Here is a 112617-nt window from a genome sequence, read left to right on the forward strand (position 1 = left end):
AGAGGGTGGTGGTGGCTGTAATTGTTTGTGTCTGGGTGGTGCAGGGTGTGATTTCCTAGTAAGAGGAAGGCTCCCTCCACCACGGCCACTCACTGTTCCTGGAAAATACGTGACTGCTGTCAAAGGCTTTCTGTCCTCTGCCTTTGGGGCCTGTGTCACCGCTTATAAAGGGCATTCAGGATACTTCTGCCTGATTTGAGCCTGAAAGCTGCAGTGAGTTGTGACATTCATATTAGTTTTCTTAAATTACAAAAGTGATACATGATCGTGGTTAAAATATATGTTTCAAACGTACAGGAATATAGAAAGTCAGAAATGAAAGTCCTCCTATTTCTCTTCTCTCCAAACAACATAAAACCCCAAAAAGTCTTTCCTCCAGAGTTAACTGCTGTTTACAGTTTGGTGTCTCTTCTTCTAGACATTTTGTTCTACACAAATTCAAACCTTTGAGTGTATGTGTGTGGGATCCGGGGCAAATGATTCACTCTCTCTGTACTTCAGTTTTCTCAGCCTTAAAATGGCAATAATGATACTAATGTCATAGGATTCTTGTGAGGATTAAGTGAGTTAAGATACATAGTGTTCTTAGAATGGGAGTTAGCTGTTATGGTCATCCCTGCATTCTTTTTCACAGCAGATTAGTATTCTATTGTATAGATGACAACAATACTAAGAGAGAGGTTTTACTGACGTCTATTACATATGCCCCGAAACACATGCAAATTTAATGGCTCTCCTCAAATTAGTGAGGGGCTGAGCCTCTCTAATTCTGTCTCTGGGTCTGGTTGCTTCTTACCACAGGTAGAATCCCCCACAATCCCCCTTACAGCCAAAGAGGTCTGGAGTAAGCAGCTGGTCTCACTCCTTGTCCCTCAGTGAGATCTAACTCAGTGGCACCACCGTATTTGGACTCTAGACTGTCTCTGATAGGCCTCTAGGGATGGGGGCTCTAGACCTCATGAGCCCTCCTTTTGCTGTGGTCTCTGCACATGCCCCTCCTGGTCCTTGGGATTTGGCTTTCCTCTCTATGCAATAAATCACCAGATATTTAGACCGTCTTGCTGAGGACTCCTAGCTGCTCTGGGGTTAGCTCAGATTGACGGGCAGGTTGAGAATGGCTTGGAGCCAAGAGCAAGAACTAGCTGCTTATCAGGCCACGGACATTTCCAGAGCTCCTTGTATGCGTGCCAGGTGCTATGCCAGCCACGGCCTCTGGGATTTCCTATTCAGGGAGGACCAACCACTCAGGGCTCCTGGTGCAGGGCTTCCTCTGGGTAATCACATGGGGCAGAGCAGGGCAGGCAGGTAAGTGGCAGCTCCTGAGTGCGGTTACCTGGTTCCCCACTGCTCCTCCCTGCCTGGCCTCCAGGTCTGGTACCATCTCTCCGGCCCTGACAGGTTTTTTTTTGGAAGAGCTGGGGGTGCTGGGTCATGGTCAAGCTGAGGCCTTTCTGCTAACTTGGGAATTTCTCATTTATTTCCAAGCCCCTTTGCAGATTTAGGGCTCAGAGCTAGAAAAAGGTTGGGGATTGTAATGGGTTGAATTTTACCTGTCCCCCCCACCACCACCAAATAAAAATAAAAAAGATATATTCAAGTCCTAAGCCCCATTCCCATAACTATAACCCAATTTGGAAGCAACATTTGATGAGGCCAAACTGGATTAAGTTGGATCCTAATCCAATATGATTGGTATTCTTATAAGGGGAGAAGACACAGACAGATCTGGGGAGAAGGCCATGTGAAGATGGAGGTGGCAGAGATTGCAACGATGCGTCTACTAGCCAAGGAACACCAAGGATGGCCAGCAAATCCCAGAAGCCACAAGAGGCAAGGAAGGATTCTCCCTGACAGGTTTCAGATGGAGCGTGGCACTGTTGACGCCTTTTGATTTCAGACTTCCAGAACTGTGAGATGATAAATGTCTGTGTTTTTTAGGCCATCCAGTTTGTGGTACTTTGTATGGCAGCCCCAGCAAACTAAGACAGGGGTTGTCCACCCCTCTCATTTAACAGATGAAGAGAGAAGGCTTGGTGAGGACAGGCAGGGGCACCAACCGTAGTGTCACTCACCAGGCTAAGAACTTCAAAATCATTTCATTCAGTCCTTATGGCCACCCTGAGGGAGGTATTATTTTTTCCATTTTGAGGATAAGAAACTTGAGGCTTGAAGAAGTGAGTTGTCTAAAGTCATAAGGAAGTCCAAGATATCAAAACATCCCAAATGGCCTCTTCTTTTACCATTTCTTCCAAATGCAGGAGAACTTTCCCCCCAGTCAGCCACAGGCCTATGACAAGAAATAAACTGGATGAAAGAAACTCTTCTGTAGCCGACTACTCCAGCAAAGCCTGTCTTCCCCCTTGGAAGCACCACTCCCACTGGAGCCCCATTTGGGGTAGCAGGCAGTATGGCTTTGGGTCCCAGTTTTAATGGGCATACAGCAAGGTGTGGGGATTTAGCATGTAGTAGCAGGGACAGTCCAATTCAGGGTTGGTCAAGGAAAGCTCTGGCTACAGTCTCTTTGTCCCCATGTTGAACTGAAAGCTTCCCAGAACCAGTAACTCCAAAGGCCACAGGTGAGTCACTTTCTTCACCCTACCCTGAATTACTAATTCCTTCAGCATTCTCATCTTCTCTCTCAGGTCATGCATTGGCTTCCCTCTGCTTACTGATAACAATTTGTCCAGAAGTTCCTTAGAATCAATTAATCTTGATTCTATCTGCGCTGGCAGCTCCATCCAATCCCATGTGATGTGTGATGAGGGATATGATTCACTTTGGATTTCCTGAAACCAGACAGCGCAAACATGCAAGCGCTCTCAAAAATCTATATTGTTAAATTATATAAGCACAGTATTAATAACAAATCCAATTTATTTTATGCCACATGGATTTGCAACTACTTAAGAGAGGCCAGAGCCAAAAGAGAACATTCTACACATGCTACCCTGCTTTTCCCGAGTGACTTATTAAAGGTTAGCGAATAACACCCAGAGCCCCCTGGCATTGACGTGGGGAGGGGGCACTTCCAGTACAAGTTCATTGACAGGGACTGTTGCTCCACGTCACCCAGCCACTGTTCCCCATGAATATCACGTTAGCCCTTTACAGGGGCTGTTTGTTGTCATGGTCCTGACAGTCATCCTGGAGCTGGAAGGGACCACTGACTGTGGCCCTGAGAAATAAAGTGTCCTGTCTAAGTTTATGGGTGGCGAGGCCCAAACCCCAGCTCTCCCAAGGCTGGCCTGAGGCCAGCCAGCCAGTAGCTTCATGGCCCCATCCTCAGCAGCACCCCAGGAGCTCCCCAGGCCCAGAGTCCTCACACTGTTCATGGCCCGAGGCACCCCCCATCTCAGATTTTCTTAGATAGTCTCTATATCAATGCTTTTCTTGTCCAACCAGGTTGCCTTTAAAATGTGCATACCTTTCAACCCAGATATTTTCATTCTAAAACATAACTTCAGGAAATAATGTCAGGAGTACAAAAATGTATGCTCAAGGAAACTTTTGCAACTTTATCGTAATATCTTAACACTGTAAACTCCACAAATACCTAGAATGTTATGATTTACTTTATAAATAATACATCCATACAATGGGATATGGTGATTAAAAATGATAATGTGTATAATTATTGGCACAGAAAGAGATTCAATCATTTATTAAATGAAAATAAGCAGGTTTACAAAATAGTATATAGAGGACAAGTGACCCAGTTTCCTCAACGTAATTGTGGCATTTAAACAAAAATGGAGAGGGAACTGTAATAGATTAAAAGAGACTTCAGAGTCATATGAACTGCATGCACCATGTCGGGATCCTGATTCAAGCTCCCAGAGTGGAAAAATTCATTTTCTTTTAGATAGGGAAGATTGGACATGGATTGATTGGGTATTAGATATTAAGGAATTATTGTTAATTTTGTCAAATATAATAATGAGGATTGTGATTGCATTAAAAAAAAAGTCCTTATCTGTTGGAGATGCATACTGAAATATGTATGGGTGAAGTGGAAAAAACATGTAAAACACATTCCCATTTATGTTTATAAATACATGTTTTACATGCACAGAAACACAGAGGGAAAAGCTGGAAGGAAATGACCCAACTTAGCAACATTCTTGGAGAATGGATTACGGCTGACTTTCTCTCCCTTTTGCTTATCTGCCTTTGTTTATTTTCTCAAAATGTACAAACTTGTGCAAAGAGGGAAAACATAGTCACCCTATCTCCTAGGCCAGAGGTGTTTTTTGTAAAGAGGTTTCCGGAAGCCAGGGCACTGAAAACAGTCGGCCCAAGATAGCCATCTGGGTTCCTGCCAGGGAGGAGGAGATGAGGCCGCAGGAGAGGCTCCAGGACCAGGGAGGTCCAGGCAGGCAGGAACCTGGTGGTCCTGGGTACACTGAGCCCCGGAGGTTAGAGCAGGACCTGCAGGGCTTCACCCACCTGAAACCTGGAGCTGGTCCCAAAGGAGCTGCCCCTGTGCCCCTTGGGGCTGGACCCAGAATAGGCCTCCCTGACCTAGTGGGGCTGGAAGACCCTCTTCCTTCCTGCAGCCCCCCCTCCCCACCACCACACACACAATGGGGAGGGTCCAGGGCACACTGACGACTCCCCCAGCCAGGCTTCCATGTGGAACAGAGAAAGGCCAATCAGTGACCACTGGCAGTGATGTCAGTGATGGGGCCAGACCTCCCCAGGCCTGACTCCGGGCTGTGCAGACTCTCCTCAGGATGACACCGGGAACTCGGGGCCCAGGAACACAAGGTGATACCCAGGACACAGGTGTTTCCATAGGCAGCTTCCTCCCACTTACCCTCCCCTCCCCTCACTCAGGTCACCCCTTCACACAGAGGACTTGAACTGAAATCAGAGGACACCCCCAAAGGGACCCTTACTCCCCAGGGCCTCTGGGTGATGGGAACCCTATAATTGTCAGCGTGCTGGAAGAGACTTTAAGATCACTAGCTCACCACCTCCATTAACAATTCCAAGGCTCAGAATGAGGAAATGACTTGGCCGTCACACAGCCAGCTAGTAGCAGGCCCAGGATCAGACAGAATTTTTGCCTCTTAGGCCCAGAAGACAGAGGCTTGCAGGCCCCCAGGGAAGGAGCTCAGTGTCTGACTCAGCTAGAGCCTTAGGGGGAGCAGGAAGCCAGGAGTGAGGGGAGAGGCTGTGGGAGCATTGCTGGGCAGCTTCAACACGATGAGGCTGGGAGAACATTTGCTGATGGCTTGATGGCACTTCCTGAGGGCAATGAGCTCCTGTCCAAGCCACATCACTGCTGCCCCTTCTCCATCCTGCTTCCTCCTCGAGCCCTCAAGGACCTGGGTGTGTGGATGGAGATGGAAGAGACCTGCCTGCCACCCAGGGATGTGGGGCTGACCAGGCCTCCCCCTTGTAGCAGGGTCTGGCCTGTCTTGGCTGGGTGCCCAGGATGAGAAGGGGTGTGGTTCTCTGTCTTTTAGTTTCTAGACCCCAAGCCTAGGCTGGGATCATGGGCACAGTACAGTTCTGGGGAAAGGTAAATATCCAAGAAATCCAATCTGCTTCCCCTGCTTCTAATCTCTGGCCCCAAAGGAGGCAAAATAGGAGCCAGGAGGGAAGAGGCAGGACTGTGCTATGTGCAAGGAGGGTAACAGAGGAGGGGAAGATGGCTGGAGAGCCAGGGGCTGGGAGTCCAGCAGTGACTTCACGCCAGCCATCTACTTGGCCAAGGTGGGCTGCGAGAGAGTTGCCAGAGCCTCCAACGTGTCCCCTTCCTCCTCTGGGGTCCCTGAGGCAGCCTCCCCAGCTCTCCACTCACACCCGCCCCTCTACACCCCAGCTCTGGGAGTGCCGGCTGGGTGGGGTCCCCAGTGTTGACAAATGCAAATCAGGTGCTGGACAGGCGACATGCTCACAGAAGCTGCCGGGACTCCGGAGGCTGGGGAGCTCGTGGGAATTCCAATTCTTGCTTCCGGGACTGATTCACTTGAGTCTATCAATATTTATTGAGTGCTTGGTTGAGGTAGTGGTGGGGCTGGGGGGATGAATTCCCGGTTCCTGTAGCCCTTTCTAAGCAGTGGCGAGAACATGCCAATAAGGATGCAGAGGAGAGGGAGCCCCCACCCCAGCTCATAACACTGACTCACGTCCACTCACCACCCTGGGGATCACCGAGCAGCCTGCACTCCGCTGCCTGCCCCTGCCGCCATCCCTCGGCCCCTTGCTGGGGAAGCTGAGAAACCCTGCAGCAGCTTGAGAACTTCTAGGGGGTTTTGGAAATGGGAATTCCCTTTACTGCTATTTTCAATCAGCGCATTCACTCTTCACGAGTGCCCCCATGTGTGAGGCAGGCCTCATAAAGCCCATTTAACAGACAAGGAAATGGAGGCTGAAAGACATTTAGATGAGCCCCAAGCACAGTTGTAAAACAAGTGACCTGTCTTTGTGTCTGGTGTCCCTTCTGCAGTTCCTAAGTCCCTTTCAGGCTCAGTAGCTTCCCTCAGTCTGAGGAAAAGAGGCTACTTGTGAATTTAACATGATGAATCCCACTTTCATGGCACTTTTCTATTGGAAGCCTGCCCTCCAGAAAGCAGATGGAGCCTTTCTCGTTCCATGTTAGAAGAACTTCAGGCACCACTGAGCTGGAAGGAGAGCTCTGAGAGAAGGCAGCTGGCAAGACTGGCCCTAGCTAAACCGGACTCTGAGAAGCACAAGTGGGTCGTGCAGCCTTCCACAGCCCTGTCCCGGGGGGCCTGGGAGTGCGTGTATTTTCTGTGTCTGTTGTGTCTGGAGACAAGTCTTAACACTCCACCCTCCTTCAGAGAGAACGTGAGAATAAAAGCAGCATAAAAGCAGCCGGTGACCTTGAGCAATTAACTTGACTTCACTAGTTCCTTATCTGTAAAACAATCATTTATGTATTTGGCTTGCTCTGGGGATTACAGACTGTTAATGCTAATTCCCAACCACCAATACAATTATGGTTGATGTAGGAAACTGTCATTTTCAAAGACTGTGGGATCCTTCCTTCTGTGAAATAGGTAACCAAGGTCCATTCCATCCCACAGAGCACCAAAGGCAGCGGTGGTAGTCGGAGCACGAAAGCAGAATTTATTACCCTAAGCAGTTTGACAAATTCCAGGCACTGGTCAGCCTTCCTTCATCACAAGAAAACCAGAACCTCTTGAAACCACACTCCTCCCCAGCTGAAGTGAGAAATTAAAGCTCAAAGTCTAAGCTATGTCACAGCTACTGTATCCTCCTTGATGAATTATCTCAAAGTCAGAAGTGGGCATGATGTGACTTGGATCCAAATCTTACATGGACAACCCCACAATTAAAATAAGATTGGTCTGGCCACAGGTCCAGAAATAGAACCTTCACTGCTTTTGAGAACAGGAAGGTTTTCCGTTTATAATTACCAGAATTAAATGGAATTGTCTAATAATCATTAGTGAGTTCAAGAGGGCCTAGAAGGAAGTGCTAATCCCGTGGGCTGGGGAAGACCGACCAAACAACTTTGGCAATTTCAAGTCTCACCATGACCGTCCTTAGGTAGGACTCTCCTGGCTGCCTAGCAACAAGGGAGCCCACAGTGGCTGCCCCGGAGTTTGCCTAGGGCTGGGGGTGGGGAGTGATGGGAAAGGTGGTTTTTCATCCTGCAAATTAAATTACACAGAATTCTTAGGAGTTGAAAAAAGGCAATCTTCAAGCAGTGATGAGAAGGCCCCTAACTATTTCCACATTTGGGGAATACAAGCTGGTCTGATCTCACATAGGATTTTGGTTTTATTTGATTGGTTTTAAAATTATCCTGGATCCAGGAAGGCTAGGTCCTTTTCTCTTTCTCCTTTTATCATTAAATCAAATAGCAATTACTTCCAGAAACACTGGGCTCTAAACGAAAAATGTGGAAAAACAGACTTGGAGTTGCAGATTTTCAGGAAAATCAGCTTCAGGCCAGTTACATTTTGATGAAGCTGTCTCCTCATAACCCACCCCCACCCTGCACCTGGCCACAGTCATGGTAGAAGCAGGAACTCAACAGGCAATCTGCCCTCCTTGCTCAACTAAGGCTCTCCAGGAAGAAGGGGAGTTTCCAGCAACTGCCTGTCAAACTCTGCTCCACTTGAACTTTGCTCAGCATGAACAGGTCATCATGGCTATAAGTTCCCCCAAACAATCTCTACTAGTATCTGGAAGGCATTAAATTACACTCCTCCTTTGCGTAAGGCTCCCTAATTATAATGAATTATTGCAATTACTATCACCATTCAAAAAGAAACTTCAGCATCAAAGCCTACCCCTGCCCAGCCATTCAGCCCCCGAAATACTGGGAGGGTGGGAATGAGGGCAGACCCCAATTAACATCAGGGATTCTGGTCATTGGGATCACACTTGAGCATGACCTTCAGCCCCAGTCCCCTTCTGGATGTTTCAAAGGCCTCCAGAGCTCTCTCCAGAGGAAACCTATGGGTGACCAAGGGCTTAATATTCACGGACTTGGATGCAAGCATTGAAATTGCCATCGGCCATCTGTAAAAGATCACAAGCAATTACATTCAACCTTCAGGAGGAAAGAGCCAGTTTCCCCAAACTACCAAACCCCAGATTAGCTTGGCCTTATCTTTTTATAGCACCATGGTTCTGCGAGGCCAATTTCACACAGCAGCAAGGAGGAAATGACCTTAAGACATATAATTTGGAGGTGCAGAGACTATCCCCAAATGTCCCCACTCGGTAACATATGTCTGCCAGGAAGCTTAGAATTCCTGCTGCATTAAGGCATAAGGCATATGGAGACCACTGAAAAAAGGCCAATATGCCTCAGGGAGGCAGCCCAGGATAATCCAGTCCCACAAATGAGCAGCTAGGCTTGGCAGAGTTTACTGGAAAACTGGTGCTCTGCTGAGGAAATGGAGTCACAGCTGGGAGTAAGGGATATTGCTGGTGGAGAGATATCCCAGACAGAGGGCCTTAGAAGGGGAGAGGTGGAGTTACAGAAGATGGAGCAAGGCTAATTAAGACCTTCTCACTTCCCAGGGTGGGCCTGGTGCTCTGGTGGGGAAGCCAAGGGACTTGAGTTCTTATTTTCGTCCTCATTTCTCTCTTTCCCTTTAAAAGGGGAAAATGGAGATCTGGCCATTTCAGAACATGGGTGATACGTGGCAGACATTCAACAAAAGCATGTTTCACTGCCCCCATCTCCCACCACCCCGTCTCTGCCTCCCATTCCTTAACCGGGGCTCTCTCTTTGGATCCCTATCATACGCATGGTTGTCACTGTGGTCAGGGAGTGCCCCTCATGAATAAACAGACTCCTGGTCCCTGAGACTGTGTGGTGCCTGCCCCTGCCTGGCTGGCCGCTCACCACCCCTGGCTCACTCCCAACATACTCACGTGTTGCAGTATCGAAACACGCCTTTGATATCCACTTCCCGGGTAGCCGCATGCACGAGGGGCACGGTGGACATCTCGGGGCCCAGCCCCACCAGCACCAAGGTCCCACCAGAACGGGTGGCCTGAAGAAGAGGTGAAAACAAAATCTCAGAAGATATGAAAATGCAAGCTTCCCACTCCATTGTCACGCAGATGTCTTCAGTCAAACCCCTAAGGAGGTTAGCTTGCTGGCGGTGAGATGACAAGACTATAAAGTATACAAATGGAGAGGGTTACTGGAATTCTGTGGTTTCAAAAACTGCTTTAAATATGTAGGCTGGCTTTAGAAATAGTTTTGTTCCTGAGACGTTCATCCCAATGGCATGAGCCATAATGGATTTTGTCTTCCTTCAACATCCACTGCCTTATCAGTTCCCTCTTTGGAGTGCATCAGAGGTGGCAGTGAAATTTCTCCTGACAAGTTCCACCTAACTCCACATGAATGTCACACCTGCTCCAGAGAGTTCTGGGGAGCACTGGGCTAGATGTTGTGCTAAGTTTTTGTTATAGTCACCAGGGGCAGTAAGCACTTACTGGGACCATTCTAAATACTAACAAGTGGAGCTGCAAAATGGTACCCGACACCACCTCTGTCTCTGAGGGGAAGGAGACACAGAGGCCTGCAGTGCAATAAGCAACAGGCAGAACCAGCCTCTGAGCAGTGTGGGGTGACTCCCAGCTTGGCCACAGCTTGGTCCTGGCTGTGGGACCCCTCCTGTTAGGACAGGAAGATGCCTCCCCAGTAGGACGCAGGTGGGTAACAGTTGCAGTGCTTAGGAAGGGCTAGGAAGGGCTCTGTGTTTGGCGTGTTTTATGTTTTTATTGAAGTGCAGAGTGACTCGTAAACCACCTGTGAACAACTGTCAGTAAGGGGAAAGGTATCTCACAACCAGAAAATGTTGCTGTCCCCATTGGAAAAATGGGGGAGAGGGGTCACATTTATGAATGGGTCACAGAAAACTCTTGATTGGGAAGTTTTCTAAGAAAACCATTTCCCCATCAGCATTTCCTCCCTGCCTGGTGATGAGGAATGATGCCAAACTGGCCATCCCAAGCTGCCAGGAGCCTGTCAGTGGGCAGACTGAAGGCAAAGGAATGCTGGGACTACCCGACCACTGTTCTGTGGGTGTGACCTCTGCACCAAGGAGATGACATCAGTTTATCCCAAGGCATCTGCCACATCTCCCCACAAACTCTCTACTTAGTCATGACCTGGCAGGGAAGTGACTCTCAGATATGTCCATATAGGGTAACCTCTGACTTATCTGTCCACTGGCGGCCAGTGGCCAGTGGAATTCTGTAGCACCTGTCACGCATGAGGGCTCCACTCCCCATGTCGGGAGGGGCCCTGCCTTCAGGCTGGTGAGGCCCTTGTGTCACGTTCTCCTCCACACCTACCTCACGTAGCTTGGCAGTGGGGTCCCCACCATCAATAGCTGGAGATGCCAACTGTTCCCAAATGCCCCCAGGACAGGGCAGAAAAAGAAGGAAATTTTGCCTCATACTATGAAGCCATGCCTTTCAGGTCCCTTGGCTCATCCTGCCTCTTTGTGGTGTGAGGATTACTGACCTGTCAACAGCTTGAAGACAGTAGACACACCTTACTCACTGTCACAGCCCTCACAGTGTCCAGCTCAAAGCCTGGCACACAGCAGGAGCCCAAGACATGCCATCAGTAGATGGATCACATGCAGACCCATTGCCCCTCTGAGTTTCGAGTTCTCTTTGCCACTCTCCCTGACAGTGGAGCAGAGGGCTGGCCACTCCAGCTGAAGCTCAGGACAGGGTAAAGTTGGCACCTGCTCCTCCCTCCCTCCCACCGTTTCCTAAGTCCACTGGGAATCTCGGTAGAAGGGCTAGGCAGCACTGTCAGAGTGCCACGCTGGAGGATTATACCACACAGCCCAAGGAGTCAGCTTGTGTGGTACAAAATGCTCTTGTGCACCACCAGCTGTGACTCAGAAGGGAGGAGGAAGCTCAATCTCTCCTGCCCTCACACAATTATCGACGGACTCCCTGTCCCCTCCGTGCCCTCCTCCTGGACACTGGGGCCGGGCAGGGCTGGTCTTGAGCCTGACTCGGCCACTTATCGGCAGTGTGCTCCAGGCAAGTCACTGGGACTCTCTCACTGTAAAAGGTGGAAAACCAGAATGAATGCATTTTCAGGGATGTTGTGCAGATTAGGCATTATGCCTTGGCACATGGTAGTTCTGGGAAATGAGAAGCTATTCTTTCTCCTTTTTTTTTCCTCATACTTTGATCTGCCAGCACCACTCCCTCCACTACCTGCCAATTGCCCAGAAATTGCTGGTGAGTTGCTGAAGGTCAAATCAGGTACTGACAGCTTATCTGTTCCCACCTCTGGAAGAGGACAGTAGCAGCTAACCGTGACCCTGAAAAATGAGCTCACCTTAGCGACTTTGTATTTATAGCTCGAAGATTGCAGTTTTCCTCAATAAAACAAGATAGGGATTTTCCACATCCAACCAAAGCACAGTTTTCTCTTCTTCTTCCTGATGATCTTTTTGCTGAAAGTACTACTTTTATGATCATGCATAGGGTCATAACAGCAACCCCATCCAATAGGTGTGGGTCACTTAATATTCTTTAAGGTCCCTGCATATCTTTCATCTCTTGTTTGAACTTTATAATGACCCAGTGAGAATGAAAGGCAAGTATTACTATCTCCCTGTGAGAGATGACACAGAGACACCAAGAGATGAACTAATTTTGCCTGTGGTCACCCAGCAAGTCTGTGGAGGAGCTTGATCTCAGGACTCCTTTATTTCTACTCTGTTCACGACCCTGTGCTGATTCCCTGAGGCTGCCCTCCAGCTTCAGCTGCCCTCGCCACACTCACGTAGATGCCCGCCTGGATGGCGGCCTCTGCCCCCGTGCACTCGATGGTGATTTCCGGCTTGCATCCCAGCAGACTTTCTACTTTACTGGCAATTTCTTGAGGGCTCTCCTTGGAGACCTGGAGGATGAGATCGGCCCCTAATTCCTTGGCTTTGGACAACCGAGAGGCAGACAGATCTAAAGTTAAACAAAAGTTTCTTTCAAACTGAGACATCAGATGGCTGGTTAGGGAGAAAATAAAATGGAGGTGCAGGTTCTGATGCTAACAAAACTCTGGTGCTGTGGGTTGTGTCGCTGAGCCCAATCCTCATCCCCTCTACACCCCTCACACCCCCATACATACCATACAGCTATACATATATACACATACACACACATCCACACTCCTCTATATGCCCCACAACACAGCTCTACATATACACCCCACACATACTCTCCCAGATACCCTCTCCTCACACACATGCACTCACATCCCTTTCATGTCTCCACACCCCTACCACACACCTCACACAGACAACCTCTTATACCCCCACAAGCACACTCTGTCTCCTGAGCTTGGTCAAATGGACCACAAGCTGAGCCTCCTCTCAGGGCCAAGGGGGCATATGGGCACCTGAGGACCACATGTGAAGAGCCAGGTCCCCTTCTCTAAGGCAGAGACCCTCTCCCACAGCTTCCCAAGGGACTCTCATCCTGAGTCCTGAGTCGATCATCCCCTGGGTGAGCTTTTCAACACTGGAGCCCAGGAGAAAGGAAGAGGAGCCCCTTCCCAAACTGCAGACCCAGCTGTTTCCCCTTCAAGGAAGTCAAAAAAGAAGGAAACCTTCTTACCAGTTACCACCACTTGAGCAGCTCCCATTGCCTTGGCTACAAGCAAAGTGACCAGTCCAATTGGCCCTACACAAGACAGAGAATGGGAGAAGTTGTGAAATATTAAATATCAGCTCTCCCCCAGATCTTTCATGCATCTCTAACATCGATCCCCTGGCCTGGCACATAGTAAGACCTGAGCAAATGTTTGTTGACTGCGTGAAGGAGTGAATGCATAAAGAATTGATTCTTTATGTGAAATATTCTCCTACTGCTGGTTCTTTCGTACCTCAGAACTAGAAATTTTCGACTTGCTCTTGGACACTGCTTGGATAATATCAGATAATCAGAGTATTCAAGGAAACATACAGTTGTTCAGGGAATAAGAAGTCTCAGGTGTGGGAACGTTTCCCTGTACTCTCTTTGACCCCACCTTCTCAAGAACCCATCGCACCTCCCCAAGGAGAGGCACATCCCTTTTATGTGCCCTCTGAGGATCATCCTGGAGGCTGCAGAAAGCTGAGCTGGTTCCTTGGGCTTATGCAGCTATTCGGGCAGCTCCAGGATGCTCAGGTGCCCAGGAATTAGCCTGGAGACTACCCTACTTCCTCACAGTATCTGTATACTAGACAACACTACAGTTTCACTGTTAAAACCAGACCTACAAAACAAGGCTATGAAGAATAAATATCTTCAGGGCTTTGCTTTTTGGATACTCCCCTTGAAAACGATTTGGGGAATTTCCCCAGAAAACAAACAAACAAAAAAAACTGGAAAATATCTGAAATGTCCAACAAAGGGGTGATTAGTTACATAAACCAACCGCAGAATACTTTATAGCTATTAAAAATTATGTCATAAATTTTAACTATTGACATGGAAAAATGCTCATAATATGTGAATTTTTTTGTTTTTCAAGAGCAGGTAAAGTGAAGCACATTCAGCATGGTCTGAAAAGAAAGAAAAAAAGACTAAAAGATTCTACACCACAATGTTAACAGTGGTTCCCTCAGGCTGATGGGGAATGGGTGAAAATTTCTGTGGGTGTGTGTTATATGACTTATCAATGGCAAAAAGGTAGTACTGAGACAGATTTTTTTAGAAATCCATCAACCAAGTCCTACAGTCTGCTGGCTCCCTGGGGCAAGTCTGTTCTACACCCATCACTGGTCCGAGGAAGCCCCACAGTCTCTTACTTGGCCCTGTCTAAGAAAATCACTCACAAATGTGTATGAGGGACACCAGCTCACACTTGCAAGAAGTGCGAGTGTTCTGTTTGGGTCACCAGCATTTAGAAGCATAGATGCTGCTGGGGCTTGTTCAGGGTGCAGGAAGCAGGGGAAGAGAAGGCAGCTAGCTGCAACCCTGAGGAAGCAGAGCCCTGGGTCATGGCGGCTCCCACTGGCTAGGAGCATGGTCTGCCCCACTCATGGATGGACAAAGCGACTGCTTCTCTGGTCTCATGTGAAGATCCCACAGTTGCTCTTTCCTTTACTACCAAATGTATTTCCCTTGTTTCCTGGAATTGTTCAAAATAATCCCAAGATTCATTCTCTAAATGAACAAAAGGGTTATGTTGCCTAGGAAATGTAACATTAGTTATTGTATCTGCAGATATTAGTTTATTTAGCAAAGTGCTGATCCCTGAGGAATGTTATCCTCCCCTACCATAAAGATTCTATAACCAATCCCAGCCCATGGAGCGGGGATAAAATGGGCAAGGTGGCTCCCACATTCCCAGTCAATAAACTCATAACTAGGGTGTCATCTGTTTCTTACCAGCTCCACAGACAAAGACCTTGTTCCCCAGGGTGACTCCAGCTCGCCGGCAGGCATGGATCCCGACAGACAGAGGCTCAATCAGGGCCCCTTCCTCAAAAGTGAGGTTGTCAGGAAGCCTGGGGAGTTATTCAACACATACATTTAGTCCCTCTGGACTAACAATAACAATAGCTAACATATATTGAACATTCACTTACATGTCAGATGATACACTAAGCAATTTAAATACATTCGCTCCTGTAAACCCCCAGAGCAGTTCTGTGGTAGGTATCATTATTCCCATTTTATGGATGAGGAAATGGAGGCTTGGAGAGCTAAGTGACTTGCTCCAAACTAGTGAGGGGTTCAAACGGTTCAAACCAGGAGTCATTCATGTCTTATTCCAAAACCCAAGCAATATCGTCCGGCTCTAGAAATAGTTTTCTTTGGAGAATTCACTTCAGTGATTTTAGTTTTAAAGTGCTATCCAGGATAAGATATGGTGTGACTATCATTAATAAATGAAATGTTCATTTAACAAGGGCTTAACTTTCATATCCCAGCCTCTTACCTGCTTCTCAACCTTGCAGCCTTTCTGGTTTCACTTTAGCAAACAATCCCCACCATCAGCAGCTTTGTAAAACAGTTGCTTCAAAGCCAGCACCTTCTCCCCCAAAATCACTCTGTTCACTGTCCCTCATATTACATATTCCAGAAGAACCATATTTGATGACAGCAGCTGCCTGGCTATCCCAGGACTGGTTAAGATGGGAAAAGGGCCTCTCTTTCACATAGCTTTGCCATCAGGTTCTTGGTTTTCATTTCCAAGTCCACTGATGTCTTAACCTGTAAGAATACCAATGCTGATGATAGCAAACATTTATACAAGGCTTTACAATTAGAGAGCTTGCTCATCCACTATCTCATTTAATCCTCAGGATGACTCTGTCAGGCAGAAAAGGCAGGCTTTAGTTTACAGAAGAGGCAACTGAAGCAGGGTCACATTAACAGACTTGCCCACAGTAACAAGGCCTGTGAGTAGAAAAGCTAAGACTTAAACCCAGGTCTCCTGATTGCAAATCCTCTGCCACAGGCTGCCTCTAGGTCCAAGCAGCACTGTAGCTAATATTCAACTTCCATTAGTTCCTCACTGTCCAGGGTTTATTCAGTGCCCCCAAAACTTCCACATGCAGGAACACAAAAACCCTCAAGTTTCAAAAAGAGATGAAAAAGTTGGAGCAATGGATATTGGTGATGGTAGCACAATATTGTGAATGGAATATAATTAATACTACTGAATTGTACACTTGAAAGTAGTTAAAATGGGAAATTTTGAGCTGTATATATATTACTAAGATAAAAAGTAAAAATGAAAGAAGGAAAAAAAAAGAAAGAAATGAAGATGGCAGCCAAGCCATGGCCTCCTTGCCACGGTCCTCCTGTGGCTCTTTAGGATACACAACAAATAGCAAGGCCTGTGGTTGGCCTGGCTGCCAACCACCACCCTCTTGTCTCCCTTCCCTTCTGCTTCTCTCACTTCATTTTCCCCACTCCAAGCCACTCTCCTGCTCATCTGCTGTCATCACTCCATCTACCTACCCTATAGGCATCATTTCTAAACAAGGAAGAATGTTTAAAATGAATTAATAAGACTCCCAACATCTCTCAAGGACCCCTCAACCACACCCTCAGACACACCTGCCCCTTCCCATGTGGACCTCCCCCAAGGGATGTTCTGGCTCTCAGCTGAGGGTGGCCTTTGGTCAGGAACTGTAAGTTCCTATAGCCATCATTCAGACCTCTCCTTGGAATAAACACCTTAAGGAGAAATGAGCTGGGGTTGGTGATGAGAGAGCACTGTTGTCTGGGAGATGTTTCTACCGACTGAGCAGATGCTGCCCTATCACACCTCACCCAACACAGCCAACCTCACAGAAAGGCGGTCTGGCATGCAAGCAGAAGCACTGGACAAGGAGTCTGGGGGTCTAGCTCCCTCTCCCACTGACCTTGGGAGGGTCACTTGGTCCTCTTTTCCCCACCTTGTTCAGTGGGATTTGAGGGGGAAGGCAGATGAGAGAACTCTAAGTTTCTTCCAAGCCCTAACCTTTATAATGACTTTATAAACACCAGGGAATGACAAGGCAATTTGGTTTTTACAACAGGTTCAGGGAACAGGCAAAGGGGGGTAAAGGATGATCAAGAAGCCAAGGGGAAAGCAGGAAGACAGCAAATAAGGCAGGTAGGACAATAAAGAGGTGGTGGTGTAGGAATCCTTATCCTTAGGTCCAGGGATGGGCTGGAAGAGGCAGAAGGTGCCCTGGGGAAGGTGAGGCAGAGGTTGGCATGGCCTCCCCTGAACCTCCGCGGTCTTCCCACTGCCACTTTCAGTGCCAACCAGCAACCCCCCACCATTCCCCACCATGCCTCCACCCCCCACCTCCAGCACAAGGCTCCCTTTCTGGCCTAAAGCTGTACCTCTGTCCTCTAGATAGACCATAAGCCTATGGCTATGATATAATCATGGTATAATTTATTGAGCACCTACTATGTGGCAGGCCTCATGCTGGGAACTTCATATGCCTTATCTCATGGAATCCCATCAACAATTCTATGAGGGAGGTGCAATTAGCATCTCCATTTTAGAGGCAGGGATACTGAGGTTACAAAGCTTAAGTAAGTTGTTCAAGGTCACACAGCTGACAAATGGCAGAGGCCAGTGGTTAGCCTTGAGCGTTATCACTATGACGTCGTTTGTTGCCTTGATTTGGGGAGGACCCAGAAAACATCGGCTGGTTCAGGAACCACTTGCTGGAAGGTAGACACTCCTTGGGCTCCGTGGTCCCTGCCCAAGTAACCTGTGTTCTTCTAGAACAGGTTCAAGTGTTGATTTAAACTCACTGAGAGGTCTCTGGCTTCTTGTGACTCCTCTCAAAGCTTCCAGTGGGCACTAGAAAAACTCAAGATCTGTCAGACTGCCCCTGTGACTGGCACCTGGGCCCCACTCAGAGCAGCCCCATTCTGGCTGACAGAGCCACCACTGGGGCCAGGGTGGGATGAAAGGAAAACGCGCCTATGTCAGCTCAGAGCAAGAGTGTCACATTAGCAGCCCTGAGTGCCATTGGCCGGGGCATGTGCAGAAGGTGCAGCACTTTGCTTCTGTTAGACACACCTTCTCACCCCAAAACCATTTTGCATCAGAGTCGGGGTAGGGGAATGGGTACAAGGGTTGACTCCTGGCTCTGCTCTCTGCCTGAGACAATTAGCATACTTTTGCTTCAGTCACTCCTTGCATAAAACTGCAATCATGGTGCCTACCTCCCCATTTTCCTTGTGAAGGTTAAATAAGGTGTGCAAAGCACTTAGCACAAGGCCAGGCACACAATAATAGCAATTGTGTCTTACACACATTGCCTTATTTATTCTTTAAATGATTAAATGAAACTGAAGCACAGGAAGGTCAAGTCACTTTTCCCAAGTCACATACTAAAAGGGAGTGGATTCAAGGTTCCAACTCTGGCAACCTGCCCCACTGCCCTTGCCCTGGCCCCATGCCATGCCTCCTCAGTAAATGTCAGTTGTTGCTGTTTGTTATTGTCATCATCACCATCATTGTGACAGGTTCCCTCTCTGGTGGCTGCACTGGGAACCAATGATGGAGCATGAACCACAAGTTCCCTGCAGGATAGATGGAGAGGGGTGAGTGATTTCAGCAACAATTTTCTATTTGTTGCTGGCAAATGCCAAGTTCTAGGTGAAGGAAAGTTAGATTGAAAGACTAAAACCAACCAATGTGAGTCAGTCTTAGCCTCTGTGAAGCTACTCTCCCTTAATGCAACCAAGGAGGGCAGGTCTGCCAGGGGGATGCCTTGTGCTTGGAATTATGAGCTGGAAAGAAAAAAGAAATCACCGTAGGAAACTATAAAAAAGATAACCAAACAAATGGAGGGAAAGCAATCCCAGGTGGCCTGGCAGGGCCTGGGGTACTAACTTGTAGCAGAAATCTGCATTGTGCTTGTAGAATCGGCAGAGGTTCCCATCATCAGGGGGTGTGGCACAGAAGAAGATAGATGGGGACAGATTGTATCGGCCAATCTTGCAGAATTCATCAGTTTCTCTGGGGGCACCAGGCTCAATGGCAACACGGTCACCTGGAGTGGAAAACAGAGATGGCACCATGTCTAAGAGGGGAAGCAGTGTCTGCTAGAAGTGTTCTTTGTTTTCCAACCTTTGAAAACAAGAGCAGAGGCAGAGATATTGTGAAGCAGTGCATGCTTATCGGCAAGCATTGGCAGGGAGAATCTAGCCTAATGAGCCACCCACCCTCCTCTCTCGGGACCCTGAGTGCCCTAAGCAAGCCCAGCCCATTAAAACTTCCCAAGGAAAGTGAGTATAGTACAGGTTCACACTCTGGGAGAAAATGATCAGCCCACTTCTCCATAGACTGATTTTGGCCGTTTTACCAACTTGTGCAACCAGCCAAACTGCCCCTCCAGCTCCACAGTCACCTTTCAGCTTGGGAAACACAGAAAGCAGACCTATTACCAAGGCAAGCCAAGTTCAGCACCCATCTCAAACTGCTGGAAGAGGTAGCTAGCTCATGGAGTTTGCCGACGTGTTTCTTCACCTGATCTGAAAATATGGGGCAAAGACTTCACAAAGACAAGAGCTATAATTATGGCATGGCTTATGTTCAGTCTGGTTGTGTTTAGATAAAGACTAGGATAACTGTTTCTTGGTAAGCAGAACTGCTAAGCCAACAACCTCCTGGGGCCTCAGCTCTGCTACAGTGGAGAGTAACAGTCAAGGCCTGTGAACAGCCAGCTGGATCATACTTCTACTCTATGTCTCACTATCCCTGTTTGGAAACCCAGGCTTGGAATTGCTCTCTCGTTGCTGTTTTTGTTTGTTTGTTTGTTTGTTTTTGTTTTGTTTTGTTTTTTCCCTACCTTTTAATTAAGAAAATTTTCAAATATACAGCAAAGTTGAAAGAATTGTTTAGTGAACACCCAGATACCCTCCACCTAGACTCTTCCATTAACATTTACCTGTGTTCACATTATCACATAGCTTCCCCTCCATCCCATCCACCTATCTCTCCTCCATCCATCAACCCATCTTTTTTTTGATGCATTTCAAAGTAGACTGCAGACATCAGTACACTGAACCCTTAACACTTAAGCCTGCATTATCACTATCTAGAGTTCAATACTTTCTTACTGTTCATTTACTAGGTAAAATTTAGATACAATGAAATGCACAAATCTTAAGTGGATCATTAGATGAATTTTGATGAATACATTCACCTGTATGATGTAAATCCCTATCAAGATGTTAAACATTACCACTACCTTGGAAATTTCGATCCTTCAGATCCCTTCTCAGTCAATCCCCACCCCCACCCCAAGGCAACCAATGTTCTGATTTATTTTTTTTTTTAACATAGATTAGTATTGCCTCTTGTAGAATGTCACAGAAGTGGGGTTATACAGTATGTACTCTTCTGCATCTGACTTCTTCCACTCAGTATAATGCTTTTCAGACAGATCCATGTTGTAGTGTATATCAATACAATAGTTCATAACTTTTTTTTTTTTTTTAATCATCATTTTATTGAGATATATTCACATACCACGCAGTCATACAAAACAAATTGTACTTTCGATTGTTTACAGTACCATTACATAGTTGTACATTCATCACCTAAATCAATCCCTGACACCTTCATTAGCACACACACAAAATAACAAGAATAATAATTAGAGTGAAAAAGAGCAATTGAAGTAAAAAAGAACACTAGGTACCTTTGTCTGTTTGTTTGCTTCCCCTACTTTCTACACATCCATCCATAAACTAGACAAAGTGGAGTTTGGTCCTTATGGCATTCCCAATCCCACTGTCACCCCTGATAAGCTCCATTTTTATACAACTGTCTTCGAGATTCATGGGTTCTGGGTTGTAGTTTAATAGTTTCAGGTATCCACCACCAGCTACCCCAATTCTTTAGAACCTAAAAAAGGTTGTCTAAAGTGTGCGTAAGAGTGCCCACCAGAGTGATCTCTCGGCTCGTTTTGGAATCTCTCTGCCACTGAAGCTTATTTCATTTCCTTTCACATCCCCCTTTTGGTCAAGAAGATGTTCTCCATCCCACGATGCCGGGTCTACATTCCTCCCCGGGAGTCATATTCCACGTTGCCAGGGAGATTCACTTCCCTGGGTGTCTGATCCCACGTAGGGGGGAGGGCAGTGATTTCACCTTTCAAGTTGGCTTAGCCAGAGAGAGAGGGCCACATCTGAGCAACAAAGAGGCATTCAGGAGGAGACTCTTAGGCACAAATACAGGGAGGCCTAGCCTCTCCTTTGCAGCAACCGTCTTCCCAAGGGCAAAACTTATGGTAGAGGGCTCAACCCATCAAACCACCAGTCCCCTATGTCTGTGGTCATGTTAGCAACCATGAAGGTGGGGTAGGCAAATACCCCTGCATTCTCCACAGGCTCCTCAAGGGGGCACTACATCTTTTTTTTTTTTTTTCCTTGTTTGTCTTTTTTCTTTTCTTTTTTTTTTTTAACTTTCCCTTCTTTTTTAAATCAACTGTATGAAAAAAAAAGTTAAAAAGAAAACAAACATACAATAAAAGAACATTTCAAAGAGACCATAACAAGGGAGTAAGAAAAAGACAACTAACCTAAGATAACTGCTTAACTTCCAACATGTTCCTACTTTACCCCAAGAAAGTTACATAATATAGCAACATTTCAGTGAACTTGTTCCTACTACATCCATCAGAAATTAACAGACCATAGTCATTTCTGGGCATCCCCAGAACGTTAAATAGCTTATCTGTTCTTCTTGGATTATTGTTCCCCCTTCCTTAATTGCTCTCTACTGCTAGTTCCCCTACATTCTACATTATAAACCATTTGTTTTACATTTTTCAAAGTTCACATTAGTGGTAGCATATAATATTTCTCTTTTTGTGCCTGGCTTATTTCGCTCAGCATTATGTCTTCAAGGTTCATCCATGTTGTCATATGTTTCACCAGATCGTTCCTTCTTACTGCCGCGTAGTATTCCATCGTGTGTATATACCACATTTTATTTATCCACTCATCTGTTGAAGGACATTTGGGTTGTTTCCATCTCTTGGCAATTGTGAATAATGCTGCTATGAACATTGGCGTGCAGATATCTGTTCGTGTCACTGCTTTCCGATCTTCCGGGTATATACCGAGAAGTGCAATCGCTGGATCGAATGGTAGCTCTATATCTAGTTTTCTAAGGAACTGCCAGACTGACTTCCAGAGTGGCTGAACCATTATACAGTCCCACCAACAATGAATAAGAGTTCCAATTTCTCCACATCCCCTCCAGCATTTGTAGTTTCCTGTTTGTTTAATGGCAGCCATTCTAACCGGTGTTAGATGGTATCTCATTGTGGTCTTAATTTGCATCTCTCTAATAGCTAGTGAAGCTGAACATTTTTTCATGTGTTTCTTGGCCATTTGTATTTCCTCTTCAGAGAACTGTCTTTTCATATCTTTTGCCCATTTTATAATTGGGCTGTCTGTACTATTGTCATTGAGTTGTAGGATTTCTTTGTATATGCAAGATATCAGTCTTTTGTCAGATACATGGTTTCCAAAAATTTTTTCCCATTGAGTTGGCTGCCTCTTTACCTTTTTGACAAATTCCTTTGAGGTGCAGAAACTTCTAAGCTTGAGGAGTTCCCATTTATCTATTTTCTCTTTTGTTGCTTGTGCTTTGGGTGTAAAGTCTAGGAAGTGGCCTCCTAATACAAGGTCTTGAAGATGTTTTCCTACATTATCTTCTAGGAGTTTTATGGTACTTTCTTTTATATTGAGATCTTTGGTCCATTTTGAGTTAATTTTTGTGTAGGGGGTGAGGTAGGGGTCCTCTTTCATTCTTTTGGATATGGATATCCAACTCTCCCAGCCCCATTTGTTGAAAAGACCATTATGGCTCAGTTCGGTGATTTTGGGGGCCTTATCAAAGATCAGTCGGCCATAGATCTGAGGGTCTATCTCTGAATTCTCAATTCGATTCCATTGATCTATATGTCTATCTTTGTGCCAGTACCATGCTGTTTTGGCAACTGTGGCTTTATAATAAGCTTCAAAGTCAGGGAGTGTAAGTCCTCCCACTTCGTTTTTCTTTTTTAGAGTGTCTTTAGCAATTCGAGGCATCTTCCCTTTCCAAATAAATTTGATAACTAGCTTTTCCAAGTCTGCAAAGTAGGTTGTTGGAATTTTGATTGGGATTGCATTGAATCTGTAGATGAGTTTGGGTAGAATTGACATCTTAATGACATTTAGCCTTCCTATCCATGAACATGGAATATTTTTCCATCTTTTAAGGTCCCCTTCTATTTCTTTTAGTAGAGTTATGTAGTTTTCTTTGTATAGGTCTTTTACATCTTTGGTTAAGTTTATTCCTAGGTACTTGATTTTTTTAGTTGCTATTGAAAATGGTATCTTTTTCTTGAGTGTCTCTTCAGTTTGTTCATTTCTAGCATATAGAAACATTACTGACTTATGTGCATTAATCTTGTATCCTGCTACTTTGCTAAATTTGTTTATTAGCTCTAGTAGGTGTATCGTCGATTTCTCAGGGTTTTCTAGATATAAGATCATATCATCTGCAAACAATGACAGTTTTACTTCTTCTTTTCCAATTTGGATGCCTTTTATTTCTTTGTCTTGCCGGATTGCCCTGGCTAGCACTTCCAGCACAATGTTGAATAACAGTGGTGACAGCGGGCATCCTTGTCTTGTTCCTGATCTTAGAGGGAAGGCTTTCAGTCTCTCACCATTGAGTACTATGCTGGCTGTGGGTTTTTCATATATGCTCTTTATCATGTTGAGGAAGTTTCCTTCAATTCCTACCTTTTGAAGTGTTTTTATCAAAAAGGGATGTTGGATTTTGTCAAATGCTTTTTCAGCATCTATTGAGATGATCAATTGATTTTTCCCTTTCGAGTTTTTAATGTGTTGTAATACATTGATTGTTTTTCTTATGTTGAACCATCCTTGCATGCCTGGAATGAACCCCACTTGGTCATGGTGTATGATTTTTTTAATGTGTCTTTGGATTCGATTTGCAAGTATTTTGTTGAGGATTTTTGCATCTATATTCATTAGGGAGATTGGCCGGTAGTTTTCCTTTTTTGTAGCACCTTTGCCTGGTTTTGGTATTAGATTGATGTTAGCTTCATAAAATGAGTTAGGTAGTGTTCCATTTTTTTCAATGTTTTGAAAGAGTTTGAGTAAGATTGGTGTCAGTTCTTTCTGGAAAGTTTGGTAGAATTCCCCTGTGAAGCCATCTGGCCCTGGGCATTTATTTGTGGGAAGATTTTTGATGACTGATTGGATCTCTTTGCTTGTGATGGGTTGGTTGAGGTCTTCTATTTCTTCTCTGGTCAGTCTAGGTTGTTCATATGTTTCCAGGAAATTGTCCATTTCTTCTACATTATCCAGTTTGTTGCCATACAGTTGTTCATAATATCCTCTTATAATTTTTTTAATTTCTTCAGGATCTGCAGTTATGTTACCTTTTTCATTCATTATTTTGTTTATATGGGTCTTCTCTCTTTTTGATTTTGTCAGTCTAGCTAGGGGCTTGTCAATCTTGTTGATCTTCTCAAAGAACCAACTTTTGGTGATATTTATCCTCTCTATTGTTTTTTTGTTCTCTATGTCATTTATTTCTGCTTTAATCCTTGTTATTTCTTTTCTTGTACTTGGTTTAGGATTGGTTTGCTGTTCATTTTCTAGCTTCTTCAGTTGATCCATTAGTTCTTTGATTTTGGCTCTTTCTTCCTTTTTAATATATGCGTTTAGTGCTATAAATTTCCCCCTTAGCACTGCTTTTGCTGCATCCCATAGGTTTTGGTATGTTGTGTTCTCATTTTCATTCGTCTCTATATATTTAGCAATTTCTCTTGCTATTTCTTCTTTAACCCACTGATTGTTTAGGAGTGTGTTGTTTAACCTCCAGGTATTTGTGAATTTTCTAAGTCTCTGATGGTTATTGACTTCTAATTGTATTCCATTGTGGTCAGAGAATGTGCTTTGAATAATTTCAATCTTTTTAAATTTATTGAGGCTTGTTTTATGTCCCAGCATATGATCTATTCTGGAGAAAGTTCCGTGAGCACTAGAAAAGTATGTGTATCCTGGTGATTTGGGATGTAATGTCCTGTAGATGTCTGTTAAATCTAATTCATTTATCATATTGTTTAGGTTTTCAATTTCCTTATTGGTCTTCCGTCTGGTTGATCTATCTATAGGAGAGAGTGATGTGTTGAAGTCTCCCACAATTATTGTGGAAACATCAATTGCTTCCTTTAGTTTTGCCAATGTTTCTCTCATGTATTTTGTGGCACCTTGATTGGGTGCATAGACATTTACGATTGTTATTTCTTCTTGCTGAATTGCCCCTTTTATTAGTATGTAGTGGCCTTCTTTGTCTCTCAAAACATCCCTGCATTTGAAGTCTATTTTATCTGAGATTAATATTGCTACACCTGCTTTCTTTTGGCTGTAGCTTGCATGAAATATTTTTTTCCATCCTTTCACTTTCAGTTTCTTTGTGTCCCTGTGTCTAAGATGAGTCTCTTGTATGCAACATATTGATGGTTCATTTTTCTTGATCCATTCTGCGAATCTATATCTTTTAATTGGGGAGTTTAATCCATTTACATTCAACGTTAAAACCGTGAAGGCATTTCTTGAATCGGCCATCTTATCCTTTGGATTATGTTTGCCATATTTTTCCCTCTCTCTATTAATATCCTTTATTGTACCCATACCGAATCTCTTTAGTACTGAACCTTTCTCCAGGTCTCTCTGTCCTGTCTTTGTTTCTCTGTCTGTAGGGCTCCCTTTAGTATCTCCAGTAGGGCAGGTCTCTTGTTAGCAAATTCTCTCAGCATTTCTTTGTCTGTGAAAAATTTAAGCTCTCCCTCAAATTTGAAGGAGAGCTTTGCTGGATAAAGTATTCTTGGCTGGAAATTCCTCTCACTCAGAATTTTAAATATATCGTGCCACTGCCTTCTTGCCTCCATGGTGGCTGCTGAGTAGTCACTACTTAGTCTTATGCTGTTTCCTTTGTATGTGGTGAATTGCTTTTCTCTTGCTGCTTTCAGAACTTGCTCCTTCTCTTCTATGTTTGACAGTGTGATCAGTATATGTCTCGGAGTGGGTTTTTTTGGATTTATTCTATTTGGAGTTCGCTGAGCATTTATGATTTGTGTATTTATGTTGTTTAGAAGATTTGGGAAGTTTTCCCCAACAATTTCTTTGAATACTCTTCCTAGACCTTTACCCTTTTCTTCCCCTTCTGGGACACCAATGAGTCTTATATTCGGACGTTTCATATTATCTATCATATCCCTGAGGTCCATTTCGAGTTTTTCAATTTTTTTCCCCATTCTTTCTTTTATGCTTTCATTTTCCATTCTGTCATCTTCCAGGTCACTGATTCGTTGTTCAACTTCCTCTAGTCTTGTACTATGAGTGTCCAGAATCTTTTTAATTTGGTCAACAGTTTCTTTAATTTCCATAAGATCATCCATTTTTTTATTTAGTCTTGCAATGTCTTCTTTATGCTCTTCTAGGGTCTTCTTGATTTCCTTCATATCCCGTACTAGGGTCTCATTGTTCATCTTTAGTTCTTTGAGTAGCTGCTCTAGGTGGTGTGTCTCTTCTGGTCTTTTGATTTGGGTGCTTGGGCTTGGGTTATCCATATCGTCTGGTTTTTTCATATGCTTTATAATTTTCTGTTGTTTTTGGCCTCGTGGCATTTGCTGAACTTGATAGGGTTCTTTTAGGGTTTGTAGACCAGTTGAAGTCCTTATCTCTAATTTATCAGATCTACAGCTTCGTGGAGTACACTTTCTCTAACTAACCAGCAGGTGGCGTCCACGAGCCACCTGTTCTCCACAAGCCAGATCTCCCGTGCTTAGCCTTTTTGGTGAGTGGGGGAGTGAGTCTTGTGGGGCCCAATTGGTGTACCAAGCTTGCGTGTGTAGTTGGTGTTGCCTGCCCTGTATGTGGGGCGTGTTTCTGGGCAGTCGGGGAGGGGGGGTGGCCCTAACAATCAAATCTCCCTGATGATCCTAGAGTTTTAAAGCTGCTGCAATAGTCTAATCCTTCAGTTCAGTCCTGCCACAGTTTGTCTCTGCCACTGACCCACAAGTCTTTGGTATTGGCGTATGGCTCCTGAGACTTGCAAGTGGGCCCCTCTTCCAGGCTGTGCACCCCGGGTCCTCTGTTGAGGGATGACTGTGCTATGTCACAGGTGAGTGCCGTCCCCCCAGGGCAGTTCTGGGCTGCTGGGCTGTGTTGGGAGGCTCCCAGTCTGCTCAAATGATGGCTGAATGGGGCTCTGTTAATTCACACTGCTCCCCCTTCCCAGCTCTGGGACATTCAGCTGAGGTTGCAGGGAAGGCTAATGTCCACGCCCAGTTTTGTGGTGTTTGCCTGTTATTTGAAGCACTTCCGTCACACTGGGTTGTCTGGGGCAGCTCTGGGCTATGGGGCTGGCGATGGGCAGGAGTGTTTCCTGTCCACCAGGATGGTGGCTGTGAGCGGACACCCCCCTTTTCTTGGGAAGTTGTGTTGTTTAGTGAATTTTCTCAGCCACTGGAATATTGCCTTTTTTCTCAGAGCTCTCTTAGTTCTGCTCTTGACTTGATGTGCCCAAATATCAATTCTTTGAAGCTTTCTGTATTGAGCTTCTTAGAGTAATTGTTTTAGAAAAAGCAAAAAGGATTTAAAAAAAAAAAAAAAAAAAAAAAAAAAAAAAAAAAAAAAACGGCCCTCCTCAGAGATCTAATGGGTTATTGAAATGCTAATAGACAAAGCAACCAGGGCCATTAAGGAAAGGTGCACAGGGCAGAGAGATCAGCTTTGCTTCGGGATTTGCATATGCGCCTCAAGGCCTGATCTCCGCCCTTCCCCTTTCTGTGTTCACTAGAACTCGAAAAATCCTCTGCTTTTATTTTGGAGTTTTTCGTGTTGTTTTTTTTCTATGTCTGTCTCCTCTCTGCTGGGCTGGCTGCTCTCAGAGTCTCTGGTGTCTGGTCTCAGTCTATCTATGGTTGGAGTTTGAATCAGTAGAATGAGTTTCCGATAAGAGCAGCCACTGGAATTCTCCCTTCTCCTTCCCGGAGCTGACAGCCCCTCCTCCCCCGGGACTGAGCCTGGCAGGGAGGGGCGCGGGTCCCCTGGCCGCAAAAACTTACAGATTTCGCTGATCTCAGCAGTTCCACGTTTTCATGAGTGTTGTATGAAGTATGCCCAAAGACAGATTGCTCTGTGGTGTCCAGTCCACGCAGTTCCTCAGTTCATAACTTTTTATGGCTGAGCAGTGTTCTTCGTATGAATAGACCCCCACCCCACCCCAACCAGTTTAGCCAGTCTCCTGTTGATGGACACCTGGGGTTTTCCAGTTTCCTAGTTGTTTTTATGAGTATTTTGTCTCAGGGAGTGGGATGGGATGGATAGGAGTGCCCCAGGATTAGTCTTCAGTTCCATCTGTATTTCTCCATGGTGCCCGGCATTGTGCTAGGCATATTTTGATTGCTAAGAGTAAAATGCGTGAATTAGGTGAAAAGAAACCATGGGACACAAGCAATGCTACTACCTAGAAGGGTATTACTTATGGTAAAAACTTTCCCTAGAGCATGACAAGTAAAAACTGTTGGCTAAAGACAAAGTAGTACTTTTCTGGTATAACAGGAAGGGACAGAGGTATGAACAATTCAAGGCACACGGTGATCCCAAAGCCCTGAGTCTTTGCTTTGGGATGGATCAGATGGTTTTTCCTCACGCTGGTACCCAGATGTGCAGAGAACTCTGGTCATACCTTCAGCAAAGCAGAAGGCCTCCATGTTTGTGGAAAATAGCCAAGAGACTTGGAGGAGGAGGTTTTACCATCAAACCAAACAAAGTCACAACTGGATTTAAACTCCATCTGCTGTTGGGGAGTGACTCATAACAGCTCATCAGATACCAGCCCAGACACCCCAGCAGGCTGAGAATGGTCAACTCCACAGCAAGGAGCAGAAACCTCTCCTCTGGCAGCCTGGGACAAAGCAAGAGACTGATAAAAGCTGAACGCAAGTGAGGCAGGAGGCCCCATGGCGCAAGCTTAGGGAACAGCCCAAAGGCCCCAATGGCTGCTCAGCAAGGGCCTGACACACAGTCCCCAACAGGAAAAAGTGCTTAGACCCACGGAATAGGATGGAGTTTACTAACGGTGGCGATATTGAGTCCTGCCACTCATCAAGTGCCCCGGAGCGCCAGGCACTGGGCAAAAAGCAAATAACACAATCTTACTTTCTTCTCACCACAATCAAAGGAACTGGTATAATCCCTGCTTTACAGATGAGGAACCAGAAACTCAGGTGATCACAGTTATAAGCTGTGGAGGGTTTACTGTCTACTCTCCTCTGTGCTAAGGGAGACAGGGCCCTTCTGAGCCTGGCGGGCATGTTGGGAGCCCTGGTAAGAACCCATGGGAAGTCTGGCCTTTATTCACCAGAGACATGGGAAGCTATTTTTAAAAGTTCTTTTGTGTTAAAAGTACTCACGGAAATCCCTATGACCACTCACTTTGATGTGCTCCTCTACCCATATGTTTCATCCTTCTATCTCCTCCAACTTCCACTGACTTTCTCTGCTCCCCAATGAACTTTCGGCCAATTGTGCTTCAAATATTAAAAATGAATTCTTCAACCTGGTATTCTTTTCTACCTGACTACACCCTATGGTCTTGTTCTCTAGTTGTTGTATTCATATACTACCTGATGTCTATCTGGTGTCCCAAATCAGACCTAAGTATCCAGGGACCACATCTTCTCATTTTTTATATCCCTCAAATCTAAAAAAGGCACAAGGCTGGACCCACCATAGACAAAGACCGAGTACTTGTTATTATTTAAATTTAGAGAAGCTTGCTCTCCTGGTTCAGACCTCATCTCACAGATAAGAACCAATTGTCAGTAGCTGCTGGAAGCTATGAACATTCCACTTTGGGAGAACACTGCAAAAATCACAAAGGCTTTCTTGATTTCCACTAATGATGAATGGAGGCCCTGACTTAACATCCCTAAATGAAACACACATCTAGCAACTTCACAACTGGTCAGTCCCCCTTCATATGGCTGAGCTCACTAAGCCTTAAAACTAACAGAACAACACCTCCTGCCAAACACCTACCAGTTTTAAGGTCTTTTCCCCCAAGTAATCTGATGTCATCTCCAGGCTGCGCAGTGACCTCATCAGCAAAGGAAAATAAAAGCAACAGCTATCTATGCCAAAGCAGCTTGGACTTAACTCACTGCGTCAGAGTACAACATAGTCTGCTGCGTCTGAGAATTTCTCCCTTCAGGATAATGAAATAAGCAAACTGAGGAAAAATATTGGTGGTTGCCTAATCATCCAGTAAGAATCAAAGGCAGGCAGTATCTATCCAAGGACCTGGTTCTTAGTGTGTGAAGGCAATCTGAAGTTCCTGTACCAGGAACATTTTTCCCACCCCTTTACTTGGCTTCAGGTGTTGTTCTTAGACAAGCCAGGTGTCTGGAAAACACACTGATCACGCCCTGTACTCTCCTTCACTGCCCTTTTACACAACTGTGGCCAGGGTCTGTCTGTCTCAGGTCTGTCCTCCCCTGTGAAAGGTGAGATCCACGTGTGTAGGGACCAAAACTGTCTTATTCATATCTGTATTCCCAGCACTTAGCAGAAGGCCCTGCTGAAGAAAGCACTCACAAATATTATGCCAAATGAATAAAAAAAAAAGGTTAGCTGAAGGAGTTTGCTGACCTGCTTTTAGGTGCTTTACCAGCGATCCCACTTTTACAACTGTTCCTGAAGCTTCATGCCCCAGCACCATGGGCTTTTTCACAATGAAATCCCCAATTTGACCATGCTGCCAGTAGTGGACATCTGAGCCGCAGATTCCAACTGAATGCATCTTCAGCAGCACTTCTGATGAGGGAGAAAGAGAAAACAAATGAGGGAGAGGATGATCCCTTGGCACTCCCCCAAGGAGCCCCAGCAACTCCTCTCTGGACAGGGAAAGGGCTTGGTTTCCAAGGCCTAGTGCAAGGTTAGAAAACCAGCTAAAGAGCAATCACAATTAAGTCTCACAAGGCAAAAAAAAATTTTCCTGGAGCAAATTAACTTCACAGGAAACAAAATACTATTAGTAGGAAGACACAATATATCAATCACTCGAGAGAACAAACAATATGCTAAATGACTCATTCTTATCTATTCATGACAGCAAGTCTGGCAGAATCCAGGCTTGGCCAACACTTGGAGGGCTCTCAGGCTGAGTTCTTCATGTCTGTTGTTCTTTACAAAGATGCAGCTTTAATTTAAACCATCCAAAGATTTCAACTGGCATTTGCCCTCAACAGGTTTGAAGAAGTGTGATTTGCTGCTGTTGTTGTCCGTTTTCCAAGTTTAAAATAATGATGCTACTGAAATAAGTATTAAAGGATTACTGGCTCAGTCTGACTAAGATGACCATGATACAATTATCTCCCTGAGAAAAAGCACTGCCTTAAGAAAGACAAGAGACCCAAAAGCTCTTCTAGGTATTCAGATGCCTCAAACACTGCCCTCGCCACAAGTCATGGGCCAGTCACCAGGTGTGGCTCTGTAGAATTTTCTTCTCCTTGGTTTTGGTAAACGGAAAGAAATGGTGATTCTGAGATCGAAGACAGGGAAAAGTCATTTGAGTTAGGAAAATTGTCTCAGGCTTTCATCTCTTAAAAGTATCAATTTGTAGAAAGAGATGAGATTTGACTTGCTGAAACTACATCTGAAATTTGCCATCTTATCTCCTTTCAATTAAGATAGCAAGAGACAAGAGAGTGAGAGCAGAATGCTACTTCTGAGAGAGAAGCCATAGCCTGGTACTTTGAGCCCAAGATAACCCTTGTTTGTTCATTTCTGGAATTGACATGACTTTCAGGACACAGTCAGGTGTCTCTCACTTCTCTGAACATATTGTATCTTGGTGAAAATACTCAAACCCTAAATATACACTACTTACTAAATACTGATAGGAACAGCTATTGTCTATAGCCTTATCACTATAAATCAATAATCTAATGGTCCAAATGACCTTTGAGTAGCAAAGAAGCTGCCCTCAATCTGATATTCACTCAGTTTAGGATGGGGTATGTGTGTACGGCGGGGGCGTCCCCAACTCATCCTAAGGACAGAGAAGGGACCTGAGTGGCCAGCTGTGGAGTTGGAGGCTGATCTGCCTATAGACCCTCTGCCCCTTGCCCCAGCCTCACTTTAGGGTCCTGCAGATTATGAAGAAGTGGGACTCCAGGGCTCTCAGCAGGGACCTGCCTCAGCCACCAAGAAAGCGTGACCTCCCCAGGCCTGGACACCACCCCGGGAAACGTGCTTGTAAGCTTGGCCCATTGGTCCCGCCCACGGAGAGGCCCGGAAGGCGCAGAGCAAAGATGTCGGGAACTTTGCCCCAGTGTGCTCACCTACTTTCTGTGGTTGGTTGATTAGGGCAGTGTGGCAGCTTCATGCAGCCCCTCCCAGCCCCACTGGACAGCCTGTTCTGGGGCTGCCCACACTTTGGTGACTGGCCTTCCTGGGGAAAGGGGTAAGGCTGGTGTGGTGGTTGTTGTTTTTTCTAATTAAAAGACTAAATTCAGTAAACTCACTTCTTTTCAAAGTTTGGAGAAAGGACATGATTTGGCAAGCCAAAGAGCATTTTATGGTACATAAAATATTCTAAAGTCATTAGGTCGAAAGAGGAACAATTCTGCCTTTGGTCCACAGAGTGAAGACATTTTATGTCAAAAACTCTGGGACAAGTGAGCAGTCTGATATGGTTCTACGACTTTTTTGGTTTTACGACTTTTAAAAAAAATTCACGTAGCAGCCAAATTAACAGCTCCCACCCTGTAACCCTAGTCACGCTGTGGACAATGCACTAGGTTCTCAGCCTAACAAAATCAGAATTTCTAATGGAGGTGGAGATAATGAACAACAGAAAAAGAAGGATAAGGAAATAATACACTTATGTCTCTAGGATAAGCAAAAGGAAATCAATAAAATATAAGTTGAGTTTCCCAAGGACCTACCATTTGGGCCTGGTTCAGGGATGGGGTAGTTCTCCTGAGGAAAACAAAATTGAAAACACCATTTAACATGCATAATTACTTTACATTATGAACATCTTCAATTTTTTTTTTTTTTCTTTTTTCAAAAACTAAAGTGGAGTTTCATTCAAATATTTCTTCTTAGAATTAACACAGACTCAGGCAATACTACTGCCGGGCATATGCCTGAGGGGGTACACTTGAATGGCATGCTGGAAAAGCCTGCCTAGTTCTTCAACACTTTTCTGAATAACAGAGCAACTGATCCAACCCAATGCCTACACAACATACTCACAAGGGTACAGAGGACCACACTCATTGGCACTAGGCAATGTGCCACACGATGGGATAAATTTCTGAAACTGGGTTCTCCCTGTCAAAATGCCAACTGCCCCACAAGCCCAAAGTCCCAGGGTAAGTTCAAGCCCAGGAAAAGATGACTCTAATTGCTAAACCTTGCCCCACCTGCTAGAACAACTTGCCTAAGACTAAAAATGAAATATGCTACAAGCACCCCTAGGCTTCACTCACTCCCTCTGGACCTGGCTTCGCCTGCATCACTCAATAACCGACCAAGAAGGATGTTTGGGCTGTTTCTGGGTCTCTAGATCAGCCTTCTACACTGGAGCCTTCTTTTCTGAAAAAAAAAAAAAAAAAAATTCACGTTCTTTGATACAGATTTTTTGGGTCTGGCAAACTTCTACAGGGAAAGGATGAAGGTTGTTTCTGGTAGTTGCATGTAAGGATTTTTCACTGTAGAGAAAGCAGCTGTGTTGGCTGCCTTTTCCCTTTATATCAGTGCAGAGACTGATACCTGATCCTCTCTTGCAAAATCAAAAACTCCAGGGAACACACCAGACCTGCATTTTGGCCATTCTCAAAGCTTAAAAAGCAATCTGAGCTATTCTGCTAAACAGAGTGATTATGATTTTTATTATTATCACCGTTATTATTCATTTACTACGCTTTTTTTTCCATTGCCAATTGGCTAGGAAATTCATGGTGACAAGGAGAAAGGAAGCTGAGTGGCCAAGTCTGAGTGTTCATTTTACTAATTCTTTGAAAACAGCAAACAAGAGAAGGGATGGAAAATGTTCATAGCACCTGTTATGTGCCAGCCAGTGTGCAGAGCTTTAGACACATCATGGCACATGTTCCTCACCCACAGCCCACAGTTTGCAAATGAGAAACCTGAGTCTAGGAGATTAAATAACTTCATCAAGGTCACACCAGAGAGCGGACCAACCAGGGCTAAACCCAGGTGTGTCTGACTCCCAAACCTGCTTCCACTGCCCGTCAAGGCTCTCCAGGTGGAACATGCCTTTTCTTCTTCAGGGATGATGCAAAGAGCTGTCAACCCATGTAGGAGCAGGGCCCCCATGCAAAGCTCTCTGGGAGGAGCTTCCTTCATAAAACCTCTCCCAGGTGCTTTTATAGGAAGACAGAAAGCATCTAAAGACTTCAATTACAACATAAAGCACTAGACAAATGCTACTTATTACTATCAACTTCCCAAAGCACTGAGAAACACCACCACAGCATTCTCTTCACATTCCTGCCTCCAGACTAGGCTAGGCCCGAACACCCACTTCTAATTTAAGCTCAAAACAACAGTCAGGCACACCAAGTAGGTCTTGGGTCACTACAAATTACTATCGTAAATATTTGTTGACAGAGCTGACCGACTTTGCCCTTACCACGCAGGCAAAGCTGCAGTGACTCTCCCAAACACTAGAGGGTGCTGTGCCAACCAGCCTGGTTTTCTCTTTGTAGCAGAATCGCCTTACGGAGATGGTAAAACAAAATACCTCTCCCTGCTTGCCAAACTTCCCTTTCTCATCTTTTTCTGGCTCACTTTAATCACACCTACTCCTCAGGTTTGGCCCCTGCAGCCCCTCTCTGCAGCAGGCATGCCACCTGATTACAAGACCATGTTAAGATTGGACTGTAAGTTTGTAAATAACATCCTAAGAACTGCCTAGTGGAGCCCAGTGTTTTAGAATGTTATAACAGCACGGCTAATAAAAAACCCTGCTTTTCATTTGTGGTTCCTTGGTATGATTCATTGTTTACTTAATCTCCTTTTCTGTCTCAGATGTCGGTGATGCTATTCTTTCTTTAACCCATTTCTCATCTATCAGAGTTTCTTAACTCTTTTGAGATCCTGTACTTTCACTTTTATTCCTACATTCCCTTTCTTCGTTCCCAAAGGTTTTGTAATCTCAGGTGCATTCCAGATTTTCCAACAGGATTTCTTGTCTTTCTGTGAGTGATAGAAACAAAGGGGAAAGAGAAGTTGAGTACAGGTTCTTAATTATAGCAATGTCAGTTGTCCAGCACTTTTCATTTGAAGTTGGAAATATATCACATACCTATTCTCCCTTCTAATCCCTTCAGCCCTGCTCCACCACTGGCCCATAAGTCATAAGTACTTCAGGAAGAACCCTGTGGGAACATGGAATCATCTCAGGTGCCTCTCTTACCCTACGTATTTTCTCAAATTAGCTTATATATATGCTTCCTAAATATATCCTAATGGTCCTCTTTCCTCTACTTCTACCTGCTCAACTGAGCACATGCCTTCAGATCCTGGAATCCATCTATCCATTTGCAAATCCAGGCTCCCCCACCAACTGTGTGGCCTCAAACTAGTTATATAACCTCTTTGTGCCCTCAATTTCCAACTCTGAATAATAAGGATTATCATAAAAGAAAGTGCCCAATAAGTTAACTCTTATTTTAAAAGAAATAAAATCAAAGTTCGCTCAGGGCGATCTTGTCCTTTTGAAAAGAGGAAAGTGTTTTAAATTGTTTGGGGGAAAAGTTGTGTCTCCATTGCATTGTTTTTCATGTCAATATTAAAAGAGCTTTACTGCTCCTTCAAAGGCTGGGATTTGGAAGGAAGTGAAGTAGGATTCCAGCTCTTGGGCTTGATACTGCCAGTTTGGAAAGAGTATAAAGCCGGGCCCCTGCCTCAGGGTGGGGACAGCAAACAGGGCTCGGGGAAGGTGGGTGACCTCGCCCCACGTCCCTGGCAGCCAGCTTTCGCCATCTGCTCCCTCCCGCCCTACAGTTATCCAGTGAACCTGTTGGACAGATGCCCAGTAACTCTTATCTCACCTTCAACTTCGCCTATGTCTCCTGGCAAGACTCCAGCAATTTCACACTCACCCTGCACTTGCTTACCTGGGGGACAGGAGACACGTCTCCACTGGTTAATCCCTTTCCTTCTTCAGATCTCACACTGAGGTGGGAAGTGAGGCATCTGGGATGACTTCCTAATTCTTGGCCCTGGGACTGGGTAGACAGGGCTAGGATTCCTGTAGGAACTAAGGTTTGGGTATATCTGGGGATATCCAGGTGGGGATTCCAATATGTGGTTGTATTCCTGGATAGAGACTCAAGAATTATAAACAGAGAGTGAAAGCAATCACCTCTTGTAAGAAACCTTCCCCGTCCTCACGAGGCTGGAAAGGTGACCCCTTCTTCTTTGAGCTTCTCCAGCCCCTAGCACTGAAACATGAACTTACTAGATGGTTCTTTATTTTAAACTAAAATATGAAGTCTCTACGATTTCTTGGATGCTCTAGTTTGTTAGTAATATTAATTAAGTGCTCACTGTGTTAAGATCTATGTAACTGAACATTTATGTGTTGTTTTATTTCAATCTTGGGCTGAATAGGAAGGACTACATGAAATTTGAACCTATTTTCCCCAATACTTAATGTTGTAGCCGTTAATCTGATTTTGGGAAAAATGCCAGCTTTAACAGCCATACTAAAAGATTTATAAATTGGATGCCAACTGTATATATGTGTATATATATATTTCTCCTCTTTCTTAAACTCCTTCTCATGCAATTTTAAAAGTGAAACTCCCCTCACACCCATTATTCTAGATTCTTGCTCAGAATGGGACTGCTTTTACCACATCTCTTAGTATTACTAGGTTTTACTGCAAAACAATGTTAAAATCCTATTTGTGGTATTATTTACTGCTCTTGCTTCTATTTAGGAGAAAACTGTTAGCTTTGTCACTGTTGGCCTTTTGCAGACAAAGGCATTGCCTTTCCATAATAGTTGGCAGAGATGCTGTATCTCCTTCCTAGATGTGAATTTTAAGTGGTTTATCAGGTTTGGGTTGTTTTGTTGTTGAAACATAACTAAGATAAAAGGATGGAAGGTATTTCTTTGTGCTATTTGCTACCTGATTTTTCCTTTTTCTGAAGGAATTTTACTATCTATTTTTCAATCTCAGCTGCCTCTGACTGATAGGTAGAGCTCTGATATTAAGGGGTTAACTAGCCTGTATTTCCTCACTGGGGAAATCACCAGTTTAATCCAGCTGCTTATTAATGACAATCAGGCACCTTTTATCAGATAGAAGCTGGTGGGAAAGCTGACCAGGGAAAGAGACATGCCACTCAAGACCACCTGAGCTGCCAGTGTTCATATCATCTCATTATACAATCCCCTTCTCTCCTAGTCATCCTAACAATAAAGTGTATATGGTAAGGAGGGGGCCTATGAATGTTGTATTACAGTTTTAGGATTATCCTGTTTTAAAAAACATTATTAGATTTAAAGCAATTCTTTTGACCCAGGGTATAATACATTCCCCCAAAGAGCAAAAAACTCAAGAAATATCTTCCTGGCACCCTGACTAGTGTTTAAATTTGACATTGATGCATTTGTTTTCTTTGCCTTTTATAATTAATCAATGTCAACCCATCATTCAAAAAGGACTAATTTTCCCTTAACTTGTTCTCTCCTCATATAGCTAATCACAAGACAAAAATCTGACTTCAACCCCTTCACGGTATTCAGTTCCCTGGAAGTAGGGGCTGCTTTGCTCCCACTTCTTCCTGTCCAGATGTTCATGCCTGAAATCTGGTAGAGCTGGTTTTCAGAAATAAGGGAGATAAAGCATACTCAGATTATGGTCGATGAACTGTTTGTTTCTTGCCTGTGATGCAATACGTACAGAATTTAAGAGGAGCATTTAGAAATGTATACAGCATTTGGATATTGTGGCAATATCCAAATGCTCCGATACAAAAATATCATCCCGTGGCCAAAAGGAAATAAAAACACAAAATTGTTCGTTCACCATGGGTAACTTATGAAGTGCTGTATTAAAGAACCCAGCAAAAGCCTGGGACATAGTAGGCAGTCAACATGTTAATTCCTTTCAACTTCCTTCCATTCAAGTAAAACACAGAACATTTTAAAAACAAGCAACATTCCACCCATCACTATCAAAAATATCTTCTATGGAGAAAAATTATGTAAACTATTTTATATCCCAACTTTATAAACCAGTAATTCATTTCCCAGTTAAAAGCAATTTCTTGATTTCTCAAGACTGGCCAAAGAGACAAAAGAGTTAAACTGGTAAATATAATTGAAAACAAGAATACTGTCTGGACCCACATTAAAATAATTTAGTTAAGAATTGTCCACGCATTTGAAGGTTGTGGCCTTTGTCCATGTCTTTTTATGCTGAAATGGTTTAAGTATTCAGTTCTCACTGGGCTGCAGCCTCTTGCTTAATCCCAGTTTGTGCATACTGTGAGCTGAATGCTGGACTGGGCCTTTTACATGCAGGAGCTCATCTTATCCTTGCAAATACCACTGTTGTCCCCATATTACAGACGGGGAATTGAAGCATAAAGAGACTATAATTTGTGGAGACATATAGCTGGTAAACAGTAGAGCTGGGACTAACTAAACCTGCACTCCCACCCCACTCCTGCCCCACTTGTGACCTCATTACTGCTTCCATTCAGAGAGGACCTCAGTGAGCTGACAGTGTTTGCTGAAGGGCTGTTTGCTTCTTCATGCATTAGCATGGTCACTTTTCCCCCCTGCTCTCTTGACATCTCACACTTTATTTATAATAGAAGGATAAAGTGAAAGTCCTTAAATCTGAGCTTTTTTTTGTTTTTCCTCATTATAAAAGAAAACCACCATTATGTTGGACACATTTTACCATAATAATTAAATGCACACACAGAATTGTGCTACACAAGGAGAGAACTTGTAACTGAGAAGTTAGGATTTAGGGGATGAGTATGACTACTGAATCATTATATAGATATTCCTTTTTACTCTCTGGTATATAGAGCAGACAGAGGGAAATAGCTGAAATCTCTGAACTGTAATCCAGCTGCCTTGATCTCTGATAATGATTGTATAGCCTTTATCATGTGCCCTTGTGATTGTAAAAACCTTACTTATAATCACAAAGGCTATACGGAGGAACTTGAATCAGCTCAGAACTAACCATTCACTTGTTGTTAGCATGGTTCTAGCACAGTTCCACTCCTTTACATTTGTAAAATGTTTCTGCCTCTATTAAGATGGTAACTCCATCTCCCCTCCCTTCTGCTTATACTTGCTGTTGAGATGGTAATAACTCCAACTCCCCTTGGTTCTGTTTACACTTGCTATTGAGATGGAAGACTCTCTCTCCCCTTGTGTGAATCCATGAAAACCTTAAACTCCTTAGACTCAGGGAGACAGATTTTTATGCCAAAAGAACATCTGATCTGCTTCATGCCTAGTTTCTCTGAAACCCTGGTGTCTCAGGAATTAGTCATTTGAACGCATCAGGCAAAGAACCCATTGCTTTTGTCCTAGTGTGAGCTATGGACTTAAGTTAATATAATTATATTGGTTCATCGATCATAGCAAATGTACCACACTAATGCAAAATACTAATAATTGGGAACATTATGTGTGTGGGGGGGGGGCGGTATATGGGAACTCTCTACTTTCTGCATGATTCTTCTGTAAACCTACAACTACTCAAATAAAACTCGAAATGAAAAAAGGAAAACCAGACTCTCAGCATACATACGCGCGCGCGCGTGCGCGCGCGCACACACACACACACACACACACACACACACACAGACACTCTGGCTCTCTGACTTACCACTAAACTTACAAAAGGCCCAGAGCCCCCCAGGCCAGGGAGCACTGAAGCAGCCAGGCTCCCTCTTCGCTCTAGCCACAGTGATCACTAACTCTCTAATGGGGGAAGGAGTTTAATTTTTCCTTCCCTGCAGTCACAGCATCAAGAAAGAAAAGGGAAGTCTGCCTTCTCCACGGGTGGAAGGGAGGCAAGGAGTTTGGTTTCTTATCTGTCAGGTGGGACACAAGCTTCTAGTGGCCCAAGCCCCACCCGGGGTCGCATTTTCCCACAGAACCACTCCCTGGGTGCTGGCTGGTTCCCCAGCCTTGCCTGCCACAGGAAGGCAGCACCTGAGGGGCTGGACACTTGCTTCTTTTTCTTTTTTTTTTAATATTCATTTTATTGAGATATATTCACATACCATGCAGTCATACAAAACAAATCGTACATTCCATTGTTCACAGTACCATTACATAGTTGTACATTCATCACCTAAATCAATCCCCGACACCCTCATTACCACACACACAAAAATAACCAGAATAATAATTAAAGTGAAAAAGAGCAACTAAAGTAAAAAAGAACACTGGGCGCCCTTGTCTGTTTGTTTGTTTGTTTCCTTCCCCCACCTTTCCACTCATCCATCCACAAACTAGACAAAGGGGAGTGTGAGCCCCATGGCCCCCCCAATCCCACTGTCCCCCCTCATAAGCCACATTTTTATACAATTGTCTTCAAGATTCATGGGTTCTGGGTTGTAGTTTGATAGTTTCAGGTATCTACCACCAGCTACCCCAATTCATTAGAACCTAAAAAGTGGACCCTTGCTTCTTGCTTCAAAGCCCCTGATTTTGAGAATGGGCCTTTCTCCAAACAACTCTCCTCTCCTGAGTTCTTGAGGCCCAAGCCATTAGTAATGCACCCAGCCTTAGTCTGCTCAAATGGGTCACAGCCTGCTGGGCCTCAGTTCCCCACCTTGACAAGAGTGGAAGGGTTTTTAATACAGGGCTCTACTGTGTCTGGACCCTAACAATGCCCTTGATCTTCTCTCGAAAGGAAGAAGTATTCCAATTCTTTCCCCATCCAGCTTATATTTTGTAATTCAAATCCAATGTGGCCTACTTTTCTTCACATGCAACTATGGACTTGAAATCTTGGATTTCAGTTTGGGTCTCCACAGAGAGGAGAACTAATCAAGCTTCCTCAAGTCAGTTCTTTGGTTCAGTACTGGTACCACTGACCCCAACTCCAAACTACTTAGCTTATTTGTCTTAAGGTAGGGGAGGAAGAACAGAGATACCCTACTGGGAGGGTCCCTAGGGTGGTGCTGGGGGATGGCTGTGCTCATAGGGTGTCAACGGCCCAGGAAGGACTGTGTTGGATCACAGGTGCTGCTGAAGTAGCATGGGCTTCCTTGGTCACTCTCCTCTGCTACCAGCTTTCTGCCTTCTCCCCTCCAGTATTGGGGCTCTTGGGGGTAACTGTCCGTGACTTCTTTCCTTCTCACTCTACATGTTCCACTCAGTTTAGGCAAGCTCATCCATCAGCAACTTCCCAACAGAGTGCTATCTAGGGGAGGACAATTCTTTGTTATGCAGGACTGTGTTGTGCACTGAATGAGGTTGTCACCACCACCCCCAGCCCCTCAGTCACTGCAACAACCAAACCCCCTTTATAAGTTTCCAAATGCACCCCTAGGGCAGGGAGTGACGGGCAGGTAATACTACTTGAGGAAGAAGCAAATGACTCTTGAATCAGCATCTTCGCCCCAGATATCATCTCCAGACCTTTACACCCAAAATAATTTCTCAAAGGCATCTTGATGTCCTGTCCTAAAGACATTTTAAACTCAAACATCCAATCCTAATCTCATCACTCTAATCTACTTCTTAAGTAAATGACTTCAGCACCACCCATTCCCTCCTCATCCTGGGAGTCCTCCGGAATCTGACCTGAACTCTTTTATCCAATTAATTTACCAGCCCCATAGCAGCCACTGGCTAAATTCTCTAGCCCATCATATTTTCTAGAGTACTTAACTCTCTCCTTTATAATACACTCACCTACCTTCCCCCTCAGCCCCTAATCCAGTTTGAAGGTCTAATGCAAAATCTAATGCAAAGCTACTGAAGTCAATTTTAAGGTGAGTCCCTCCAATCTTCGACTTTGTCCACAGAGCCACCTAAAGGGAAGTAGTCTGGTGAGTAGTGGGAGAACATGAGTTTAGGGAGTTAAGGCAGAGGTGAACCCGGAATTGTAATTCTAGCCTGCTGCTTATTAGGTGCATGGCCTGGAGCAGGTCCTGAGCACATGAAGGGGCAGGACCTCAGTAAACAAGGCCTATAATCTTGTACTTCACATAGTTGCCTGAATGACTCCTATTATCCTTTAAGAATCAGATTAAGAAGCATGTATCTCCTCTGGGGCCTCTTCCTGATCTCCCAACCCTGCCCCAGGCTGGGCTAAATTTGTCTCCCTGTGAGGCCTTTACTCCCTATGACTTCAAAAGCCCTCCCACTCTGTCACAACTGTTTTACTTCATCCAGCCTGGGGGCAAAGACTTGGCCTTCTCCTGTCTCGGCCCCCATCCCTAGCCCAGAGCCTGGCACATGGCAGGCACTCTCATTTAGCAAATGTTTGTGGAATGAAGGATTGTGTTTTCCCTTCCTCATAGTATCATCTCGTGTTTGTAGCAGTAAACACTGGTAGTGTCATTTTAATTCAGGACCTTGGGCAGAAACTCCCAAGGTGTGTGGAAAGAGCACTGGAGAGGGAGTCTGAACTTCTCAGTTCTTGCCTTGGCTCTGTTAACTATCGAAGCCTGTAGCAAGGGCATGGCACTGTCCCGTCAACAGAGGAAATGGAGACTTAGCTCAGGCAGGGGTTCTTAATCCACAGACCTCTAAGGTCTATGGAGGGAGTTCACGAACTTGCTGAATCTGTTTGCATTCTGTGGGGAGACAGACCTTAGATTCCCAAAGAGGGCTAAGACCCCCAAAAAGTCAAGAAATGCTGATCTGGATACTCTTCTGAGTTCCTCCAATCTAGTGCATGTTCTCTCTGAGGGAATAGGAGGTTTTAGGGAGCAGCAGAGAATTGGATCCCTCTGCAATGGCTGGCATCCGCCCCCAGATACCCACAGCCATCCCAGGTCCATCTGAAATGGACTTTGTCAAGGGGCCGGAACCCTGGCATGAATGTGCAAGGGGCTGACTCTGCAACTTCCTGAACTTTGGCTCCACAAGCTAGAGAGCAGAATGCATGGTCTGGGGCAGAAAAAAAAATTTATATATATATACACACACATATATATATATATACATATGTGTGTGTGTGTGTGTGTGTATAATGCTCCCAAAGGGACAAGGGAACAGGATCAGAAAGCAAATCAGCTGGAAAATAAACCACCTTTGGACTAAAGGAGATAAGGAGGAAAAGAGCTCCAGAGACAGCACGGAAGCTATCAACATCCAGAAGTCTGGTGCAGGCAGTCCTGGAGATGGACGCCTGGACCAGAAGGAAAGGATGAAGAAACTGGCACTTCCTGAGCACCTCCTAAGTGCTGGTACTTTCATGAACATGATAATCCTGCAAGGGAGGTTTTGTCAGTCCCAGTTTTCACATGAGAAAACTGGAGCAAGAGAGATTAAATACAAGTTCCACAGCTTTTAGGTGTCCCTTTACCCCCCTCTCTGCCCTGCATGGCCTTCACAGGGAAGTTCAGGGCAAGTCCTAATTTAGGCACCCTCCCAGGTATCTCTTCTGAAAGGAATGACAAAGGGCAGGACTATGCATCTGCACCAGGCAAAGAAGGGAGAAGGCTTCAAAAATTTTGCAACACGTCCTGGGCGCCTGCCACGTGCCGGACACGGGGCTAGGTTCCGGGAAGCACGCGACAAGAACCCTACCCTTAGCAGACACACATCCCCACCCCACCCCCAAACTCCATGGTAACCGGCTCGGAAGTGAGGGGCTGGCGCAAGAATGGGATTGGGACTGGAAGCCCGTTCAGGGACTGGGCTCAGAGGTGAGTGGGGGAGGGTCGAGCTGGGCTCCCCACCCCGCTTTCCGTTTTACCAGCCGCAGGTCCCCGGCTCCGTGAACTACCAAGGAGAGGTTCTCGGGCTGGGCCGCCGCCGCCATGTTGCTCGTTCCCTCTGGGGTCGATGATGGACTCCGCAGGGTGCTTGGAAGCTCTGCTGGCTGCCCGGTCGAGGGTCCCGGGTAAGGGAGGAGAGGCGGGGCCTGGGCTCCGGGGCGCGCGCCGGGCCGGGGGCGGGGCTTCCTCGCCCCTGACAGCCGGGGCGGGGCTAGCGCGGAGGGGCGGAACTGTTCGGCCCTCTGAGCACAGGGAGCGCCTGCCCGGCGCGACTCAGAGCGGAAAGCCTCTCCGCCGCCTCCGAGCAGTGCAGTTTCTCTCTGCCTGCCCTCCTGCTGAGGATCTCCTCACACCTGCCTGAAAATAGCCTGGGGCGGCAACAGCCAAAACACCTCAAACTTTGCCTGAAGACGAATGGATATGGAGGGATGGAGGGAGCTGTTGGGAATGCAGATTCTCAGGTCCAGCACAGATATTCTGATACGGTATATATACGGTAGTCTGAGGGTGAAGGTCTGTATTATTAGCAAGCCCCTCGAGGTATACTGAGGCTGCAGGAACAGCACCATCTACACTTTGAGAAACAGGCTCTATGCTGACGCAAGCGTCCTTGTTGGCCCTGTGTCCCCAACATCCAGCAAAGAGCACGTGTAGGAGTGAACGAATGAACTGGTGCATCGTCCCATGGGCCTGATGCATCAGTATAAAAAAGCTGTGAAATGGAGTTTGTGGATCCCTTTCTTTTACCCATGCTCTGCTTCTTAAGAAGCACCGTTTCTGCCCAAACTCAAGCCTCTTTCCTCTCTGAGAAGCAGGAGATTTTACTCTTCTGGAAAGGTGCGGCCTCCTCCAAAGGCCTCGGTCTTTCAGACCTGTGTTCAGGGGTTCACTCCCTCCCTTTTAACCCCAGCCACATCTTCTTACCTCCTCCAGGAGGTTCTTCCTAGTGTTGCCAGCTCTTAAAGATGTCTCTATGTGGCACTTAATGCCTGCCCCATATATGGGGCATAGCCTGTGCTTTTGCTGGTAATTACCCCTTCAACTGCTCTGGAAGTCCACTAAGGGCAAGGCCTCATTTCTTAACCAGAACCTGGTAAATTGTTCTGTACAGTGTAAGAATTCAAAAAAAAAATTTTCACAAGAAAGGTGGATCAAGCTCTGGAACCCTAATAATGACTAAGAGAGAAGTGTGTGTGTGTGTGTGTGTGTGTGTGTGTGTGTGTGTGTGTGTGTGTAGGTATAGGCCAGGAGGGAGGACAGTTACAAGGTATGACAAGGCCATGGAGTGGATTTCTACAGGGGACTTATGGAGTCAGGTTATTTGCTCTAAGATACCTCCCACAGACTTGGCTGTGTTTAGCTGGTTCCTCCATCATCTCCTGCACTTGGCTGCTGGAGAGGTGATTAACTAGGGGTTGCCTGCCTTCACTCATGCACCTGAATTTAAACTCGCCTTCTGCTCCTTGCCTTAGGGGGTTTCCTCACAGTCTTCCAGGAGTGTTTTTCCAATGGATGAAGCTGAAGATGAAGGTGGCTCCAGAAGGCATAAGAGCAGAGGGCCACTTGAAGTAGATGCTTCTTGATTCTTATAATTAAGAAAACAGAACAACCAGGACAAAAGCAAGGTCACTAAATTAATGCCACAGCAGCCACACTGGGAGTGGTATTTGTCTTCTCCTGAGCAGTAACATTTCGAAATGCTTGAAAGTTGTTGGCTGGGGGAAAAGAGATTTAGAGGGGCAGGAGACAAATTTAGAAATATATTCTATGCCTAGGGCTCTTTGAAGGAAAGTTAAAAGGGTCAGTTGATAAGGATTCTTAAGAAACTGCCTTTTTTTTTTAAAAAAAAAAGGAAGTTGTTATTATAGTATTTAAATAACTTGTGACATTTCTACATAATTTCTCTACAGACAACAGCATTCACAGTGGTGAGGAGCAGATGCTGCCATAGGTCCTCCATTGTTTCACATTGTTGGAAATGCAGGGTACAAGAAGAAATGCAGGGGAATGCCTATGGCTGAAGATCTTAGGGGGAAAACTGGCAAATTACACTTTTCCAAGGTGAAGAGTTTGCTCTGAGTTGCAAAACCATAGTTCATTTTTGTAACAAGAACAGAGTACATAGCTTGGTGATGGAAGCTCCTGTGGAACTGGTTTGGCTCTAAGAATCAGAGAAGATAGGGTTTTATAAAGAATCCTAATGACCAGCCTTACTTGCAGGAGGCAGTGAGAAGGAGTCAGTGGGCTGTGTTATGAACAGCCCCACAGCTGCCTATCTTTGAGGCGGGGAAAGTAGAAGCTCTTAAAGAGCTCTTATAGACAATCTGGATTATAGGAGAAATTCCTGTTAATCTAGAACTCAGCCTTGTTCTCTTCCCTTCATATCATGTCTGCAAATAGCTGGTCCAGTAATAACTCATCTCATTCAGAAATTAGTTACCAATAAAAGCCAGAATAGGAGCTGTAAAAATATGTTCAGGGGGGAAAAAAGGATGAAAGGAAGAGGAAAAGATAATGCATACAAAGAACATTCACCAGAAAAATATTGCAGATGAAACTTGTGATGGAGCATTTTCCACAAATTATTTAAAAGCTGAAGAGTGCATCCACATGTGGAGACAGTCCAACTCAGCAAATCAGAGCACAAGCTGGGTGAGGAGGGGGCCAATGTTTGTGTTGGGGTGGGGGGGCAGCACAGGGTGTGGGAGCGTAAGAGAGGTGAGGAGAGCATCCTCAAGGAGGAGTGATGGTGACATGGGATGTCAAAACCCAAGAAGGGTAAGGAAGGGTTCACATGGGGGAAGGGGGGATCACAGCTCCATGTAGGGTGAGGGATGCTGCATATGATGAATAGGGTGACCATGGTGGGGGGCAATGTGAAGTGGTGGAACATGGGTGGAATGGGGAAGGCAGTTGCCTGGATGAAGAGGTAGCTAAGGTGGTGGAAGATTGGTACATTCAGGGGGATTGACCTAAAATAAATAATTAAGGATAATGAGAGTGAGGTTTCTTGCTGTTGGAGAAGGGAGAAACAAGTTTGGAAAAAGAGAAAAACAGAATGAACCCTGTGGTATTAGAAGAATTGGAGGGATCAGTGTGAACTCATAGTTTTCAGTATAGATAGACATAAAACATCTCTATGTGTACACACCCATACATAGACACACATGTGTGCACACATTCCATATCTCTGTCCACTGAAAGAGTTTGGGATCAGAGACACCCAATAGCAAAGAGCACATCTAGTGCCCAGATCGTGGTCTCTAAATACCATTACATAGGGGACTGGTGGTTTGATGGGCTGAGCCCTTTACCATGGGACTTGCCCTTGGCAAGACTGTTCCTGCAAAGGAGAGGCTAGGCCTGCCTATAATTGTGCCTAAGAGCCTCCTCCCGAATGCCTCTTTGTTGCTCAGATGTGGTCCTCTCTCTCTCTAGCTAAGCCAACTTGGCAGGTGAAATCACTGCCCTCCCCACTATGTGGGATCTGACACCCAGGGGAGTGAATTTCCCTGGCAACATGGAATATGGCTCCCGGGGAGGAATCTAGCTCTGGCATCGTGGGATGGAGAACATCTTCTTGACCAAAAGGGGGACATGAAAGGAAATGAAATAAGTTTCAGTGGCTGAGAGATTCCAAAAGGAGCCGAGAGGTCACTCTGGTGGGCACTCTTACGCACAATATAGATAACCCTTTTTAGGTTTTAATGAATTGGAGTAGCTAGCAGTAAATACCTGAAACTATCAAACTACATCCCAGAACCCATGAATCTTGAAGGCGATTGTATAAAAATGTAGCTTATGAGGGGTGACAATGTGATTGGGAAAGCCATATGGACCACACTCCCCTTTGTCCAGTGTATGGATGGATGAGTAGAAAAATGGGGGCAAAAAAAAAAAAAAAAAAAAGGCACCCAGTGTTCTTTTTTACTTTGTTCTTTTTCACTTTAATTTTTATTCTTATTATTTTTGTGTGTATGATAATGAAAATGTTCAAAAATTAAAATAAATAAATAAATACCATTTTCCACTAAAAGGAACCAGGGATTTGGGGAGGAATGATTAAATCTAGGGGCTGGGACAGGAAAAGTACAAAATGAGCCTGCAACATCTTGTTGTGCCAGAAACTAAGGAAGTGCTCCAAACATGATGGGATATATCAAGGGACACAGCAGCCAGCTTGCAGAGGCTACTACTGGCCAAATTAAGGGCAAGCTGAGCATTAAAAAAAAAAAAGTAACAAATCATAATTCATTGAATAGGAAACCATGAGTATATCTATAGTGACAAAAATAAATTAACTAATAAATTGGAAGTGTGACAAAGAATGGATAGCTACAGAATCTAAAAGTAACTTCTCACAAAATATTTATTAATTACACAGGGTAAAAGAGTAACTTTACAGTGGAGAAGCCTGGCATACACCACCTGAATCCAGTGATAAAAGTTAATATACTGCAAAGGAGAGGCTAGGCCTCCCTATGGTTGTGCCTAAGAGCCTCCTCCCGAATGCCTCTTTGTTGCTCAGATGTGGCCCTGTCTCTCTAGCTAAGCCAACTTGAAAGGTGAAATCACTGCCCTCCCCCCTACGTGGGATCAGACACCCAGGGGAGTGAATCTCCCTGGCAACGTGGAATACGACTCCCGGGGAGGAATGTAGACCTGGCATTGTGGGACGGAGAACATCTTCTTGACCAAAAGGGGGATGTGAAAGGAAATGAAATAAGCTTCAGTGGCAGAGAGATTCCAAAAGGAGCCGAGAGGTCACTCTGGTGGGCACTCTTATGCACACTTTAGACAACCCTTTTTAGGTTCTAAAGAATTGGGGTAGCTGGTGGTGGATACCTGAAACTATCAAACTACAACCCAGAACCCATGAATCTCGAAGACAGTTGTATAAAAATGTAGCTTATGAGGGGTGACAATGGGATTGGGAAAGCCATAAGGACCACACTCCACTTTGTCTAGTTTAGGGATGGATGAGTAGAAAAATAGGGGAAGGAAACAAACAGACAAAGGTACCCAGTGTTCTTTTTTACTTCAATTGCTCTTTTTCACTCTAATTATTATTCTTGTTATTTTTGTGTGTGTGCTAATGAAGGTGTCAGGGATTGATTTGGGTGATGAATGTACCACTATGTAATGGTACTGTAAACAATCGAAAGTACGATTTGTTTTGTATGACTGCGTGGTATGTGAATATATCTCAATAAAATGAAGATTAAAAAAAAAAAGTTAATATAATTAGCAATAGGACAAATTGAAATCCTGTACCACTTGTTGGGACGCACTAAGAAGAAAACAGTGTCATTATTGAGGTATTCCTGCCAAAGATGCATTAACTGAATCTAATCATGAGAAAATATGAAACTAGCCCAAATTGATGAACATTCTATAATAATTGGTTCTTAATCTTTAAACATGTCAATGTCATGAAAGTCAAAGAAAGTCTGGGGGGCTGTTTCAGATTGAAGGAGACTAAAAAGACATGTTAACTAAATGCAACACATTATTCTGAAATAGATCGTTTTGCTATAAAGGACATTATTAGAACAATTGGTAAACTTGAAAGAGAACTGAGGATTAGCTGAGAGTAATATATCAATGTTTATTTCCTAATTTTGATGGGGCATCATGTTGGCAACTTATTCTCAATGGATCAGGAAATAAAGTTCTTTGTACTGTAATTGCAAATTTTTCTGTAAAAAAAATTAAAATACATAAATAGGAAGGAAAATTAGATAATGCAGTTGCATCTCTGAGAAAATACCACAAAGCACAAATGAAAAGTTCAGGGAAGAAATGGTGAAATATTAGAAAGAAATGAAATGTGAACTGAAAGGCTGTAGCAAAGAAAGTGGAGTAAAATAAAACCATCAAAAAGTGAAGACAAAATTGCAAGCATCACAAAGGAGGAGACACTTCCAAAACTATAGTGAAGGACAAAAAGGACAGGATTGAGAATATTGAACACAATGAAATGGAAATGAGGATTTAAAAGGATTAAAGAGAAAATAATAGATATGGAAGATAGACAAAAGGGATCTAAAATTTGCATAATGGGTTCTCTGATGAAGAAAACCAAAATAATGGAATAGAAAAGAAATTCAAGATGTAATTTAAGTGCAGCAAGATTACAGGATACAAGATCAATATGAAAAATCAATTGTATCTCTATACAGTTGCATTGAACCATACCAAAATGAAATTAAGAAAACAACTCCATTTACCATAGCATCAAAAAGAATAAATTAATTAGGAATACATTTGACAAAAGAAGTGCAAAACATACTTTGAAAACTACAAAATATCATTGTAAGAAATTAAAGAGAAAAAAAAAAGACAGTCTAACTAGATGACAATTGAATGCTAAGGATGAACTTGGATGGGATTGGAGGATAGAGGACAGGTGGCTCAAAGGGACACAGTTGAGACATAAGGAAAAGGAAATATAGAATGTAAGCTTTGTATCATTGTTGAATCTATTGTACTTCTTAGCTGCGCTTAATGGGATTACATAAAAGAATGTTCTTGTTCATGGGAAGTGTATACGTGAATTATAGTGTATGTTCAAGGATGTGGGCAGAAGACAAAGCAATAGATGATGGATGATAGATAGGGAGGGAGGGAAAGAAATAGCAATGTGACAGCATGTTAAAGTTGGTAGATTGAGCTATCAGGGGAGGGGGGTCAGGGTATGATGGAATTCTGTGTATGGGGCTAGTATTGTTTTTGCAACTGTTCATATAACTTTAAATTTATTTCAAAATTAAAAAAAAAGAAATTAAAGAAAATCTAAACAAGAGGAAAAATATTCTGTGTTTGTGGGACTTAAAACCATTAGGTTGGCAATAGTCCCTAAACTAATCTACAGGTTCAACACAATTCTTATCAGAATCCCCAACTGACTTCTTTGTAGTAATAGACATACTGACTCTGAAGTTCATATGGAATTGCAGAGGACCCAGAAGAGCCAAAACAAAGCTGAAAAAGAAGAAAAAAACTAGGAGGACTTACACTTCCTGAAATCAAAACTTACAACAACAACAATAATCAAGACAATATGGTGCTGGCACAAGAAAAGACAATATAGACTTAAGGAATAGAATTGACAGTACAGAAATAAACCAATTAACCAATCTATGACTTACCATTTTTTGACAAGGGTGCCAAGACCATTCAATGGAGAAAGAAGAGTCTTTTCAACAAATGGTACTGGAACAACTAGATAGCTACATGCAAAAGAAAGAAGTTGGACCCTTATCTCACCCACAAACAAAAATTAATTCAAAATGGATCAAAGACCTGAGTATAAGAACCAAAATACAACCCCTAGAAGAAAATATAAGGTAACAGCCTCAGGACCTTGTGTTAAGCAATGGTTTCTTAGACTTTACACCAGTAGCATGAGCAATAAAAGAATAAGTAGATAAATGGGACTTCAACAAAATTAAAAGCTTTTGTGCATCAAAGGACTTTATCATAAAAGCAAAAAGACAACATACAGAATGGGAGAAAATTTTTGGAAATCACATATCTGATAAGGGTTTAATATCCAGAATATATAAGGACCTCCTACAACTCAACAACAAAAAGACTAACAACCTCAATTTAAAATGGGCAAAAGACTTAAATAGACATTTCTCCAAAGAAGATATACAAATGGCCAGAAAGCACATGAAAAGATGCACAACATCATGAACCATTAGGGAAATGCAAATCAAAATCACGAGTTACCATTTCATACCCATTAGAATGGCTACTACTTTTAAAAAACGGAAAATAACAACTATTAGAGAGGATATAGTGAAATACAGACACTCATTCAGTGTTTGTGGGAATGTAAAATGGTGGTTCCTCAGAAAGTTAAGGAAAGAATTACTATATGACCTGGCAATCCCACTTCTAGGTATATAACCAAAAGAACTAATAGTAAGGACTTGAACAGATACTTGCACACCAATGTTTATAGTGGCATTATTCACAATTGCCAAAAGATGGAAGTAACCCAAGTGTTCATCAACAGATGAATAAACAAAATGTGGCATATTCAATAATAATGGAATATTATCCATCCATAAAAGGGAATGAAGTTCTGATACATGAGAAAATATGGATGAACTTTGAAGACATCATGTTGAGTGAAATAAGCCAGACACAAAAGGACAAATACTGTATGATTTCACTTACAAGGAATAATTAAAATATGCAAATTCACAGGGTCAGAAACTAGAATACAGGTTAGCAGGGGCCAGGTAGGGGTAGGGAATGGAGAGTAAATGCTTAATTGGAACAGAGTTTCTGTTTGGGGAGATGGAAAAGTTTTGGTAATGGATGGTGGTGACAGTAGCACAACATTAAAATTGCAATTAATAGCACTGAATTCTGTACTTGAAATTGGTTAAAACGGGAAATTTTAGGTGATATATGCATTACCAGAATAAAATTTTTTAAAACCATAGAACAGGAGGATTGTGGAAAGTTGGTGGAATAGGGAACTCCAGGACCCAGTCCTTCCACCAAAACAACTATTAAACAGGCAGGGGCTGATTGAAACAACTATTTTGAAACTTCAGAGTCTAGAAGAATACTGTACAGCTTCTAGGGAAGAGTGGGAGGAAGAAGATAATAAATTATGGTAAAGAACAGTAAATTGCTCTCTCTCTGCAGCAGATACCAGCACCCACCCCCACTCTCACGTCAGGCTGCCATAGGGTCCAGCCCCTGTCTAGCTCGCTGGTGAAAGAAAGGAACATAAAAATTCCCTTCCCCAAGAACAGGGGTGGGCATGGCTGATCAGTGATCATGGTTTTTGATCAGCAAATTAAGATCACTGGAGGCAGCTATGGTTTCAAACTACCCGGACAAAGGTAGCAACAGCCATTGTTTCAATCCACCCTGGACAGGGACAGTAGCCCTAGAGACTTCAAAACACTGCACTTCCTCAGGGCTGCAGGGGTCAGTTAGTTGAAGGGCTGCATTTGCTGGATAGGCCAAGAAAGCTCAGCCTTGGGGAGCCATCTGAGGAGCTCATGGAAGTAAAATGACAAACTACACAATGGGAGAAAATATTTGGTTAAGTACTTATCTGATAAAAGTTTAATAACCAGAATATATTTTAAAAAATCCTACAACTCAACTACAAAAAGACAAACAACCCAATTTAAAAATGGATAAAAGACTTGAATAGATATCTCTTCAAAGAAGACATACAAATGGCCAGAAAGCACATGAAAAGATGCTCAACATCATTAGCCATCAGGGAAATGCAAATAAAAAACACAATGAAACACCATTTCACACCAACTAGAAGGGCTGCTGTTTTTTAAAAAATGGAAAATAACAAGTGTTGGAGAGGATGCAGAATAATAAGAACACTCATTCATTGCTGGTGGGAATGTAAAATGGTGCAAGTGCAGTGGAAGACACTTTGCAGTTCCTCAGAAAGCTAAGTATAGAACTACCATATGATCCAACAATTCCACCACTAGGTATATACCCCAAACAATTGAAAGCAGGGAATCAAACAGATATTTGCACACCAATGTTCATAGTAGCATTATTCACGATTGCCAAAAGTTGGAAGCAACCCAAGTGTCCATTGCCTAATGAATGGAAAAATAAAATGTGGTATATACACACTATGGAATACTAATCAGATGAAAAATTAATGAAGTACTGATACATGCAACAATATGGATGAACCTAGAAGACACGCTGAGTGATAGAAGTCAAACACAAAATGGCAAATACGATATGATCTCACTGATTTGAAACAATTAGAATAAGCAAGCTCATAGAGTCAGAATCTAGAATCTAGATTACTAGGGTACGGGGTGGATTTAATATTGTAAATGCAATTAACAGCACTGAGATACATATCTCAGTATGATTAAAAGGGGAAATGTTAGATTGCCTACATGGTAAAAGAATAAAGATTTAAAAATATTCATGGAACTACACTCCACAAACAGTGAACCCAAGTTCAACGATGGACTTTAATTAAAAGTACAATTATAGAAAGGTGCTATCAATTGTAACAAATGTTCCACTCCTAAGGAAGGTGTTGGTCATGGGGTGGTGTATGGGAATCCTGTATTTTAAGCATGATTCTTCTGAAAACCCACAACTTCTCTAATTAAAAAAACCATAGAACAGGACAACACGAACAGTGAACTCTAATGTATAAACTACAGACCATTGTTAATGGTATGATTATAACAATATTACTTCATCAATTGTTACAAAGATACCACACTAATACACAGTGTTAATAATAGGAAAAATTGTTTTATGGGTGGGTTATATGGCAACTTTCTGCATGATTTTTCTGTAAACCTAAAACTCCTCTAACAATATAATTATCTGTGTATTATATATGAAGAATATAAAATAGTCATTTATAATGATGAAGGATGCAATTCACAATGATGATATAAAGTTGTGGATATCTGTGCACCAGATAACATAGTGTCAAAAGAATATTAATTAAAATACAAAACCACAGGATATACAAGTAAAAATAGACACAGTAGTAGGAGCATTAAAGATATAAAAGGTCTAAAACATATAATTAGTAAGGTAGATAAAACTGGTATTCTAAAAACAGAGAATACACCTTCTTTTTAAACATCCGGGGTATTCACAAAGCTTGACCCAATATTAAGCCAAAAATAAAATATCTATGAAATAAAAACAGTTGAAGAAATGCAGTTAACATCTCCTATACTCCATGAAATAAAGCTAGAAGTTCACAAAAAAAGCAGAAAACAAAAAGATTCTACCTAGTGAAAATTTAATAACTCTCTTAACTCCTGAGTCAAAGGGAATTTCAAAGCCAATACTGCAGAATATATGGAAAATAAGGATAATGACAAAACTACATATCAGAATCCAAGGGACAGTGTGAAAGCGGTGCTCAGAGGAAAACTCACAGTTTAAATACTCACATGAATAGATAACAGAGAATGATCACAAGTGAATTAGAAATGACCCTAACGGTCATGAACAGAATAGATAAACAAATCACAGTATAAAATACAATGGAATACTACACAGACATAAAGAAAACAAATTCTGACACACGCATTGTGGATGAATCTCATGAGTGAAAGAAGTCGGCCACAAAGGAGTACATATCAAAAAATTTCAATGAGATGAGGTTCGAAACAAACAAAACTAATGTGTGATGTCAGAAGCCAGAATGGTGGTTTCTTTTGGGAATGGACATTGACTGGGAAGGGCACAAGGGAACTTCTGGGGTGATGTGAAATGCTCTGTATCTCAATGTGGGTGAAGTATATACACATAGGTAAATACTCATTGAACTAACTGAACTATACACTTAAGATTTGTACATTTACTACATATACATTTTATTTAATTTGAGTAAAGACAGTAGAAAAAGGAACAGCAAAATAAACCAAAGGAAGCAGAAGAAAGGAATTAATAAAGGTAAAAGCAGAAGTTAATGGATTATAAAAAGAACAAATAAACATGAAGAACCCAATAGCACTAAAAAAGATACACAAGCCCTAAAGCTGCCTTGGGAAATTAGGACTTCTTATGATATGGTATAATGAATCTCCTCACTTACACTGTTTACAGATGGGTCTTCTAAACTTACAGCTGGATGCATTCTAAATTATACACTTGATCTGTCTTAATTAGTACCAATAGTTCATATATTTTCTTGGATTTTTAAATTTAGATTATCCTATCATCTATGAATACTGAAAATAATTGTTTATCTTTTTCTACCTTTATGCCTTTTATTTATTTTATTGTCTTTTTTTTTCCTATGACTTCTAGTATAATGTTAAATAATGGAAAGATATAATAAACAAATTACTATGTTTGTGGCTAAATATATATATGTAGTTAAAATGGAAATACACTAGTCTCAGAATAGTGGTAGTTATCTCTAGGGAGTGAGAAATAAGAGACATGTAAGTGGGATATTTTCTATGCTTGGAATATTTTATAATTAAAAATCTAAACATTTTAAAATTCAAGTGGATTCTCTATGTTCATTCTCTTTTTTTAAGCAGTTTTACTGAGATATATTCATATACAATCCATTCAAAGTGTATAATTAATGGCTTTTACTATAGTCACAGAGTTGTGCATTCATCACCACAGTCAATTTTAGAACACTCTCATTGTTCTTAAAAAAAAAAAAAAAAAAAAAACTCTTAGCAGTTACCTTCCAGTCCCTCTATACTTTCCCAGCCTTACATAACCACTAATCTAATTCTGTCTCTATAAACTTATTTATATTTAATTTTATAGAAATACAGTCATATGTAGCACTTTGTGTCTGGTTTCTTAAACGTAGCATAATGTTTTTTTAAAATTATTGTTATTTTTTTTTAATTAGAGAAGTTGTATGTTTACAGGAAACTCACTGTGCTTTTTCCCATCATCACGCAGAAGACCTCTACCTTTGAACTTGTGGACCTCTTGTGCCATTTCAGTTCCCCATTTCACTTTCTCTTGAGTGATCTCCATCTCCTATCCAGCCTCATGATATGCCAAATATAACCATAGTCCCATCATGTATGAAAGACTAGAATATGCCCCATGAACAAAACACTATTCTTTATTCTTCATGGAACAAAATGAGAAGTAGTTTTCTAAAGGGTTGTTTTAATTTCTACCTTTCTCAGACCAATATACTGGTTGACCTTTAGAACATGAAGCTAAACTCCATTTCCTCCCCAAGACAACCTTTCCAAAGGCAGGCAAAATAAGGGTGCAGATTTTATTTTGTTTGATCAGTACTGTTTGCACTTAATTATCTTTGTACTCTCCAGCTTTGGCAGTTGTCAACAATATTGATTTCATTTTGCAGTGTGACCAAACCACAAGGGAAAGTGTATGACAGAATCCCCATCCTAAAAGAGGTAAAAGTCTTTGGGGATGGCCTCTCCAAGAATACATACATCAACCTAAATGACTCAAATAGAAAACCAGGATGAAGCTTCACCATTACTGCATGCATAGTAATAGGAATGTTCCCCAAAGCCAGCCTGTGATAAAAGCTAAGAGTATGGGCTCTGGGGTCAGTCTCTTGGGTTGGAATCCCAGCTCCACCATTTACTGTCTGATCTAAAGCAGCTACTTAAGCTCTCTAAGTCTCCTTCCTCTCTGTAAGACAGGGATAAATAGAGTCTCTACCTCACGGGATTTTAGTGAGGATTAAGTGAAATAAACTCCCATTACTTTAGCTAGTCTGGGAATCTTTTCCTTGCAAAAGAGCTTAAATAAAAAGAATCCAAGTGGTAGTTCCATCTAATTTTTTTTTTTTTTTAATGGATCATGAAACTGTGTGCCTCAAGGGAAGCAGGAGAATATTCCTGGCAAAGGGAATGTCAGGAGTCAATGGAGATAAGGGGCTTCAGAGGTTTTGGTGGGTTGACAGAATCTGAGCACATTAGTCAGAGAGTGGCGAGAGATCAGAACCAAAGGGCAGTGGGGTAGAGTTAATGAGGAACCTTGATACCCAAGATTGGTAGCTTTACTGAGTGAGTTTTCAGGGACTGGAGGCCTCCACAAAGGCTCTGTTATCCTCACATCCTTGGGGTTTTGTTTCAGTGATACATATAATCGTTAACATCTTAAAGATGAGTCAACAATTTGAAATAACAAGTCACCCAGGCAAACAGGACACTAACTGATTAATGACCAAAAACCTACTCCAGCAGACCAACTCCTTACCTTTGGAGTTCAAAAAGTTGTTTGTATCTTCAAGGAAGCTGTCTGAAAGAACCAAAGAAAACAAACCAACTCCCTATCACATTTGTCCCTGTGGCCTGAGTCACAGGGAGTCACAGAAGGGAGAAAACCAAGTTTCCTATCTGTGCCCTGGCTCTGCCCCAGCCCAGACCCAAGTGATGATTACGGCTCTTCTGAAGCCTCTGGGAGTTTGGATCCAGGCCAGGATGGGTAAATATCACTGGGTCTGGGTCCTGGCTCAGCATAAAGACCTGTTTTCCACAACGGTTTTCCAAATTTTCTAGACCACGTGGAGCAGAAGTATAATGCAATACACATCCAACAGAAGTATAATGCAATCTAGTGTCTAATTTTAAATTTTCCAGTAGCTACATTTAAAAAGTTAAAAGAAACAGGTGAAATTAATTTCAAAAATATATTTATTTAATTCAATATGTCCAAAACATTACTGTTTTAATATGTGATCAATATAAAAATTATTTTCTTTTTGGTACTAAGTCTTCACAATTCATTGTATATTTTATGCTTATACACATCTCACTTTGGACTAGCCACAGTTTAAGTGCTCAACAGCCACATCTGGCTTGTGACTACTATATTGGACAGCACAGGTCAAGAGTTATTTAACTTGCATCCTGCATCTCATTCTACCTCCCACTCCCATCAGGTGCAGAGACAGTGTCCGGAACTTGAGGGGTAGGCCAGAAAAGTTCAGGGGCCTTATTGTTTTCATGATGGCTCCACGAGTCCACCAGGAAAAATAAAGTTACTCTTCTTCTGAACCATCCTCATCTATTCCAGTATCTTTCCTCTCTCCCCTCCTGGAATCAAAACAAGTGCTTTCAGACAGTTTTACCTATACTTGATTATAGCATCTACTCCACTTTACCTGAAAATCAGTTGTTTCAAATTCCCCATCTAGATTACAAGTGCTTTGATGGCAGGGTCCAACTCCCTGTCATCTCTTTGTTCTTCCTGCACAGGAGGAAAAAAAAGCATTGGGCTTAGCACTTAGTTATCAATAGATGTTTGTTGAATGAATGAACAAATGAATGAGACAATTCTAATAGGTTAATGAATGTGTATTATGGAAGCCTTTGGCACCTCAATGCAACTGGCCAGTCCATACAACTTTCTTCTGGATAAACAATGGAGCCAGTCAGGGTACACTGTTGGTCCCATCCTGGAAACTGAGGGAAACAAATATCTTCATCCTTTGGGTTTTCCTGTCTGTGAAATCAATTCAAATAATAGTTCCCAAACAACTCCCATATTTCAGGCACCATGCTGGGTGCTATGGAAGCTTCAAAGAGGAGTAAGAAATAATCTGTACCCTCAAGTCACAATCTAGTGTGGGCCTTTGACAGGTATAAATAAATAATAATTTTAGATTGAGTAACATAAATGTTATAAGTGGAATACAGAATTCTGTGGGAGAAGGGGCAAGAAATGGAGTCACAGAAGAGGCTTCATTCAGAGTAATCCTTTGAGATGATGCTTGAAGGAAGGACAGGATTTGGACACATGGAAATGCAGGAGGGAAAGAAACAGCATAAAAAACTGACAAATGAGGAAGAAACACAATACAGAAGAAGTGTAGTGAAGAGACTAATCAGGACAAGCAAATGAAACGGACTCCAAAAATAAGAGCAGGGTGGAAGAAATCACGACAGGGTGGCAGAGGCACAGCAATGCGACCAAGAACTTACCAGAACGAAGTTGAGAATTCCAGGAGGAGGTGAGGTAGGTCTATATCACATGCTCACTGAAGAGATTTCTGGTCAAGGAAGGGGGACTCTCCTAAAGAATGTGACACAACCAGATTTGAGCAAAGCCCCAGAATGACAGAGAAGGGACATGAAGAGATCAGATAAGCCCAAAAGAATCTTATGTGACACACAAGACATGGGCATATTCTGGGCAGTGAGTGCTGCATCACGGGGTCACAGGAGCAGTCAAAACAGGAAATCAAACACCAGCTTGGGAAATCACCCCAGGGTGGGGAGATGGAAGGAGAAAGATGGAGACAGTGATTGAGTTGGAGTATAAACCACAAGTCGTGATAGCCAAGGCACTAAGAAAGGCACTAAGAAAGGGATCCATGCATGAGGTATGTGAGAGGTTGAGTGTACATCAAACAAGGTGCACCCAAAAAAGCAGGAAAATGGCCAAGACTGGCATTGGAGTAGGTGTGTAAAAGGAAAGCACAGAGAATCTGCTTTAAAGACAGGACTGATTTACTTTTAATTATATTTTTAAATGTCAGGTGCACCTGTTGCCCCTGAGCAATTTCACTGCAAGGAAAAGCAGAACAGGCCCTTTTACCTTCCACAGCATTCATCCAGATGTGCCTGAAGAACATGGTTTGCACTAAGTGATACAAACCCAGAGATATAAAGAAGACTGATAATGGCTAGCATGCATGGGGCATGTGCTAGGCTCTGTGCAAAGCTCTTTTACACATGATAATCTCATTTAATCCTCATAATATTACTCACAACACTATGTTGTTATCATCATTTCTCAGATGGGGAAACAGCTGGCTAAGGTCATGAAGCTTGTAAATTGCTAGCCTGGGATTTGAACCCAGGTTAGTCTGACATAGAGCCTGTGCTCCCAATTGCTGTGTGATACTGCCCTTGAGATTGGGATGGGAGCAGTGTAGGATGCTGGGGGAAGAAGCTCTTAGGTCAGGAACCTTGGTGAGGAGGGAGAGCACCTCAGGTGTGCTACAATCTGATCAGGGCTTCTACTTATCTGAAGTGAAGAGACTGGGCATTCTGGAGCAGAGCAGGTGAGGAAAGGCCTGGGGCATGGAGGGAGAAAGTTACAGAACTGGGATGAGTTGAGCTGCCTACCAGGCAATAGAAGAAGGTATTTCAATAAGGAGGTGAGGTAAGGTGTCCATTATGGAGATGGGAAGACAAGGCCATTTGTCTGGGAAGAGTGGAGAGAGTAGTGATATTCATGCCAGTGAACCTTTCCCAATATTCCAGAGGAGTGCCTAGCTATGGCTCAGCCGCCATGTTACTGCTATGTGGTGGTGCTTATGTATTGGAGAATACTCAGCTGCTCTTGGATTTACAGCTGAGCCTTTGCTGCCATAAGAGCACCCTCTGTTTATTTACTGTTCTGTAATACATAACTACCCCCTGAACTTGATTGAAGGTAGACAACAACACGGAATTTGAGACAGAGTAGGTTTTTAAGCTCAGCATTAAGAAAGGAAAGGGATGTGGAAAAACATATACTGATCTACACTTGTCAGATAATCTATGTACCTGATATAGACCCCCACACAGAGAGTTTTGGCCTGGAGGAAGTCAAATGAACTGCTGAGGACAAGGAGCACATACCTTGTAAGTGTGCTGACATCTTGGACTCTCTTAGGAGACACAGACTGAAACTTTTTCTTTTCCACAATACTCTTGCCATACCCCATTCTTCATCCAAGAGTTCAACATCTCATTCCTGGACTAATACAACAATCTCCAAAGTAGTCAAACTTCTCATCTTTTTCTCTTTCCATCTATTTACATACTGATGCAGATTTAATACCTCTAAAATATTCCTATGTATACATCACCAATCTAATAAAATCCCCCAAGAATAAAATACAAGCTTGGAAGCCTGGTACTTAAGGCCTTCCACAATTTGACTCCAAACACCTCCCAGATTTGTAGCTCTCTATATAATCCCCTTCCCCCCAAATTAGTCATTTCCTGGGAAAGCCAGCTTGTTTGCATCTATCTAGACCTTTCCCTTCTCACTGTTGCTATCTTGGATTAGATCCTCAGTACCACTTTCTCTGTTTTCTCTTCCCTCAAATTCATCCCACATACAACTACAGATCAACTTACCTAAACACTGATCATGTCATTTCCTTGCCAAAAATGACTACCATTGCCTATAAGTAGAAACTATTCAGCCTGGCAATCAAAGGACTCTGTGATATAGCCCTGGCCTATCTTTCCAGTCTTCTATTTACTCATCATAGTCATACAAGGTCTCATACATTCTATGCTCTTGCCAAGCTAGACCTTTGCCTTGAGCCTACCCTTGCCTTCCTGTGTTCCTGTCTTTGCTTATGATGTTCTCTCCCCTGGATTAATATGACATCCAAGGCTTCAAGGCTTATTTCTGGTGCCAACTTCCTGGAAACTTCCTTTGATACTCCAGATATTATCTTCCTTCTCTGAATTTCCCTAATAGTACAATTATAAAAAGGTGCTTTCATCAATTGTAACAAATGTACCACACCAATATGGGAAGCCTGTATTTTATACATGATAATTCTGTAAACCCACACCGTCTCTAATTAAAAAAAAGAGAAAAGGCTTATGATGTACAGAAGAAGGCTTGTGCTGATTGTCTTGCCTTGTTGGCCCCGGACCTGTCCTTCTTGCAGATGATGAACTCTGGGGTCAGCCTGAGTAAACATGGGCTGCATGCCCCAGTCCCAAGTCAGACAGTTTCAGTTTAGCAAGAACCAAGTCCCTCGTGCCTGTTAAGAATCCCAAGAACACAGCACTGTCACTGTTTATAACAGTCACATATAATGAAGCTAGGATTAAATCTTGGGCCTCAAGATAAATTGCTGAGTGAAAAAGAAATGTAGAAAAAGAGAAAAACAAGGCCAAGTACACTGTGAATAGTATTCCACTATCTGAGTGAAAACAAAAACTATGTACATGTAAGCATATGTATGCGTAAACAAACAAACAAACAAAACACAAGTCAAGCATGTTGACTTGTTTCTTGGTCCCTTTGCAGATCTGCTGTCCTATCAAACCTGACATAGAGGCTACAGCACATACAGACAGTATGGGAGAGTGGTGAAGCACTTGCCTGGAAAATAAAGAGGATTGTGTTCCACTCCTGGTTCAGCCACCAATTACTCACCTTCAGAAAGACCATCTCAAGGCCTTCATTTTCTCAGTAAAAATAATAAATGTGTAGGACTCGATGTTCTCTAAGGCCTCTTCCAGTGCTGTGATTCTAAGGCACCTTGAGGGTTCATCTCAGATACATAACACTCATAAACTATTTACATTAAATCATTTCTGATAAATTTATTATTAGAAACGATCTACACATGAACTCTGAATAATTAAAATGTTTTGCCTCTCAAATTTAATAGAGAAAAAAATCACTCTATATTTTTCAAGTCAGAAACAGTAATTCAGAAGTCAACTATAGCATTCTAAAATTTTAGAAAATCAAAATAAGGTAACCAGGATCATAAAACTTAGCATTCACAGCATTGAATCTAGAAATAATATATAATTAGTAGAATGTCAAAACCAAAAGAGCATTTGACAGAAGGAAAGAGATAGAAAATGAGAGTGAGAGAAAGAAGATTTTTTATGAAGTATGTTTCAATGACAATTACTCCATAAAAACTGTGCACTCAGAATCTGTGAAGATAATGTTACAGCTGGAGGGAAAGTCCAATCCAAATATCAAAACACAGAGCCAAAATTATTCTGAGTTTCCTAAAGACACATTTTGAGGAAGAAAGAGAAGAAATCTTTTCCATTTCCCTATCCCCCAGTCCCAAAAGGGAATATTTTAAATTATATGCCATCTTTGGTAATACACTACAGAACATAATGTCCAGATATAAGGACAATTTAATTTAATATTTCCTCTTCAATTTGTTTTTTACAGCAGACATGTTAATTTCATTTTGAACATGGTATGCCAAATATCCTGAGCTTCCAGGAATGAAGTCATGTAGCTCCCCAAGGAATTTCTTCATGGCATCAATTGATACATAACCTACAAAATAAAAAAAATATATATATATTTGAAAGTCTATCATACTAAATGCTTTTTGGTGTCTTTGATTTATTAGAGTTCAGTTTGTAAAGAATGTTTTTTACAAAGGAATGAAAAAGAAGAAATAATACCAGTGAGAAGATGCTTTTTTTTTCTTTCATTAAGCATTACTCTCATTTTCAAGTCAGGGAAAAGAAGGAGATCACAGCCAGACTCATCTATACTATGTATCATCCACAAAACCCAATTATTATCAGGGAACACCACCACTCCACTCACCTTTTTAAACACAGTTATATGATTAACACTGACCATTAGAGTGTGATATCCAGGTTGAGGCTGGGACCTGAAAGTGCCTAAACCATAAACACTGAGAAGTGTGTTTGGCTTAGGGTGTAATCACTAAGAACTATCTATACAAAGAGCTACTAACAGCACAAGCTCATTTTCCCTAGAAGAGCAAGCAACACGTTGCTGTACTGCTAACACTGAGACAACATTCTTTAATAAAAAATGGGGAAATCAATATTACTGTTTAGTCAACAAAGAGTGTGAGTAATTCTGATATCATTAATAATCTGAAGTAAATATAATTGTCAAAAGGATAACCTAGAATGGGGAGAGCTTAAGGACTTTAATAAATTTAAGCAATATTAATTTGATAGCAATTGCTTAGTATTTGACTGATTATATTTTATGTGTAATGTCTTTGTGTTTTGTACTAAAAGTGAAACCTAATTTAAAATAAATACTGTATCTGATAGAGCTCAAGGATGATTGAATTTAGAGCAACACTACCATCAGATCAACAGGATATCTATGCATATAGTTTGATCGTTTCTAATAATAAATTCGCAATTAATTAACTGCGAGTCTAACCACATAAAATTGACTAATATCTTTAAAGATATTTTAATCATGATCCTTTTCTTTAGAGGATCTCTTGAAATGCTACCACTATATTCCATATGAGTTCGTGATCTTTACCTAATGGCTAGGTTTCTAGATAAAATAAACTAATGTAGAAAAATATTAATGTTTGGTTAAATACACATAAACACTGTGAGTAGTTTCTAAAGACATGTATGATGATAGGAATAAAAAATAACCACTACATTAATAAAAATATTCCTATAAGTAAAAGAAGGGTAGGGCATGTATAGTGTCAGAAATGGGTTAGCGCAGTGATTTTGAAATAGACTTTAGGTTGAAATTGACAGAAACACAACTTAAACTTGTGTGATACATATAGCATCTCCTACCTGACCAAGGATTGACCTTTCTCTCCCCCGCTCTCGCCCCAGGCACCCCTCCCAGTAACTCCCCAGAAGCATGTTGAGCTTTGCCTCCTAGAACCTTGAACACTGCCCAACCTGAGTGCACCTTGTTTTGAGAAAAGAGCACATACCAAGATGTCTTCCCAAAACTTATACACAAGCCCCTGGCATTTAGCCGCTTCTGTTTCCCAGGCACATATAACCTGTAAAACGATAAATATGGACATACTTGAGTGAACTGCCATCTCACTGTCTGTTGTGAGGCAGTTGCAGCGCTCTCTGTAAGTTCCCCTAATAAATGCTTTGTACTGATCACCCTGGTGTTGAATGCCTCTGCTTTGGTTTGCTAAAGCAGCCAGAATGCAATATAACAGAAATGGGTTGGCTTTTACAATGGGAATTTATTAGCTTATAAATTTATAGTTCTAAGGCCATGAAAATGTCCAAAGTAAAGCATCAACGGGATGATAAATTCTCTGAGGAAAGGGATTTCAACATCTGGGACACCTCTGTTACATGGGAAGGCACATGGCCAGCATCTGCTGGTCCTTCTCTCCCAGATTCAGCTTCTGGCTTCAGTGGCTTCCTCTCTCAGCTTCTGTGGGTGTGTCCTTGTCCCTCAGCTTCTCTGGGGATTTTTCCACCCTGGGGCACTCCTCAAATGAAATAACCTAACAAAAAGGTCCCACCTACAATAGGTCTGCTCCTACAGGAACGGGTTAAAAGAACATGGCCTTTTCTGGGGTACATAACAGCTTCAAATTACACCAGCCTCTTTCTTTGGAATTGCAACCAGTCCCACTGAAGGATGGTTTGAGGCAGTCCCAGCTAGTCTTGCTCCCACTTCTCCTTTTGAGGCGAGTCCTGCTGCTAGTTCAGTGGGATGCAACAAAACGAACTTAAACAAAAGGAAGGATGTTGCCACATCAACCAAACTGCAAGGAAGGCAGTCCTTTTATCCGTCCTCAGAAGTAACAAGAATAAGTGATCACAGCTCTCTCACTGGTCTCAAGTTTTTCTCTACATGTTAGCTTCATTTTCCACTCTTGAGGCAATTTGACTCTCTTTCTATGGTAGAAAACATGGCCACTCTCAAGTTTTATATCTTAGAGCTGTAGTCACCTGAGCAAGATTGACTAGACTTGTTGGTTCCATGTCTAAAAATCCAAATACATTATCATATAGAAATGTAATTCCAGTCAAAAGCCAAGAACACAAACCAAAAATACCTTGATATTTTAGGGGACATTTGGCAAGGCCTGGAGCCATTTTTGGATGTGAGAACTAGAAATGTGCTACTGGTTTCTAATAGACAGGGCAAAAGATGCTGTTAAACATCCCACAATGCATGCGACTGATCCCCCAACAAAGAAATATCTGACGTAAACAGTGCCAAGACTGAGAAACTCTGTCCAAGGGCATAGCTCCAACTCGTATTTACTACAGCCAAAGAACTCAATTAATTGTATTTTCAGAGATTTAACAGTCATTGAGCTTAACCCAACCCACTTTGAAGAAGAAAGAAGTTATAGTCACAAAAATTTGTGATGCTATAGCTCAAATTAGAACTCTTACTAAATAATTAAGCTGATTTTTCCCAACAAGAAATTATTCCAGCCTGTTCAAGCAGATGGGTGTGGTTAAAAAAAAAAAAAAAAAAAGAGAGAGAGAGAGAGAGAGAAGTACTTGTCATTTCACATCACAATTAAAAACAAATTAATTATCGCTTTAAAAATGAAGCTTTCTTCCAAGAAAGTGCTATCAAAATATTTAATGTAGAAATATAAGGAAAGAAAATAATTATGCAGTTGAGTGAATGAAAAAAATCAGAAAATTTTACTTTAGTTCTACCCATAAAATCAGCAACAGGTTAAAATTATACTTTAAAAATTCCGACCAATAATTATTTTTATAATTTTTAGTTTTTTTAATAGAATACTGCTATATCTTTTTGAACAGCCAATTTCTTTCCCCAGCAATAAAAACATAGAACAGCATTATTGCATGTCCAAATCTAAGTACATTTCTTCATTGCATGGCTGATTTTAATGTTTATCATTGATCTTTTTAATATGTATTAAACATTTGGTAAGTCTAAGTGAACATGAAATACTTAGAACCTGGTGCTGGAGTTTCCTGAAGCAAAATATAATACACTAATACACCACAGCCATAATTTAAGGTACCTACATTTTATCTGAATGTTTAGGCCTAGGGACTTTAGTTAAGCAAAAAACAAATATGAGCAGCAGCCAGCCACTCCCAATCTTAGGACTTAATTACTTCTACCTTGTTCATTATTCTTTGCACTTCACAATTGTACTGAAAATTCCAGGACTGACTTTTCTACTATTACATCTGGATAGAAGTTTTCTTTGATTTCTCCATGTCTCAGCCCAAAAATACACATTAAAAGTTCTTTTTAAAGTGCTTTTCTAAAAGTTATTTTCTGTTATTTAGATGAACAAGAAGAAAAAATAACAAAAAAGCTATAAGAGATGGTTAGAAGGGATAGCGATATGAAAGAAGACTTCCAGGAATTTGTGGACTAATTGCAAAGGGTAGTTTTGACACTGCTAAATGAAGAGAAAATGATAACTACACGAATTATCATTAAAATGAATTTTCAAAAACCTATACTTAAAAATTGCTATATTTTAAAAACAAGGTTTTAAAAAACTATATTTTTAACATTGCAACCAACGACCTTTCTGAGTACTACTCAGATTAAAGTATCCAAATATCCGACTGGAGGCGGGGCAAGATGGCAGACTGGTGAGCTGTAAGTTTTAGTTACTCCTCCAGGAAAGTAGGTAAAAAGCCAGGAACTGCGTGGACTGGACACCACAGAGCAATCTGTCTTTGGGCATACTTCATACAACACTCATGAAAACGTGGAACTGCTGAGATCAGCGAAATCTGTAAGTTTTTGCGGCCAGGGGACCCACGCCCCTCCCTGCCAGGCTCAGTCCCGGGGGAGGAGGGGCTGTCAGCTCCGGAAAGGAGAAGGGAGAACTGCAGTGGCTGCTCTTATCGGAAACTCATTCTACTGATTCAAACTCCAACCATAGATAGACTGAGACTAGACACCAGAGACTCTGAGAGCAGCCAGCCCAGCAGAGAGGAGACAGGCATAGAAAAAAAACAACATGAAAAACTCCAAAATAAAAGCAGAGGATTTTTGGAGTTCTGGTGAACACAGAAAGGGGAAGGGAGGAGCTCAGGCCTTGAGGCGCATATGCAAATCCCGAAGCAAAGCTGATCTCTCTGCCCTGTGGACCTTTCCTTAATGGCCCTGGTTGCTTTGTCTATTAGCATTTCAATAACCCATTAGATCTCTGAGGAGGGCCGTTTTTTTTTTTTTTTTTTTTTAAATCCTTTTTTCTTTTTCTAAAACAATTACTCTAAGAAGCCCAATACAGAAAGCTTCAAAGAATTGCAATTTGGGCACGTCAAGTCAAGAGCAGAACTAAGAGAGCTCTGAGACAAAAGGCAATAATCCAGTGGCTGAGAAAATTCACTAAACAACACAACTTCCCAAGAAAAGGGGGGTGTCCGCTCACAGCCACCATCCTGGTGGACAGGAAACACTCCTGCCCATCGCCAGCCCCATAGCCCAGAGCTGCCCCAGACAACCCAGTGTGACGGAAGTGCTTCAAATAACAGGCACACACCACAAAACTGGGCGTGGACATTAGCCTTCCCTGCAACCTCAGCTGAATGTCCCAGAGCTGGGAAGGTGGAGCAGTGTGAATTAACAAAGCCCCATTCAGCCATCATTTGAGCAGACTGGGAGCCTCCCTACACAGCCCAGCAGCCCAGAACTGCCCTGGGGGGACGGCACTCACCTGTGACATAGCACAGTCATCCCTCAACAGAGGACCCGGGGTGCACAGCCTGGAAGAGGGGCCCACTTGCAAGTCTCAGGAGCCATACGCCAATACCAAAGACTTGTGGGTCAGTGGCAGAGACAAACTGTGGCAGGACTGAACTGAAGGATTAGACTATTGCAGCAGCTTTAAAACTCTAGGATCATCAGGGAGATTTGATTGTTAGGGCCACCCCCCCTCCCCGACTGCCCAGAAACACGCCCCACATACAGGGCAGGCAACACCAACTACACACGCAAGCTTGGTACACCAATTGGGCCCCACAAGACTCACTCTCCCAATCACCAAAAAGGCTAAGCAGGGGAGAACTGGCTTGTGGAGAACAGGTGGCTCGTGGACGCCACCTGCTGGTTAGTTAGAGAAAGTGTACTCCACGAAGCTGTAGATCTGATAAATTAAAGATAAGGACTTCAATAGGTCTACAAACCATAAAAGAACCCTATCAAGTTCAGCAAATGCCACGAGGCCAAAAACAACAGAAAATTATAAAGCATATGAAAAAACCAGACGATATGGATAACCCAAGCCCAAGCACCCAAATCAAAAGACCAGAAGAGACACAGCACCTAGAGCAGCTACTCAAAGAACTAAAGATGAACAATGAGACCATAGTACGGGATATGAAGGAAATCAAGAAGACCCTAGAAGAGCATAAAGAAGACATTGCAAGACTAAATAAAAAAATGGATGATCTTATGGAAATTAAAGAAACTGTTGACCAAATTAAAAAGATTCTGGACACTCATAGTACAAGACTAGAGGAAGTTGAACAACGAATCAGTGACCTGGAAGATGACAGAATGGAAAATGAAAGCATAAAAGAAAGAATGGGGAAAAAAATTGAAAAACTCGAAATGGACCTCAGGGATATGATAGATAATATGAAACGTCCGAATATAAGACTCATTGGTGTCCCAGAAGGGGAAGAAAAGGGTAAAGGTCTAGGAAGAGTATTCAAAGAAATTGTTGGGGAAAACTTCCCAAATCTTCTAAACAACATAAATACACAAATCATAAATGCTCAGCGAACTCCAAATAGAATAAATCCAAAAAAACCCACTCCGAGACATATACTGATCACACTGTCAAACATAGAAGAGAAGGAGCAAGTTCTGAAAGCAGCAAGAGAAAAGCAATTCACCACATACAAAGGAAACAGCATAAGACTAAGTAGTGACTACTCAGCAGCCACCATGGAGGCAAGAAGGCAGTGGCACGATATATTTAAAATTCTGAGTGAGAGGAATTTCCAGCCAAGAATACTTTATCCAGCAAAGCTCTCCTTCAAATTTGAGGGAGAGCTTAAATTTTTCACAGACAAACAAATGCTGAGAGAATTTGCTAACAAGAGACCTGCCCTACTGGAGATACTAAAGGGAGCCCTACAGACAGAGAACCAAAGACAGGACAGAGAGACTTGGAGAAAGGTTCAGTACTAAAGAGATTCGGTATGGGTACAATAAAGGATATTAATAGAGAGAGGGAAAAATATGGCAAACATAAACCAAAGGATAAGATGGCCGATTCAAGAAATGCCTTCACGGTTTTAACGTTGAATGTAAATGGATTAAACTCCCCAATTAAAAGATATAGATTCGCAGAATGGATCAAAAAAATGAACCATCAATATGTTGCATACAAGAGACTCATCTTAGACACAGGGACACAAAGAAACTGAAAGTGAAAGGATGGAAAAAAATATTTCATGCAAGCTACAGCCAAAAGAAAGCAGGTGTAGCAATATTAATCTCAGATAAAATAGACTTCAAATGCAGGGATGTTTTGAGAGACAAAGAAGGCCACTACATACTAATAAAAGGGGCAATTCAGCAAGAAGAAATAACAATCGTAAATGTCTATGCACCCAGTCAAGGTGCCACAAAATACATGAGAGAAACACTGGCAAAACTAAAGGAAGCAATTGATGTTTCCACAATAATTGTGGGAGACTTCAACACATCACTCTCTCCTATAGATAGATCAACCAGACAGAAGACCAATAAGGAAATTGAAAACCTAAACAATCTGATAAATGAATTAGATTTAACAGACATATACAGGACATTACATCCCAAATCACCAGGATACACATACTTTTCTAGTGCTCACGGAACTTTCTCCAGAATAGATCATATGCTGGGACATAAAACAAGCCTCAATAAATTTAAAAAGATTGAAATTATTCAAAGCACATTCTCTGACCACAATGGAATACAATTAGAAGTCAATAACCATCAGAGACTTAGAAAATTCACAAATACCTGGAGGTTAAACAACACACTCCTAAACAATCAGTGGGTTAAAGAAGAAATAGCAAGAGAAATTGCTAAATATATAGAGACGAATGAAAATGAGAACACAACATACCAAAACCTATGGGATGCAGCAAAAGCAGTGCTAAGGGGGAAATTTATAGCGCTAAACGCATATATTAAAAAGGAAGAAAGAGCCAAAATCAAAGAACTAATGGATCAACTGAAGAAGCTAGAAAATGAACAGCAAACCAATCCTAAACCAAGTAGAAGAAAAGAAATAACAAGGATTAAAGCAGAAATAAATGACATAGAGAACAAAAAAACAATAGAGAGGATAAATATCACCAAAAGTTGGTTCTTTGAGAAGATCAACAAGATTGACAAGCCCCTAGCTAGACTGACAAAATCAAAAAGAGAGAAGACCCATATAAACAAAATAATGAATGAAAAAGGTGACATAACTGCAGATCCTGAAGAAATTAAAAAAATTATAAGAGGATATTATGAACAACTGTATGGCAACAAAGTGGATAATGTAGAAGAAATGGACAATTTCCTGGAAACATATGAACAACCTAGACTGACCAGAGAAGAAATAGAAGACCTCAACCAACCCATCACAAGCAAAGAGATCCAATCAGTCATCAAAAATCTTCCCACAAATAAATGTCCAAATATCCACTTCACTCAGCACTTTTCAGCTGGTTCCCTTGGTTCCAACCCCTCAGTGTCTGCCTCAGTTAACTGTCTCCTCTTTGTGTAGGGCACTAGGGTAGGAAACATAAACATGGAATCCATGGTTACTTGGGTGATCCATGAATGGGCTTCTGAGCATCTGTGAGTCTCTTCAAATGATATGTAAAGTTTGTATGTTGTATTTGTGTATGTAGGGATGGATGCGCGTGCATGCATATTAGGAAAAGGGGGCCCATGTTTCATCAGATTCTCAAAGAAGACTGTGACTGGGTTGTCCATACAATTTATCTTCCAAATTGGGACACCTGAGAGTAAAAAAAAGATGCCAGGGCAACAGGCATAAACTGGGACCATCTCAGGCAAACAGGGATGCATGTTCACCCTACTTAAAGATCATTGTTTTTACACAGAAAATATGGAACCTACCCTTGGGTCAATTGTGCAGGTTAATTTAGTTAATATATGAATGAGTCACCGCTATTACCATGTATGATACAGAGAGCTCTGCTTGTTAGGCATTTGATGTGTAACAACAGCTTTATTCTACACTGTATTCCCTTGTTTCTTCCTACTTGGATGCGGTGGCTTGGAGTTAAGTACCCCAGAAAAACATATTCTTAACCTCATTCCTTTCCTGTGGGTATGAATCTGTCATAAATAGGATCTTTCAGTGAAGTTATTTTTAATTAAGGTATGGCCAACATAATCAGGTTGGGTCTTAATCCCTTCTGGAGACTTTATAGAGAAGGCCACAGAGAGAAAGCCATAGGAGAAGCAGGAAGTTGGAAGTCAAAGGAACCTGGAGGAGAAAGGAGAAGACATCGCCATGTGCATCGCCATATGACGGAAAAGCCAAGGACCAAGGATCACTGGCACAGTCTCTGGGGATTGCCTTGCTGAAGCCTCTTTTGGACTTTTCCTAGCCTCAAAGCTGTGAGCCAATAAATTTCCATTGTTTAAGCCAAACCATTGCAACTAGGAAACTCAAACACTGGGCTTACTCTAAATTTTATTTTAAATTACCTGTTACCATGTTGTTCACTGGATAATTCTGAAGAGGGAAATACACCTGTTTTTCTACAACTGGAGTCCTTATAAAATGCTTTTCTGTGCTGTAAAATGAAACATACTGAAAGTTACATTTATATTTGTTTTTATGTACTTGCTTTACAAATGAGAAATCGTTAATATGTAATTTAACTGCTATTTGATCAGACTTCATTTTTATTGAGTGAAATGTTAAGTGTGAACTTCTTTTGTGCATCTAAGTAACACAAGGGCTCATATAGATAATATTAGTTTTCTTGGTCACTTCATAAAACAAGTATTTATTGAGCATATAGGGGCCTGGGTTTTTTTCTTAATGTCCATGAAATTATAATAATACAGTAATACCTTTCATGTATTTACTTATTTTTATTAGAAAACTTGTGAGTTTACAAAAAAAAGCATGCATTAAACACAGGGTTCCCCTATACCACCTTATTATTAATACCTTACATTAGCGCAGTGCACTTGTTACAATTGATGATACCACATTTTTATAATTGCACTATTAACTATAGTCCAAGGTTTAACTTAGGATTCACTGTGTTATGAGTTTCATGTTTGTTTGTTTTTTAATTTTTATTCCAGTACCATACATACAACCTAAAATTTTCCCTTTCAACTGGATTCAAATATATAATTCAGTGCTATGTTCACACTCTTGTGCTACCATCAATAATACCTTTTAATTAGCTAATATATACAATATGTATGTATGTGTATAGACACATACATACATAAAAATATACATATAAACTTAAACATGCCAAAAGGGGAAATATAGAATCTATTTTAAATGATCATACATTTTTTATTATTCAGTGTTCAAACAACTGGAACTCTATTAACTGGTACTTCCATACTTTACCATAAAAAATAACAAATGTCTGAAAAAAGCATTAGGTATAATAAGATTCTGAAGTGATTTCTGAATTTTAAAAAATTGAATTATGCTTAATGTGGTTGTGTAATATAATTAATTATGTCATAATTTTTAAGAAGTTAAGCAGTTTTCAACTAGAATATCCTATTTTCTGACTATGCCAAATAACAATTTTACCATATTTTCACTATATATAACCATTAGATAATTGATAGTGTATTATAACACAATTGCATGAAAATAAAAACTTCAAAATAAAAAATTGGAGTCTTCCTGAAATTTATTTTTTTCTCTAAAAAGTCTAAAATTATACTGAATGATAGCAAAGGATTTATTACCAATTTAGAATGAAATTTAAATTTAAATTTCATTTAAACTCTTCCAAGAGAAACTACAGCTCATTTAGGATGAGCTCCTACAAGTGAGAAGATAGTGTTCTCATGGATTTCAGGGACTAAACAAGGATATCTAATTATTATTACTATTATTATTTATCATGGCTCTAAAAGTTCTGGCCAAGCAATAAGAGATGAAAAAAGGGGCAGCAATATACACTGAAAAGATAAAAGCAATATTTTCAATATTTACAAATATTATGATTAAAACATATAACAAAAAAGGAAGATGGTTAAACAATGAGATGAAATATCATACACACACATGACAAATCATAATATCAAATAAATTTTTTCCACATGGGGAGTTGCCCATAAAATACTTATGGAAAATCAAGAGACAGACTATATACGCAGTTTCACCTCAACTATATATGCAGTTTCACCTCAACTATATTAAAGGTGCATATTTGTATAAAACTGGAGAAAAATGTACCTCATGTTGACAGTGATTATCTCTGAGTGGTGGGATTGTTTGTAATGTTAACTTTCTTTATTCTTCTCTGTATTTTCCATTTTGAAAAATTATATATATTACATTTATAATAGTAAAGTAATTAAAAATTAGAAAAATAAAAATTCATGCAATTTTCAGAAGATTTGGGGAATATACTGGGAAGGGAAAAGAATGTAGTGATTAAGAATGTGGAATTTGGATCAGCTAAACTTGGGTTCAAGTTCAGCTCCACTACTCTAATAATATTGGGCAAATTATTAAACTCTGAACCTATTTCCTCAATTATAAAATGACAGAGTTGTGCGAATCAAAAGAAGTACTGCATGTGAACTACTTAGCTCACAAGTGTTTCTGATATTTAGCAAGTATTCAATAACTAGTTCACCACTTAGTAAGTGTTCAATATCACTAGTACTATAACTTAGTAGTATGACAACAAAATAAATTCTTGGGTAGGTCCATGTATTCTACCCATGTGCGCACTGCACCCTCTGGTGGTTCCACAAAGAAAAGGCTCTAAGTAGACACCTACCTAAGGTAGATCCTTTGTCCATTTTTTTAGTTATTGGATCGCACATATTTTTCCCAGATTTGTAAGACCACTTTTTATATTAAGGAACTTAGCATTTGTTAAATGTTGCCAGGTTTATGTTTTCTTTTGACTAGGCTTATGGTTTTTTATGGATTTTTTTTTTCTATGTACAATTTTAAAATATTTTTGGTAGTCATAATTATCCATCCTTTCCTTCATGGCTTCAGTGTTTTTCAGGGCAACCATTTCTTATATAATTTACATCTCTGATATCTTTTCTAGTCAAGCGAGTCACTAGGAGTTACTTTTTATTTTCTACTTACCAATCTTCTATTATAAGGTCATTTAGAATAACAATTCTTTCTTCTATTAATCTCTTAAAACTATCTTCATGATCTCACCTCTTCCTTACTCATTTTCCTATCCTCTCCCTACCAGTTTCTTATCACAAAAAGTCAAACAATTAAGTTTAAAGGCGTGCTATACATAGGGATCCCAAAGAACTAGACTGAATTCTGAAACTTAACCAGGTAGTATCTATAAGTCACAGAACCAAGAAGCAATTGCTTACTAAACTTATAATAACTAAATATACAATTCTGTGCTAAAGAAGACATCAATATACTCAAATTATAAAAAAATAAGTAGTACATACCAAAGATATAAGAGAAAAAATATGGGAGAGAAACAAAATTGAAAAAAATATACATAAATAAAACCCATTAATTTTTATATTGGAGAAAGATTTATTTCAGCAGCTAAATACCTTGGTCCACCCTTTTGAATAACCAACGTTCCCGTACAAACATTTGAAAAATCACTGAGCTAGAAAATATGGAATTAGGACTAGACAATGAATAAGACTGCAATGAGAGGCCTCTCATAGATTGGCCCTAACACAACAGCAAGTTCATGTTTTGTTTTTTTTAATGAAAGTAACTACATTATAAACAATTTGGGAAAAGGGGGGAAATGATTCAATCCTAATAAAATCACAGTTAATATTTTGTATGTTTCCTTCCTACTTAAGTAAATATATATATTTAATGTTATTTAACTGTAATCATAATATACCGAAAATTCTTGTTTCGTTTCAGCAAGGATAGTATAGCCCACTAGTTAAATGCATGAGCTCTAGAATTAGATTTACTGGTTCAAATCTTGCTTCACCTCACTAAGTAAAAGTTTATATGACTTTGGACAAATTACTTAACCTTTCCAATCCTAGACTTCTTTTTTTCTGTAAAATATACAGGGGATGATGATAATGACAACAATATCAATTACCTAGGAAGAATGAAAAGTAAATAAGATAAATCCATGTAATGCATTTAGCATAATGCCTGGCACATAGCACTCAAACTCTTAGTTACTTTTGTTCTTATTCATTTAACATAAGCAATTTTAATGGCTGAACAATATTTCAGCCAGATGTACTATAATCTATTTAGCTATTTTTACTTTCATTATTATAAATAATCATTGTAAGGAATACTAATTAGCATCTTTCTTTAGTTTTTCCACATTTTAAAGATATTTCCTTGAGATAGATTCCCAAAAAATTAAATTGAATCAAAAATGCAAATCTTTTAAGGTTCTTATACTTTCCAAATAGTTGTACCATTTAAAAATTTCGGGATTCTATTTTCCTCTGATAACTTTGTATTATCAACCTGAACTCTAATCAAACCTTTAAAATCCCTGATAAAAAAATGTGAATGACAAACAAAAAATAAAATTTTTTGGCAGTACAGGGCCATTGGGACCTTAAGGAAATTGATGATCCTTTTCTTCTTCCATTTAACGTCCTACCTTTGTGAATTAAAGGATAAATAGTATGAGAATAGAAGCAGCAGCAACATGAATTCGGATATGTTCTACATTAGACTCTTGTGGTTGTAAAGGACAGACTTACTCAAGCTAACAAGGGAAACTACCTCACTGTCTAAGAAAGAGGATACACATGGATTGGCCTGACACAAGGTCTCACTCTCCTTTCTATCATGGGCTGCATGACCTCTGCTTTTCTTTACACGTATTTTCCATTCTCTTCTATCAACCAGCTTCCTTTGTTTCCTCGGCATTTTTCACCTCTTAACTTTAGTTTGCATGTAGATTTGACTCTGTGTCAACTCCCACCACTAACTTCCATGTTCCTTTGCATAACTCTCAAGAGAATTAGTTCAACTTGTCTGTTCAAGGCAGGCCACACAAGCTACAGTTTGTTGGATACTGATTGGATAAGTTGCTTCCACTCTGTTACCAGTCTAGGTCCAAAGAACTGCAACTAGGGTGGGACAGGAAACATATTGTCAAAAACACTGCTTGGTGATTGAAAGATCTATGGATGAGACAGTGACTTACAGAAGGGTTTATGGGTGGATTTCAAACAAGATATTATTTATTCTTTAAAAAGATAACTTCAAACTCAAAGTATTCAAAATAGAATTCACTACTTCCCCTCCCCCCAAACACACCTCTACCTGTGTTCTCTACCTCAGTTAATGATACCATTATCTTTCTGCTCTACTAAAGCAGAAAAAAAAGGGAGTTATCCTAGACTTTCCTTTTTCTTTCTCCCTAACCCCCATTCACTAAATGCTATCAATTAAATCTCCTAATTAGCTCTAAAATTCATCTTGTTTTCCCAAATCCTAGTTCAGGTTCCCATCAACTCTTTTTCTACTGAGCAATCTCAAACAGCACTTCTAGTCTCTACTCCCTCCAAACATTCCCTCAAAATGGCCATGAGAGTTATGTTTATGAAGCACAAAATGTGATTTAACATGCTTGGCCTCATCTCCCCACCACACTACATCTTAGAAAAATTGAATTTTTTATTGTTCTAAAAACATTCTTTCATTATTCTGTTTTTCCTTTCCCCATGTTTTCTGCTTTGCCTGTAATATCCACGCCACTCAATATGTTGTCTGCCTGGCAAATGTCTATGAATTTTTAGAACCCAGATCAGGCATTATATGCTTTGATACATGTCCGAATCCCCCAGAAAATAACTACTAAATATCAGTAATCCATTTAGGAAAATCAGATGTTTCACACAAAAATGGTAGCACGGAGCCTATTTCCTGTTATTCTAAAAGGAAAAAATTATAATGTGTTATACACTATATGTAAGTAACAAAGCATTAAGTTACAAGTAAAATATTTAAAACATGTCTTCCTTATCACCCAACAGTGACTATGGTTGTTAAATGGCTGTGTGCACTAGTGCTGTGATGCCTTTTGTAGCACCACCAACATCTAAAATGCACATTCCCTTAGTTGATATTCAATATGCTTTTCAAGACCTCTACATATGATACTGATGTTATGTCAACTGTATCTGGAAGATAAGTCCACTTTTCCTCACACATCATTTTTCTCAAGTTTGGATATTAAAAACCAGGAGTTCTGTCAGAAAAGTGTTAACCAGGGAGACATTCAAACTTTTCCTATTTCTTCTGTATTTTACACAAATATTCTATTCTGCTACAATGCACATTTTTGCAACACATATTTACTCACATAAAATTGGCAAATGATGTCATAATAGTATGAAAGTTATGATGATTCATATATGATTTTTCATAGCATAATACTGTGAGCACCAGTATTAGCAGCTAAAGTAAAGTACAATAACATATCTAAATGGACAAGCTATTATGGAAGAATAAATTCTGTATGTGATGCGCAATCACCCACATTCTTCCTTGCTTCAGCTTGGCCTCTTGCTGTGTCTTGGAATTAACTTACTGCCTGGCTGTCGCCACTTTGTGCATTTTGCTTTATATCTCCGTAACTCAACAACCTCAAACTTTCCTTAAACTGTTTCCATCTAGCTATCTCTCCCACTTCTGCTTGTGTATTTTTTTATTTACTGGTGATTTTAACATGTTTTTTTTTTAAATTGTGTTAGTATTTTTACTAGGATTGTTATTGCTTTTGTCAGTATTTAGTTTGCAAAGGTGTATAAAGACTGTGTGGTCTGCCTCTATCAACCCAATTTTCCCCATGAGCTCTTTTACTTTTAGGGCACAATCCTGCAGAACACAATACATATTGTATTACAGAAAAACATCTCTATTTCTATTCTTTGATTTATCACACTGTATTCTGTGTTTGTCTGTTTCCCAATAGATTGTGAGTTCCTTGAAAGAATTTTCATGCCTTATTCCTCCTAATAACTCCAGTACTTGGCCCCATGCCAGGCACACCATCAATGCTCAAAAACCATCTTAAGTAAACTGAATACCAATGAAGTATAGGAATTCAATACCTTTTGGATAATTCTTTTTGTTGCTCTGTTGCTAGTTCACTACTTTCCTTAAGGGTCTTTATTTCATTTAGTGTTGCTTCATCATGCTGTGGATAGCAAAAGAAATCAGCACACCCATGATCCAATTAATAATGTTTAAAAAAAAGCAAAAAGCAAATTGCAATATATATCCAGAATCATTAACATATGTATACACTTAGAGTCACCTGATCTACTTTGGTGGAAAAAACTTACAACATATTATATACACACATATAAATACTGCACATTTTTAGAAGTACATTAAGAAAGATCAGAATTTTAAAAATATAAGCTGTGGCTGTGTTGGATAAATAAAACCTTGACTGATTTTATACTCTTTTCAATTTTTGATATTTTCACTAATGTAGCCATATTACTTTCCTAGCCCTAAAAAATAAGGAAACAAGGGTTAGTAATTACACTTTCTTAAATATCCTTGACTTACATATTCCTAGGCTTCCTGTGAGCCATGAATTAAAAATGAGGTAAGCTGAACAAATTATGTTTCCCCTTCAAAATAAAAGTGGAGGATTCAGCTATGAAGTTATGAAAGAGCTAAATATATTTTAAGCTTTTCCAAAAGATTTTGTGAAAGCAACTCAGATACTACATTTACTTAACAACACGCTACTAGGAAATTAATATATTTAGGTCATGAATCCCCCTTAAACAATAATAAAATTCCCCATATTATGTTCCAAATTTATCCTTGTTATTGTTATTCAGTGATGTACCTTCTACAATATCTTCTATGGTTGCAGTACTATAACTGGCTAATTTTCAAGATCAACCAATATTCAAAGACCTGGCAAAATTCTTTATCATGTAATCACACAATTTCTAGAGTCAGTAATAGTCAATAAAAGCACATTCTATTAATTTTCTACTAGAAAGAATACTGGACTGGTTGGAGCTGAGAAAATTTGGTTCCACTCTGCTTAAAATCTGGCTATGTAAACTAAGGTTGTTTAACTTCTCTTTACTTCAGATTTCTTATTTATAAAATGGTGTGCTGGTTTGAATGTATTATGTCCCCCAGAAAAAGCCATATTCTTTGATGCAGTCTTGTGGGGCAGATGTTTTGGTGCTGATTAGATTTGCATAGAAATGTGACCCACCCAACTGTAGGTGATAGCTCTGATGAGATAGTCCCATGGAGGCGTGGCCCCACCCAATCAGGGTGGGCCTTGATCAGTGGAGCCATATAAATGAGCTGACGGGCAGAGAGAACTCAGTGCAGCTGAGAGTGACCTTTTTGAAGAGGAGCTACAGCCAAGAGGGACACTTTGAAGAAAGCACAGGAGCTGCAGATGAGAGACAGTTTGAAGATGGCCATTGAAAGCAGACTCTTGCTCCAGAGAAGCTGAGAGAGGACAAATATCCCAAGTGCAACTAAGAGTGACATTTTTGAGGAACTGAAGCCTAGAGAGGAATGTCCTGGGAGAAAGCCATTCTGAAACCAGAACTTTGGAGCAGACACCAGCCATGTGCCTTCCCAGCTAACAGAGGTTTTCTGGACACCATTGGCCATCCTCCAGTGAAGGTACCCGATTGCTGATGTGTTACCTTGGACACTTTATGGCCTTAAGACTGTAACTGTGTGGCCAAATAAACCTCCTTTTATAAAAGCCAACCCATCTCTGGTGTTTTGCATTCTGGCAGCATTAGCAAACTAGAACAAATGGAATGATTAAATTAATGATCCATAAGGTCCTTTTTAGCTCTAAAGTTCTGATATACTCAATAATGACTGTCAAATAATAACCATTGCATCTTCATCTATGTCCCTGGAAACACTGTGACAAGTCAAGGATTAAACATTTTGGTCCTTAGAACAACATACTATTGATTCCAGGCCAAAAATACTAAAAGAACTAGACTATTATTTTCAAATGATGACACTTTGGAAGAAAAAAACAAATTAATGAGAACACAAAAAGTTAACTCGTGGCTACGGGCACATCAAAAATTTTTCAATATCATCTAATATACAGTCCTTATTTAAATTCCCAATTGTCCTCAAAATGTCTTTTATAGCTTTATCATTAAAAACAAACAGCAACATTGTAATATGCTTCCATTAAATGTAACAAAGGAAATACAGCAAAGCTAAAAAAAAAAAAACAAAACCACTCAGAATCCAATCAAGACTTATGTATCACATTTGGTTGTTATGTCTTGTTCTAGCTTGCTAATGCTGCCAGAATGCAAAACACCAGAGATGGATTGGCTTTTATAAAAGGGGGTTTATTTGGCTACACAGTTACAGTCTTAAGGCCATAAAGTGTCCAAGGTAACATATCAGCAATCGAGCACCTTCACTGGAGGATGGCCAATGGTATGTGGAAAACCTCTGTTAGGTGGGAAGGCACGTGGCTGGCATCTGCTCCAAAGTTCTGTTTCGGAATGGCTCTCTCCCAGGACATTCCTCTCTAGGTTGCAGTTTCTCAAAAATGTCACTCTTAGTTGCACTTGGGGTATTTGTCCTCTCTCAGCTTCTCCGGAGCAAGAGTCTGCTTTCAATAGCTGTCTTCAAACTGTCTCTCATCTGCAGCTCCTGTGCTTTCTTCAAAGTGCTCCTCTTGGTGGTAGCAAGCTCAGCTCCTTCTGTGTGAGCTTATATAGTGCTGAATGGGCAGGGCCACACCTCCATGGAAATTATCCAATTAGAGTCATCACCCACAGTTGGGTGGGGTACATCTCCATGGAAACACCCAAAGGATTCCAATCTAATCAGCACTAAAACCTCTGCCCCACAAGATTGCCTCAAAGAACATGGCTTTTTCTGGGGGACATAACAGAATCAAACTGGCACGTATCTCTTAAGCTATAACAGTTCCCCTGTCCTTTTGTTTTTTTCATGAATAGACTATTTTGAGAGTCGAAGCAAATTAAATTAGCTGTCTTGTATAATGTCCCATATTCTGGACTTGTCTGATTGTCTCCTCATAATTAGATTCAGGTTAAATGTTTTGGGCAAGAAGTACTACATAGGTAACATTGTATACTTCTTACTGCATCACACCAGGCTGAACATAATAAGAGGTTTTTTTCAGTATTGATGATAATCAATTTGATCAGCTGGTTACTGTGGTGTCGGCCAGATCTCTCCATTTTAAAGGTAAGTTGTTTATCTTTGGAATTACTAAGTAATCTGTGGGTGTTAATAATTTGAATTCATGGTTTTAGGCATCTATCAATGATCCTTGCCTAAGTCAACTATTACATTGGGGTTGAAAATATTTGATCATCCTGTCTACATTTATTAGCTGATAATCTTCAGTAGAGAAAAGTTTTCCTTATCCCAGTTTTTCCTTCCTTGTTTTCTTTCTTGCTTGCTTCTGTCTGCCCTTCCATTTTTTTTTCCTTTCTTTCTACTCTTGGGGTATCACTATAGACTCATGGATTCTGTATTATTTAATGTATTTAATGTTTATCAAAAATGCATTTTTTGATAGTTCAAATTATCCCAAGTTTGGTTATTGTGTAAAGATTTTTTAGTAAGTCAAAGCATGGATAAATTTGGAGCAGGATGGCAAAAGTTATAAAACAGATCATTTTCAGTACCGTACAAATTTAATGAGGAATATTATTCAAAACATTTGACAACTTGCCCAGCACAACAATTAAATAAGTCAAAATGTACACTGGCAATAAAGAACTGGTAAATATCTTTTACTTATTATTCCCTTAATATTACTGACAGAAGCAAGTTGCAAGTTTTCAAAATTTGTATGTGAATAATTTTATTTATTTAAAAAAATCTTAATTTTACTAATGTTATTACTCTAAAAAAAAGTGAAACAGATAATGTTCAATAAAAGTATGCCTTTAAATTCCTTAATCTGGCTTATTGATACATCTCACAATTCAACATTTTAAAGATTACTCTGCTTTAAAAATTTTTGAAAATGCAGATTCTAATCAAGTACATTAATTTACTCTTACCTTTTCTGTCAGAAAATGTTGGTCTTGTTCCCAAATAAAATTACCAATTTTTCTTCGTATTTCTGTGGCAAGAGAAACAAATACAATACTATTTTTTAAAGTAACTTCATAGAATTTTATGAATTTTGCTTGATATCTGAAATTTCTAGACCAATGTATTTCTACTTGCATCACAATCATCTAAGATATTTGTTTAAAAGGCAGATTCCTATTGCTGTAGGTCATTGAGGAGGAGCTTAGGAATTTGCATTTCTAACAAACTCTCCAGAAAATTCTAATGCTCTATGAGAATCATAGCTGTACACATTTCCTGCTGGAATATAAATCTTAATGAGATATCAGTGTCTTTAAGCCATACATAAATAAAAAAGACAATTGTCCAGTTAAAATAAAAAGTATAAAATTCTTGAATTTGTAAGAGCAGAGGTTCTCAATAATTAATTTACTTCTCTAAAAGAAGGGTGGATGGGCAATGTGTCTAATAGGTGGTAGTACAGGGATTCTATAATGCTCAGCATGTCAAAGGTCTATGTCATCATCTTAACTCAGTGATCTCAAAAAGTTTGCACATAGCCCACTGGAGGACAAAAAGGGTAACGTTATTTTAGATCTATGTTGTCCGATATTGTAGCCACTAGCTAAATGTGGATACTGAACACATGAAATGTGGCTAGTCTAGATCGAGATGTGCTATATGTATAAAGTAAACATTCGATTTTGATAACTTAATATGAAAAAAGAATGTATACTATCACAATAATTTTTATATTGATTATTTGTGAATGTGATATAACTGGGTTAAATAAAATATATTGTTAAAATTAATTTTACCTATTTCTTTTCATGCTTTTTAAGGCAGCTGCTAGAAAATTTAAAATTACATGTGTGGCTCACATTTTTTATTAGACTCTATTGATCCAGAGGGATAAAAAAAATGTAGACATTTCATTTTTAAAAAGGGGCATGTTTTCATTTAAATCAGATTTAAAAAAAAAAAAACTAACATAAGACAGAATAAGAGTGACAATTTCAAATCAGATCAAATAGTGATTCTAAATATAAGCTTTTGAAGGCAGGGGCTTTGTTATATCCACTGCTTGGCACAAATAGTTTTTGAATAAATGAATTTTCCCATTCAGTCATTAATTTATTTGCATAACCATTTAGAACAGTTTTATAAGTAGGCCTCGACAGGACATCAAGTATGGAAGGAAACCAGTCTTTGGGGTGTCTAATGGCTACTCTAAAGAAATCTTGTTTAAGTTTTTTTAAAACTACTTTGCTCGTAGGAATTTGTACTTAGCTTTAATCTGTCTTTCTAAAGATGGACATGCACCTATTCGGTAGACAAGATACACATCAAGAATTAGATAATTATATAAGACCTACTAAAAATGGGATATTTAAAGTTGGACCATAAAAATAGGTAGGATTTGGAAGAGGAACAGGATAAGAAAGGGTCTTCCAAGTAAGGGAAACTAAAAGAGCAAATCTCAGAAGCAGTTTCCGTATTGATTTACCCTTCCTACTTCATGGGGTTGTTGAAATCATTAATGTGAAAATACTTTCAAAACAAAAACAATATAAATATATAAGCTTATTAACACAACAAATCTTTAAATATCAGAATTAAAGAATTTCAGAAAAATAATGAAGAGATTCAATACCAGCAAAGAACACATTTATTGAATGCTCACCCATGTCAGACACCTTAATAAGTTATCTTATTTAATCCTTAAAACAACTCAGAAGTTAAACAACTTGCTAAAGGTCAAGAAACTTGTAGGTAATTGGATCCTAGCCAGTGAACACTGTGAGGGCAAGATCTGCATCTATCTTATTCACAACTGAATCTCCAGCCCCTGGATTGAAACCTGGCACACATAGAAGCTCAATAAATGCCTGAATGAACAATAAACAAAAAGCCAGGCTAGAAACCCATACCAATCTGATCCAAAGTCCATGCTTTTCCACTTATATTAAATGATACAAAATTTTAAAATCTGTGATTGAGAACAAAGATCTATTAAGTTACAGGACATAAAGTTGGATTTGGCTGTCTAACAGGGATTGGGTGAATGATCTTTGCTAACCTTTTTGCAGGCAGGCAGGAGGAAGAATGAAATGACCTAAAGCCACCGAGTTTTTAATTTCAGCATTAGCTATTGCAGAGAGATAGTAGGCATGAAAAACTGTAGCGTTATCTTCTATGTAATCAAGACTCTGAAATATTCTAAGAGAAAGAAAGGAAATCTTTTAGTTTATGAAACAATGTATTCAATCTTTCAATTCACTTTCAAAAGAAAGAATAAAGTAGAAGATTACATTAAAAGATACTTTTATGCTGATCCTTTTTCTGGCAGGGTACAAATGAAAATACACAGTAAGAAGTATTTACTGGGTTTTTGTTTGTTTGTTTGTTTGTCTAAGCCTAGAGAAATCTCAGCTTTAGAGACTTGAGTCATGATTATATAAATTTAAAAACTTGACCTAAAATGGTACTGTTTACTTGACATCAAAAGTAGACTGTCAGCAGCCTATGAGTTTCATCCATAGTAATTGCTATAAAGAGGGATAAATTAATTCTGGGGTGAGGAGGGGGCAATGCAGTCAGGAAAGCCTTCACGTAGAAGGCAATGTTTTTCCTAGGCCTTGAAAAAGGGGTGGAGATAAAAGCAGGGCATTGCAAGAAAAATGAAAGGCACGCATGAAGCCAGGATAACAATAAAGTGCTGACCTTGGAAAACAGCTGATAATAATTTAGAAATGCAAATTGCTCTATAATGTGGTATCATTTCTTGTCTTTCAGAATGGCAAAAATTAAAGACTTATATTACCAAGTATTGGCAAATGGTCCAAGGAAACGGAAACTCATACTTTGCTATTGAGAGTGCAAATGCATGCATATATGATGTTGAACAATTTGGTAGTATCTATGAAAATGTAAAATGCACATACCCTAAAACCTAGCAATTATACTTGTACAAATAAATACAAGGATTTTTTTCAGCACTTTTTGTACAATGGAAAAATCAGAAATCTAAATGTCCAAAGAGAAAAGGACAAAAAATGTTATATTCCAACAATGCAACTGCAGTTGGAAAGGAATGAACCAGATCAACTTGCATCAACACCAGTACCATCTGAACACATTGAGTAAAAAAGGCAAATTGCAAAACGATATATTCAGCATCATAACACTTTTGTTCATTTAAAAAACCCCACAAAACACTGTTTGTTTTTCAAGGATACCTGTACGTGTATAATAAAATGTATCTGGAAAAAGCGAACCAATTCAAAACAATAGTGTTTGTTGCAAGGCATGGGATGGGTTTGGGATTGAAATGAGATTTTGTTAGGTTTAGGTTAGGTTTTTGTCTCAAAAAGACATGTAAAGAATTTGATAAAATGTTTATGATTGACTATTCTGGGTGAGTAAACAACTATTTGTTGTTATCTGTACATTTCTATTTTAATAATTTCTTTTTAAAAAGTTTTCCAAATCTTAAAAAAATAGAGAAAGAAAGAACAGAAAGGTTAAAGTAGCTGGTCATCTGGCAGTTCAGATTGACTGGACTATGGAAACTATGAGGAGAAAAACTGGAAAATAAACAAGGTAGGCACAAGAAACGATTCTTGGGGTGGGGAGATTTGAGACAGAGCAACCTCTTAGGCAGTTTAATAGTACAAGCAAGAGGTAATTAGGATGTGTACCAAGATACTGGAAATTCAAAACCACAAGATACCACTTCACGCTCACTGGAATGGCTATTGAAAAAAAAAATTGAAATGGAAAATAAGTACTGAAGAGGATGCAGAGAAATAGGAACCCTGGTATGTTGTTGGTGGGAATGTAAAATGGTGCAGCTGCTGTGAAAAACTGTTTGGCAGTTCCTCAGAAAGTTTGACATAGAAAACTACCATATGACCCAGCAATTCCACTTCTAGGTATATACCCCAAAGAACTGAAAGCAGGGACTCAGATATTTGAAGACCAGTGTTCACGGCAGCATTATTTACAATAGCCAAAAGGTGGAAGCAACCCAAATGTCCATCAAGAGATGAATGGATGAACAAAATGTGGTATATACATACAGTGGAATATTATTCAACCACAAAAGGGAATGAAGTTCCGATACATGCAACAGCATGGATGAACCTTGAAGATATTATCTTGAGTGAAATAAGTCATACACAAAGGGACAGATATTGTATAATTCCACTTACACGAAATATCTAGAATATGCAAATTCATAGAGAGTAGAGTACAGGTTACCAGGAGTGGGGATTGGGGGAATTTATGCATAATGGGTGCAGGGTTTCTGTTTGGGGAGCTGGGAAAATTCTGATAATGACTGATGGTGAGGGTAGAACAACACTGTGAGTGTAATTCCACGAATTGTATGCTTGGGAGGGGTTAAGATGGGAAATTTTATGTTGTGCACGTTTCCACAATTTTAAAAAAAGAGGATCTAGAAAGACAATGACAATTAAATGTAATACATGTTCTTGGACTGGATCTAACAATGGAGGAGAAAATGCCCAAAAGGACATTATTGGGACATCTGAAAAAATTGGAATATAAACTGTAAGCTATATACCAATGTTAAATTTCTTGAACTTTGGTAATTATACTAAAGGTGGTTACATAAGTAAATATCCTTGTGCTTAAATATACATAGAAGTATTAAGTGGTCAAGGAGCATAATGTATACAAATACTATCAAATGTTTAGAAAATAGATCAATCAATCAATGGGTAGTTGGGTGGATGGATGGCTAGACAGAATGATTCAGAAAGTGGGGTAAGATATTAACTTCTAGAAGGTGGATCTGGGTATCTGGGTGGGGGGTATGTTGGAGTTCCTGTATGGGGTATTTTTTCTGCAACTGCCCTGTATGTTTGAAATTACTTCAAAATAGAAAGCTAAAAAAAAAAAAAAAGAGTGGCAGTGAGAATTCATAATTACAGAGGTACAATCTATGAAATTTAGCCACTGATGCTTAATGGAGGACGAAGATGTTAATCAAAATAAACTGGGTTCGAGAACATAGCCCTGGCGCAGGTAAAAGGGCTAAGGAGATTTGGTTTACACATTCTGAATATGACAGGCCTTCAAGGTGCCCTGTGGAGTTGTGGGAACTGGAACCACATGCCTGGAATTTGGGACCCGAGGACCAGGAGGCCACGTCACTGCAGTGGAAGGAGAAGAGACAGGTGGGTTTTTTGTTGTTTTTTCCCCGTATCCAAGGGTGAAAACTCGTGTTTTTGTTGTTGTTGTTTTTTGTTTTTTTACCGGTCTCATCCTGTCATCGGTAGGTATTCATTAATGGCCTGCAACTTCCATTCCTAACTCTTGGCTCATCATGACACCACGAGCACTGCCAGGTTGTTTTCAGATACCTTAGCGTGTCAGGATGCGAAGCATCACAGCTGAAAAGGAAGTCGGCGGCCCTCGGGTCAGTGATCGTCCCCCCTTCGGCCACTGTGGAGGCAAGAGCACAAGTTGCCTAGCAGGCACCCTAGGGTCAAGGCACCAGAGCGAGGCAGGATGCTCCCCTCACCACCTCACCCATCCCCTTATGCCCAGCTTCCTACTCCACAGCTGCCTCAGATCCCCGTTGACGCTGCCGCAGAACCAACCCCGCTGCCCTTGGAACATGGCGCCGCCTTGCACGGGAGAAGGCGGGGGTTGGGGTGGGAGGAAAAGCCAGAGCCGAGCTCGCTGATTGGTCTGAGGTCTGGAGTTGAGCCTACTGATTGGTTCTTAACAGCAGTGGGCGGGAAAGTCCTGAGGTACCGAAAAAAGGGATCTGGTCACTACCAGACTGAGCCGACCAAGCCTCGGGAGTGTTGAGGCCACTCAGCTCTCTGCTAATACTACGGAGGAGGTGGGTTACTGCTTGAGAATTTTAAATCCTAACTTTAACACATTGTGCTATGTTGTACAAGTGTGAGCATGGTGCTGTAATATCAAATATTATTTTGAAGCAAATCCATATATTTTATCATTTCATCTATAAATGCTTCAATCCGAATCCCTAAAGGATGAGGACTTTTTAGAAAACATAACCACAACACCATTTCACACCTAAAAAAAAACAACAGTTCTAGTATAGTTAAATGTCACCAGTATTTGAATTTCCAGTTTTCTTATAATGATCACAAATGTTTTTCTTTTAGTTTTTTTTCCCCCCTCTTAGCAACAATTTTGATGTTATGTTTTCTGGTATTGGGTCCATTTAATCTAAAATTTAAAGTTATTTATAGAAAGTTGTCTATAAAATCTTTTATTGTATTTTTTAATCTCTAAAAGCTTTGTGGTGATGGTTCCATTTTCATTTCTGATGTTGGTTTATTAATGCCTTGTCTGTTTTTATTTCTTAGTCTCACAGGAGGTTTACAATTTATTAATCTTTTGAAAGAACAGTCTTCTGGCTTTGCTGATGCTCTCTCATATATTTCTTTTTTTTTTTTTTTTTTTTTTTTTTTTTTTTTTTTAATCATCATTTTATTGAGATATATTCACATACCACGCAGTCATACAAAACAAATCGTACTTTTGATTGTTTACAGTACCATTACATAGTTGTACATTCATCAACTAAATCAATCCCTGACACCTTCATTAGCACACACACAAAAATAACAAGAATAATAATTAGAGTGAAAAAGAGCAATTGAAGTAAAAAAGAACACTAGGTACCTTTGTCTGTTTGTTTGCTTCCCCTACTTTTCTAGACATCGATCCATAAACTAGACAAAGTGGAGTTTGGTCCTTATGGCATTCCCAATCCCACTGTCACCCCTCATAAGCTACATTTTTATACAACTGTCTTCGAGATTCATGGGTTCTGGGTTGTAGTTTAATAGTTTCAGGTATCCACCACCAGCTACCCCAATTCTTTAGAACCTAAAAAAGGTTGTCTAAAGTGTGCGTAAGAGTGCCCACCAGAGTGATCTCTCGGCTCGTTTTGGAATCTCTCTGCCACTGAAGCTTATTTCATTTCCTTTCACATCCCCCTTTTGGTCAAGAAGATGTTCTCCATCCCACGATGCCGGGTCTACATTCCTCCCCGGGAGTCATATTCCACGTTGCCAGGGAGATTCACTTCCCTGGGTGTCTGATCCCACGTAGGGGGGAGGGCAGTGATTTCACCTTTCAAGTTGGCTTAGCCAGAGAGAGAGGGCCACATCTGAGCAACAAAGAGGCATTCAGGAGGAGACTCTTAGGCACAAATACAGGGAGGCCTAGCCTCTCCTTTGCAGCAACCGTCTTCCCAAGGGTAAAACTTATGGTAGAGGGCTCAAGCCATCAAACCACCAGTCCCCTATGTCTGTGGTCATGTTAGCAACCATGGAGGTGGGGTAGGCGAATACCCCTGCATTCTCCACAGGCTCCTCAAGGGGGCACTACATCGTTTTTTTTTTTTTTTTTTTTTTCCTTGTTTGTCTTTTTTCTTTTTTCTTTTTTTTTTAACTTTCCCTTCTTTTTTCAAATCAACTGTATGAAAAAAAAAGTTAAAAGGAAAACAAACATACAATAAAAGAACATTTCAAAGAGACCATAGCAAGGGAGTAAGAAAAAGACAACTAACCTAAGATAACTGCTTAACTTCCAACATGTTCCTACTTTACCCCAAGAAAGTTACATACTATAGCAACATTTCAGTGAACTTGTTCCTACTACATCCATCAGAAATTAACAGACCATAGTCATTTCTGGGCATCCCCAGAACGTTAAATAGCTTATCTGTTCTTCTTGGATTATTGTTCCCCCTTCCTTAATTGCTCTCTACTGCTAGTTCCCCTACATTCTACATTATAAACCATTTGTTTTACATTTTTCAAAGTTCACATTAGTGGTAGCATATAATATTTCTCTTTTTGTGCCTGGCTTATTTCGCTCAGCATTATGTCTTCAAGGTTCATCCATGTTGTCATATGTTTCACCAGATCGTTCCTTCTTACTGCCGCGTAGTATTCCATCGTGTGTATATACCACATTTTATTTATCCACTCATCTGTTGAAGGACATTTGGGTTGTTTCCATCTCTTGGCAATTGTGAATAATGCTGCTATGAACATTGGCGTGCAGATATCTGTTCGTGTCACTGCTTTCCGGTCTTCCGGGTATATCCCGAGAAGTGCAATCGCTGGATCGAATGGTAGCTCTATCTCTAGTTTTCTAAGGAACTGCCAGACTGACTTCCAGAGTGGCTGAACCATTATACAGTCCCACCAACAATGAATAAGAGTTCCAATTTCTCCACATCCCCTCCAGCATTTGTAGTTTCCTGTTTGTTTAATGGCAGCCATTCTAACCGGTGTTAGATGGTATCTCATTGTGGTCTTAATTTGCATCTCTCTAATAGCTAGTGAAGCTGAACATTTTTTCATGTGTTTCTTGGCCATTTGTATTTCCTCTTCAGAGAACTGTCTTTTCATATCTTTTGCCCATTTTATAATTGGGCTGTCTGTACTATTGTCATTGAGTTGTAGGATTTCTTTGTATATGCAAGATATCAGTCTTTTGTCAGATACATGGTTTCCAAAAATTTTTTCCCATTGAGTTGGCTGCCTCTTTACCTTTTTGAGAAATTCCTTTGAGGTGCAGAAACTTCTAAGCTTGAGGAGTTCCCATTTATCTATTTTCTCTTTTGTTGCTTGTGCTTTGGGTGTAAAGTCTAGGAAGTGGCCTCCTAATACAAGGTCTTGAAGATGTTTTCCTACATTATCTTCTAGGAGTTTAATGGTACTTTCTTTTATATTGAGATCTTTGGTCCATTTTGAGTTAATTTTTGTGTAGGGGGTGAGGTAGGGGTCCTCTTTCATTCTTTTGGATATGGATATCCAACTCTCCCAGCCCCATTTGTTGAAAAGACCATTATGGCTCAGTTCGGTGACTTTGGGGGCCTTATCAAAGATCAGTCGGCCATAGATCTGAGGGTCTATCTCTGAATTCTCAATTCGATTCCATTGATCTATATGTCTATCTTTGTGCCAGTACCATGCTGTTTTGGCAACTGTGGCTTTATAATAAGCTTCAAAGTCAGGGAGTGTAAGTCCTCCCACTTCGTTTTTCTTTTTTAGAGTGTCTTTAGCAATTCGAGGCATCTTCCCTTTCCAAATAAATTTGATAACTAGCTTTTCCAAGTCTGCAAAGTAGGTTGTTGGAATTTTGATTGGGATTGCATTGAATCTGTAGATGAGTTTGGGTAAAATTGACATCTTAATGACATTTAGCCTTCCTATCCATGAACATGGAATATTTTTCCATCTTTTAAGGTCCCCTTCTATTTCTTTTAGTAGAGTTATGTAGTTTTCTTTGTATAGGTCTTTTACATCTTTGGTTAAGTTTATTCCTAGGTACTTGATTTTTTTAGTTGCTATTGAAAATGGTATCTTTTTCTTGAGTGTCTCTTCAGTTTGTTCATTTCTAGCATATAGAAACATTACTGACTTATGTGCATTAATCTTGTATCCCGCTACTTTGCTAAATTTGTTTATTAGCTCTAGTAGGTGTATCGTTGATTTCTCAGGGTTTTCTAGATATAAGATCATATCATCTGCAAACAATGACAGTTTTACTTCTTCTTTTCCAATTTGGATGCCTTTTATTTCTTTGTCTTGCCGGATTGCCCTGGCTAGCACTTCCAGCACAATGTTGAATAACAGTGGTGACAGCGGGCATCCTTGTCTTGTTCCTGATCTTAGAGGGAGGGCTTTCAGTCTCTCACCATTGAGTACTATGCTGGCTATGGGTTTTTCATATATGCTCTTTATCATGTTGAGGAAGTTTCCTTCAATTCCTACCTTTTGAAGTGTTTTTATCAAAAACAGATGTTGGATTTTGTCAAATGCTTTTTCAGCATCTATTGAGATGATCAATTGATTTTTCCCTTTCGAGTTTTTAATGTGTTGTAATACATTGATTGTTTTTCTTATGTTGAACCATCCTTGCATGCCTGGAATGAACCCCACTTGGTCATGGTGTATGATTTTTTTAATGTGTCTTTGGATTCGATTTGCAAGTATTTTGTTGAGGATTTTTGCATCTATATTCATTAGGGAGATTGGCCGGTAGTTTTCCTTTTTTGTAGCATCTTTGCCTGGTTTTGGTATTAGATTGATGTTAGCTTCATAAAATGAATTAGGTAGTGTTCCATTTTTTTCAATGTTTTGAAAGAGTTTGAGTAAGATTGGTGTCAGTTCTTTCTGGAAAGTTTGGTAGAATTCCCTTGTGAAGCCATCTGGCCCTGGGCATTTATTTGTGGGAAGATTTTTGATGACTGATTGGATCTCTTTGCTTGTGATGGGTTGGTTGAGGTCTTCTATTTCTTCTCTGGTCAGTCTAGGTTGTTCATATGTTTCCAGGAAATTGTCCATTTCTTCTACATTGTCCAGTTTGTTGCCATACAGTTGTTCATAATATCCTCTTATAATTTTTTTAATTTCTTCAGGATCTGCAGTTATGTCACCTTTTTCATTCATTATTTTGTTTATATGGGTCTTCTCTCTTTTTGATTTTGTCAGTCTAGCTAGGGGCTTGTCAATCTTGTTGATCTTCTCAAAGAACCAACTTTTGGTGATATTTATCCTTTCTATTGTTTTTTTGTTCTCTATGTCATTTATTTCTGCTTTAATCCTTGTTATTTCTTTTCTTGTACTTGGTTTAGGATTGGTTTGCTGTTCATTTTCTAGCTTCTTCAGTTGATCCATTAGTTCTTTGATTTTGGCTCTTTCTTCCTTTTTAATATATGCGTTTAGTGCTATAAATTTCCCCCTTAGCACTGCTTTTGCTGCATCCCATAGGTTTTGGTATGTTGTGTTCTCATTTTCATTCGTCTCTATATATTTAGCAATTTCTCTTGCTATTTCTTCTTTAACCCACTGATTGTTTAGGAGTGTGTTGTTCAACCTCCAGGTATTTGTGAATTTTCTAAGTCTCTGATGGTTATTGACTTCTAATTGTATTCCATTGTGGTCAGAGAATGTGCTTTGAATAATTTCAATCTTTTAAATTTATTGAGGCTTGTTTTATGTCCCAGCATATGATCTATTCTGGAGAAAGTTCCGTGAGCACTAGAAAAGTATGTGTATCCTGGTGATTTGGGATGTAATGTCCTGTAGATGTCTGTTAAATCTAATTCATTTATCAGATTGTTTAGGTTTTCAATTTCCTTATTGGTCTTCTGTCTGGTTGATCTATCTATAGGAGAGAGTGATGTGTTGAAGTCTCCCACAATTATTGTGGAAACATCAATTGCTTCCTTTAGTTTTGCCAATGTTTCTCTCATGTATTTTGTGGCACCTTGATTGGGTGCATAGACATTTACGATTGTTATTTCTTCTTGCTGAATTGCCCCTTTTATTAGTATGTAGTGGCCTTCTTTGTCTCTCAAAACATCCCTGCATTTGAAGTCTATTTTATCTGAGATTAATATTGCTACACCTGCTTTCTTTTGGCTGTAGCTTGCATGAAATATTTTTTTCCATCCTTTCACTTTCAGTTTCTTTGTGTCCCTGTGTCTAAGATGAGTCTCTTGTATGCAACATATTGATGGTTCATTTTTTTTGATCCATTCTGCGAATCTATATCTTTTAATTGGGGAGTTTAATCCATTTACATTCAACGTTAAAACCGTGAAGGCATTTCTTGAATCGGCCATCTTATCCTTTGGATTATGTTTGCCATATTTTTCCCTCTCTCTATTAATATCCTTTATTGTACCTATACCGAATCTCTTTAGTACTGAACCTTTCTCCAAGTCTCTCTGTCCTGTCTTTGTTTCTCTGTCTGTAGGGCTCCCTTTAGTATCTCCAGTAGGGCAGGTCTCTTGTTAGCAAATTCTCTCAGCATTTCTTTGTCTGTGAAAAATTTAAGCTCTCCCTCAAATTTGAAGGAGAGCTTTGCTGGATAAAGTATTCTTGGCTGGAAATTCCTCTCACTCAGAATTTTAAATATATCGTGCCACTGCCTTCTCGCCTCCATGGTGGCTGCTGAGTAGTCACTACTTAGTCTTATGCTGTTTCCTTTGTATGTGGTGAATTGCTTTTCTCTTGCTGCTTTCAGAACTTGCTCCTTCTCTTCTATGTTTGACAGTGTGATCAGTATATGTCTCGGAGTGGGTTTTTTTGGATTTATTCTATTTGGAGTTCGCTGAGCATTTATGATTTGTGTATTTATGTTGTTTAGAAGATTTGGGAAGTTTTCCCCAACAATTTCTTTGAATACTCTTCCTAGACCTTTACCCTTTTCTTCCCCTTCTGGGACACCAATGAGTCTTATATTCGGACGTTTCATATTATCTATCATATCCCTGAGGTCCATTTCGAGTTTTTCAATTTTTTTCCCCATTCTTTCTTTTATGTTTTCATTTTCCATTCTGTCATCTTCCAGGTCACTGATTCGTTGTTCAACTTCCTCTAGTCTTGTACTATGAGTGTCCAGAATCTTTTTAATTTGGTCAACAGTTTCTTTAATTTCCATAAGATCATCCATTTTTTTATTTAGTCTTGCAATGTCTTCTTTATGCTCTTCTAGGGTCTTCTTGATTTCCTTCATATCCCGTACTAGGGTCTCATTGTTCATCTTTAGTTCTTTGAGTAGCTGCTCTAGGTGTGTCTCTTCTGGTCTTTTGATTTGGGTGCTTGGGCTTGGGTTATCCATATCGTCTGGTTTTTTCATATGCTTTATAATTTTCTGTTGTTTTTGGCCTCGTGGCATTTGCTGACCTTGGTAGGGTTCTTTTAGGGTTTGTAGACCAGTTGAAGTCCTTATCTCTAATTTATCAGATCTACAGCTTCGTGGAGTACACTTTCTCTAACTAACCAGCAGGTGGCGTCCACGAGCCACCTGTTCTCCACAAGCCAGATCTCCCCTGCTTAGCCTTTTTGGTGAGTGGGGGAGTGAGTCTTGTGGGGCCCAATTGGTGTCCCAAGCTTGCGTGTGTAGTTGGTGTTGCCTGCCCTGTATGTGGGGCGTGTTTCTGGGCAGTCGGGGAGGGGGGGTGGCCCTAACAATCAAATCTCCCTGATGATCCTAGAGTTTTAAAGCTACTGCAATAGTCTAATCCTTCAGTTCAGTCCTGCCACAGTTTGTCTCTGCCACTGACCCACAAGTCTTTGGTATTGGCGTATGGCTCCTGAGACTTGCAATTGGGCCCCTCTTCCAGGCTGTGCACCCCGGGTCCTCTGTTGAGGGATGACTGTGCTATGTCGCAGGTGAGTGCCGTCCCCCCAGGGCAGTTCTGGGCTGCTGGGCTGTGTTGGGAGGCTCCCAGTCTGCTCAAATGATGGCTGAATGGGGCTCTGTTAATTCACACTGCTCCCCCTTCCCAGCTCTGGGACATTCAGCTGAGGTTGCAGGGAAGGCTAATGTCCACGCCCAGTTTTGTGGTGTGTGCCTGTTATTTGAAGCACTTCCGTCACACTGGGTTGTCTGGGGCAGCTCTGGGCTATGGGGCTGGCGATGGGCAGGAGTGTTTCCTGTCCACCAGGATGGTGGCTGTGAGCGGACACCCCCCTTTTCTTGGGAAGTTGTGTTGTTTAGTGAATTTTCTCAGCCACTGGATTATTGCCTTTTGTCTCAGAGCTCTCTTAGTTCTGCTCTTGACTTGACGTGCCCAAATTTCAATTCTTTGAAGCTTTCTGTATTGAGCTTCTTAGAGTAATTGTTTTAGAAAAAGCAAAAAGGATTTAAAAAAAAAAAAAAAAAAAAAAAACGGCCCTCCTCAGAGATCTAATGGGTTATTGAAATGCTAATAGACAAAGCAACCAGGGCCATTAAGGAAAAGTGCCCAGGGCAGAGAGATCAGCCTTGCTTCGGGATTTGCATATGCACCTCAAGGCCTGATCTCCGCCCTTCCCCTTTCTGTGTTCACCAGAACTCCAAAAATCCTCTGCTTTTATTTTGGAGTTTTTCGTGTTGTTCCTTTTCTAAGCCCGTCTCCTCTCCGCTGGGCTGGCTGCTCTCAGAGTCTCTGGTGTCTGGTCTCAGTCTATCTATGGTTGGAGTTTGAATCAGTAGAATGAGTTTCCGGTAAGAGCAGCCACTGCAATTCTCCCTTCTCCTTCCTGGAGCTGACAGCCCCTCCTCCCCCGGGACTGAGCCTGGCAGGGAGGGGCGCGGGTCCCCTGGCCGCAAAAACTTACAGATTTCGCTGATCTCAGCAGTTCCACGTTTTCATGAGTGTTGTATGAAGTATGCCCAAAGACAGATTGCTCTGTGGTGTCCAGTCCACGCAGTTCCTGGCTTTTTACCTACTTTCCTGGAGGAATAACTAAAACATACAGCTCACCAGTCTGCCATCTGCCTCTCTCATATATTTCTATATCATTAATATCTGCTCATAATTTCCTTCTACTTTCCTTGGTTTTCTCACTTCTTGAAGTAGATGATTTTCAGACTTTCTTTTTTAAAAATGTTCATATAAAGCTATAAATTTCCCTTCAATCAGTGTGCCATAAATTTGAGATGTTATTTTACATTATCATTCAATTCAAAATATTTTCAGATTTCCATTGTGAGTTTTTTGACCTGTGGATTATTTGAAATGTTTTTAATTTTCAAATACATGTGATTTTCTAGTTGTCTTTTATTATTGATTTCTGGTTTAAATGCATCAAAGTCATAGAATAGAGTCTGTGTAATTATAATCCTTTGCAATTTGTTGAATTTTTCCTTATGACCCAAGTCTATGGTTGGTGTTTTGTGTGTGTTTAAAAAGAGTGTTCTACAGCTTCTGGGATGTTCTGGGGTGTAGGTGCAGTGTTCTATATATGTTCGTTGGGTCAAGTTTGTCAATTGTATTATCTCATTCTTCTATCAGTTATTGAGAGAGGTATGTTAAAATCTCCTTTATTTGTGAATTTATCAGTTTCTTCTTGTAGGTCTGTTAATTGTTTTACATATTTTGAAATTATGTTGTTAGGTGCATGCAAATGGGTAATTGTTATAGTTTTCTAGTTTATTGAACCATTAAGCACTTAAATACAAAAAGCAAAACTTTAAAACACAGAAAAAAATACAGGAGAAAATCTTTCTGACATGAGAGTAGGGAAGAATATTTTAAACAAAAGTATTAATAATGAAAGAAAAGAGATAAATTTGCATTAAAATGATAAGCTTCTGTTCTTCAAAGGCACTATAATTAGAGTGAAAATACAAGTCACAAAAATGGGGGAAGATATTTCCAACACAAGAAAACAACAAAAAGTTGGTCCAGAACATACAAGTAATCCTATGAACCAATAAGAAAGAGACAAACAACCCAATAGAAAAATGGGCAAATACCTGAATAGGCATTTCTTAGAAGAGGAAGTTCAAATGGCCAATAAACTTATGAAAAGATGTTTAACCACAGTGCAATCAGGGAAATGAAAACCAAAACCACGAGATACTATTACATACCTGCCTTTCTGGTAAAAATTGAATTGGCAAAGACATTTTGTAATGGGAGTAACTTCCACTGCTAGTGAGAGTGTAAATCAACACAATCACTTTTACCAACAATTCAGCCTTATTTAGTAAAGATGAAGATACGCATACTCTGTGATCCAGCATTTATTAGGTATATACCTAGAAAAACTCTTGTTCCCATGCACCAGTGGACATATATAGGAATGTTTATGGCAACATTGTTCCTAATTTTTTTTAAAGCAGCTGGAAACAACCACATATCTATCAACAGGAGATTGGAAATTTAAAATGTATTTTCATACAGTGGAATACAGTATAATTTTGAATTTAAAAAAAAGTTGAGGAAGACATGCAACATGATTCCATTCATTTTAATGTTCAAAACAAGCAAAATAATACTATATTTTTAGGAAATACATATATATGTAGTACAGAAAAAGGTAAACAGTACATTTATTGGAGAAGTATACATATGAATTATTTTAAAAAAGAAAACAGCAAGACACAAAATGAAGAATGGTGACTACCTTAGGCTGGGAGAGGCACACACCCAAGGTCTTCAAATATTTTGATATTGCTATATATCCAAAGTTAGGTGGTCAATAATTGAGTGGTTTTTTTTGTATTATTCCCTAAACTGTACATATACATTTTGTACACTCTTCTATATTTTGCAATTTAACTTTTTTTAACTAATGAGGAAAATTTGCTGATTTAGGAAGATTTTATTTAATTTAGTTACACAAATATTTGACCTTGAATGACCCATCTTTACTTATCTGAAAAATTAATTTATCCAGATCATCTCTTTCCCTGGAAATACCAGTAATCCAGTTTTACTGTCTTTTTCTTCTGTATCTCAGCTAGGTTTTACAACCGTATACAATGCAATCACATTGCCAATACCTTTCTAAAACTCCATTTAGTTCAAGAAAAGTGCAAGGTATTCTTCTTTTAAACTTGTCACCTCAGTGAATCTCAACACAGTCACTAGGGCCTCTTTTACTCTTTACTTCATACAAGGATGTTTTTGTTGCTATCAGCCTCATCGCGTTTTTCCTGAGCTACGACAATATATAAGACAGCCCCACCCATGAGTCTCAGTGAATGCTATTAAGGATCTACTTCTAGCAGAAAAGTCCCATATTGGTATTTTATAATTCTTATTCTTTAGAAGGACTTCTTCCTTTAATTAATATGAATTCTAAGTAGAGGGATGTTCAAATTATTCAATGCAGAATAACCAATTATCTCTGAGAACTATAGGAAAATAAATTTGTGACATCGTGTGAAGGCAAATGCTGGAGAGCTAAAGGGTTATGTCAGAAAAAGTATTAAGGTGGACATTTACAGATTGTGGAAAATGTTACGTGTGCTCTTGTGGGCTATCATTGTTCCTCAAGTGATCTAAATAAAACATAGTTTTTTCTTTTCTTTTTTTATAACAGTTCTATTGAAGTATAATTTTCTTTCTGTAAAATTCGCCATCTTAAGTGTACAGTTCAGTGATTTCTAGTATATTTATACAGTATGCAACCACCACCACAAAGAACATTCATTTTTATAAAGGATATGTTCTCATTTAGATTAGAATTTAGTCATTCATTTTTCACTATCCCCAGGTAAGTATAACTTTCCTTAGAATTTTTCCTTCCTATTCTGGTGAATATTGATCTCCCTTTTTTTGAAGTCTGTAGCAGTTGTTAATCTTTCCCCAAGACAGACTTTATATATTAATTCTCTAGAACTCTGTATATGACACAAGAGGTATCAAAGAGGACTTCTTCTGTCCCCCAAACTCTTTGTTATACCACTTGAAAATCTTTACCACAGGACCTAAAACCTCCACCATTAGAAATATTTCCTTACTGAATATGGACTGTATGTTAGTTAATAGTATTGTATCAGTTCAATTTTTTTTGAATTTGATAATTTAATACTGTGATTATTTAAGAGAATATCCTGGTTCTTAGGAGATACTCACATATCTTTAGGAATAAATGACCATGATCCCTGCAATTTACTCTAACATAATAATATTGATAATAATAATTAATAATTGTACACACACATTCATATGGGGTAGGTTTGGGGGAGAGGCAAGCAAATGAGGCAAAATGGTACGTGGAGCATATATGGGAGTTTATTGTACAAATGTGTGACTTTTCAGTAAGACTTAAATTTTTTCAAAACAGAAAGATAAAAAAAGAAAGTATCTTCCTTTAGTTCAGTTGTTCTCTGGCCTAGTTGCACATTAGAATCAACTGAGAGCTTTTAGAGACTATAAATACCTGGTCCCCACCAGCAAGAGATTGTGATTTTAATTGGCCTTGTGTAGGGTGAAGGCATCTACCTTTTTTTTTAAAAGCCCCCTAGATGAAACTTACTTGCAGCCAGGGTTAAGAACTATTGCACCTTAAGTATAAATATTTCAGCTATCTCTTATCATACATTGGAGGTAATTACTTTTTTAGTCAAAGTATTTTCTTCCCCATGGGCATGCCATTTTTTTTCTTTTAATGTTTTTTTTTAAATATATCCTTCAAAACACCTAGCAAGGTTCCAGGCACAAAATAGGTCCTCACTAATCTGTAATGGAAGTGAATTCATTAAAAGACAGAAGTAATTTCTTAAATGTAGCCATAATCATGCCATGACTGTTTAACCAAATCAGTAGCTAAAATGTGTGCATATCATATATGTCAAACCCACATGCGTATTACCTTGGTCCATGTGTTATTTTTCCCATTATGACAGATGGGATTGGGGGCTTTTGCCCTGACAAAGAACTCTGCTCATTGTGGATTTTGAGGTCCAATGCTGCAGGTCCTAAATACCCCCCAAACTTATCGGATTTATAAAATGAAGTCCAGTTAGACAGGCACTTCCAAGGAGAGGAAATATGGACAAGTGGTCAAGGGTACTGCTAAGATCAAGGATGCCAAGAGCTTTAGACTTAGGAAGAAGGAACAAAGCTGGAGTATGAGTGTATTGGAGAGGACAAGATGAAAAATACTGAGATTAAATTGTAGGTAGGAATGATTTAAAAGGACACAGCCCCAAGTAGATGGGAATACTTAAATAAATTTGAATATAGAAGGAAAATTGCCCCTGTAGATAGATAAAGCAGGAGAAAGAAACTGAGAAAGAAAGAGAGTCAGAGATTTGCTGGACTAAAAACCATCTTGAGAGAATTCAGGATAAGATTATAAACTAGTTCAGACAATTTCCTACTTTTGTTTTATAAATCCTGAGAGCAGTTTTTTAAAATTATGGTAACAAGTTCTAGAAAAAAGAAATGAGATGCAAAACTTATATAAAGAGGGTAAATAGACTGCAAGAATACACATATCAAAATTCATCTACCAGGAGGTATAATGCTGGAGACTAACTAGTGCATGATAGAATTTTGGTGCATGTTTGAAAAGGGTTCCAAGCATCACAAACTTAAGTTATATTTTGCTTCAGAAACAATGGCATGATGATCACTCTCATGAGAGTGGCTCCTGTGTCATTGAAGACTCCAGAGAATTGGAATGACATCTTTAAAGACTCTAGTGAAATCCATTTAGGACGCTGAGGATGGAATTTGATTTGTGAATCTCTTTTCATTATTCCAGAGTCCCCTGTAAATTGGGAAGAGAAACCAGTGAGCCTGGTAAACTATTTCAATGCCTTCTTTAATAATGCTCTGAATTAATACAATAGTGTGACTAATTACTGTGGATGTAAGATGTGCAGTGGTTCTTTATTCTCTCCACCATCATTCAGGCAGGGACAGAAGTAAGGATAAAGTTTCTCAATGAAAGTGGTACTGAAGGTGTAAATGTGGGTCATGGTTTTAGCATTGTAGAAGGACACCTGCCCTCCTTCATAATCCAGGTATATGCCAACCTTGTTGAGGTTGTTAGTTAGTTTCAGACTACAAGAAGGCAAATCCAGTGCCTTTAGATCAGTTTGGTTTCTTAATCTTAAAAGCCAGAATCCTTGCTCGGGAGTTAGAGGACAGCTGCCTTTCCGAATGATAGATTCTCTGACGACTCCAACTGTCCATTTTGTCTTTTTTGCTACTTCTACTTCCCAGTACCACTTTCCAGATGTGAAGCCTTTTGTTCCCAGTACAGCCACACTTGAGTCAAATCGCTCTGGGTCATCAGGCATTACCTGCTTAATGTCGCCATGCCATACACTGGTTTGGTTTTTGGAGAGCACCAGATTTGGGTGGGCTGTTTTAGGGTCCAGAGTTAATGGAGATAGGCCTAGAAGAAAATAAGAGAAAGCAGGGCATGGGAGAAAAGTGAATGCAAACTCTCATAGACACTAGTTCTGTATCCCTCCACCCCCACGCCATACACAGATACTCTTAGACAGTCAAGCGAGCAATTACTTACATACTTTGTATTGTTATTTGGTTTAAGCTTTGGTTTAAAAATAAGGCTTTACTCTGAAGCAATTTATGCTTTACTAAAGGAGACAATACAAATAATGTAAGTTTGTACTAATAAATACAAACAATACAATTGCCAAAGAGGTAAAGATTAGGTAAGGTTGTTTTAGGAAAGCTTTCTAAGGAAAACAAGGATTTCAGTTGTGATGTATCATAACATAAATGAGATGTATTGGGATGCTTTGGGCAAACAGAGGCAAAGGGAAAGGGTTAAAAACAGTAGCTTTTGTGGGAGAGAAGGAAAGAGGTTGACTGTTACAGACAGGTGAGATTGAGCTAACTGGTAGAGAATTTAGAGAACAATTGTCAGAGTTTATGTTTGGTTTAAAAGATGATGGAACTTTTGAAATCTGGAGTGATTTATATCAATGCTACTCAGAGTGTGTTCTACAAATTGTGTGTTACTAGTTTGGAACAAGATAAGTACACAAATTGAGAGTAAGTGTTTAGAGACTTTTATAGTAATCTGACAGACTAAATTTATGTCAGTTGAATCCAATAATTAAAATTTGGACTTGCACTTTGTAACCCAAGTTGTTTTTATTTAACGCTTTCAAGTAATTAATTTTTTCATATAAAATTTTGTTTTGTAAACAATTTCATCTTTTTTATTTCTTATTAGAAAATTTGTAGGTTTACAGAAAAATCATGCAGAAAATACAGAGATCCTGTATACCTACCCCCAATGCCATTATCGCCTTACATTGGTAGGGTACATTTGTTACAATTGATAAAAGAATATCATTATAATCATACTATTAACTATAGTCCACAGTATACATTAGGGATTCCTGTTTGTATTTTTCATTTGTTTAATTTTCATTCTCATAACCTAGATATAATCTAAAATTTGCCCTTTAAACCACATTCAAATTTATAACTCAGTGCGTTAATTAAATTCCATATTCCATCATTCCAGATAGAAACTCTGTAACTCCCCATTCTCTATGCTCACCCATAGCCCTGGTAACCTGTATTTTTCTGACTCTGTGAATTTGCTTATTCTAGTGATTTCATATTGGTGAGATCATGCAATATTGGTCCTTTTCTATCTTGCTGAATTCACTCAACACAAAGTCTTCAAGAGTCATTCATTTTGTCACATGTATCAGAACTACATTCCTCTTTTTTAATTTTTAATTTTGAATACTTTTCGTTTACAGAAAAGTTGACGAGAGTAGAGAGAGTCCAGTATACCCTTCATCCAGCTTCACCCAGTGTTAACATCTTACAAAGCCATGGTATATTTATCAGAACTAAGAAATTAGCATTGGTACAGTACTGTTAACTAAATTACAGTCTTTATTTGCAGTTAAGTCTTTTTAAATAAGTCTGAGGCATAGCAAAGAACTGTGATCTTGAGCAAATATTAGGGCCAATCTCTCTCTTTTTTTTATTGTGAAATATAACGTATTTACATAGAAGTGATAACTTTCCAAGTGCAATTTAACAGGTAATTAAAGAGCAAATTTCAAAGAATGTTATGAGTTACAGTTTCACCATTTCAGTTCTTTCCTTCTAGCTATTCTAATACCCTAGCAATTAAGAAAAAGAAAACTGTGTAGAGATTTAGTATTCATAATCCTTTGTTAAATTCTATCTTGTCTGTTGTTATCCCTTCCTCTAGTTTAATCACTTTCCCAATCTAGGGATGTCTAGGCTGTGACCGCCCTAACCTGTTCATGTTGAAAAGGGGTGTCAACATTATGTGAAAAGAGGACACAATTAGCTGATGTTCTTGAAGAGGCTGTTGCCTCTGGGTTTTGGGATTTCGCTGGCATAGGAGCTCTCTGGAGGATTTAAGTTTCTGAAGAATAAACTTAGTAAGTGAAACTTTTATAGAGTCTCAAATAGGGACCGGGTATTCTTTAGTGTTTTCAGGGCTACTGTTGACTTGGGCTTATCATATGTGGTCATTTGGGATATCTAGCTGAAGCTTGCATAGGAGGATCCTCCAAGTTTTAGCCACTGAAACCTTATTTTTTGCCTTTCTTTTCTGCTTTTTGGTCAAAAAAGGCATTCTCAACCCCTCGATGCCAGGGTCAGGGTCATTTCTGGAATCCATATCCCACGTCGCCAGGGAGATTCACTCACCTGGGGGTTCCTATCCCATGTTGGGGGGAAGGTGATGAATTTATTTGCAGACTTGGGCTTAGAGAGAGAAAATACATATTTGAGCAACAAAAGAGGTTCTCTGGAGGTTACTCCTAGGCATAATTATAGGTGGGTTTAGCCTCCCCTTTACAACCATAATTTTCGCCCAAGATCAAGGGCTTGACTTATAAAGTAGGGGGTTCCTAATTTCACATAGCATGTGTTCTGTCCATGATAATGAATCAATATCTCACATTATCATTCCTTTTTAAGGCTGAATAATATTCCATTGTATGCATATACTGCATTTTTCTCTTTTTATGCAATTTTATTGAGATATATTCACATACCAGATAATCATCCCAAGTAATTAGTTTTTATTGTATTCTACAACATGGCCAAAACTGAATTCATCAACCTACTTCAAAATCTGTATCTCCTGTATTTCCATCCTCAACACCTCTTTTCTTTTTTTTTTTTTTTTTTTTTTTTCTAAAAAACTAGTTCAAAGCTTTATTTATTCAAATGCTACTTTCTTATTCAAAGGACTTATAAGCATCATCTCTTCTATAAGGTCTTCTTAAGTCATTATCTATCTGCTTTTTAAAATTTTCTAGCATTTTCATTCCTTTATTAAGATCATTGATAAGTGCTTTAAATACTACTGTCTTATATTGTGCCCTGCTATAAGTATATTCTAACTAGAATATAAACTCTTTGAAGCTAAGAATTATGTTGTGAGGGCCAAGGGCCCTGCCCCCTCCTCTACTTTGAGAGCAAGTCATGCTGCAACCTGCATGACTGAGACAGATGTTAAAAGTCATCAGACCTCCCCAGCGGGAGGAGAGGGAAAGATTGGTATTGTAAACAAAGCATTGAAACTCCCCTCCCCTGATCACTGTTTTTTTTTTTTTTTTTTTTTTTTTTTTTTTTTTTTTTTTATCATCATTTTATTGACATATATTCACATACCACACAGACATACAAAACAAATCGTACTTTGGATTGTTTACAGTACCATTACATAGTTGTACATTCATCACCTAAATCAATCCCTGATACCTTCATTAGCACACACACAAAAATAACAAGAATAATAATTAGAGTGAAAAAGAGCAATTGAAGTAAAAAAGAACACTGGGTACCTTTGTCTGTTTGTTTCCTTCCCCTACTTTTCTACACATCCATCCATAAACTAGACAAAGTGGAGTTTGGTCCTTATGGCTTTCCCAATCCCATTGTCACCCCTCATAAGCTATATTTTTATACAACTGTCTTCGAGATTCATGGGTTCTGGGTTGTAGTTTGATAGTTCCAGGTATCCACCACCAACTACCCCAATTCTTTAGAACCTAAAAAGGGTTGTCTAAAGTGTGCGTAAGAGTGCCCACCAGAGTGATCTCTCGGCTCGTTTTGGAATCTCTCTGCCACTGAAGCTTATTTCATTTCCCTTCACATCCCCCTTTTGGTCAAGAAGATGTTCTCCGTCCCACGATGCCGGGTCTACATTCCTCCCCGGGAGTCATATTCCACGTTGCCAGGGAGATTCACTCCCCTGGGTGTCTGATCCCACGTAGGGGGGAAGGCAGTGATTTCACCTTTCAAGTTGGCTTAGCCAGAGAGAGAGGGCCACATCTGAGCAACAAAGAGGCATTCAGGAGGAGACTCTTAGGCACAAATATAGGGAGGCCTAGCCTCTCCTTTGCAGCAACCGTCTTCCCAAGGGTAAAACTTATGGTAGAGTGCTCAACCCATCAAAACACCAGTCCCCTATGTCTGTGGTGATGTTAGCAACCATGGAGGTGGGGTAGGCGAATACCCCTGCATTCTCCACAGACTCCTCCAGGGGGCACTACATCTTTTTTTTTTTTTTCCTTGTTTTTCTTTTTCTTTTTTTTTTTTTTAACTTTCCCTTCTTTTTTTTTTTTTTTTAAATCAACTGTATGAAAAAAAAAGTTAAAAAGAAAACAAACATACAATAAAAGAACATTTCAAAGAGACCATAACAAGGGAGTAAGAAAAAGACAACTAACCTAAGATAACTGCTTAACTTCCAACATGTTCCTACTTTACCCCAAGAAAGTTACATAATATAGCAACATTTCAGTGAACTTGTTCCTACTACATCCATCAGAAATTAACAGACCATAGTCATTTCTGGGCATCCCCAGAACGTTAAATAGCTTATCTGTTCTTCTTGGATTATTGTTCCCCCTTCCTTAATTGCTCTCTACTGCTAGTTCTCCTACATTCTACATTCTAAACCATTTGTTTTACATTTTTCAAAGTTCACATTAGTGGTAGCATATAATATTTCTCTTTTTGTGCCTGGCTTATTTCGCTCAGCATTATGTCTTCAAGGTTCATCCATGTTGTCATATGTTTCACCAGATCGTTCCTTCTTACTGCCGCGTAGTATTCCATCGTGTGTATATACCACATTTTATTTATCCACTCATCTGTTGAAGGACATTTGGGTTGTTTCCATCTCTTGGCAATTGTGAATAATGCTGCTATGAACATTGGCGTGCAGATATCTGTTCGTGTCACTGCTTTCCGATCTTCCGGGTATATACCGAGAAGTGCAATCGCTGGATCGAATGGTAGCTCTATATCTAGTTTTCTAAGGAACCGCCAGACTGACTTCCAGAGTGGCTGAACCATTATACAGTCCCACCAACAATGAATAAGAGTTCCAATTTCTCCACATCCCCTCCAGCATTTGTAGTTTCCTGTTTGTTTAATGGCAGCCATTCTAACCGGTGTTAGATGGTATCTCATTGTGGTCTTAATTTGCATCTCTCTAATAGCTAGTGAAGCTGAACATTTTTTCATGTGTTTCTTGGCCGTTTGTATTTCCTCTTCAGAGAACTGTCTTTTCATATCTTTTGCCCATTGTATAATTGGGCTGTCTGTACCTTTGTCATTGAGTTGTAGGATTTCTTTGTATATGCAAGATATCAGTCTTTTGTCAGATACATGGTTTCCAAAAATTTTTTCCCATTGAGTTGGCTGCCTCTTTACCTTTTTTGAGAAATTCCTTTGAGGTGCAGAAACTTCTAAGCTTGAGGAGTTCCCATTTATCTATTTTCTCTTTGTTGCTTGTGCTTTGGGTGTAAAGTCTAGGAAGTGGCCTCCTAATACAAGGTCTTGAAGATGTTTTCCTACATTATCTTCTAGGAGTTTTATGGTACTTTCTTTTATATTGAGATCTTTGGTCCATTTTGAGTTAATTTTTGTGTAGGGGGTGAGGTAGGGGTCCTCTTTCATTCTTTTGGATATGGATATCCAACTCTCCCAGCCCCATTTGTTGAAAAGACCATTATGGCTCAGTTCGGTGACTTTGGGGGCCTTATCAAAGATCAGTCGGCCATAGATCTGAGGGTCTATCTCTGAATTCTCAATTCGATTCCATTGATCTATATGTCTATCTTTGTGCCAGTACCATGCTGTTTTGGCAACTGTGGCTTTATAATAAGCTTCAAAGTCAGGGAGTGTAAGTCCTCCCACTTCGTTTTTCTTTTTTAGAGTGTCTTTAGCAATTCGAGGCATCTTCCCTTTCCAAATAAATTTGATAACTAGCTTTTCCAAGTCTGCAAAGTAGGTTGTTGGAATTTTGATTGGGATTGCATTGAATCTGTAGATGAGTTTGGGTAGAATTGACATCTTAATGACATTTAGCCTTCCTATCCATGAACATGGAATATTTTTCCATCTTTTAAGGTCCCCTTCTATTTCTTTTAGTAGAGTTATGTAGTTTTCTTTGTATAGGTCTTTTACATCTTTGGTTAAGTTTATTCCTAGGTACTTGATTTTTTTAGTTGCTATTGAAAATGGTATCTTTTTCTTGAGTGTCTCTTCAGTTTGTTCATTTCTAGCATATAGAAACATTACTGACTTATGTGCATTAATCTTGTATCCCGCTACTTTGCTAAATTTGTTTATTAGCTCTAGTAGGTGTATCGTCGATTTCTCAGGGTTTTCTAGATATAAGATCATATCGTCTGCAAACAATGACAGTTTTACTTCTTCTTTTCCAATTTGGATGCCTTTTATTTCTTTGTCTTGCCGGATTGCCCTGGCTAGCACTTCCAGCACAATGTTGAATAACAGTGGTGACAGTGGGCATCCTTGTCTTGTTCCTGATCTTAGAGGGAAGGCTTTCAGTCTCTCACCATTGAGTACTATGCTGGCTGTGGGTTTTTCATATATGCTCTTTATCATGTTGAGGAAGTTTCCTTCAATTCCTACCTTTTGAAGTGTTTTTATCAAAAACGGATGTTGGATTTTGTCAAATGCTTTTTCAGCATCTATTGAGATGATCAATTGATTTTTCCCTTTTGAGTTTTTAATGTGTTGTAATACATTGATTGTTTTTCTTATGTTGAACCATCCTTGCATGCCTGGAATGAACCCCACTTGGTCATGGTGTATGATTTTTTTAATGTGGCTTTGGATTCTATTTGCAAGTATTTTGTTGAGGATTTTTGCATCTATATTCATTAGGGAGATTGGCCGGTAGTTTTCCTTTTTTGTAGCATCTTTGCCTGGTTTTGGTATTAGATTGATGTTAGCTTCATAAAATGAGTTAGATAGTGTTCCATTTTCTTCAATGTTTTGAAAGAGTTTGAGTAAGATTGGTGTCAGTTCTTTCTGGAAAGTTTGGTAGAATTCCCCTGTGAAGCCATCTGGCCCTGGGCATTTATTTGTGGGAAGATTTTTTTTTTTTTTTTTTTTTTTAATCATCATTTTATTGAGATACATTCACATACCACGCAGTCATACAAAACAAATTGTACTTTCGATTGTTTACAGTACCATTACATAGTTGTACATTCGTCACCTAAATCAATCCCTGACACCTTCATTAGCACACACACAAAAATAACAAGAATAATAATTAGAGTGAAAAAGAGCAATTGAAGTAAAAAAGAACACTAGGTACCTTTGTCTGTTTGTTTGCTTCCCCTACTTTTCTACACATCGATCCATAAACTAGACAAAGTGGAGTTTGGTCCTTATGGCATTCCCAATCCCACTGTCACCCCTCATAAGCTACATTTTTATACAACTGTCTTCGAGATTCATGGGTTCTGGGTTGTAGTTTAATAGTTTCAGGTATCCACCACCAGCTACCCCAATTCTTTAGAACCTAAAAAAGGTTGTCTAAGGTGTGCGTAAGAGTGCCCACCAGAGTGATCTCTCGGCTCATTTTGGAATCTCTCTGCCACTGAAGCTTATTTCATTTCCTTTCACATCCCCCTTTTGGTCAAGAAGATGTTCTCCATCCCACGATGCCGGGTCTACATTCCTCCCCGGGAGTCATATTCCACGTTGCCAGGGAGATTCACTTCCCTGGGTGTCTGATCCCACGTAGGGGGGAGGGCAGTGATTTCACCTTTCAAGTTGGCTTAGCCAGAGAGAGAGGGCCACATCTGAGCAACAAAGAGGCATTCAGGAGGAGACTCTTAGGCACAAATACAGGGAGGCCTAGCCTCTCCTTTGCAGCAACCGTCTTCCCAAGGGTAAAACTTATGGTAGAGGGCTCAACCCATCAAACCACCAGTCCCCTATGTCTGTGGTCATGTTAGCAACCATGGAGGTGGGGTAGGCGAATACCCCTGCATTCTCCACAGGCTCCTCAAGGGGGCACTACATCGTTGTTTTTTTTTTTTTTTTTCCTTGTTTGTCTTTTTTCTTTTTTTTTTTTTTTAACTTTCCCTTCTTTTTTCAAATCACTGTATGAAAAAAAAAGTTAAAAAGAAAACAAACATACAATAAAAGAACATTTCAAAGAGACCATAGCAAGGGAGTAAGAAAAAGACAACTAACCTAAGATAACTGCTTAACTTCCAACATGTTCCTACTTTACCCCAAGAAAGTTACATACTATAGCAACATTTCAGTGAACTTGTTCCTACTACATCCATCAGAAATTAACAGACCATAGTCATTTCTGGGCATCCCCAGAACGTTAAATAGCTTATCTGTTCTTCTTGGATTATTGTTCCCCCTTCCTTAATTGCTCTCTACTGCTAGTTCCCCTACATTCTACATTATAAACCATTTGTTTTACATTTTTCAAAGTTCACATTAGTGGTAGCATATAATATTTCCCTTTTTGTGCCTGGCTTATTTCGCTCAGCATTATGTCTTCAAGGTTCATCCATGTTGTCATATGTTTCACCAGATCGTTCCTTCTTACTGCCGCGTAGTATTCCATCGTGTGTATATACCACATTTTATTTGTCCACTCATCTGTTGATGGACATTTGGGTTGTTTCCATCTCTTGGCAATCGTGAATAATGCTGCTATGAACATTGGCGTGCAGATATCTGTTCGTGTCACTGCTTTCCGATCTTCCGGGTATATCCCGAGAAGTGCAATCGCTGGATCGAATGGTAGCTCTATCTCTAGTTTTCTAAGGAACTGCCAGACTGACTTCCAGAGTGGCTGAACCATTATACAGTCCCACCAACAATGAATAAGAGTTCCAATTTCTCCACATCCCCTCCAGCATTTGTAGTTTCCTGTTTGTTTAATGGCAGCCATTCTAACCGGTGTTAGATGGTATCTCATTGTGGTCTTAATTTGCATCTCTCTAATAGCTAGTGAAGCTGAACATTTTTTCATGTGTTTCTTGGCCATTTGTATTTCCTCTTCAGAGAACTGTCTTTTCATATCTTTTGCCCATTTTATAATTGGGCTGTCTGTACTATTGTCATTGAGTTGTAGGATTTCTTTGTATATGCAAGATATCAGTCTTTTGTCAGATACATGGTTTCCAAAAATTTTTTCCCATTGAGTTGGCTGCCTCTTTACCTTTTTGAGAAATTCCTTTGAGGTGCAGAAACTTCTAAGCTTGAGGAGTTCCCATTTATCTATTTTCTCTTTTGTTGCTTGTGCTTTGGGTGTAAAGTCTAGGAAGTGGCCTCCTAATACAAGGTCTTGAAGATGTTTTCCTACATTATCTTCTAGGAGTTTAATGGTACTTTCTTTTATATTGAGATCTTTGGTCCATTTGAGTTAATTTTTTTGTGTAGGGGGTGAGGTAGGGGTCCTCTTTCATTCTTTTGGATATGGATATCCAACTCTCCCCAGCCCCATTTGTTGAAAAGACCATTATGGCTCAGTTCGGTGACTTTGGGGGCCTTATCAAAGATCAGTCGGCCATAGATTCTGAGGGTCTATCTCTGAATTCTCAATTCGATTCCATTGATCTATATGTCTATCTTTGTGCCAGTACCATGCTGTTTTGGCAACTGTGGCTTTATAATAAGCTTCAAAGTCAGGGAGTGTAAGTCTCCACTTCGTTTTCTTTTTTAAAGTGTCTTTAGCAATTCGAGGCATCTTCCCTTTCCAAATAAATTTGATAACTAGCTTTTCCAAGTCTGCAAAGTAGGTTGTTGGAAT

General features: G+C 40.3%; 3 protein-coding genes across 6 annotated transcripts in view; all 3 read right to left on the reverse strand.

Annotated features, from left to right (window-relative positions):
• Positions 1-7075: 7075 nt before the first annotated feature.
• On the reverse strand, positions 7076-44198 carry SORD (sorbitol dehydrogenase). 4 transcript variants are annotated; one of them, XM_037834092.1, is made up of 9 exons: positions 44022-44198; positions 33009-33042; positions 30709-30873; positions 18848-19007; positions 14878-14996; positions 13120-13185; positions 12290-12465; positions 9391-9512; positions 7076-8526 (listed from the first exon to the last, which is right to left on the reverse strand). In XM_037834092.1, exons 1-9 carry the CDS (start codon positions 44085-44087, stop codon positions 8361-8363), a joined length of 1074 nt encoding a protein of 357 aa, XP_037690020.1. In that variant the 5' UTR covers positions 44088-44198; the 3' UTR covers positions 7076-8360. The 4 variants fall into 4 exon arrangements, with proteins under 4 accessions (XP_037690020.1, XP_037690021.1, XP_037690023.1 ...); XM_037834093.1 differs by having other exon boundaries at positions 44052-44183; XM_037834095.1 differs by lacking the exon at positions 44022-44198 and adding an exon at positions 33600-33663.
• A 19220-nt stretch (positions 44199-63418) lies between these two features.
• TERB2 (telomere repeat binding bouquet formation protein 2) lies at positions 63419-88900 on the reverse strand. Its single transcript, XM_037835429.1, has 7 exons — positions 88837-88900; positions 88642-88723; positions 85332-85471; positions 83239-83300; positions 79270-79355; positions 72703-72791; positions 63419-63561 (listed from the first exon to the last, which is right to left on the reverse strand). The coding sequence occupies exons 1-7, from the start codon at positions 88898-88900 to the stop codon at positions 63419-63421; spliced, it is 666 nt and encodes a 221-aa protein (XP_037691357.1).
• A 13440-nt stretch (positions 88901-102340) lies between these two features.
• TRIM69 (tripartite motif containing 69) overlaps positions 102341-112617 on the reverse strand; it is a 60846-nt gene continuing 50569 nt past the window's right edge. The window contains exon 7 of the mRNA XM_037835415.1: positions 102341-102921. Coding sequence (XP_037691343.1) covers positions 102380-102921 — 542 coding nt within the window. The 3' untranslated portion in view covers positions 102341-102379. The remainder of the gene's footprint in view (positions 102922-112617) is intronic.

Source organism: Choloepus didactylus, chromosome 4 (assembly GCF_015220235.1).
Source record: "Choloepus didactylus isolate mChoDid1 chromosome 4, mChoDid1.pri, whole genome shotgun sequence".
NCBI lineage: Eukaryota > Metazoa > Chordata > Mammalia > Pilosa > Megalonychidae > Choloepus > Choloepus didactylus.

Coding starts and splice junctions, on each gene's coding strand:
- SORD (XM_037834092.1), bottom strand. CDS start 44,087: ATGGCGGCGGCGGCCCAGCCCGAGAACCTCTCCTTGGTAGTTCACGGA. Junction 30,874..33,008: donor CCCTGAACCAGGCCCAAATG/GTAGGTCCTTGG, acceptor CTCCCTCATCAG/AAGTGCTGCTGAAGATGCAT. Junction 12,466..13,119: donor TGCTCAAGTGGTGGTAACTG/GTAAGAAGGTTT, acceptor GTTTAACTTTAG/ATCTGTCTGCCTCTCGGTTG.
- TERB2 (XM_037835429.1), bottom strand. CDS start 88,900: ATGTTCCAAGGGCAGCGGGGTTGGTTCTGCGGCAGCGTCAACGGGGAT. Junction 85,472..88,641: donor TCGCATCCTGACACGCTAAG/GTATCTGAAAAC, acceptor TCTTTCTCTTAG/AATATTTCAGAGTCTTGATT. Junction 79,356..83,238: donor AACATTTTCTGACAGAAAAG/GTAAGAGTAAAT, acceptor TGCTATCCACAG/CATGATGAAGCAACACTAAA.